The sequence below is a fragment of the Chelon labrosus genome (assembly GCF_963514085.1).
Source record: "Chelon labrosus genome assembly, chromosome: 16".
NCBI lineage: Eukaryota > Metazoa > Chordata > Actinopteri > Mugiliformes > Mugilidae > Chelon > Chelon labrosus.
The window spans coordinates 20,131,608-20,275,786 of NC_140349.1; the positions used below are offsets into that span (position 1 = coordinate 20,131,608).

The 144,179-nt window shown below is 42.4% G+C and overlaps 5 protein-coding genes across 6 annotated transcripts; 4 read left to right on the forward strand and 1 right to left on the reverse strand.

Moving 5' to 3' along the window:
• Positions 1-712: 712 nt before the first annotated feature.
• On the reverse strand, positions 713-22,079 carry maneal (mannosidase endo-alpha like). Its single transcript, XM_084563882.1, has 4 exons — positions 21,493-22,079; positions 19,183-19,292; positions 4,703-4,779; positions 713-2,047 (listed from the first exon to the last, which is right to left on the reverse strand). Exons 1-4 carry the CDS (start codon positions 21,995-21,997, stop codon positions 1,411-1,413), a joined length of 1,329 nt encoding a protein of 442 aa, XP_084420008.1. The 5' UTR covers positions 21,998-22,079; the 3' UTR covers positions 713-1,410.
• A 9,635-nt stretch (positions 22,080-31,714) lies between these two features.
• Positions 31,715-43,041, forward strand: LOC311501085 (protein lin-28 homolog A-like; the record flags this gene model as incomplete). Its single annotated transcript, XM_084562745.1, has 4 exons — positions 31,715-31,745; positions 32,818-32,972; positions 37,659-37,837; positions 42,819-43,041. The coding sequence occupies 4 exons, from the start codon at positions 31,715-31,717 to the stop codon at positions 43,039-43,041; spliced, it is 588 nt and encodes a 195-aa protein (XP_084418871.1).
• A 5,506-nt stretch (positions 43,042-48,547) lies between these two features.
• On the forward strand, positions 48,548-63,115 carry pdik1l (PDLIM1 interacting kinase 1 like). Of its 2 annotated transcripts, XM_084563275.1 has the most exons (3): positions 48,548-48,631; positions 54,397-54,692; positions 58,889-63,115. In XM_084563275.1, exons 2-3 carry the CDS (start codon positions 54,408-54,410, stop codon positions 59,627-59,629), a joined length of 1,026 nt encoding a protein of 341 aa, XP_084419401.1. In that variant the 5' UTR covers positions 48,548-48,631; positions 54,397-54,407; the 3' UTR covers positions 59,630-63,115. The 2 variants fall into 2 exon arrangements, with proteins under 2 accessions (XP_084419401.1, XP_084419402.1); XM_084563276.1 differs by lacking the exon at positions 48,548-48,631 and having other exon boundaries at positions 54,308-54,692.
• A 133-nt stretch (positions 63,116-63,248) lies between these two features.
• On the forward strand, positions 63,249-70,297 carry LOC311501450 (replication protein A 32 kDa subunit-like). Its single transcript, XM_084563277.1, has 9 exons — positions 63,249-65,380; positions 65,453-65,502; positions 65,609-65,710; positions 66,685-66,801; positions 66,900-66,971; positions 67,074-67,181; positions 68,688-68,795; positions 69,101-69,198; positions 69,474-70,297. Exons 1-9 carry the CDS (start codon positions 65,368-65,370, stop codon positions 69,553-69,555), a joined length of 750 nt encoding a protein of 249 aa, XP_084419403.1. The 5' UTR covers positions 63,249-65,367; the 3' UTR covers positions 69,556-70,297.
• Positions 70,298-86,484: 16,187 nt separating this feature from the next.
• On the forward strand, positions 86,485-127,947 carry foxo6b (forkhead box O6 b). Its single transcript, XM_084563391.1, has 2 exons — positions 86,485-88,065; positions 123,740-127,947. The coding sequence occupies exons 1-2, from the start codon at positions 87,568-87,570 to the stop codon at positions 125,456-125,458; spliced, it is 2,217 nt and encodes a 738-aa protein (XP_084419517.1). The 5' UTR covers positions 86,485-87,567; the 3' UTR covers positions 125,459-127,947.
• The last annotated feature ends 16,232 nt before the right edge of the window (positions 127,948-144,179 follow it).

Here is a 144,179-nt window from a genome sequence, read left to right on the forward strand (position 1 = left end):
TCCGTGCTTTTATGTAATCCAGCACAGATGGCAGGTCTTGCGTGCCACGGGCGCTTTATGTACATGGCACGCAAGTATCCCTTAGAGAAGCTCCTTCTTCTGGGTTATGAATTTATTTAACAACATTCTTGTTGAAGGAGCTCGAAATGCCAAGCATGTTAAACCTGTTCAAAAGAATCGGATCTCTCTTGGAATCAGCATTAGCATTTATAAGTCACAGGATGGCTTTGACAGCCTTTGGTGGGGGCCTTCGGGTCCTGTGGGTTGAGGGGAGGAGTTTCTGTTCTAGTGCATCCCACAGATACTTGATCAAAAGGACAGGTGCCATGTAGCTGCAGTTAAAGGTTGAGATATACACCATCCAGTCATAACATTATGACCACCTTCCTGATATTGTGTAGGTCTCCCTTGTGCCTTCAAAACAGTTGTGACTCATCAGAAAATGGACATGGGCCTTCTGAGGGTGTCCTGTGGTGTATGGCAACAGAATGTTGTTAGTGGGGGCCTTTGGGTCCTATGGGTTGAGGGGAGGGGCCTCTGTGGATCATCCCACAGATACTTGATTAGTTTGGGATCTAGTGAATTTGGAGGCCAGGTCAACACCTTGTGCTGTTCTTCATGTTTTTTTGAGTTGTTCCTAAAACATTTTTGTGTGTGTGATTGTGTCAGGCTGCATCCTGCTGGGGATGACTGCTGCCATCAAGGAGTGTCATTGCTATGGGGTGTTGATGCCTGTAACATCCACATGACTGCCAGGTCCAGATGATCAATGTTATTTACTTCTCCTGTCAGTGGTTTTAATGTTGTGGCAGATCGGTGTATATTACAGTGTCACTTCAAGTTGACAGGTGAATTTGTTAGCCTTTTTCAAGAGGCTAAGAGTCAATATTACCTTTTAATCTGACAGAAATGACTGAAGGATCTGACTGTGACCTGCCTACTAACTTCTTTCACAGTTACGAGTCACTCCTTCACTTGACGCTGATTCTCCGCAAACAGTAAACACACATACGTTTAATTTGTCACCAAGGAAATACAGGAAAGAACAGTCTTCATCATAAGAAAATAAGAAAACAACACAACCCTACAAAGCAGAGTCATTGTACATAGCCACACTTTGTGATGTCGCAAACCGATACTGAACAGAGCTGATTTTAGGAAACAGCGATTAGCCGTCTGTCATTGTGACCTCCTTGGTTCATCCTTCCAGTGATGTTATTTACCTAAAAAAATGTTAGTGAATCAAACCAGTAAGGACAGAGTGAACATTCAGGAAAACAATCTCATCAGGAGTGATCAGAGCTGAATAAAAACAGGTAAGTGAATAAACATAACGGTGCCTGCTTGCAACAGTGAGAGCTGACTTAGTGTCATTTGTGGTAATTCTAGCAGACAACTAGAGCTGTGTTTTCACATCAACCATTTGTCCTTCTCCTTGTTGAAGTTCTCAGCCCACTGGCGGGTAATCTCCAAGTAGTGGCCCGGTTGGTTGGGCTGATAGTCTAGATACAAACGGGTCACAGTTTTCTTGGGTAAAGCCCTCTCTATCTGCGTGCCCTCGTGCCATTGATTAAAGGACGTGATGGTGACAATTTCTGGTCTGACGGACAGAGCTGCCTGCAGGGACGTCTCGTAGTAGCGTCCATTGACCCTGTTCCTGGTGTTATGGTTGTTCCACGGTCGAACAGCCGTGTCGACGTAGCCTGGGCCGACGCTGGGAATAAAGATCAGATTGTTTGCGTCGCAGAAGGCCTTGATGGCTTTCCAGTTCTGGTGGGACGAGCCAAAGGAAAAGCCGTTGGAGGCGAAGTAGGTGTACATGCCGTCGAAGCCGCTCGCGAGGATGTCGTGCTTGTGGCGCTCCTCGACAATGAGGGCAACGAAAATCCCATCGTAAGGTGTGCCTCTGACGCTGTGGGAGCCTTTCGCTGTCAGGAGCTCTGCCCAGGACTCAGCTGGTGTCAGGTAGGAGTCATATACATAAAACAGTGGGAGGACCCGTCCTGTGCTTGACCTGAATCTGTAGAAGGCGCCGTGTTTTCCATATCTGGGGAAAATAAGAGAAAGATACTCAGACTCAAAGCATTTGAAGTCATCATATTCCTTAAAACACGATTGTTTATGCGTAGCCTAGATGCTTGACCAAACATATTGTCCATGTACAGCACACATCGGCACATGAACCACAGAAATCAATGCCAAGTGCCCTCCCTGCTTCCTTTTCTTTTAAATTACTTCCTGATATCCAAATTTCAAACCCTCTCAGATGTGCCGATGTAGCTTTTTAGCTGTCTCGTGATTTTAAGGGATGCAGTGATCTGCTGCTACTGCCGTGCCACAACTGGAAGTTTTATAATATTTTGCCTCAGGTAACCCATCAGCTTCCGGCTGAATGTACACCAATCAGGAATAACATTACGGAAAAAGAAAATTATTAGGAAAAAGAATGTCATTTTGTCCCAGTGAAACATGAAATCTCAGAGTTTCTGACAAAAACCCAACAAGTCGATGAGACGCAACAGAGAACTCAAACAACCTGGACATAAATGGGTAGTGGACACAGAAAACAAATCTGCTCTGGGGAAGCACCTCTAAATAGACTGATAATGTCCAGCCACATAGGTGAGTCCGTTTCATTACTTTAATACTGGTGAATGAATACTGGTTAAACTGGATTATATATAGCTCATTTAAAATTAAAGCCCTGTAAGGTTAATATAGATGGGATTTTGAGCTTCTAGTATATATGAACGAATATTGGAATTCACTTCAACTTGTGTGGGCTGATCCATGAATCTCACAGTAATGTGTTGCAGGCTGCATTACATTCAGGCCTAAAATGCTCGGTTGAGCGGAGGCAAACTGCACAAGCGGGTGATTACTCTCTTCGGGGTTGTCAACCCAAGCAACACCTTTTATCTCAGTGAAAACAATTACAGTTATTTTTTATATAAAAATGCTGATAAATGCAGCATTACAGGTCTAAGCGCAACGTCGCTAAATGGCAAGCCTGCAGGCTCAGGCCACGTTAGCTAGCAGTGACACTAGCCATATGTGATGGAAAACCTTGACGTAAATCAGAATGACCATTAAAGTACATCAGTATGACCCTGAATCACTTTGTTAGCCAAGCTAGCGGCCGGGGCGCTGCTTGTTTAAGTGTAACTGTGTGTACATGTATTTCGATTGTGACGATACTAGATACTGTCACTCAAACACAGCTATGAGTTCACATGTTGAGTTTCTGATGGTCATTCAGAAAATATTTATGGGTTATTTAAAAGCAGCCATGGACTATTTTTCTGACTCTCCAATGTTTTTTTTTTTTTTTTTTCATTTGCAGATGGTCAGCACAGTGGGTTCCTGAAAATACTGGCAGAGATGTAAAGTCCAGAAATCGGATTCCACTCAGAGACACCCAACAAAGCCTGCCCTTTGATTTTCTTCCAGCCTTGTATTATTGTAAACATGGCACCACTGAGTCTCTGTATTCTTGTTTCTAGTCGCACTGTACAATGATGGTTGATTTGTTTTGGTGAGCCTAATCTGAATATCTCATTATACTGTATGAAACCCTATCTGATGAGGCCCACATCCCTATGCCTCTCTTAAATGGAATATATTTCATACAGTCTTGAGTTATGGGAAAACCATCACATACACACTGTATTACAGCTTATTGAAGTCAGAGAAAAAGCTACATTCTAAACCAATACAGAAGGACGACTAAAGAGACGTCTAAAGTGCTGCTTCAAAGTTCTTGTGTTCGCAGAAAAATTACTTAAAAACATCAGTGGATTTTCAAACAAGTCCTGAACGTAGACAAAGAGAACTCATCAAAGAAATGAAACTAAAATATTTCATTTGTGTATTTTTCTTTCAGGAAAAAAAGCCAATATTACAAATCTGTGAGCTGCAAAAATAAGTGACGTTCGAGGATTACAAGCTAATTTCAAGACCAAATCAGAGTCAGTCTGTTTAGAAGTGTTCCTAATCAATGTAATGCGACTTAAGTGTCATTCAGGGATTTGTCACAGTCTGATCTTCACAACACGTTTTTAGTTAATGATGGCACGGACATAGTAGCTTTCTGAGGATTGGTGTGCCATCATCAATGGACCAGTGAATTGAAAGGACCTGAAGCGAGAAGTTCATCTGATTAAACCCACCAACATGTCAGAACTTAAGTGGTTCTGTACCAAGAAATGGGCAAAAATCCCTCCCAGTCGCCGTAGATGACTGATCAGCAGTTATCGTAAATGTTTAGTCACTGTTGTTGCTGCACAAGGGCCGTCAGACCAGATACCAAAAACAAGACTTCACAGTCTTTTGCAACTCACAGATCTGTACAAATGATCAATTTACACGAATAAATAAATGCACAAAGTATAATATTTCTGTCTCATTAGTTTAATTGGGTTCTCTGTATCTACTTTCAAGACCTGTGTGAAAATTCACAGATGTTTTGAATAATTTTTATGCAGGAACGTAGAAAATTCTGAAGGACACAAACACTTTTAAGCGGTACTGTATATTAAACTACCTGTTCCTTGTCTTTCCCTTATGAGGCTTGATGTTCCAACTCATCTACAGAGTTCTAATATCAGTACCCACTGATACAGACTGCAGCGCTCGACCCTTTCAGTCAGCGAAAGAAAACAAATCCAGCACGGAGGTAAGCGGACACAGCGAAAGAGCTTACTTGTCAATAATATATTTGATGTTGTCATGCATGCTCTGGTCCGTCCGTCCCTTGTATGGCTGTATGTGAAAGGCCACCTGTGCAGAAACACACGTGAACAAGGTTGTTAGTGGAAAAGCGCCAGCTAAATGCACAAAAACCTGTAAAATAAGTGGTTATGCTGTGAATCCTCATTATTCATGTGTACTATTTGTTGTGATGGACAGCCAGTATTAAAAAGGCATTTAATTACAAGTCTGTGGACCTCGCTAATTATTTGGCAGCGCTGCCTCTGAATTACAGTCCTGATTGAAGTGTTATTCCGTGCCCACTCTGGATGGTACTTGTTCCACAGTGGATGCTAGTTTTCCTGTGAATACTCCCATACACAAACTACTCAACACCATGACAGCATCACACTCTGTCCAAGAAAGTCTAGTGACAGCCAAAGGAGACATTTATACTGTTGTAACTTTCTTAGCTTTATCTTCTGTGTAGCTGCTCTGAGTACAGTGAGTTATAAAAGACATGCGTTCAAAACAGTGAATAGCGGGTCCATAGGTCTGACAGAATATAGAAACAGTCAAGTCTTATTTGAGCACTGGGAAGTAAGCACGTCATTACAAATTTAAAAATCATATTATGGAATTACTGGTCCAAAAATGTTGGACCTGATCAGTGAAAAACTACTTGAACACAAAGTGCATTAATTAGTTTTCAAAAAATGAAGACGTGAGCAAAGCCAGAATGGACCTGAACAGACCTATCTTAGCATAACAGACCTGATCCAAACCAAGAGAGAACACAGATCTGAGATCTGCAACAGCAAAACCAGATCCTACCCAATGATTAGTCTAAGTAAAATTCCATCTGACTTTGGTCTCAGGTCGTGTTTAGTTTCTCCAGAAACCAATGAAGACCTGTGAAGACCTCTTTAACGGATGTTGGGAATGAAGAGTGGTAATATACACCTATGAACCGAAACCTTATGACCAGTCCTGCCTAATGTGCCAATGGTTCTTTGTGTGTCCGTAGAACATCTCTGAATCATAAAGGGATGGACACTAAGGCCTCTGATGGTGGCCCTTTGGTAACTTGCACACACTGGTAGAAGATCCTTTAAGTTCTTTAAGTGACGAGTCCCAGCTCATCCCGACCGCACACTGCCCTCCTGGTAGGTACCAGAGGTGTGGACTGGAATCAGACTTGAGTCAGAAAGTTCACCACTTTCAGTTCCACTTGACTAAATCAAAAAAGACGTTTGAACCACAATTTGGACCTCAACTCCAATGCCTTGTGACTACAGTCCACCTAGTCCAAATACTGAAAAATAAGTAAGTTAAAAGGTGTGCCTTGAAAGGCGCCGTATCACTGCATACACAGCAGTCCATTGGGTCCACCGCAGAGCTTTTTAAAAGCCACTGTATATAAAAGCCGAGTGTATGATAGGAGGTTCAAAATTTGGTGTTCACCATCATCATGAGCATCGGTCAGAATGCAGAGCCAAGATTCAAAGGGTTATAATGCTCAAAAACGTTTATTTGTCCAAAAGAAAAAGGGGGTTTCAATAAATAAATAAACTAGAAGAAAAAAAAAAAAAAAAAAAAAAAAAAATAAAAGGGAAATTAGGATCTTTGCTACAGCCGCCCCCGAATTTCTAGTGAGAAATACGATTAAAGATCAAACCATAACTAATGGGTGTCTTCGGGCAGGGCAGGAAGAGGGATTAGATGTGCAACAGGCCGGATATAGGTTTTGTCTTTAACTAAAACTTTGGCAGCCCTAATGCGACCATCTTTACTCTGTAGGAGGTGAGTCACTTTCCCTACAGGCCAAAGAGCCCTTGGTTGCTGGGAATCAACAATCATTACGATTGAGCTCAATGTCAGATCTGGTTTATCCTTTTGCCATTTTTGCCTGGTCTGAAGCGAAGGTAGGTAGGATTTGGTGAAATGTTTCCAGAAATGGTCAGACAATATTTGTGTATGGCGCCAACGTCTTCGACTGAGGAGATCAGAATCAGGGTAGGACACCAGAGGGAGTGATGCATCATGTCGTCCCATGATGAGAAGGTTTGGTGTGACAGGGTCAACATCTGCAATATCCGAGGATACATAGCCTAGGGGTTTTGAGTTAAGAATTCCTTCAATTTCAATCAGCACTGTTCTTAGAACCTCCTCAGTGACCATTTGTGCACCAATGGTTTTCTTTAGAGCATTCTTAACTGAGCGGATCTCACGTTCCCAGACACCACCGAAATGGGGTGCGTGTGGAGGATTGAAACGAAAATTAATTCTTTGGGTTGCTAGTACTGACTTAAGGGTGGGACAAAGATTGTTGAAGGCTTCCTGAAGTTCTTTGTCCCCTCCTTTGAAGTTCGTTCCCTGATCACACAAGATCTCAGCTGGTGTTCCTCTCCGAGAAGTGAATCTTTGAAGGGCCATAAGGAAAGAGTCTGTATCCATGTTATTAAGGAGGTCAAGATGCACACATCGTGTTGTGAGGCATTTGAATATTATACCCCACCTTTTCTCAGTTTTGCGGCCAATCTTGACACTGTAAGGACCAAAACAATCTATTCCGGTGGAGTAGAAAGGAGGTTTAAGTAACCTGAGACGAGCATCAGGCAAATCAGCCATCTTGGGAATTATTGGTTTTGCTCTCCACTTCTGACATGAAACACAGGTACGTTGATGTCGTCGTACTGCCTCTCGTCCTCTCAAGATCCAGAATTTCCGTCGGATTTCAGCAAAGAGTCTTTCTGAGCCAGGATGATGCAGTTTTTCGTCGTAATCCTGAATGATCAGTTTGGTGACATTGTGAGAAGGATTCAAGACAATTGGATGGACTGACTCAGATTCCAGCTGATGGCTTTGCCGCAATCGGCCTCCAACACGAATGAGTCCAGAGTTACTGCACAGTTCTGGGGATAAGCAGAGTAAGCGACTCTGTGATGAAAATGGTTTCTGTGATTGAAGGCAAGCTAAGTCCTCACCGAAGCTGTCCATCTGTGCCTGCTGGAGGATTTTCTGTTCTGCTTTCAGGTAGTCAGCTGCAGAAGGATTTCCATCAGTCAGATTTGAGAGAGATCGGGCAGTAACATCCAAAAGATCTCGGTAAGACTTAAAATCACCAGTGTTTGGAACATTAACAATAGCATTGATGACACCACAGAAGGCAGGTTTTCTCAGCTCCGTTTTATCATCATTATCAGGTTCACAAGATGACAGTTTGGGCCAGTTATCTGGAGGTCCAGCTAAGAACTTTGGGCCATTAGTCCATCTGTTTGGACTGAGGATGTCCGACAAGGATTTGCCTCTTGTAACATCATCAGCAGGGTTATTGGCTGACTCAATATATCTCCAGTCTTGACTGTTCGTGAGATTTTGGATCTCTGATACTCTCGCTCCTACGAATACTTTGAAACGGCAAGAGTCAGCTTGGAGCCAGTGGAGTACAGTCGTTGAGTCTGTCCAAAGTGTAATGTCTCTGATTGGTAGGGTGAGTTCATTTCTGATCAGTTCACAGAGGCGTGCACCAGTTAGTGCTGCACAGAGCTCCAGTCTGGGTACTGACAGCTGTCGTTTTGGGCTGACACGTGATCGAGCTAGTATGAAACTCACCTCAACCTGGCCTCTGTTATCTTCTGATCTCAAGTATGCAACGGCACCGTAGGCATGTTGTGAAGCATCACAAAAGATATGTACATCTCGAGCTGTGGTAGGAGCATCCATTTCTTTGGAAGTATAACAGCGAGTGATGGTGATCTGTGGTAGGAGACTAAGTTCTTCTTCCCAGGAATTCCAAGCTGTTAAGAGATCGTGTGGAAGAAGGGGATCATCCCATTCTCGTTCCTTCCTCCAGAGTTGTTGGACAAGAATTTTGGCACGTGTTGTAAAGGGTAAGAGGTAACCTAATGGGTCATACAGACGGGCAAGAACTCTATAGATGTGACGCATTGTTACAGTGTGTGCCTCCAATGTTCTGTATTTGTACTTGAAGAAATCCGGTTTGCAATTCCACAGTAATCCTAGTGTGTGTTCTTGGGGTTCAGTCCGATTCTCAGAGAGCCAGAGTTCACTGCTTTCGGATCTTGCTTCGGATGGTAGATGGCTAATAACAGAGGGATCATTGCTTGCCCATTGACGGAGGTCAAAGCCTCCTGATGAAAGAGTAGCTCTTAGTTTGTCAAGGAGTGTTTGTGCTGCCACAGCTGAAGGAAAGCTTTGCAAGCAATTGTCGACATAAAAGCAGCGGGTTACTGAATTCTGCACCTCCCCATCAGATTGGTTGTCCTTGACATGCGTTTGCAGAGCATAAATGGCACAGCAGGGGCTGCAAGTGGTGCCGAAAGGAAGGACCTGCCATTCATACACTGAAGGGGGAACATCCTTGTTCATATCGCGCCAGAGGAATCGAAGAAGGGGCCTGTCTTGAGGTAAGAGACGGATTTGGTGAAACATACCTTTAATGTCACCACTTATTGCTACAGCATGTTGCCTGAAGCGGAGCAGCACACCAAGGAGTGAAGGCCCGAGGATTGGTCCTGGCAGCAAGTATTTATTGAGGCATTGTCCTTGGAAAGTGAATGAGCAATCAAATACAATACGGTCTTTGTTGTTATGTATGATCATATGATGTGGAATGTACCAGGCCTCTTTAGTGTTGCAAACCTCTTCCAGGGTCAGTTTTGCTACATAACCAGCCTGCTCTAGTTTTGAGATCTGATCACTGTATGAGGTTGCTCTGTCGGAATCCTTGGATAACCGACATTCAGTATTTCGGAGCCGTGACATCACTGCAGACTGAGGAATGTTCAAGAGAGGAAAATTTGCTAGCCTAAGAAGGGGAGTGGCATAGCGGTTAACACCTTTGACTTGAACTCTTTCCGTGGCCTGTTCAAGGAGCTCCATGGCTTGTTGGTCTTGCCTGGATCTGATCACTGCCTTTTCACTTCTCACAGGTAAAGCATCAAGCTTCCAAAGTTTTTCGACATGATAATGCAGTTCATCAGCAGGAGATCTGAAGGATGTGAACAGGCACTGGACAGGAACTGAAGCCTGACTGTGATAGTCTGTGATGGGGCCTTGGAGTGTCCATCCCAGACGAGTCTTGACAGCTGCGGGTGATCCAGGGGGGCCGAGTCTGACAGGAGCAGTAGGGGAAATAAGATGGATGTGATCTGAGCCTATGAGCAGCAGTGGTGAGGCTTTGTTAATTGACGGTAATGGAATGCCTTGTAAATGTTTGTACTTTCTTTGAAGGGTTAGCACAGGATAGGTATGCTCTGAGAGTGCTAACTGGCTTGCAGTAAAGGCATGATTGATAGTGAAAGTCTTTTCAGGGTATGCCATAGGAGAAAGCCGAAAAGTAACAGATGAACCATCAAGAGTTTCAACATCTTGGCGAACTGTTCTGAGAGACAATTTCTCAGCTTTACCATTCAAGTGGAGGTGCTGAGCTGCTGGGTGCAGAAGAATGGTACGCTGAGAACCATCATCAAGGACAGCATGTGTTTCCAGAGTTCGTTTACCATTATGGAGAAGCACTTTCACAACTTTCAGAAGGACACCATTACAGTCACTTGGTCGGTCCAGGTACAGTGTTTTAACAGCAGGACAAGCAAGATTACTAGATCTTTCGTTTACCTCGCATAGGATTTGCAGATGTTTTCCCCTACAGGTGGCACAGGATTTCTTCAGGTCACATTTAGCAGCTTGATGAGCTCGAGCACAGCGCCAGCAACGTTTTTTCTCTTTAATCCAGTTTACCTTTTGATCCTTCGTCATGACAGTGAACAGGGGACATTTGCTTACATGATGTTCGAATGAGCTGCAATAGGCACAAGTTGCTCTAGACCTCAGAATGGGTTCTGAAAATGGCATGTCATCACTAGGTTTATTTGCTCCATGTAAAATTGTTGTCAGAGCAGGTGTGGACTTACGTGGGTGTCTTTGGTTGGAAGATGAGATTGAGACTTCTTTTCTGGGTTGGCACCGAGCTTCAGTTTGCAACCAAGATGAGAAAATATGCAAGTCATACTTCATGGTCCCTTGGTTCCTGTAGACATGACGCTTGAAGCGACTGGAATGTTCTGCAGGCAGCTTTTCAAGGAGACGATCTACATGAGAGCCACAGAGAAGTTCTGCTTGTCCTTGATCCTCCATGGTGTTAAGCAGACCAACAAGTGCTTGTACACGCAAGGAAAAGTCGTCAAGAGCGTGAGCATCACCTACTCTAACAGGAGGGAGATCCATGATGTTCCTGAGCTCCCTCAATGCTAGTTGTCTAGGTTGCCCATATCGTTCATCAAGAGCTGCGATGGCTTGGGTATATGGGTCAGAGGCATAGGAGAAAGCAAGAGCTAATCGCTTGGCCTGGTCAATTTTCAGATGATCAAGAAGAACATGATATTTAAAATGCTCTGTTTCATTAGGGTCAAGGAGATTGCTCAACGCCATCCGCAGCATCCTATACTGCATTTCATCCTCTCTAGTAAGGTTTGGGAAGGAGGGGCCCTCAAGCTTGTAGACATGTGTCCTTCCTGGAGGAGGTGCTGCAGATCTCTGTTCTTGATGGCTATAAGATGTAGAGGTCTGAGGAATTAAAGAGGGGGACTGCCTCTGCTGGGAAGAAAAGGAAACAAGAGGCTGAGCAGGGTTTACTGGGAGAATCAAAGGTGGAACATGTGAACTCTGTGGTTGGCCCTCTAGTGATGCTGCAGGAAAACTGGGAGGTGACAAGTCTTGTGAATAAAGGATTGGCCTAGGTAGGCCAGCTGTAGGAACTGCAGCATCAAGGATTGACAAATCAGGTAAATGGGGCATGGCAGAAGAAACTGCAACAGGATGACGGCTGACCTCTGGTGGACGGGAGGATGACTGGGGTTGTGGTGATTCACAGTGAGCAGTTTGTGGTTCTGTCTGAGAAACTAGGGGTTGGTTACACACAGAGTGCCTATTTCCTATAGATAATCCAGATTTAGATGAATATTTAGAGGATGAATGAGGAGTGCATGATCTTTCCATGAAGCATCGAATATCTCTCATTGTCTCAAGAATTTCCTTCATGATTTCAAACTGATTAACAGGATTGGCTTGTTGAGGGATATCCTCTATTTGACTGTCAGGCTCATGTCTTTGTTCCTCCTCTGGAACATCTTGTAACCCATGTGTGTTTGTATTACGCCGTGTGCACTCAGTTTGACATGCAGCACCTTTAACTCTAGGATATTGGACTTCATAATCTTCCAGATGAGCAGGGGGTCGAGTTTCACGACCAGAACGTCGAATAGTTCCATCTAATGGCGGCGGCGAATTCATGACAATAATGAAATCCGGCTCGAAGGACCATGTATGATAGGAGGTTCAAAATTTGGTGTTCACCATCATCATGAGCATCGGTCAGAATGCAGAGCCAAGATTCAAAGGGTTATAATGCTCAAAAACGTTTATTTGTCCAAAAGAAAAAGGGGGTTTCAATAATGAATTCAACAAGTTACTTAATGAGACCAAGGAGAACAAACACACATGGGTGAGTGAATCTGAAAGAAAGCAAAATTAAGGTTAAAACTCAGAATGTTATATCATGAATGGAATGAAATTTAAATGTCCATATTAAAGAAATAAGGTTCAAAAAGAAACATGGACATAAAACAAACTAAAGAGTAAATTAACACAGCTCTTACCAGCACAGCACTGCCGCCCCATGCAAAGGTGAGGAAAGGAGGAGTGAGAAGGAGTGCAGGCCTTGAATAAGGAGTGATCAGGTGAACTCAATCAGGTAAATGAATGAGGGAGTGATGGAAGGTGAGAAGAACCAATCAGTGATAGAGAAAGAGAAAAGGAAGTGAGGTAAAGGAAGTGATAAAGGTGAGGTCAGAAATTTCAAAAATAAAAGGGAAATTAGGATCTTTGCTACACCGAGCATATGGCTGCTTCCCTGAGGTTCCCAGTTTGAACCATATCAACGCTGTATGACTCAAAGGTGCTCATATTTAAAGCTGCATTTACATGTTGAACACATCTGACAAGCGTAATACATTTTCCTATGACCGATGACATCCCAGCTGTCATCAGGCGAGAGGCGGGGTACACCCTGGACAGGTCACCAGTCTATCACAGGGCTAACACAGAGAGAGAGAGACAGTGGGAGGAAGTTGTAGTACCAGTCGGCCTTGATTCGAACCCGGAACCTTCTTGCTGTGAGGCATCAGTGCTAACCACCACGCCACTGTGCCATCCATAATACATTTTCATCACATTAAATCCTTTTGCTTCTGACAGTTTGGAAATTGCTCTACTGCTTTTTTTGCTTTTATAAGCCATTACTGTCAGCAGCAGTCTACTGCATTACTGTTTGCACTGGAGAAAAATATGAATGTTTACAACCATAGTTGCACAGGAGTCTTTATGGCAGATCTGATAAAAACCTAAGATACAAACAGTAAAGTGGGAGAGTATACTAAAAGATACTGAATAAAAAACATTCTGCTGACTTGTATTAATGATCCCAAGAAAATAATAGTACTCGAAATGATGACATTTAGAGCGTCTTGTCTTTTTCGTCTGGTACAAAGATAGAACGAGACAGAACAGCAGACAGAACCTAAATTTAGTCAACAGGATGCTGAGGATTTCTGGACGAAGGAGCTGAGAGGACAAGAAGAAAACAAGTGAAGCAGATGCTCACCTTCCTCACAGGCATGTCCTGCATTTTCATCTCATTCGTAAACACATTCAGGTGGCACAAGTTGCATCCACCCCGCTGACTCAACTGTCTCTGAAATTTCTCTTTACCTGCCTCAGTAATAATTAAAAGCTAAAAGAATATCTGCTCTTTTTTTTCAGTTTTGAATGGAATATCATTGCGTGCTTTGCCAGGAGCAGGAAGCTGAGTGACGGATGTCATCCTGAAGTAACTACGGTACGCTTCACTCACAAAAGAGAAAAGGTCTACCGTAGCTCAGTGGCAAACATTCAAGCGGCGACAGAGCTGTCGAGCCAGAAACAGTGAACGCTCAACGCCCACTCCATCTTTCAAAAGAGGCTGCAAGGTCTTCATAAACAGTTTCCATGGCAACGCGGCGCTGTTTGGCGCCCGTGCTCGGGCTTGTCAGCAGTCTCGACTGGTAGGAAATCATGAAAGGCCAGCGAGGTAAGACACTGTTCAGTCAGTTCCTGTTCGGTTGAATAAACCGGGATGAAAAATGCTTTGTTTGCTCAGATTCCCTCCAGTAGCCAGATGCTGACTGACTCTCATATCCACACTACGAGCACCAGGTGTATAGGCGCTCCCGCAACAAACAGGCCTCCCCAACAGTTCTCTGTTTAACTTCTACTCAGACGATAATGAACACTGACCTCAAGCCACGTTGCCGCACGCTTCAGTGTTTCATCTCATTATGTGAACTGAGATGATAAATTCAGTCGCGCAGATGCAAGATTTTATTATCAAACGTAAAAAGCATCTTACAGCAAGCTAACTTTGCTTCTTGAATAGAAAAGAATAAGAGAAGCCCTCAGTCTTCAGTGTATCAATTTAGAAAGAATGTCTCATAATGTAACAATTACTCCACAGTGTATGATTTATGACAAAAGCTTTTATTGAATTAAGATATGCTGCCCTTGGGCTTACAACCCACACAAATATAACTGTGGTTTGGAAGTTAGAAGGAGCAGCAATCCCATCCTAACTCAGCTGGCTCGCTAACACTGTTCAATATTGTCACAAACTGCTAGTTGGGGCTTAAACAAAGTTCGACCTTATGTCCTGTTCCCATATTGCAAGATTCAGTGTATTTAATACCTGTTGTTTTATCTGTTTCTGAGTCCAAAATGCGATGCGATGTCAGGAGTAGAGAACAATCAAGAATGAATCAGGGAACGCTGATAGATGGACATATTCATATATGTTTAGAACAGACACAGTTAAGATAGAAGATCATATATTTAGCAATACATAAATGTTAATGTTAATGTTTTTTTTAAAAAACAGGCCAAAAAACTCACACCTTTCTGTATAAAAAGGATTTCAATTATTTAAAATGACATTTCTTTGACCTATGTATATATTTTACATTAACGACAGAAGTGATAGTGATGATATATTTTAAAATGACATACTTATCATAGTAATTTTAGGGACGATTGTTTATTGGGGATGCAAAACATACAAATCAAGCTGATTGTCATGTGAGATTGGGAGTCCAGGATAAGACCTGTGGTTAAAGCCATCAAATGGACAGATGACATGTAGCTGCAATACATTTGCTAAATGGGTGTTTAACCTGCAAAAAAGATCTCCCTTGTGCCTCCAAAACAGTTGTGACTCATCAGAGAATGGACATGGGCCTTCTGAGGGTGTCCTGTGGTGTCTGGCAACAGAATGTTGTTAGTGGGGGCCTTTGGGTCCTATGGGTTGAGGGGAGGGGCTTCTGTGGATCATACTTGATCAGTTTGGGATCTAGTGAATTTGGGGGCCAGGTCAACACCTTGTGCTGTTTATCATGTTTTTTTGAGTTGTTCCTAAACCGTTTTTGTGTGTGTGTCTGTGTCAGGCTGCATCCTGCTGGGGATGGCTGCTGCCATCAAGGAGTGTCATACTTTCATATTACACACTGTCATTTGGCCCACTGTACGTATGAAAGCTTTATTTTTACTCTTCTTGATTGCCGTCAGCGTCACTCTGGCAAATAAGGTCAATCTATGCTTAATTAGAGAGGACGGAGCACTGGAGGGGATTATAGATCAGCCTGTGTTCTCTTATGTGTGATATGTTATGGTAGCAACGGGTTTCTGTGACACCAGCGATCTGGCTCCTCCACTTTTCTAAGTGACAGAGGAACTGACAGATTCCTAATGTGTCAGAATCGCAAGGCACGCAAAGTTTGAAGGCCTGACATTTGGAGGGGAAACGAGCGCACGGACACACATGACTGCTCACGCACACAGACTTCAGCCTGTATTTTGTCAGAGGCAGCTCTGATGCACTGAAACACTAGAGCATTAGCCCTCAGGTCAGCTGTGAGATACACACTGTTGTGTAAGTCTAACCGAGACACACAAGAGAGACCCAGTTCTCAGCTTAAGACTTCCATATAAGGAGCATGAAAGTAGACCGACGGAAAAGCTCTTCTGTCCTGTTAATGCTGAATCTACAGCCTGGCCTCAGCTTGTTTTGCCGTTGCCATCACAAGCACCTTTGGCGTCTTGAGGCTTTATGGTATCTAAAACCCTTCAGATACCAAACAGATACTTTTTTTTCGAGTTGTGCACTGAAGAGGATAAAAATCTGCTCTAAAGCACTTTAGGTGTTTCAAAAATCAGCACTCGGCTCAGTTAGAAAAGCCTCCGATGGCAGGACATTTTCATTTCTCTGCAGCGCTCATGTTTCTGTAAATGCCATGGAGTGAGATTGGAGCGTTAAAATCGAAACTGCCGCAGGGACACAATGTGGAGGTATCAATTTCTTCACTGTCGGTGGACCAGAAAGCAATGCAGCTGAAAGATATAATGCATTCATTTTGAACAAATGGCGTTTCTCAACTGGAGAAAATGTAGTGTTAAGGACCAGTCACACCAGCGTTTACAACAGCTGCATTTTAGCATAAAATCAATCCATTTCAATGGAACTGCTAAACGTTGCACTAAATCCCATGCTTTGAGTTTAGCTTTGGTGGGTTCTGACCCCTTAAATCCCCACTGTTGACCAGCACACTTAATAATAATGCTGATTAGAAGAGAGGGAGCTACCATAGCCTATTGTTTTTGACCATAACCCAGCTTTGCTTGAACAAAATGCTTGTAGTGGACTCTAGTGATGTAATTTATATGGTTGCTGCTTATATTCTATTCACGGTTAAACAGAAGGTTATGTATTTGTTTGTTAGAATGGGAATTGTCCCTGTCGGCTTTCCTGCTATTTTGGCAGGCTCCTCAATAAATAATATTGGATTGCTGACAGACAGTAGTCATTGGTACACAGCCCCAGTTCATGAAATGGCATGAAAAGTCTAAATATTTCTACCTGTGTACACAAGACTTGTCATGCACAATATACTCTATGGATGTGCTCCAACTGCTCCACACGATGGAACAAATATTGTATATCCCTTTAATGAACCTTTTGAAGGTAGAACCTTTTGTCCTGTGTCTCCTGATTAGCAACAAAGCTAGCTAGCTTTCATGTCATATTGGCGGTACCGTGATTACCAGTCATAATTTTCACTGCGAAAGTCAAATGTTTCAAAAGCTTGATTTGTACGTCTCAATTTAACCACATCCCCAATGATAATGATTACTAATCTGCGTACAGTGACGTTAAAGGACTGCTGTGTTTTTGTTTTTCTGTTTTGTTTTGGTCTCATTTATTGATTAAGCTTGGCTTATAGTCCTGCAACAAACCTACTGAGAGCCCTTTCCCCCTATATTATAGGGAGACATAAAAGCATTTATACCTGGGTGCTGGTACGTCAGCACTGTTCTGTAATTACGTCACTAAAACATTAGTCAGCGATTAGTCAGCTGTGTAGAGCTTCTCTGTGTACTTCAAACAATGGTGTCTGGAACTGAGTGGCTCATGTTGGAGTTGAGGTTCGACGTTTATTTTCATTGGAACACAGAAAATTGAGCAGACATCTGAATAGATGCTGTGTAGGAGGCTGAACAAGGGATAATTTTCTGTGCTTGTCCAGCCACTGACCCATCACTGCTGTTGCAGTCTGCACTGCTGCGTAGGCAATGTGTAGGGTCCGGAGATATGCCATACATACCTATGTTGTAACTACCCTGTAACCTACACCCTACCTACGCCATACTTTCGTCTTACCTAAGCCAAACGTTCGTCTTACCTACCCCATACTTTCATCTTACCTGACCCATAATTTTGTCTTACCTGACCCATAATTTTGTCTTACCTATGCCATACCTATGTCTTACTTTCCTCTTACCTATACCATTTCTACGCCATACATACATCTTACCTACGCCATACCTTTGTCTTACCTACGCCACATCTACACCATACATTTGTCTTTCCTATGACATACCTTTGTCTTACCTACGTCTTATCTGTGCCATACCTACGCCATACCTACGCCATACCTTTGACTTGCCTACGGCATACCTACGGTATACCTACGCCATACCTACGGTATACCTACGCCAAAACTACACCATACCTACGCCATACCTGTGTCTTACCTACAGCATACCTTTGACTTACCTACGCCATACCTACGCCATACCTATGCCATACCTACGCCATACCTACATCTTACCTACGTCGTAGAAGATGTACAAAAATCTGGCTCTAAGACAGCAGAAATCTTGAGTAATGAGTGAAAGTCATCAGACAGTTGACAGAATGACTATGCCAGCTAGTTTAGAGAAATATTCTGACTCAAAGATATCATTAGGCTGAGGTGCCATCCGGGGCTATAGCCCTGAATGAGTTGTCCCGCAAATTTTTCCTCCACGTCTCCTTCGTCTTGGCTACATCTCTCAGAATACCACATAGATACTTTAAAAATCTAAAATGATGAGCTACAATTAACATGTTTAGTGTGCATTTGTTAACGCATTGTAATACAAACGATTTTACCTTCTAATCCCACGTTAACAGATACATAGAAGACTTTTATGAGCAAAACTGGTCTGCTGCTCACATCGTACACTCCTATCAGACAGCAATATGAAGTGACACTGTCAAAAAGAAGCACCTAACAGAAAGGATAAATGTCACATCTACTTTCGTTTCAACACATTGAGGTCTGACTCAACTGTCCATCCATCATTTGAGTGTACGTATACTCAGTCACTTTACTTCGTATTTCATTTTATTAATTTAATACAGTAGGTGGAGTTACTTAAACGTTAAGATATGCATGTAAAACAATAAGGAATGTAATTATTTGGCATGTTCCAGCTTCTCAAATATGAAAATTTGGAGCGTTTCCTTCATTTGAATCAGTTTTTTTACACTTTTGAAATTGTAAGTTGTGAGGGACAACAAACAAAGCAACTGAGTCATTGAAAAAATATCACATTTATCCTTATTTCAATCAAATAAAACTGTTGAAAATGAACCTAACCTCAACCAACCACAACAGTAATGTACAATACTCTTAATAATGCATGGGTAATAGTACAACAGCCATGGGGTACTTAAATGTTTTATTTAAGTAACATTAATTTTCAAAGCAGTACTTTCATTTGCAACACAGCACTTTACACTGTGGATTTAGTACTTAAGTAAAGGAATTGAATCCTTCTGTTGTCGCTCGTCATGCCTACACAAATAAACACTCATGTCACATGGATTGGCTCTACACAGTCAGAAAAAAAGAACATTTTCAGACCTAGCATGAACACAGAGCTGATGACACAAATTTCACATCAATAGTGTTCTCAACTTCGACAATCAGCCATCATGGCAAGCCACTCATTCACTCAGTAAATCATCAGAAAGGGAAAAAACATACCGGTTGTCTCACCAGTTACCTTGATGCTGTGCCTGTGGGCGGCGTCCATGACTGCAGGAACCATGTCCTCTGTGGGCTCCCCGTGGTCGTCCGCCTCCCCGGGAGGATACCATGACAACACCAACACCCCTACACAACCGTAGCATGGAGAGGAGAGAAGTGAGTAAAGCAGATATGAAATTTGAACGTAAATAAGTGTTTCGTTTAAGCAAAATGTAAAGTAAATCATAACTTTCAGTCAGTGTAGTGTTCCTCCTTAATACCAAGAACGCTTTGTATGAAATACCTGAAAATCACTTGAAAATTATATTTCTAGCACCTGTGACTTTTTGAAATCTACAGATGACCCTATTTAAATTCTCCATCAGTCTTTTAGAACTGGTAGAAGCTACGTAAATGAAATGTCCTGAAGAAACCTTACAAGTGTAGTTGTTTCAGCTTGTTTTTTGTTTAAACCGTGACCTGGACGACTGAGAACCTTCACAGACTATCAATTGCCTCATTCAAATCTGAGATAAACATTTCCTTCCATTACTTCAGCTCTTGGAGCATCAATTCGAAACTTTGGCAAAGGTTCAGGGCGAACTTGGCTCAATCCGTTTGACTTCACCTTAGCACACGACGTAAAGATTAATTTCCATAGCCAGTGTTCAGTGCCCTTTATGTAGCTGCATAGAAAGTAAGCTGCAAGGGTTAATATCCACAGTTGCAGTGCCTGACTACTTAAAAAAGTAGTCAGGCACTTAGTTTGTGTGATGTACTTCGAGTAAGTGCCACAGTGCCGCTCAAGACTGCAGGCATGCGGGGGCGTATCATGGTTTAATGTTGCATCCTGTTCCTTGCACAAGTACAAGGCTCTGTTGAGATCTGATGTTCTGTTAGGTTTGTATCCACGTAATTAATGAATTAAGTGGGATGCAAACTGTTTTTTTCCATTTACAGACAGATGACAGTGAAAAAGAAAACGCATCTAGAAAACCCTGAGTGTACTGCAAATAAAGATCTAAATAAGGATTTTGTTTTTTAATTATAAAAATATGTGATATATAATATTGATATTGACAGTGTCAGACATGCAGTCTGATTAGCGTCATGGGAGTGGAAGTTTTCCCACAATTGAAAGGTCTGCTGAAGGATGCTCATCTTGTGCACCTTATGTCGTGACAGTTGTGCCGTTCTACGCCGCTGGCCATGTTCTTGTTAAGCGGCTGCACGAACGCTTTTCTCCGTTAGCTTTTTCACATTGTCCAGACAAACAAAACACATAAAGCATTGTTTTGTTTTTTAGCCTGTGTGGAACCAATGTCAAGGTTTGGGCTTGCACATGCTCCAGACTGAAGTATACATAGAACAGTGTGCAAGTCTCAGTTTCAGTTAGTGCCACAAAAACAGATCCAGGCACCTTAAACTGGCCTTTAGGGGACTCAGGTAAAATAATCATGGTCAGCAGCTCTTCTGATAATTTGCTAAAATGACACTTCATTTAGGAATTTGTACTATATCAGCACAGGGATACTATAATATATTACTGCAGCTTCTTCTGGAGTTGATTTTGTTATTAAGTGGCTGAAGTTCTTATGCAAATACATTTGTGTATTCATCAAAAGCTAATAGACAGTGAATCCACTCATCTGGTTCTCATTGTAATGGGCGACCTCAGAGCTGTTGCCGTGTTTACAGTCAACAGCCTGACTGGTGATCCAGTCTGGGCTGAACTGGTGCAGCCGACCGAACTGAGTTGTGCTTATCTCTGAACAGCACTTGGGATCGGTGCTGGGTTAAGTGTGCATCAAGAGCAGGTTAAGTGAAGCGAACTGTGTTCTGATATGGTTGTCAACTGCTTGGCAGAATAACGAACCTGCTCGTGCAGCGAGTGCTCAAGACAGCAGTGTGGGCACCGGGACTGACTCCTGGTAAATAGCTGTAGCCGTGGGTGGGCAAACCTGATCGTAGTGCCTCATCCACTACAAGCGACCTCATCCTGGCTTCATTTTAACCTTCACCGAGGAGTATTTGTTTGTGATGATTACAATGCGATCAGCTCTTTTGTCCGTGCCTCTCCTTACACAAATAATATTTGTGTACATGACTGGTTACATGGTTAGTAAAATAAGGATGTCTGTGGTTATTTTATGGGCAGTTTCCAGCACTTTAAAGTAGATTTAGATTCAAACTTAACTACTTCTAGGCCACGCAATGAAGGACTCTCTTCTCTAACAGTATTTCTGGAGCATTTAACATTTATATCTTTCTCTGTTGTTAGAATTTTAATTATTTAAAGGGAGGTTTGTGGATGTGCATGTAAAGCCAGTGTTGCAACAATTGTTACCCGCTGCAGCAGCTTCTATCTGGGCCATGTGTGACTCCAGCACCTTCGGGTCCCTGGAGCTGTAGGGTCCGAGCTCAGGGTAGAAACTCGAGGCGATGTCTTCGGGTGGCGTGTGCCTTCCTTGAGCGTGGCTGGCTGCGATCTTGGGGTCCCAGTGCGGCACCAGCACGTGGTCCCAGTGGATGTACTTGTTGTCCATGCTGGGGGAGCCGTACCACAGGTAGTAGAAGATGTGCACGTCGTAGAATATGCTGTAGTCTCGGTCCGATTTGGTGAAGACCACCTTGGTGTCGCTGCTGCCCATGTGGGACTGGCCCGGCGACACCACCACGTCTCTCTCGTCGAACCTCTTCCTCTCGGGTCTCTCCCCGATGAAGTCCATCCCGGGGGCCAGGTCCGAGAAGCCGTCGCTGGGCTTCAGCGTCCTCAGACCCATCATGGTCCCGAAAATGAAGAGCGTGAAGAGGAAGAGTGCAACCAGAGCTTTCCTGCGCAGCCGAGTCATTGTCGCTGTCCGTGGTGCTGCCGCAGGAGGAAGAGCCAGTCCAGAAGCCAGCAGGGGAGTGACGGTCCCTCTTAACGCCAGCTACATGAACGCAGCCACCGGCTTCACGGCATGAACTGGCGTCGAGCAGGTAAAAGAAAAAGAGCGCTCAGCTGTGCATAACAGAGCATGTAAAACGCACGATAACCAGAACCATCTCGATTCACTTCCATAATCGGGACCCGGGGACGTTTTGCACTAAAACGCTGTTCGACTTCTGCGCAGCCACCTCGCTTTTATTTATTTTTTATTTTTATTCAAATCCTATGATCTCCGAGAGAAAAGTGGAGAAAAAAAATCGATTTAATCCAGCAACTCGTGTCTCGTCTGAAATCAGAGAGCAGTCTGCCGAGGCTCGGGTGCAGCTGTAACGAGCCAAGTCTGGTTACCTTTGTATTTCCTCCTGTCGTTGCTGCCCCTCTCTTCTCCGTCGAGCTGTTGCAGCCTCTGTTCGTTTCAGAGACAGCATTCTTGGAAACAGGATTAGTCCTGCCTGGGTGAAACACAGCCCTTTTTTCCCTTTTTACTGTTCGTTCGTATTAGAAGAGAGAATGGTACATTTGTTTCTGTTGTGGAAGCAGCGGAGAGGTGGGATTAACCCCGACCGGAAAGAGATGTATGAGGGGCGATTGATGCCACAAACAAGCAGGGGGCGGAGCCTGATGCCTGTCTGTGGCAGTGGATGCCTCATACTTCTGGGTGCAGAAGTGATTTAAGGTTTCTATTGTCGTTTCAAAACATTAGATAAATGAAAGGGAACGGAACTAAGTACTGAGGTCCAGTCACAGCACAGGAGAAATAATAAAGATGAATCTCAAATCAAGGATAAAAATAGCAGTGCAATTAGCACGAAGTGGGTATTAATGCATAAATATCTATGTAGATGTACAGATATTGTACATAATATGCCGATATTGCATATGAAAGAGTTATTGTACATGAAGCAGAATTATTGGTCCTGGAAAATTGCAAGACAGAGTTTGGGAGTCTAACAACCTCTGGAAAGAAGCTATTCCTGAGTCTGTTTGTTCTGGACCTGAAGCTGTGCAGCCTTCATCCTGAGGGTAGGGGTGTAAACAGTCCATGAGCTGGGTGGGAAGAGTCTTTCATGGTGCCGGCTGCCCTTTCCCTTCACACTGCGCGGCCCATAACCTTCCTCACATTAGTATTCTGCATTAGACGGAAATGTTTCCTACATTCGTTATCACAGTTTGATATTGTTACGTCATTGCGCCCTCTTCTTCTGCAGTGGTGTAACGGGACCTTAGAGGATAATCAGATAAACCAACTAGTATTCTCATCTTCGTTAATGAAAACTAACATTATTCTACATTTCCCTTTGCAGATTCGATTGAAATTTGGTTTAAATGTGACCTTAATTTGGAAAGCTAGCCGAGGATTTAAATGACTAAATGGTAATGGTTTAGGTATTTTTTTAGCTTTTAGCGTACGAACTTGATGAGTATTGATTGCTGGACCCTCTTGGTGAAATTTTGATTCAGGTATCTCTACAAGCATAATGACCCCAAACCTGGCAACCCTGCCATATCCAGATATTGTTCAGTTTTAAGAAAAAGTTAGGGTAAATGACTGTGTTTTACTTTGGACAGGCTTACTATCTCCCAAATCAGGCTGGGTTTTCCATAAATATGTATGTGTAAGTAAATTATAGTGGAATTAAAAAAACAAAGGTCCCTTTCCAATTGCTACCATTAAGTGCTTTTTAGATCGGCTCAGCCTGACAAATAGCTGGTTTGGCATCTCCCATCAGGATTTTTTGACAGTGATCTTCTGCTCTCACTCAGGGAAGAGCATGTTTATCAAAATGAGGATGTAAGCGTTTAAAAAAACCTAATACTCCCACATGGGTGTTTGTGTGATGTGAGTTTTAGTAACAGTAGCACACAGGGGTACAGATGTACTCTTAGTGAAATCAGCTGCCATAAAAAGGGCAAATTGAAATTGGCTTTAGCAGTTTGCTGCAAATCTTGACCATGCAACATGCAACATGACTCGCTTTCATTTTCACCTACCTAACTGGACACTGGAGACTCCTAATATCAGAGAACACTGTAGGATGCTGTTGAAGCAGCTTTGCCTCTGACTGTGACCCTAATCACCCCTCATACCGGCTTCTTGTTTCTGTTAAAATTGCACTCTAACAGAAGCTTTGTCGTATTTTATTTTAAAATCCCTAAAGAAGCACAAGCTGCAGTAGTCTAGTCACTGACAAACAAAACCCCAGGCATTAACTGGAGTGCCTGAAATGAAAAGTGTCATTATTTATGTCAACATTCTTTTGCTCATCATCTCTTTTACTCTGTAAAACGTTTTATAGTCGTTGGTTAAATACAACTTTAAGTATCCACGTAATTCAGTCTTATCTCATTGAACTTTGTAGATTTAGGAGGAACAGCACAATAAAGGTTTAATGTAATGTGACTTAATGAAAGCTCTTGAGCAAAGAGCCCACTGAAGTGCTTTTAGCATCAAATAAATGACGACAGCAAACATGTTTAGCCCAGATGGCCCCAGTGCCCCAGCAATTTTGCTGTGAAACTGCCGTGTTGATCAAATTGCAGCATCCCAGCTCACGGCTGTATGTGTTATTGTTTATGGGGCACGCATGTTTTCACTGAGTATGTATGGATCAGTGTAATGTTCTTGCAGTCTCGGGTGGTCTCAGTGAGTACATGCTTGAGGTGACACCTAGTGGGAGTGATAAAATAACACTGCATGCTATTTTAGTGTTTCACAGCGTTGACTTCTTTTAGACCTGCCAAACTCGGGGGCTGCATGCAACACTGGACTCCAATCTGTTATGTGCCTTAGCTTTTACATTTCTATTTATTGACTTCTTTTTTAATCTCAGGTGCTTGCGTTGTGTTCTATGTTGCTCCGTGGGTCTTAGAGAAACGTAATTGTGCTGCACATAAGGCAGAATTGACAACAAAGCAGACTTTGACTTTTGATCATCTGCATGCCTGTGGATTGCAGTGGCCATGTGGACGCGGATTAAGTTCAAATTCAATTTTACCCCGTTCAGGCCTAAAGGTCACTATTTATTTATTTATTTATTTATTATTTTTGGTAATACTTTCATTTGAGTCTCTCCGTCTAGCATTTATGAGCTGTACAGATTTAATAAAGGGACCATAACACACTTGTGTAGCTTTATGCTGCAATAAGCAATATGAATGTTCAGTGTTTATTGGCTGGGGGGAAGCTGTATTTTATTGTCACTCATTCTTTTTTCATACGGCAGACTGTGGCTATGGCTGGAGTTCTGGTCGCCAATCATTTATCAGCATTTATATATTTTACAGCACACCGTAAAGCCAGTGGTAAATATTTATTTGCTGCCCCTTGAATGTTTTAATGTCAAGGAAAATAAGCGCCGTCGAACCAAATGCCAAATTTAAATACCCCTGGCATGGTGAACGGGGACGTGCGCTTCGACAACTGATTATGATGAAAACTGAACAAAGCAGAGCTGGACGGGTTATTTTAATGGTATTTACACAAGTCAACAAAAACAAGAGCTTTTGCAGTTTAGAAGCAATTAACTTTGACATTGTGAAGAGCAAGCCCACAACATAACATATTTTTTTTCCATAATTACTACAAATTACAAATTGCTCATTAATATAATTATTTGTGTCATAATTCCTTATTGGCTACTGTATGACGCTTAATAAATCTACATTCCACATGGAGGCAATATAAATACATGTTAAATATTAGATGAACTCACTGACTGAACGCTCACAGCATCACAATGACAGTGGGTGACTCTGACTCTGACTATTCTACAGGTTTTTGCAACTAACTGGTCACTGGTTTTGATCAACAATCATCTTCCTTAACCAGTTACGAATCAACTGTAAATGCGTCAATTTTATAGTGGTGCAGACATGCTCAGAAAAGGCTTCTTAGAAACTGCTGCTTTGTCGGCGGAGCTGTCCCTAGTGCTTAAACTGTCCTCTGACGTGTTCAAGGCTCCGCTCTTGTGGCAGAGACACAAAACAGACAATTATTGTTGCTTGCCCCATCCTCTCAAAACTGTCTACGCACTTGTGGGTGGTTGTATTTGTGCTGATGAAGGCAGATACCTGCAGTACCTGACAACCTCCTCAAACAAGAATTCAACATCAAACACCCAGAAGTGAGTTTTGGTAGCTAGAGTAGAGAATTCTGAAAATCAGCCACAAACATTAAAACCACTGACAGGAGAAGTAAATAACATTGACCATCTTGTGACAATACAATGTTCTGCTGGGAAACTTTTGGACCTGGCATTCATGTGGCTGTTACTTAGACATGTACCACCCACCTAGACCAGACCAGGCACCCCCACCCATAGCAATGACACTCCTTGATGGCAGCAGCCATCCCCTGCAGGATGCAAAAAACGTGAAGAACAGCACAAGGTGTTGACCTGGCCTCCATATTCCCTAGATCCCAAACTGATCAAGTATCTGTGGGATGATCCACAGAGGCCCCTCCCCTCAACCCATAGGACCCAAAGGCCCCCACTAACAACATTCTGTTGCCAGACACCACAGGACACCCTCAGAAGGCCCATGTCCATTCTCTGATGAGTCACAACTGTTTTGGAGACACAAGGGAGACCTACACAATATTAGGAAGGTGGTCATAATGTTATGACTGAATGGTGTATATCTCAACCTTTAACTGCAGCTACATGGCACCTGTCCTTTTGATCAAGTATCTGTGGGATGCACTAGAACAGAAACTCCTCCCCTCAACCCACAGGACCCGAAGGCCCCCAGACTAGCGGACTTTTAAAAATAAACATTAGGTGCTGTATGAGATATGTTTCCTCTGTGGGATTTAGGTCAGGCCTCTGGGCGGACGCTCTTTCTCCTTGCCAAAACATTATTTGAGCGGGCAGATGGCACATCCAAATCCTTGCATCCCTCACTTACGAGCAATGCGCTCTCAGTTTTTCCCTCGGCCTTCTCCATTAAAACCGCCAGGTCCAGGGCCGGTCGGGTGGGCGCCCTAGAAAAGCGAGGCCGCAGCCCTCACCGCAGTGGTGCTGATTCAGTCCCAGCCTGTGTCATTCGCTGCACGTAGCCCCCCCTCTCTCCCCTCTCTCTCCCTCGCGCGCTCCATTAAGTCCGGTTACTCTCCACTGACAATTATGCAATGAAGGCACAGAGCCAAAATAAATGTTATAAAACCCCATCACATCCATGTAGGTTATATTCTGAGTCAGCCAGAAATAACTAATCTCCAAAGAAGAGTATCCGAATCTTAAGTTCACTCAGGTGCCACCTGGCAGGATGGTTAAGGCTGTAATTTATGGCCTCGTGTTTAATAAAGTTTGACAGTCAGAACTTAGAGGTTCATGCTCTGTCATGTGATTCATGTTTCTTAGTATAACACATACGTGTGTTATTTGTTAAAAGTCGAGTTCACTATGTGTTTCTGTGGATTAAATGTCACTTTCATGACATAACATTTTCAGGCTCATGGCACTTTTCTGACAGTTTGACTATGCGTATTACGTTTAAGCAGTTTTTCACGTACATACAGAGATAGACACAGAAGAAAGACCATAAAAAAACAGGATTAGATCATGTATTTAGATTTTTCTTGCACCGGTGCCATCTGGTGGTGCAACAATGTGGTCGACAACAATGCTCCCACTACTTTACATTAGAATATTCAAAATATAATGAACTGTATGGAGTTAGTATATATATCTATATATATAGATATATATATATACATAAAGGTAACATATCAGATTCACACACACTGCAGGTGTAAATAGCTACAATGCCTGCTGCTGACATCTGGTGAAAATGACAGACAGGTTCCCTTTAAGAGAGGCTTCTGCCTGTCATTGTTGCCCAGAGCTAGCCTCCAGCGGCCCGTCCTACTGGCTTGTTACTGGAGGGATATCTGTCACAACATGGCAGCAGGTCATAGATTTGTTATTGATCAAGATTATTGATTGATTTCCCTGCGGAGGAAAAGGTGAGGGGTTAGCTGAAAGGCCTCCCACTGGGCCGGTTGCTTATTTCCCCCTGCCCCACTGACACACAAAGGCCCGCGAGAGATCGTTCATTCCCAAAGTGTGTCTTAAACCACACACGATCGCACTCACACAAATACTGTCCATCATAAATAGAAGAGTAAGAGGTATGATTCAGTATTACATTTAGAGAGGAATCATTTTAATCGCTGTAACGCAACAGCACGTGCGTTTTGTGCGAGTATTGATTCAGTGAACGAGCGCGTGGCGAGGCTTTGTTCCCACAAGCTCCTCTCGGTGTGACCCGTGTCACCTCAGGGTGGCCGGCTTTGTTGCGCAGCAGCCGGTGGCCTTTTTCTTTTGCTGCGGCGTCTTTCAGGGCCTCTGGCTGGACTCTCTTTCTCTGATTCTCTTTTTTGGTTTTCAGCAGGACAAAACCAGCAGCGCGACGAAGAACAGCGTGAACCACGGCCCGTTTCAGAACCGTTCCCCAGGCTTTTCCATGCGAGGACCACGAGTCATTACGTTTCACCTGCAGTTTGCTAATAATAACAGAGCTGTTTCACGGTTTAGACAGTGAAAATGAGCAGGCATTGGTTCCAAATACGAGCAAATGCACAGAAAAGGGACGTTAAACCGTACTTGCTCTCGAGTTTTGCTCAAGTTAAAGCAAATGTGGACACATGAAGAGAGATGAATGGGCAACCAAAGGACACGTCAAAGCCTTCACCCAGCTCTCGTTTCAAACAGGAAGAAATAAATGATTGTTTTTTTTGTTTACAATGTGTCTCTTCCATGTCTTGATGTTTGTTTGAGGTACTTTTGTGTTTCTTGGTGTTTTTTCTATTTACGTGTCATTTAGCCTGCTTTGCCTTTCAAGGCGGTTGTTTCGTGAGTCTTTGTTTTCTGTCTCCTCTCAGACATTTTGCTTTTTGGGGTCGCTTTGTGTGTGTTTCTGTACATATACGTGCGGCCGTTTTCTGCATCTTTTAGCCGAACAATAAGAAACTTTTAAGTAACTACACAGAGAAGCTCTGTGTCTCTGCTAATGGGATGACTTAGATCAAAAAGTCGAGGGGGAAAGTTTAAGAATAATCTTGTGAGCTCTGTTATAAAGACTACATACACACACAGGCGTAAAATGTAAAATGAGCCTGTAAGCCGCACTTGTTCTCGCTCGTGTGTCTTTACAGGAAGTTCCATGACTCAGCTGTGGTGAGAGGAGGGCTGCGGTCCCCCCTCCCCTCCACCAGCTTGACTAATTATCTATTAATGAGCTGCAGTGAATGAAAAGAATCCGACGTGCGCCTTTAACGGAAGGAGCTGAATCATCTCGGGCACAGACAAAGTTGGCAGATCAAAGTCTTCAACAATGCATATGATTCCACCCGTTTGTTTGTAGATTTATCGCAGACAGCGTGAATACAGCTCCCACCTCCACACACATGCAGGTATGTGCCTGAGTGTAAAACTATAGCCACAGAATTAAGTAGATCAAATTTGAATTCTTTCACCCTTTTCTTTCATTCTTTAACTAATAATAACCATAATAATAACTAACTATAATAACTAATAAATCAATTTTATTGCCCATATTTCTCTTAAACGTTGTATTGTTCAAACTTTGGGACTGTTTTGCGTCTTTGTGGTTGTTCTGTGTGACTTTGTGTTTGTGTTGTGTCTCTTTTGGGTCATTATATTTCTTCTGGATTCTTTTGAGCCTCAACATTTTAATCCCAGAGAGCCTCACATGATTAAATCAAATTAAAATAAAAGTAATAAAATGACTGTAAACGAATGCTAGCTAGAGATCCCTTCATTTGTCCCCTGATTTGCAAACAAAAACATTTAAAATCCCTTCACTTAACTCTTAATTTGAAATATTTCACCAATGTATTAATCATCTATTATCAGTTTAAGAATGGGTCCCCGAAAGGCCAAAGCTAATCCTCTAAAAACACACCACCTTCACAGACAAACCACCTTCTCCTACATTTACACAGTAATTTAAAATTCAATTCTTGATTAGATCAGACACTGAATTTTCCGATGCCCATTAATGCCGTTTTAAGTAATTAAAGATAGATAGATAGATACAGGTTTGTCCAGATTTGGACTAAATTAACAGATAAGTTAATGGACCATGACTATTTCTCATCTTTCTGTGTGGAATATCTGATTTTATTAGCCCTAAAACTACTGACAATTAGCCAAATAACGTGGAATATAGCTCGAACGGGTGCAAAAGCTCCAGATTCAAGGGTTGGTTGATGGATAAATGAATCTATTATAGTAGATTGAGGGTTTTTCTTAATGGATTATTTGCACAATTTTCAAAAAATACATTTTACCTGATGAGGTAAGTCTGAATTAAATGTTTTAATTTGTGCAACTGATTTTTCCATCCTAAAGAGATGCCTTTCAGTTAGTATTTAAAAAGCCATTCAGTTAGGTAATCCATTCATTATTAAGGCACCGACTATGTAACCACCTTACTATTCTCCAGTTTAAAAGATCTAATTGTTATTAAACTAATGGAAGTTTAAATACATCAGGTATCCAATGCAGGGACCTTGCCATGGCTTGGGTTTGATTGCACGTGTGCTGCTATTCATTACTTGGTGCACCTGGTTCTTCTCAGTTCTTTTTTCTCTTATCACCAAATGCTCTCATTGTAATTATTAATACACCTCCTGCAATGACGTGTTCCAGCAAAAGCACAATATTTTCCATTGATTCCACCTTTCTGCACGAAGCTAACATCTCTTTTGAACTATTTCTTTTCATTTTGTTTGAAACCTGAAGGTCGAAATTGAGAGATTTTTGCAGATTTACTTCAAAAAGGATCTATTGTGAAACTAATTTAGTGAATAACATGCAGGCTAAAGCCAGGGAGGATTAATCAAGTGCATTTAAAAATGTTTTCATTTAAATAATATGTCATTCAAGCACTTAGCTTAGCACTATAATACTTGGAAATACAAGTGGGATGGGCTGAATACCTTTTGTTTCCTGCATTCATCTCCGTGTGTGTGTGTGTGGCAGTGGGAGGGTTGATATCCCTCCGGGCCCTTGGGTGCAGAAGCTGCTCTCATTGGTCAGCTTGTCAATTGTTTCTGTTCCCTATCTTAAATGACATGTGTGATTTATATGCGATTTGGGAGTCACGTGGACTTGACCGAAAAGGAGCTCGGGGGTTATTAGGTAGAAGGGTCAAGGGGCTGGTGCGTATTGTGCAAGAAGAGAGCAGGAAGCAGGGAGAACGCGTTAGAAGCCTTGTGGAGGATTACACACACACAAACGCGCAGGGAAGATCCACGCATGTTCAGCATGCATTCAACCCCTTTCATGTGATACTGTCCCGGGCCGGAGCCGTCTCTGCAGGAGGCCGTGGAAACCTCCCACCATGGCAGAAGGTATGAGGGGATGCTCTGAAAGAAGCGAGGGACTGAAAGGAAGCTTTTCTTCTTCTTGCATGGTCTTTTTTTTTTTTCTTTTTTTTTTTTGTGAGAGATTGGTGGGTGGGTGTCCATTCAGACAGACCTCCACAGAAGTGGATTGGCGTGAGGGGGAGAGAAAGCATGGTTCTGTTGCTGCTGAGGTAGAGGGGAAGGGAAGACGGAGGCTTTGGCGGTGCGCTTTAACCCCGGGAATAAACGGCGGAGACGGGGATGGGCTCCGCTTCCAATCAGAGGTTCGCAGGTATTACAGAGCAATCAAACTTTAAACGTGAGAAGTTCAAACCTCTCACCAGGAGGAGATTCAGAAGTAACAGATTACATGATTTCTAATGACATCTAGTTTTGACTGAAAGGCTTTAATCCCGATGTCCTGTTTTAAAACAATAAATGATCAGCCACACAGACCCGCAGCTATTGTAATAATCGAATAACCGCTGCAAACATTCGAGTATTCTAAGCAAAAAAATATTGTTATAATAGCTTGTTAAATTTGAACAGTTGAACCTTTGTTCGACAGTAGCCCAAACTGAACACCTTGCTTTTCTTTGACTGCTTGAAGAATATATCACACTGTGAAGTGGTAAAGTATCCGATTAATCCACGATTAATGGTCTGATTAATCGTAAACATATTTCAACAATAAGAGGCGCTGGACCTCATAGGGTCCCAGGTTACTGTTTGCAATGCCATGTGACTGCAGCATACACAGATTCAAAGGATTTCGCGCATGCTTGTATCTCTTATAGAAACACATATGAAGCAGCAGAAAAAGAAAAAAACAACAACACAGGTTTAATTTGCTTTTTTCTACTGGCTGTCGTTACACAGTCCATTGTGAACTTTACTGAATATTTGGGTTTACCCGTTTGTCCGCTTAAAGTCCACTTTACTATTATAATTCATTGTCATTAATTGTCTTTTTCTGATTAATTGTGTGTACGCACAAACGTCGTTACCACGTGATATCCATGCATGACGGAAAATCAATCGACCAGTCAACTGATTATGTCCTGCTTTTTCAAAAAAAAAAATAATAATCTTATTCTTTTAGCTTCTCTAACGGTCTTATAGTGTTTCTCCATTATTTACTGTCTTTTTATTGCAAACAATGAACAATGAATGAATTCGAAAGTGTCATGCAGATCAACTGGCAATGAACACAATCGCCGTTGCAGTGACCACACGGATTGCTGTGCAGTTTTCACTTGAATCAGAAAGTATCAGTGTTCGGTGGTTGTGATTGGAATTTATTTGGCTGTCGGGCCGACGCTTCAGACGCATGCGGGCATCACACTGTATTGTCACCTGCGCAGGGGGCTGCGCGCAGGGCGAGGAGGAGGACGCGGGTCTGTCCCGGGGCAGCGGCGTCTGCAAGTGGTTCAACGTGCGGATGGGCTTCGGCTTCCTGTCCATGAGCAGCAGGGACGGGGCTCCTCTGCAGCAGCCGCTCGACGTGTTCGTCCACCAGGTGAGATGTTGCTTTGGAACCATGTAGAGCATTAAGTGAATGGCTCCGTTACAGCCTCCCGGTGAAACAGTAGTTAGGACCTGAGTGTTTATGTGTGCGTAAAGTAGATCCGGAGTCTGTGCCAGAACTCACACTTGCAGTTTTAACAAGCTGCCAAGCAATTGGCACACTGTCACCGTTAAGACTACAGCATGGAGCTCACTGTATTCTTCAATGGATCAAGTAAAAGTTATTAAACTAACTAGTTATTAAAAGTGCATAATGACCAAATACACTGGAAGCTTGCTTATCTTGGAAGAAAGAAAATAATTCAAATAGACAGCTCTATTTCACTGTTTAAAACCATTTTATTTCCAAATAGAATATGTAAAATAATGTTCATTTGTGAGTGTCAAACTGTTTTATTTGGGCGTGCCAGGCTAATGTCTTAAAGACTTATCACAGTAACTCAGCTCGAGAGAAAAGCCGGTGAATTCCCCAGATGATTTATTTTAAAATGACCTTAAGATTAACTGATATTTAAGACAACCAGGCCCGTCACGGTGTCCTACCATTACTTCACCTCACACGCAGACCTTTGCTGTGAAATGTTCTAAGAGTGGAAAGGGGGGCGGTGGGTTCAGAGCTCAAACATTTCTGTTTTAAAGGGGTTAGAGGCTAAAGCGGAGATAACAAGGCTCATTCCCCCCCCCCCCCCCCCCTCGTCCAACCCTGCTTCCTGTTATAAAGGCATTAAAGCATCAGGGAGCCCACCCAATCCTTAAAGTCTCACTCCAACCCTCCAACCCCACGTGGAACCTTTTGGCTCGGGGCTCAGGTTTCCCCGCACTGGTGCTGCTGTAAATCATCTGATGACAATGCCATGTTTATTTTAGGCATTCAGTGCGGTGTGTGGGGGTTAATTTGGTATGCTGAGGTTTGATCGCAGGAGAGATAGTCTGCGTTGTTGGTGACCAGTTAAATGAGTTACATCAGGTCATCGCAGGCTGTTCGTGTTTTTTTAACGTGGACTTTGGATCAGCTATTGTTTTCCGTTCTTATAATGGAGCAAATGTAAATGTCCTGGTAGCCTCGTGAGGATCCAGAATGCAGGAGGAAGTGTTTCTATCTGTTTCAGAAATCCTGCCATCAAAAGGTGGATTTAAATCCGCCGTACCCTGAGTGGAACCAACTCAAACCTCTAAATATTGCAAAAATGGCGTATTGGTAAAAATCAAAACGAGACAAAGTGCACTGAAAGCAGACTCGGAGAATAAATTATGTCTTCAGCGTCCACTTAACCTTCTGCTCACTCAAGTGATGTTTAAAGATCTTTGTCGAGCCACGAGGGAACCGTAAGCTTCCTCACAACAACAGAGTGTGTCTGTCATGTTTTTTTTTACTCTTTTTAAACTTTGACTGTCTCTCACAATTACCTCACCTTGTTGCATCCTCATCCTCTGCGATGGTTTAATGGCACCGACCCTCCCACCAACTGTTTTGCAGAGTTTCGATTTAAACGCGAGCTGCATTAGGACGGAAACAGCTGTGTAATTTCAGGTGCATGTATATGTTTTCAGATGATACTGTTGTCTTTGTCCTCAGCACATTGGCTTGTTAAACTGACCTCATCCCATCGGCGTCTTCTAAATTCCCCCAGCTGACAACATATAGATAGTTTGACTTGCGATCTGATGCCTAAATGTCATAATAACCTGCAAATTGTCAACTCTGGTCTCATGAGATAGTTTGAATCCTCTTTCACTGGCTGTCGTCAAAATATAGATTTGAAGGTTTCTTATCATTTTATTCTTATATAATAACCCTGATGCAATGTCTGATGCAATGAGGCCCATTACTGGGTGACAGTATGCCTCAGTGACTCAGGAGTACTCTGGACTGACTCTAACTTCGCCGAAAGTACTTTTAAATCATTTGTGAATCTCTCTTACACCAGAAACTCCCAACATTTTAAAGTTGGGGCAGACACAATCTTTATTTTTAGGAGTTTTCCTGTGAGAAGCTCCGGTTGGCCTCAGGATGTCTTAATAATACTGCTCCTAATATGTAAAGCTTGTAAAAAGTGTCAGTTATTGTCAGAAAATTGGACGATTCAACAATTAGAGTAATTTTTTCTTTTTTTTCCAGACCACACAAAATACAATAAAGCAACATTTCTGGAATGCTTGTATGTTATTCTCATGTACACAGCCCAATCAACTGATCCAACAACTGAGGCCACTTCATGCAGTGACTGTCCAGGTGTGCGGAAGCCAGAGCAAGTGTTGAAATCCGCTCTTAAGAGCTCTTTTCCATTCTTGATATTACAGTCAACCAGGCGCAACACCTTTGGTGAGAGATTGTTATACATCGTTGCATCTCGTCCCTCTCCATGGCAGAAAACACTACCCTGCAACACCAAACAGTCTAGGTAACTGGTGACATTTAAAGTAGAAAAACAGAACCTGTTTTTAACAAAGTTTAGATGGAAGCCTCGTAGCTTCAAATGACCATGGGTGATTTGTCAAAAATTCAAGATCCTTAAAACTACTAAGTCACCTCAGTGTAGGGCAGTGGTTCTCAAAGTTTTTCTGCAAGGCCTCCCTTTGTAGATAAGAATAGTTTTGGCCCCTACTCCCACTTACCAGTAAACAGTCTTTCTTGCTGGCAGTCTTGTACCTTGTCATTAAGTTGCTCCTCTGTGTCCTTTGGCACGTCATAGATGCACCTCACGATGTTTGATATAGATAGCAAAGGGAAGGGTGAAAACCTCTGCTATAATGTGTGTGTGTTTTTTGTTTTTTTTGTTTTTTTTTACACTGAGCAGTTCTATCAGCCTCGTCATATTTTCTTTTCTTTATTTTGGAAGTTGTGTTGTGCAGTTGATGAAGACTCATCCTCTGCTGGACGTTTAGCTGGGAACCCTCTCACAAACCAACTGCCCATCCCACCCGGCAAAAGCTCCATGTGCCCCTCCACTTTGGGAACCATTGGTTTAGAGATTGGGTAGATTCTTAAAATCATTACTGATAATCTTAAATGTCATTATATACGAGCTGCTCCATCTTAAAATAAGGAAGCTGCGGTGGTGTTTTTAAATGATACTGATTTCTTCAGTATATTTTTCAGTATGAAAGAATACTTTGATTTCACACACTGCAATTTACAGACAATTTCTAGATGTTCAATATGGTAATACTGCAGCAATGAATGATAATCTCACAGCTAGGTGGAAATTCTTCTTTGCAGGGTGATTTCTGAAAGCATGTCAACATCCCAGCTCAGAGTGTGTTGGTGTGTGATTTACTTTGCTCCTTCTTTCTACCTCATCCGGTTGCTATGCCAGATATGCACTCCTCCCCCCCGAGTCATTTCCCGTCATCCTCCAGTGCAGTGGTCAGCCTGAGACTTGACCAGATGGACAGATTGGTGGTGGTGGTGCTGAGGAAGCAGAGAGGAGGGGGTTGGGGTTAAGAATGCTTTGGTGGTTTGGCCGGAGACACACAAGGAGAGGAGAGGAGGAGTGTGTGATAGCCTTGATGTTTTACCAGGGCTGTTGGATTTTTTTTTACAAGGATTCCTTGGATGGTTGGCTATGTGTGTCTTCATGCAGCATTTACGCATGCATCACAAATGTTGAGCCAGTGTTGGCAACTGGAAAGGAGGTGACAACTGACACTGTAAACTAGTTTGGATAAATAGCAATTTGACTAAGAGTTGCTGTGTTCAATTCATTGTTCAACTGTTCTGCAGAGAAACCTTTGGACCTGGCATTCATGTGGATGTTACTTAGACATGTGCCACCCACTTAGACCAGACCAGGCACCCCCAACCCATAGCAATGACACTCCTTGATGGGAGCAGCCATCCCCAGCAGGATGCAGCCTGACACAGGCACACACACAAAAATGCTTTAGGAACAACTAAAAAAAACATGAAGAACAGCACAAGGCGTTGACCTGGCCTCCAAATTCACCAGATCCCAAACTGATAAAGTATCTGTGGGATGATCCACAGAGTCCCCTCCCCTCAACCCGTAGGACCCAAAGGCCCCCACTAACAACATTCTGGTACCGACACCGCAGGACACCCTCAGAAGGCCCATGTCCATTCTCTGATGAGTCACAATTGTTTTGGAGGCACAAGGGAGACCTACGCAATATTAGGAAGGTGGTCATAATGTTATGCCTCATTGGTGTATAAGCGGTTCAGCCAGGGCCACATTAGTCAAAGAAACTTATTGCATGACTTTCTGGGACCTCCCTGCTTCCCTAAGGGGTCTTTGCAGCAGCAGCAGTAAAACCCCCGGTACAGAACAGATCAAGCATCAGTGACTCAGGTGACAGACAGACAGACACAGCATGAAAGGAGGAGCTGTGATGGAGGTGGGTGGCAAAGCGTGTTGCTGAGAAACAGTAGGGAAGGCAGAATGAAGCACCCTAAATAGGCGCCTTGAATGCGATTTGTCAATGATGCTTCAGCTGAGATGTCAGCTGAGCCGTCAGCTGATATGGGCTGGCTTATCCCCAGATGATAAGAATGCCTTTAAAGTGCTCAGCGATTCTACAAATTCATAACAACTGGCCGAATCCCATCTTCTTCATGTGCCGGTTTGCATGAGGATGTAGAGATCAGACGTGATGTCTTCATGCTGCCGTCCTGGTGAACGTTTCATCTCAAATAATTCTCATTCTCTTTCATTAACAGAGCAAACTACACATGGAGGGCTTCCGCAGCCTCAGAGAGGGCGAGGCGGTGGAGTTTACCTTCAAAAAATCCTCCAAAGGTCTGGAGTCCGTGCGGGTCACCGGGCCAAACGGAGCACAGTGTCTGGGCAGTGAGAGACGACCGAAGAGCTCCCAGAAACGACGCTCCAAGGAGGACAAGTGAGTACAGTCTGAGGACGCCTGCGTTCTTTGCTAAACTGGGACTAGGAATTTATCAGGTTAGCTTAGCATTAACATAGTAAGAAGGAGGAAATGGCTAACTTGCCTCTTTCGAGGTGAAAAATATACATCTACCAACAACTCAGGTTGCTGCAACAGCAAGACTCTTCCATTCTTAAAACCACAAATTGTCTTGGATAGAATTTATGTATGAAATCTTTGTAGCAGTAAGGTTTGGCCTTACTTTTTATTTTTTATTTAGTTAGACTAACTCCTCCGGTCCAGTCTTTTTTGCTTAACTGAGCTAAACTTACCACATCACGGCTCAAGGTTGTCAGGCACATGGATTAACCACATTCACCTACCGCTGTTGCAGACACATCTGAGCTAGCCATGACAGCCAGGTTCATTCATGGGTACTGCACGCTGTTGAGATCTCTTCCGAGGCTGTGCGTATAGTTATTAGCATGGCTGCAAATGTCACTGGGATTCTGAATTACTTTGAATGTTTTTTCTTGCTTCTGGAGCGGTATGTGGAGGCTCTGCTCTGTAAGACATATGTAAAATGTTTTGACAGTTTGTCATGTGGCTGTGGCTCAGTAGGTAGGAGCGGGTTGCCCATGGTTTGATCCCTGGTACAGTGACCACAGGCCATAGTGTCCTTACACATAACACTGAACCTTGAATTCAAAAATGCAATGTGAGCCAAATCTGGACCTTGAAAAAAGGCCAGGGTCACGAATGTTTGTACCAAACATTCAATAGCACTGTTGTACTGTAGAGTAGATGCTTCAGTCTGGACTCATTCATGTCTGGCCTACATTGACATCCTGAAAGTATTTTGGTCAAAGAAATACATTTTGTAAAAATGTCTCAGCATCAACAAAAGAAAAAAAAAAACAGCAGCAACAACAACAACAAAAAGCAATTTGCCTTTAAATGTATTTTGTTATGAGAAAATTATTTGGCATGCGTTACTGTCTCCTGAAATGAAAATATTAAAATTACATTTTAAATTTTATTTTGCCTTTAAACTGAGGATAAAGTGTTATATAAAACTTTCAAGAATATCTTGAGACAACAACAATACAAACTGAAAAATTAAAACTGACGTCTGAAAACACTTTCCGACACAAGTGTACGATTACACTTTTAGAGCAATGCAGTCATCTGACAGAAAACAAAAAAGTGTCCTCCTGAGTAAATGTTGGCTGAGCTGGTTCAAGAGCTGGCCTGTTCTCTCCCAGCACTCCTCTTTCTTTTGTCACCTTCTGCGCTGACCACAGTGCAGTTTCATCAGCTCGGGGTTTGTCACTTTATTATGAAACAAAAACAAATCAAAGGCCATAAATGAAGTTGTGAATGAATGCAAGTGGAACAAACTAATTTAGATGCGACCGCCGTCTTTGTGAGAGCGTATCTCGGCAGTTAAGATCCAGAGAGGCCATTAATTTGATAGGATCTAGTAGATTTGGCCATATTAATCATGGCTGCCAGTGATGAAATAAACCCCACATCTTGCCGTCTTTAAATACCTGTTAGATGTGATTACATTCAGATGTTTTGTCTTTTTCCTCTAACTGGCAACACAAATGCTAAGCCGGCCGTTAAGATCTGACGGGGTTATTAATGTGATAACATCTTATTAAGCTCAACTTCATTAATCATGGCGGCCGATGATAAAAATAAATCTGCAGCTTCCTGCCTTTAAACAGCCACTATAGGTTTGATTGCATTCACATGTTCCCTCTTTTCTCCCAAACATAAATGTTGTATTCAGAAGAGGAAGGGATCCTATCCATTTAATTGATAACAGATGTAGGTGCCCGAGAGAGGTCAGAGGTCACCACCGCCATAGCAACAATGGCGTGTGGTGTGCAAATATGGTGGAAGGGAGGGCAGGGGGAGGGGTGGTGAGCGAGCAGGAGGGAGTCAGGGTTCAGAGGTCAGCGGAGTATTGAAACAAAGGAGGTCCCTCTGCCGCCCTCGTGGCCACGCTGATCAATACCAAGCCCTGATTCGGGGGTGGGGGATATTTAGCTGTGAGACGATGCATCTCTGCCTTTCATCATGTTCAGGGAAAGGACCAGGGAAACTTATGTGCCTGCTTCCAATGAATATGTAGCTCAGCTACATCAGAAATTAAACTTTGATCAAAATAGCAGAAGTCTGCAGTGAGTCTGCTGAAAGCTGAAACAAGGACAACTGGACTCGTAGAGCTCCTTGAAGACGTTTCACCACTCATCCAAGTAGAATTCTTCATTTCATTAATCGCTAAAAGTAACCATAGTAACTAAAAGTAAATTAATCAAAGTTTCTATGAGGACGAATCCAAAGTTAGTAAGAGACAAATGGTTGACATAGTAATAGGTAAAATCAGTTTAATCATCTACCGTTCATAGCTAAATGGTTGAAAGTCTTTGCTAAATATTGATAAATGTGTGAAATATGTAACTGAAAGTAATTAATAGTTAGCTTAATGCTACTAATTGGATGAAATTGTTAGCCAAATATTATGGGTGCATACTTACTGGACAAAAATAATGGAGGAGGCATTTAAATGGTTAAAGGTAATGAGCAACTAAAAGTCATAATTATTTCATTAAAAACAGTGATTAAATAGTTTCAAGTGATTGAGAAAGCTGGTTAAATGGATGTCTAGATTATTAGCATTGGAATAGCTAAAAGCAATGGATGGAAGTTTAAACCGACACCTAAAATGATGGCTATCAATAGGTTACTGAAAAACTGTGAAAATAGAATCATCAAATGGCAGAGAGACGCAGAGAGAGACCAGCTGGTCATCTAATCATAGCCTTTAAAGAACCACTTCCTGTACATTTCTCTGGAAATTGGTCGTAAAAAACAAAGCACTAGAAATATTTATATTCAGTCAGTTTAACAAGGGCATGACGTGACAGATTCCTGTTGCGGAGTACTGGCCCCAAGAAATAGAAGTCATGCCATACTAACAGAAAAATCCAAACTAGGCAAACAAAGAAATCCAAAACTCAGTACCATGACAGAGACTGGTTGTATAAAATTAAACTTAGATGTTGCTTGCTTTTAAAATGAAGTGTATCAGTCAGTCGTATTCCACCGCAGTGTTAAAAATCCAGTCTTTTTGCTGAAGCTACACCACAGGGATGATAAGATAGAGAGAAAATGATTGGAAACTTTGGAAGAGCCCCACTTTATTTGAGTAAACCCAGGCTGTCTGTCCCTCTTATTTCAGCTCAGCTTTGGAATACATTTTTTTGGTAGAGCATCTCTAACATTAAAATGTCACCAGGACCAATAGCAATTCCAGCGTAGAGTGAAGCGACTGAAGGGTGAATTTTACTGGACAGACTTGTATAAAAATGCGATAAGATGTGTGAAAAAACATGAAACATAACATTCACGGTGAGGGGATCAACAAAGGACGTAAGAAACTTAAAAGAAGAGAATTTAAGAGAACGCATTGGCGCTGTTGCTATGCTACATATCAGTTTTCACATGTGATGTTTGTGTAAGCAATTCTTCACGTCATGTGATGTTTAAGGCCCCATTTGCTTAATCTGCTCATTATACTTGAGAAGGGGAGCCAAGGGAAAACTCAGGGCCTAAAGAAAGGCAGGTTGTCCATACTCCAAAAAATCAATGGCGTGTGGCGGTTTAAGCAGCCTTTGTGTTACACTGCCCACTGCTTGAGCCTCTTTTGTTTGACTTGGCCTGCCCTAATGGATTCACCAACGGGATTTCACTTACCTTCTGATCGTTCGATCTATGGCTCACGGTATACAATTAGCTACAAAGTCAACAGCCTTCTGTTGTTTTTCAGCGGAACTGTATATTGATGGTCTGGTTTGATGTTTTAAATGTCGCTGCTTTTAAAGCCGCACTCCTCAATGCTTTATTAACGTTAAACACAAGCAGCCATGTGCTAGTGAACACAGTAGACACTGATGTCGGACACTGTAGCGTCTTTACAACACCATAATATGTCGCGGAATATGTCAAACACTATAATTTTTACGCTTATTTCAATCTCCATCCTGAAATTACTTAAATAAACATGAAAAAAAATAAACCTAACAGGTATATTTTCATGAAACACCGGTATGCTTTTCTTTTACACATGGTCATGATTTTACATCAGTTTGACATTGTGATGCACGTGTATCGATACCAGAATCAGGACGTCTTCATGGCTCCATTTCTTGATCATAAACCCTTAAATATAAGAAAACAAAATGAGATTATATGAATTAAACCCTTTCAGTACAGTATGCATATATCATGATGAGAACAACAGATCAAGTTTTAACCATTTAAGCATTTAAGCATTAAAGCATTCCTTAGAAAATCACCAATTTGGCAGAAATCAGCAGTGTTTAATCTCCTCACAGCTGCTCTCCTCTGGGCGTGGCCTCGGGAATCTGAAAGATGGGAATGTGCTGCCCCCTAGTGGATGGATTTAACAACACCACAAAGGAGGATGTTGAGCTGGAGGCTGTGATAGTTATTAAATGGACTGTGATAATAGTGTAAAAGACTAGTATTTAATAGTATAGTACTGCCACTATTCTGTTCTAAAACACTCAAAGTCTTCAACATCATTACGCCATAACTAGAGACTAATAATTAGAATTAATTAACGGAATAAATTGCAGAGATTGCATCAATAAAACAACTAGTTGCGAAGGAAACAAAATGTTATTTCATCATTACTTTTATCCATAGTAACAGAATAATTACTTTTACCAGACTTCATTTTAACTTATTTTTCATTTATATGGTTATGTCCTTTTTATTTATTTATTTACTTACATTTTGTGTATTACTATTAGTATTGTTTATGGGCATATATTAATATTTAGGAGTACTTCTTACCATCCAGATTTATTTATTTATTTTTTGTCATACGTAGATTTCTATTGTCCATATTATTTCCTATTATATATAATTAGGGTAATATCTTTTACACTTGTCCTTTCAGATGCTACAACTGTGGAGTTCCGGGCCACCATGCCAAAGAGTGTCAACTGCCCCCTCAGCCTAAAAAGTGCCATTTCTGCCAAAGCATTTCCCACATGGTGGCAAACTGTCCGGTCAAAGCACAGCAGCAGCAGCAGCAGCAGCAGCATTCATCAACAAGCGCTCAGGGAACGGCCCCCTCACCGAGGGATGATGAAGAGGAGCAAAGTCAGGCCACCCTCTGAAAACTAAGCGGATGATTCAGGGAAGCTGTCAGGTTTTTGACTGGAGCTTATAGAGAGAACTTCCTCAGGGTTTTATGTATTGAGCAACCGAGACATCCCAGTGGTGTTGATGTGAAGTGTTGTTCTATAGAGCGATGACAGACATATCCACTGTGAAATTTTGTTTTTTGTTTTGTTTTTCTGCCTTAGATAAGTGTCCTAGCTTTGGAATGAAACAATCAGACTAACTGTTGATACCTCCATGCTGTAGCATAGTAAGTCCCAGTTTGGACCAAATGACATTTGTCTCGGTAAACAGAAGCTTTTTACAAAATACAAACAAGTATTTCTGGTTTACATATCTCTAGAACACTGTACACATGCAGGGTGTGTGTGGAGTTCTCACAAGGAAAGGCTTGAACGATCTATGGGTAGCAGATATCTGTCTATAAAACCTGCATGAATGTAATAATGAACCTTTTTTTACAGCAGATGTGTTGGCATGACCTAACAGGTGTAATCACTAACACTCATAATGGCTGTATTCCCTTTTGGATATCACCTGATTACACCCTGGTGTTGAGCAGGATACACATCTGCTGTAAAGACTATATTTTAGTTCACATGATAGAGGAAAATGCCGAAACTTTAGGATAGTTAAGAAAAGTGAAGAAACACAGAAACAGCATTTCACTGCCAGGGGATTTAAAGTGTGAAAACATAGACCGATCAGCCACAACATTAAAACCACCTTCCAAATATTGATCAGTTTGGGATCTAGTGAATTTGGAGGCCAGGTCAACACCTTGTGCTGTTCTTCATGTTTTTTTTTGAGTTGTTCCTAAACCGTTTTTGTGTGTGTGCCTGTGTCAGGCTGCATCCTGTTGGGGATGGCTGCTGCCATCAAGGAGTGTCATTGCTATGGGGTGGGGGTGTCTGGTCTGGTCTAGGTGGGTGGTACATGTCTAAGTAACATCCACATGAATGCCAGGTCCAAAAGTTTCCCAGCAGAACATTGTACTGTCATAAGATGGTCAATGTTATTTACTTTTCCTGTCAGTGGTTTTAATGTTATGGCTGATCGGTGTACATTCTCATAGCATGACAACCTAATATCATTACTTTTTCCTGTATTGTTGAACATTTGATCCTAAGTAGCCTTGTCTTGTATTTATGCCCAAACTGCATAATGAACAACCCATCATGAATGTAAAGACAAAAGGACACTTGTCCTAGACTGCCAAATGCTTTACTGGTATTCTAAGTATTTGTGTGAGCCAAACAGGAAAACATTTTCAGGTAGCATAGTGTAATGTGATTGTCACAGAATAAGTGCCATAACCCCCACGCGTCAGTGGAGTCCATGAGAGCTGCTTTCAAATTCCATATTCCGTTAGAAACTTCACCACACTGTGTTTTTCCACTAGTGCTGTAATTTACAGTACGTCTTACCTCCCAAGTTGCCATTACACTTTTTGAACTTATATGCAAGACCAGTGTTGATTGTATGGCAGGCTTCGTCTGCAAAACTGTATTGATCCCAAGGGAATGTTTTACACATATACAGTATTTCAGGGATTTCTTCTTAACAATACTGACTCAGTTATTGTGAAACTCAGATATCTATTTTCTTGTTGTTATTTTTACTTTTACTCATTCTGCAAGAGATATAAGAAGGGAAGATTTTTTTTTTCATACTAACTGTGTTTTCAGAGGTGTTCTCCCTGCAAAGTCTGTGCACCTTCTCAACCAGTCCTGTGCAAAGCTTTGCAGCATGTCACAGCTGTTTCAGCAAAGTTTATTCTCTATGCAGAAAAAAAAAAAAATCGATAGTTAAATTTTAATTTATGCGCATGTGCCACTGCTTTCTTGGAAACCTCTTGGTAACAGTGTATGCCTCCAACACCAGGATGCACCTTGTTCTATGTGGTGCTTCTGAGATGGTTGCAGCCTCACAACAAGGGGGCCATTCGCGATAGCACCTAGTTATCTTTAGCTGCTGAACTAGCCAGCTAGATTAGCCACTTTGGAAAAAAAATCTGGACTAAGTTAAGTTTTTATGCCTTGGTTTTTCATTCCTTGCAGTTTTTCAATTTGCAGATATGCTGAAATGGCTTAACATTCAGGGAAATATTATGATTTGATATTTTTTTGGGCCAATGGCGCAATGAGAAATTTCACATCTATCTCAAGTTGTTGCATCAGGTATGGAGATTTAAATATAGAAACGTTTAGCCTATCTCAGCATAAATAAGGGAAACAGGGAAAAGAGCTGACCTGACTTTGTCCAAAGGGTTAAGCGATGCTTACTCAGGCATAAAACTGATTAATGAATGTGTTATATGTTACGCAAACAGAAAAAGAAGAACAGCTTTTTGTGTTTTTTACACTCTTCAGGCATAGTCAGGCGCAGTGACTGTGTAGCTTTTCAGTATGGCCAAACGGTTTTTGGTCAAGAAATGAAAGACAAACACTGATTCGTGTATTTCGGTTTGTCTTACAGGTTAAACAAACAGGAAACAGTTTGTCAGCTGGTTGTATTGAGCTTTACAGACGTCGGTGAGTCCGTTTTTAAACTTAACCAGCAGGTTGTTAGGGTGTAACAACCTGTCTTCTTGTGCCGCTCAGGTGAAATAGCAGTGTTTGTCAAACTACACCTCTAAGTTGCCTCTGTTTAGAGTGCTGCCTGAAATTTTTGATGGAGGTTGGATGTCGCTAAGTTGATAAAAAGTCTGCACAGTGAACCGAGAAATTGCTGATCCCAGTGAAAACCGGTTATTAAAAAATGAGCCCAGGAATAGACTAAATCTGTATACTTTGCGACATTTGTTTTAAGTTATGGCACTAGTAAAGTCACCACATTGTTGTTTTAACTGTACATACCCAGTGTTTTTTTCCACTGCATTGTTTGTTATTTATCTGCATGATGATGAGTAGTTTAATAGAGTAGCCTTCGTGTTAATAAAGGGGACTGGGGAGTGGAGCATAAAGGGTGTTTAAAGCATCAGTATTGATCATCTTTAAGGATCATTATGCCTCTATTACGTGCTTGAGTTCACCATAATGCCGTCCACGCTGCGGGAAAATGAGGTCTAGTAGCTTGTGTAATAGTCCAATAAGCCCAGTCCCTCGATTGTCTTGATTTTATTTTCTGTCTGTTTGTGTGTGAGTGTGTGTGTAGTGTGTATTTCTTCTCATATGTGGCCAAGACACTAGATGTCTTGTCAAAAATCTATACAAGTCTACCTCAGGTGTGTTTTGGTTTTGATACGGACAGCTTGGGAACAGCGTGTTCAGAAACCAGTTTGTAATTATTGTATATGTTTTTTTATCAAGCTGTCGCCTCAATTATTTATTGTCTTTTTTTCGCCACCTCAATAAACATGTAACTTTATGCTTGTTGTTGCTTCCAGTGTGATAGCCTATGTAAATGCCATGTCCGTGTGCACACCCACCACTGTCTTACAGGGAATGATGCTCCAGTAAGTATCTAGTAAGGTCAAACTGATTGCTGTCAAAGATACATCATACACTGCCTGGCCAAAAAAAAAAATAAATAGTCGCCACCTGGATTTAACTAAGCAAACAGGTACGAGCCTCCTATTGGATAATTACTGCATGGGCGATTATCTTTCAGTTGGCAACAAGTTATTTAACCACAGCTGATGCAATGAGTAGCTTCTCCTTTCTTAAACAACCATGTTGAAAGACAGATCCTGTGGTTGTGAAAAAGACGTTAGTCTGTTTGAGAAGGGTCAAATCATTGGCATGCATCAAGCAGAGAAAACATCTAAGAAAAATACAGAAACTTCTAAAATTGGGTTAAGAACTGTCCAATTATTAAAAACTGGAAGAATAGTGGGGAACCATCGTTTTGAGGAAGAAACGTGGTCGAACAAAAATCCTGATTGATCGTGACTGGTGATCATTAAACGTTTGGTGAAATCAAATCTAAGAAAAACAACAGTAGAACTCAGGGCTATGTTTAATAGTGAAAGTAAGAGCATTTCAACACGTACAATGTGAAGGGAACTCAAGGGATTGGGACTGAACAGCTGTGTAGCCTTAAGAAAACCACTAATCAATGAGGCTAACTGGAAAAAAAGGCTTCAATTTGCTAGGGAGCATAAAGATTGGACTCTGGAGCAATGGAAGAAGGTCATGTGGTCTGATGAGTCCAGATTTACCCTGTTCCAGAGTGATGGGGGCATCAGGGTAAGAAAAGAGGCAGATGAAGTGATGCACCCATCATGCCTAGTGTCTACTGTACAAGCCTGTGGGGGCAGTGCTATGATCTGGGGTTGCTGCAGTTGCTCAGGTCTAGGTTCAGCAACATTATGTGTCCAAATAATGAGGTCAGCTGACTACCTGAATATACTGAATGACCAGGTTATTCTAGCAATGGATTTTGACAAGATGACAATGCAACACTGGATGGAAATAAATCTTGTGACATTGCAGAAGCTTATCGAAACAATGCCACAGCAAATGTGTGCTGTAATCAAAGCTAAAGGCGGTCCAACGGAATATTAGAGTGTGTGACCTTTTCTTTTGGTGTCAGGCAGTGTATGTTCTTGCTGTCTGTCACTGGCTTACTGCCAAAGAACATATTATATATCTTTGACAATCTCGCAGAAATTGTAATAATAAGGTTCACTTTTAGTGTATTAAGTGAACAAATTATGCCAGGTTAGATTTGTATATATCAACACACTTCTGTATCATTATTTCAACAACAATATGAGGTAGTATATTTCACTTTCACGTCTTTGGACTGCATACATTTGTGCAAGGGTGCGTGTTTTTGTGTCCAACCCCACTAAGTGTCAGTTGCTGTTACAGGAGTGGAAGGTGTTTCACTGGTTGAGTGAAGCTAGCTACACTTACCCCAGGGCAAGGCCGGAAGTTTTGCAGTTTTCCTTCAAAATATCCCCGTGAGATTTGCCGTCTTTGGAGAAAAGTAGTCGTTAATGACATTATTAAAGCCATGTGACTTTAAATGTTAGCCCTGCGATAGACTGGCGACCTGTCCAGGGTGTACCCAGTATAAACAGTCAATGGGTGTACCCCGCCTCTCGCCCGATGACAGCTGGGATAGGCTCCAGCCGCGCCCCCCAACACCCTTCACAGGACAAGCGGTTACAGAAGATGAATGAATGAATGAATGTAACATTGCATTAGGTTTAGTATAATGACAACTTTTGTTTATTTTGTAGCCATATTAACAATAATAATAACAATAATAGTAATATCCGTGGTATACTAAAGGAATTAATTCTTAAAAGAATTATGCTTTTTTTATACTGACAACACTAAAATGAAATTATAAATATATTAATGAATGAATGGACATGGCTAGGTGCTCGGTGTGTTGTGAAAACATTTCCTTGAATTTACTGAACAGCGGTATGACTTTATTTTGAAACGTGTAACCGGAAGTTGTCTCACTCTGTCCACCGCTGCGCTCCACGGCAGCCAGCTGCACGCTCTCACGTCCAGTGTTTGACAAAACCTCCTCGGGTTGACTATGCGAGCAGAACGTGTGCGGCGGTAATGGCTGCCAGGGAGAGTAAGGAAGACAACAAATGAACCCCCGAGAAGCGATTCAAAGGTGAGACTGATAAGGTGACAACTCGCGGTGTAACAACTGCAGCCTCTTCTACATTTCGACTATTGTCTTGTCTGCCGTGGCTAGTTACCTACTTGGCTCGCAGGTGTGTGTGTTTTGGGGCTGGATTTCTAGATGGCACACACATACACACACACGGGACAATAAACTGTCAATACATTGTGCATATCTCACATGCCTCCTCTGGGCCCCACCGTTTGTGCAATTTTAGATTTATGAACTTGTTTAAGGTTTAAATTACATAAGCTAAATGTCGACATACATGTCGGTTGTGCTGGCAAGAGCTGGACTCTTTGTTAGCTGGTGTTAACGTGATTAGCTAACGTTAGCTAACCAACAACATCGTTAGCTGGCGGTGGCCAGGCCACATACTGTTAGCCTCTTAGCCAATCAGCTAAGTGGAAGCCTAATTAGCCTGTTAGCATGCTGGCTCTCATTCTGTCTCTCTGGGTGACAGCATTTGCGCTCCCGGGTTAAGGAAGATATTTATCACCTCCAAAAATGACAGTGTCACGTCGCTTTACATTAGAATGAAGTTTTCTTATTAGTCCATTCAACATTCTTGTATTTTTGTTTTGACACCGGCAGTGTCCAAACATTTCCAGTGTGACAGGCAGCTGCACAGTCTTCAAAACTCTTGTCTTATTCCAAACAGTATCTTCACTTATGTCACTCAAATATGTATGCTTTAACGTTAAAGGTTATAAACATGTCTTGATGGTGTGAGCGCATCTGTCTGTCCATTATGAACATTTTCTGCTGTATTTTGAGCTGTTAGTGCAAAGATAATTAGTAATGTTCATTAATGGTAAAGTTACAGACACCTGGCTTTAGCGTGTAGTTGTGGGACACTGTGGCTCAGGTGGGACAAGATTGTCCACTAATCGCAGGGTTGGTAGTTCAATCCCTGGTCAACCACATGCTGTCGTGCTCCTTGGGCAAGACAGTGATCCAGTGTTTCGTGCATGGCAGCTTCCACCATTGGTGCGTGAGAGCGTGTGTGATTGGGTGAATGAAGAACACCGTAAAGCTCTGTGAGTACTGCTAAGGTAAGTGCTATATTAGTGCAGACAATTCACCATTTAGTTTCTCTTAAAAGCATACTTTCACTCATTAAAGGAAAAACTCACTTCACAGTATTTGAGTATTTTCTCATTTGCTTCATTAATTACCAGAAAACATAAGAATCTTTGAATGTCCAATCATTTGAAAAGCAGCAGGTGTAGCCACAGTGCAGCTTTCTGCTCCGTTAGATGGATCAAGATTCTGGGACAGATGAGATGAATGGGATACTTGGATGATGCTGGTGTGCGTTTTCATTTCCCGTTTCCGGTGTGGACTGCAGTGAATTACGTATCGTTGGTGCTTGTTGGAGGACACTGTTGTTGGCGACTGATAAGGATTAACTTTTAGTCTTTAGTTGAAAGTGTATTTTAGTCAAATTTTAGTGCTTTGACTCTAGATTTAGTCAAGTCTAGTTTCTCTGTTACATTTTGGATTTTAAACATGTTTATATTTTATAAGCATTTTGATGCTACCATTGTCGTTGTGTGCAGTTACCAAGGTGTTACTCTTGTCTATGTTTGGGTTAATGGAAAAGGTGCCATAAATGAGTTAATGTTGTTATTGTTAATGTCCGGTAACCTTTCATTAGCAGTACCGCAGATGTGTTTTCCTTCTATTGAAGATTGGCACAACTCATTCAGAAGATTCAGTTATACACTAAGATCATTTTACCTTTCTGTGTTAACATGGACAACATTACTACAGTGTTATTACTTGAGTGAACATCTTAAGAAAGCTTTAGATTGAGCCCCATCATTAATCCTGGAATCTACCCACCCCTTTCGACAGCAGCGTGTCTGTTGCTATACACCAAGCCGACATTCAAAGGTCCCGCACTGTTGCCACTAGTAGGGCTACTGTCAGCAGCTTGATAGGGCTACTGTCAGTGCATAAGAAGAGAAATGAGTGACGCAAAGAAACAAAACAATCAAGTTCATAAAGTGCACATAGAAGTCTTTTCTCGTTTTTCGTCTTATCTGGACATTTAAACGTCAATGTTTACATCCCCCTTTTAAGGAGAGGATGCCTCTGTTTGACCATACTTTTAGCTCTTCTTGGCTTCCTAACGTCCCAGCTAATAGTTGCTATTCTGGTTTCACCTTTTGAATGATGAATACAGACTACTCCTTCCTGCAAGTATGACGAATAATTTCCTTTCAAGCAGGCGCAGAAAATATGTGCCAGCTGCTTGTTGGCTGTAGTCTTTGCAGTGTGTTCAAGTGCAACTTTTTGGTCTAGTCACTGTGGACCATTGTTGCTGGTGATTCTGGAGATTAAGACATACAACTATGCTTGGTTGAGTTTTTTTTAAAAAGACATTAAACCTTTTATCCAAAAAGGTTCTAACTGACAGGTGGGTAGTCTCAGGTATTTAACCTCTAGTGGGGTCTTGAGTGTTGTTGAGGCCCCACACAAGAGCCATTGACCCACCCAGCCATCACGTGAGTTCTTGAGGTCACATGAGGTGAGATGTGATGGGTGTTAAGCGTCCACAAAACCCATGAGATATATATATATATACTTGGAGGCAGACACGTCACCTGTTAAAATGTTTGCGGTGAAAAATAGGTTTCGTTGAGGAAATTAAGGCCGGGCAGACATGTGAATATAGTATGCAGGGACATGCAGTCATAAACACCTTAACAAGCAAACATAATAACCCTGTAACAGAAACCAGTGCATGAAACATGGTGTCAGTTTTACATGGAGGGTGCAGGGTGTGCTGCAACGTGTAACTATAGACTGTAGAATGGACGCCATGAGAGCTCCTCAAAGGTGAAGCTAAAGCATATGGTGGCAGGCTGCTGCTGTAATTTTAGTTAGTTATTTGATGCTATAAAAAAACGGATGTGACATCATTGTGATTGACAGTTGCCATTGACAACGGCTCTGTGAAACGGTTTTGTTAAACCGTGAGATTAGGAAAAATAAAATGAAAATAAGAACATGTGTATAATCCGACATTACTTTGTAACTGGTGGAGGTAGAGCAGAGTGTAGTATTAACCAAATTCAATTCAGTTTTATTCAATTCAATTTTATTTATATAGCGTCAATAACAATACAAATCGTCTCAAGACGCTTTACAAAACCCGACCTGAAACCCCCAGAGCAAGCCTGAAGGCGACGGTGCAAATACCAGAGAGTCTAGAGAAAGTGTGACCTGTCATTGATAACGTGCTTCCACTCTTGGTCAGTACTGGACAGATTCTGATTCTTTACTCGCAAGATGGCGCTGCCTGTATCCCTGGGATGCTAGCATCAGTTTGGCCAATGTGAGGAAGTGGAGACATGTCGTCTATTTTTATTTCTTGTAACATGGACATGGCGTTAATCACATTACTCAATGGGAGCATTGTAAATGCTATTTTTATATGACCTCATCTGACAATATATTTGAATAATAAAAAGGAAAATAGGAAAGTATCCTGGAAACAATGGGTTTATGCTTCAGGGAACCAGGACACACATTGGGATGCCAGTCAAGTGGGAAATGTTGCGGAGAAAGATGTGTGGTTCTAGATTATGAGGAAAGACATGAGACTGTTTGGTAACAACTGATGTCTAAGTAACAGCAGTGTGACTTATTTGGTATCAGAAGAGATCATTGTTAATGTCAGGGATTAAGGATTTGTTTGCGTTGAAGGATAGCTTTCAATGGTTCATCAAGTCTCTTATTGCAGTGCTTATATAGCCACTTATATCTGGGCTGCAATAATTGCCACAGCAGCGAAGCAATACCTTCTTAACATGTCTATACGCTTGTACAATGCTGACAATACCCACAGTAATCTTAACGTTTGACTGAAGCTATTGTGAGGCTTTGAGGCGAGAAGTACTTGAATGAAGAGGAGATATTTGCCTTGGCAGCTGCGTACAGGTTTATTTCTGATGCATTTTATTTGTAAATTTATGATAACAATCAGTTGGAAGCGTCTGAAACCTAAAAAACTGTGTCAACATATAAATTAATAAATATCCAGTATGTAATAAACATTGTTTTAAATTATGAGTGAATCATTTCTGTCATTCTTTTTATCTCCATTTGAACCGTCACGACCTTGCTAATGGCATTTTTATGAGTTGCAAAGCACTGTTTTAATATGAGCTCTACAGATTAGTCACTGGTTCAGTAATGATGATTTAGATGTCACTGTGGTGTTGGTTTATAGTCACATGTGATTAGTTGGTGCTACAGCAGTCATAAAGCTGAGAGCAGTGGTCACATGTAAGAGCGTTTCTATTTTTATTTATTGATAACTGTGGAATCAATAAAGCTAGTGCATGTCCAAGCTAGTGCATGTCCACACATTTCCAAAGTGTTTTATAAGACAGAATCCTGCATATGTACAGCTTTACAAATCTACACAGTTTCTTCCATCTGGTCCCAAGTTTGTTCACACTGCAGACACAGTTCTTTTATTCACTTCTTCTACTTGGATCATTTTGTCACGTCATTGGTGTTTAAGATTCCAACGATGGGACGATGCTTTACATTTAGGTAAATTTGACTGGCAAACTAGTTGCTAGAGATTCAGGAAGTGTGTGTGAACCTGTAAATGCATCTTAAGCAGAATTCCAGTGTAAGGGTAGGGTTTTGTCCGTGAAATTGTTGCCATGGAGTCATGGCTTTATGCCCATTATGAAGAGGTACAATGATTTCAGTGACGTACTTAAAGCATGTAGAGTATCAACATTTTCAACCTCAGTGCCACCAGTGGTAGTACGAGATATTGCAAACAGCAGACATCTATTAGCTAGACAATTTCCCCCAAAACATCACAATTATTGTCACGTTCGTCTAAAGTAACGATGACTTTAACATATTTAAGAACACTTAGATACTGTGACATGTTTGTAAGATGTTGAGACAAACGTAATTTTTCCTGCGGGAGCAGCAACTTGTTTTCTTTGCCGTTTTGTGCCACGCTGACCAAAATCATCTCATGTTGCAGGAGCCTTATACCTGCTCTTTGCACTGGTTTTATTGGAAACGAGTTAACTGCTAGTCCTAAGTGGTTTGTTTTGAAGCTATTTTTCTGCCCCTTTTTGATACCATTTATTTTCTGTATTTGGTATTTATAAACCCAGAAAAAGGCACAAGAATGTGTTGGGAGGGCTGCCATGGGAGTAGTTTATACTGCAAAGATTTCTGTGTACAGTTGTTTGCGTGATTGTGTCTGAGTTAAGTGGTCAAAGTTATTCGGGGCCACATACCCAACATTGTTTTACTGCAGAAGCTCTTTTGTGTGTCAGTGATTGATTGTTAATAAGGTAAGCTTGGATTTCTTGTTATAGGCTGAACCAGAGCCTTACTGGCACTGCCCCAGTGAACATGTTTTTCCACATATCGGTATGGAAAACTGGTTTGAGAAAGGTGCGTGCAGGTTTACTGCAAGCAACAGGAAGTAAATAATTTACCTCTGATTTGGCTGATTTCCCAACACCGTCACAGTGAAAATGTTGCACCTGCTTTGTGTCAAAAGTCAATATTTACATCCCCCAAGCATCTCACAATAAAATAAGATAAAAAAACAAAACACTTTGTCACCTGAAAACTTTTGAGTAAAGATTATGTATTCCAGTGTCCCATTGACACTGGCGTGGCTTTAGACTTGCTGAATCTTGCAAAGTCAACCAGTGTAACAGGGTGATGTTAACACCAATGTTGTTTCTCCACAGTGAGGACTAGGATGGTAAGCAGCCAGCCGAAGTACGAGCTGATCCAGGAGGTGGGGCGTGGCAGTTACGGCGTGGTCTATGAGGCGGTAGTGAAGCGCACAGGGGCTCGGGTGGCAGTGAAGAAGATCCGCTGCCACTCTCCAGAGAATGTGGAGCTGGCCTTGCGGGAGTTCTGGGCTCTGAGCAGCATCCAAAGCCAGCACCCAAATGTTATCCACCTGGAAGAGTGTATTCTGCAGCGGGATCAGCTGGCCCAGAGGATGAACCACGGCTCCAGCTCTCCACTCTACCTTGAGGTGAGGAAGCAAGAATACTTGGAACAGGTTTGAGGACAAGTAGTAATCCTAACACTGTGGATTAACAGTGCAAGCATTGAAATATCAGGATGATTTCTGCTGCAATTATTACTGATGACGAGGTGGAGAAGAACTCGTTATGTTGCAGCTGCAGATGGTATTGATATTTGTCATATGTAAAAGGCTGCTCATTGGCCAAATACTGATCATGGGATAGACCTTTCTGTCTGTACATTTACTTTAAACACTGGTTGTGCTATTGTGGTAGACCATTTCACTTTTACAAAGTGTACTTTAATAGGTCCTTGTTTAAAGAATCATTGAAGAATAATATATGACAGGGATTGTATGTTTTTGGATAATATCTCATTTTCAGCATTCAGCATTTAGCCGTCATAACGGGAGAAACTGAAACACTGCAAAGCACTAGCGTTGCGTATATACTGAATACCATAATGGTTGACGTGATCAGTCTACTAATGGTGCAGGTCAATGCACAGTGGCTTGCTGTTACAGTCTCAGTAATCTGGGTTTGCGTAATTACATAAGATACTTATGTAGTTTATCAATTCATCCAGTGGCACAGCAACAGACTTAAAGTGTTAGTGTCCTAGATAACATTTGATACAGAGAAGATAGGAATAACCAGACTGTCAAGTTCCTCAGTAGCTAATTGCCAGCTGTTCATACTAGATAGGCACAGCATCCAAATAAAAAAGCCAAAACAAAAGCAGCAGCTGTTTAGACTGCAGATGTTTGGTGGGAGAACACTGAACACTAGTTTTTACTTAATGTCTGCCCCATTACTGGGCTGTAAGTGCTTATATACTGACAGAGAGCCTGATCCGAGACTTGATCTGATATGAACCTGACACGCCTGAAATAACAGCTGGAGTTCCTACTTCTTTTGTGGGAGTTGTTGTCTCAGTGGCCATTACGTTGAGTGTTGCAATGGTGCTATGCAGAACTTCATAGACTTATTACCTGCTACTTTGGTGGCCAGCTCTGTTTCAAAAAAGGAAATATGTTACCTCACTGTTGGACTAGAACACACACAAAAAAATAAATAATGCTACCCATGGGTAACAAGAAGCTGTGCAAATGGTTCAAATATTTTTAGAAAAGCTCTTGTTCAACATGTGTCGGCACCCCAGTTTGTAAAATCTACTTTTTTGGCCTAATACAGTGTTACGTCTTAAAAATCTCATTACTGACTCAGTAGTCATCTGTTTTCAGGATCATGCTTTTCCAATTTATCTTTGTGATCTTGAAAAAGGTCTCCAACTATCCAAGTGAGGAGTAAAACTTTGCATTGTGAGGCACAAACAGACTGGTTAGTCTGGTAGTTCTTCAAAGAATCAATGTTGACACAGAGCAAAGAACTGTTGTCGTTCACTCTGTGTCCCAGTCTAGAGATAAAATTGAAAGTGCTCGTTGCATTCATATTCATAAATGCACTGCAGACAAACAAACCAGCGTTGGCAATCGTTTGTGGCAACTGGAAGCTTTGGAACTTTTAACCAAACCTTTTACAAATTAGTAGTTGGCAATCAGGTTTGAGTTTATCATGGCATGCCACAGATGCTAAACAATAAAAGACAAGTGGAACAAACAGAGGGTGGGAAAGGCTGCATAAGGACAGCAACTATTAATCAGTAAAAGAGATAAACTAATAAAGAACATAATCTTTGTCTCAGCCCTTTATAACCATAAACCTCAACAACAGTTACAGTAACAACAACCTGATGTTGTATGACGATCTGCTCCGCATACATAACTAAATTTCTCAGTCATTGTTTCCAATACATCACTGCCAGAAGCAGAGCTTGTTAATATCATCTTGCCAGCAATTTAGTGGTGGGACTAAACCTTCCTGTCCACAAGTCATAAAGATGTTAGAGGAAGTAGAAAACTGCTTTCCAAAAGCACTTGCTGGTTGGCCACATTCTGCTGTGTCTTAAAATAGTGTGACACTATAATTTCAGGAATGATTTGGAACCTTGTTTAGATTTGCAGAGTATATCACGACATCCCGGGACTTAATCCAGATCATAAGAGAAAGATTTATTTTTTAAATCTGCTGCCATCCACAGTTTACAGATTATTGCTGTAGAAAATGATCATAAAAGTTAAACATAAAGGTCTGTGATTTTTCCAGTAGCATGAAGTGAGTCATCAGCAACAGTGAGTCTTTGTGCTTGTCATATAAACTGATGTTACATTTTTTTTTATTGTTTTATACGTATGTGCTGCTTTGTGGGCATTAGCAGAAAACTTGCAGGTTTCGGGTTCAGTCTGTGTCGACTGTGGCCCCACAGTCACATGAAAGTGCTGTCAGGTTGGGACAGGAGAGGGGTGGGTGAGGTGGGGGCTCCCCTTTCCAGTCAACCTGTCTGCAACCTGTCACATCGCAGTGCCTCCCCACAGTCTGACGGCAGACTCGCAGGCCTGATTATGGCCTCTGAGTGGCTTGTGGATTGCGGGCCATTGTCAGTTTTCTGCAGCGCCAGCATTGGACACTTTCCCAGTATCCCTTTATGCCATCGCTCTCTTTTTTTTTTTTTATTGTTCTGTAATGTTCCAGTACGTGCTTACAGAAGAGTAAATAATAATAGGATGGAATTATCTGACCACAACAACTGCTGGATAATTAACACCTGTTCTTTTTGGGTTGTGGATTCTTTGTTGAGTGGCATGTCAGACAATTGGCAGCCATTTGTTTACAATTCCTACTTTCCACTAGGAATTGTCTACTACACAAATGTAGGACATGTGATTCATTTAGACTTCCATATTCTTCTTGTTTTCAGTAGGACAGAATAAATCAAATGTCTTTGAAAATGACTTACCTCTTCATTTACCAACAACAGCTTAGATTGAACGATCTAATATTTAACAGTCAATATCAACTGATAACTTCTACTCAAATTAAGACTTGTTTTTCTGTTTTAAAGTATATTCTTCACTAGTTGTTTTCATGACTGCCATGAATGAATGACAGACATTTTTTTCTTCTTTAACTGACCTGTAGCTTTCCTGTGGCTAACACAAAACACCATGTATATAATTCCAGAAATGCATCCCATTTAATCATAATAAGTGATGACGAAACGTCACAGGGTTGAGGTCTGCAGTAAAAAGGGAGATAGAATAAACTCTCTTCTCGCAGCAGGGATAAAAGATGAGAGGCTTCTCACATGGCCTTGATTTAAAGAATAGATCCACATAGGAGGTGGGAGACCAACACATTCTGAATACAAAGTCAGTGCAGCGTTACTTGTTTAGGAATGACATTTTTTTCCCCCCTTGCACTAAAGAGTTGTTTCCCCACTGTATAAATAATTATGAAAGCCATACCACAGCAGAGTGTCAAAATCATGGACACTCGTTGCAGCTGTGTGTTTGATTTCCTGTAAATGCAGGAGTCAGAGAGCATGTTTTTGTGACCAGATTTTGGCTGTGTAAGGTATTCAGCAGGATAACTTCAGCTTTTATGTTTACCAGAGATGTGTAATTACTGCCTGTCTGCTGGGGCCAAGGTAGACGAGGGCTATTGGACCATTCCATTTGTCTGTCATGCTGCACCTATTAAGGCCACAGGTTCAGAGACAATTCTAGAGGCTATTGGGGGCCAAGGCAAAAGATTTTTGGTTAACCAGACTAATGTTAGTTGATTTTAGTTAACTAGACTTGGTTCGGTTACTGCTTTCTTTTCTCCTCTTTATTTTTTTCAGGGATAACCTCACTTCATTTTGAATTGGGTGCTGTTGTCATATTTAACTACTTTTCAGTTAGAAGAGAGTCTTGCACACGGCATTTAACGGGATTAAGTGTGCAGGATTGTGTCAGGTGGGGGCCCCTTGGAAAGGTCTCCTGCTGTGGCATTGCCACTGCTATAGTTTAAAGTGTTCGGGGGCAATTGTCTGACCCCCCCTACTGACCTGGTGCCCCCAACATTTGCCTTCCTTGCCCATTATAAGTTGTACTTCTGCATAGCTTGGTATGCTGATACTAGCTAATCAAAAATCCCTGCCAAAACCCTATGTAAAGATCTGATGGTTTCATTATTTATTTACTGGTGGGTGCGGCTGGGGATCTAGACCCAGACCAGATTTGTTAATTGTTTAGTGCAGGATGTCCATAACTTTTAGATGTTCATAGAGTTGATGTTTTTTTTTTCTGTGTTTGTACTGCAGCTGGTGGAGACGTCGCTAAAGGGTGAGATCACCTTTGACCCATGCTGTGCCTACTACTTGTGGTTTGTCATGGACTTCTGTGATGGGGGCGACATGAACGCCTACCTGCTGTCTCGCAAGCCCAGTCGCAAGACCAACACCAGTTTCATGCTGCAGCTGGGCAGCGCACTGGCTTTCCTGCACCGCAACCAGATCATACACCGTGACCTCAAACCAGACAACATCCTCATCTCCCAGGCCTGCACGCCCGCTGGCTCATCCGAGCCCACCCTAAAAGTGGCCGACTTTGGCCTGAGCAAGGTCTGCTCCACCTCTGGGCTCAACCCCGAGGAGCCTGCTAGCGTCAACAAGTGCTTTCTATCCACGGCTTGCGGAACAGACTTCTACATGGCCCCAGAAGTCTGGGAGGGCCACTACACAGCAAAAGCAGATATCTTTGCCCTGGGGGTAATTATCTGGGCAATGGTGGAGCGCATTACATTTGTGGACGTGGAGACTCAGAAAGAGCTGCTGGGGAGCTATGTGCAGCAGGGATCAGAGATTGTACCCTTAGGAGAAGCCCTGTTAGAGAACCCAAAGATGGAGCTGCTGATCCCCGCCAGGAAAAAGAGTATGAACAGCCACATGAAGCAGCTGATCAGGGATATGCTGTCGGCCAACCCTCAGGAACGGCCTGACGCTTTTGAGTTGGAGCTCAGACTGGTTCGTATTGCGTGCAGAGAGCTGGACTGGGACACGTGATGGATGAACAAACGGCACTACAAACTCAGCCCCATCAAGCACATGTACACATCTCATCAGCTGTTAACCCAGATGGTCACATGACTGTGGATTATTGTTGTAACTATGGAACAATAACTAGAATAGTCATTAGTTGTATCATGGCTTAAACTTCATCCACTGTCCAAGTACGTATGGTCGTCTTCTAGCTGTGTCTTTAAATTGAAGGGGGCAGTGTGACACCCACCGCTGCTGCTGCACCAAACTGCAGCTTAGTCTCAGGCTAATCACATCACCGCTTCCACTTCCTCCTTACACAATCAGTCAAGTGTGATGGAAGAGCAAAATGAGTCTTGCATTCAATAAGAATGTAAAGAAGATGTGACAGTAAACATTTTGTCTCCAAATACCATTTTGGACATGGTGCTAATTGTTACTAAATGCAATATGAGACATCATCCTGTGATTTTACAGTGTACATTTATCCAAAGGGCCAATATAAAGACACAGTCACCTCAATGTGTGTGTATTGAATGTGTCAAGCCATATGTGGCTTTGACAGAACCTGATGTAAAAGAAACATTTCAGCCTGGTCATTACCACCAGCATTGATAGTTACAGTATTTACGTCAAGATTTGAGTCTGTTTTGCATCAAATGGAGATATGCCCTGAATGCTCAGGTAAAAACAAACAAACAGCATGATGGTATTTGTAGACAAAGGTCAACTGTCAAGGTCAATTTTGCTCAGAAGTTATGAAGGGAAAATTAATAGCAAACTTGGGTGCTTGACATGTTAGTTTTCTTCTGGTTGCTTCTTCATTGGTTGTGTGGGTGGAGGACATTTTTTATCAGCAAGTGTCCAGGCAGCAGGTGCTTGTGGTTTTCCGCTTTCTGCCCATTGCATACTTCAAGATAAGTTGACTGGTCTCAGACACACCCCTGACCAGTTAATGAGAATGTATCAAGAGCGGTCACTTTTATTTATATAGAGCCTTAATCACAAAAACATTTCTTTGTAATAAAGAAGCGCTTCTCGCAGTCAAAGACGCAGTGAGCCTAAAGGATCATTCAGATTTATTACAAGTTGGTTCTTATTTTCATAGCTCTCACTGGTAATTATAACCCTGTGCTGACCAAATTACTTTTCAGCATTGTAATATGTAACACTGATACTGTATACACACCGATCAGTCATAACATTATGACCACTGACAGGTGAAGTAAATAACATTGACCATCTTGTGACGATTCAGTGTTCTGCTGGGAAACGTTTGGACCTGGCATTCATGTGGATGTTACTTAGACATGTACCAGCCATCTAGACCAGACCAGACACATGGGAGACCTACACAATATTAGCAAGGTGGTCATAATGTTATGCCTGATTGGTGTACATTATACACACACAGCATCTGGAGACTTTCAGACTTGCGGCCAATGATATGCACATTCAGACTGGTTCTGTTTTAAGTGATAAGACAGGGTGCTTAATCAAACCTGAGACCAACCTATTAAATTGCCAGTAGTTTGCAGTTGCTACAAATATAACACATATGGAGTTAACCATAAAGGGCACATATGCCACCTAAATTTAAGTATTGTAAACGTGCATATGATAAAATACTCAGTGTCTGGTGATAACGCAAAAAAAGACGGAGACATTGTTAACAGGTCTCATATTAAAAGTCAAAAACTGTTTACAATTCATGTAGAAGAGACAGAAAGCTGCAGGTACTGCAGGTATAGCAACTAGAATCACCGTACAGTATCGGTTACAGAGCTGTAACCATTTCTCAGTTAATCTGGCAACCTGGATCAAAGATCAAAATGTCTGCTGTGGGACAGGTTATTTTGGTAAGCACAGTGTTATCATAGTCAATAGAAATAATGTGCAAAACTATGAAAATGCAACCCAAATGGTAATAAATCCAAAAGATGATCCTTCAGTGCAAATTAAAAAAAAAAAAATCTGAATAAGTGAGTGCACTACAGTAAAGCAGTCTGAGACCTTGTGGAGTGACTCCCCCTCATGTGGCAAACAAATCTACTCTTGAGACAAATCCCCGTGTTGCTGAAAAACCTATTTAATAACGTGAAGTTGTCACCGGCTGCATTATCAGAGCGGTGACATGAATATTCACACGTGCGTCCGTTCAGACCTGAATGTGTAAAAGGGGCGAGAAATTCAATGAAAGCACTTTTATTTAGTTGTTTATATTTATTCCTCATAACTACCTACTGCATTATGTGGTGGGGCTCTGTGAGGCTGGATTGGGTGTGATAACCGCGTTGATATTTGTTTACCATGCTGAGCACAATGTCAGCCAGCGGTCTTACTTATGCATGCAGTACCTCTCACCTTCAGGGAAGAAGCGAGAGAAGACATCAGCACACGCCATCCTCCGTGAGCCAGAGGATCTCTGCTTTTCCTGTTTTCTTTGACACGTAATACTGTTGTGTTTAACTTGATCTCTTCTCACTGTCACTTGTTTCCTTTGGCTCTGAATCTTACAGTAATCCCTTTCTTCATGCTTCCGACAGGCTAATTCTAAGCCTATTAAGTTGTTGCAGCACTTGGCAGAGGATCATGCTCGGGACCCCTTTTGCCTTTCAGGTCATACATAATGTGTGCACTTTCACATTTTCTGTAGAAGAATCCAGTAAAACCAAACTATCTTGGCTGCTTTGCTGCTCTCAGACTGACGTGAAATGAAATTTCCCTCAACTTTGTACCAACATTTATCTGCTAAATGGCCTTTAATTCCCTCCTTTAGCTGTAGTAACTTGATTTCCTGTCATGGTGTGATTGAGATTTGCCTTCACTTTCTTTTTTGACACTAAAGTGGCCTCACTAATATTGCACTCAAGCACAGAATTGGCAGACGTTGTGATTGAGATGCACAGCTTTTCATGAACCCACAGCGCTGTGCTTTGGTATGAATAGCAATACCACAAAATCAGTATTAACAACGCCCGTCTTTACTGCAGGGCATGTTGCGCTGCTTTGGACATTGTTGCTTCACTTCAAGAATGTTGTGGCTTTCTGAACATGAGCAGCAAAGTTTGGACTCGAAGTAGGTCACCAATATCCTCCCAGCTCTATGCAGAGCAGAGGATGATCGGTAGAGTAACTTCCGGCCAGATTTCTTCCTTCTACCCTTCTAGACAGGAGCGGATGAGAAGGAGGAAGGCACTTGGCTTCCTGTGAGGTTTCAGACGTTTGCCAAACAAATGCTAGATTTCACCCTCTGATTTGTTGTATTCCAATCCTTTGCACATGTGTAAATACTGTATAGAATCAACAGGGGACAAACAAGGTTGATGTACATTTGACTCGATGTGCTCTGTTTTCAAGAGCCTGATTGTTTCACATGTAAATTGCTGTGATGGCTTCAATTTCTTTTCTTCGGCATCAGTTTCCCTCAATCATTGAAGAAATGTGATATACTTACAAGGTTAAAACAGTTGGTGTGCTAGTAATAATTGTGTGTTTGTCATTGGCCTATTGTTTGTGATTTTTTTGTGAAAGCAAATGCTGGTATACAACATGGGTCAACTCACTCTATCTTTCTGTCTGGTACTAGCGCTAACTGAAAGGGGGCCGGTCTCCTTTTGGATCAGTCTAATTCACTCTTCATATTCCTGATCCAGGACCATCGTATAATAACGTACCAGTCGTCTTCTCCAACTTGAATGCATCGTTTACGGAGTGGCTTGTAGAATTTGTTCTGAGGAGAGTGTTGAAAATTAAATAATTGAAATTTTCTTAAAAAACGTAACTGACAAAAGTGCGCTGAGTGCTGTTCCCCTGCACATACCCTCAGTGGTAGAGATACTTATGGTTGCCATGTTTACGACTTACAGTCATCCTCTTTAAGAGATGAGACGCGATGGTGGCACGACGAGAATTGGTTGTATTTTTAGTCGTCCATCAAACATCCACCTGATAGAACGCATATGCTGCTATTTTAATTAACGTCTGCAGAGGCGGCGCAACAGCTCCATATACAGTCGCTAATAAAGCTTAATTATATGCTACAGAGTAAAGCTTTGAGTGCTTCCAAAGCACATGTGACCTATGATTCGCTGTACACCTCTCATGTAGACACAGTCTGAGCGCCAGAGCTGCTAACTTGCTTCTCACACTACGCTTCTTTGTACGCGTCACTTAAGTTGTAAATGACTTTGCAATAAAAATGTGTACGCAGCAGAAATGCAGGTTCTTACTAATTTAAGTTGTTATGCCTATGCTGGAGTTGACCAATCAAAGCAGACTGGACTTTTGAGGAGGAGGGCACAATTCTTGAAGGAATCATAACGCATGGAAACAAATAGATCTTTGCTAGCCTAAAAGCCAGCACGAATTTTCCCGCCCACAAATCTTTTGTGTCTGAAAGTCGGTCTGGAACCACTCCATTGGCAAGTGATTATGCTCCGACTAAGATTTGCCTGCCCAGTTAAATCATTTGGGTGGGCTCTATGTGGTCATGGCCAGGAGGGTACCAGTGAGGTAGTCATCCACGTCATCTGAGCGCCATGGACTTGAATTTGTTTACAACAAAATGGCTCTGATTGGTTGGAGGACTATCCAGTTGCGTGCAGAGGTTTTTTTTTTCTCTGTATCTGCTAAAACATGCACTATAATTAAAATCAAATTCAGTGTCACCAGACTCATATGGCTACACCAGGCCAGGCCTTTGCTTTATTGCTCAAACGAAATGGAGAAGCTACTCATGGCTATAATGATCAGAACAAATTCTGGTTTTTGCTCGAAAGTCGACAGTTTCACAGTTCCTATGCGAAATACATCTTTCAGTCTTTTCTCCTTGTAAAGTTAAATTGGAGTAGCATTGAGGTTCACCTTGTCATCCAGCTCCACACTCCCAATTCCGCACCACTTAACTGTCTACAGTGTTATACTGTATAGTGATGTTCAAAGTGTACTGTGCAGAAATCAAATACTAAATATTAAAGAGCCATGGATCTGTTACACAGTTAATGTGTAAGAAGTTATGCTGACTTGTTTTATACCAACTAATGACATCTGGGCATTTTTTTGTATTTTCTGTACTGGAGTAACCATGTCTGGGTGTGGCATAAATCATGTCTTATACCCGTGTACCACGTGCCACGCAGTGAAGTTGTGTTTTTCTTTCAACATTCTCCCCAAAGCCAATTTCGTCTGCCGCTCTGTGACTGAAATCTCATCTTGGGACACGGAAAGGGGGCACTGTGGTGCTTAATGTGAGGCCTGGATCGGGGCTGCAATGTCCGGACAAAGAACACACTCTTTGAATCATGTCAAATGACGTGATCTGAGCTCACAGCCAGGCAAACTTCTGCGCTCACACTTTTGTATGAACAATTTTTTTGGCCTGTCATTGTAAGATACTTTGAAGAGATTAAATGAAGTTTATCTGATGTGGAGTACACGTCTGTCAATCACTGTCGAATTGATGGATTATTTTTTTTTTTTTTAATAAAAACAAAACGGTTGAAATAATGCAACTGCAATAAAGGATTGGAACATTCGAAATAGGTTTCCAACCTGTCATTTACTCACCATGTGCTGCTTCACAGGTAATTGCTCTAATTCTGTTCACCTGATTGCCTTTACATTAAGAAGCTGCCAGCAAAGTTAGTGAGACTTCCCTAGTGCTTCCAGCCAGACTCTTCTTTTCACCAACTTTTGATGGTGGAACATCACTGAAGAGCTCTTGTATATACCCCAGGGGATGGTTAAATCTAAACTTTGTCATGTGGAGTCAAGGTAAGTGACAGAAAAAGCTCCAAAGCGAGGCGTTTTCTCACATGGCAGCCCCTGAATGTTGTTTCAACACAGGTTGTCAGTCAACTAGTGGGATCACTAGCCACGGAGCGGCGCTATCAAAGGTGTGTCTGTTTTCCGTGGAGTCAGATTTGATGTGACGCTCTGAAGAAAATGTGTGCATGCAGTGCTCTCAGATTAATGCGCTCCTTCACACTGATCTTGCCACAGAGAGCGACTCTTCAGATTTTGCCCAGCACAGTGTCGCAGCTGCTGTCTGCTTCTCAAGTCGGCAAGGATGACTTTGCTATCTGTGATGTAGAACTCAACCAGGTATGAATGTAATGCTCTTTAAGATCATAGATTAAAGAAGAAAAAAAATACTGAAAGGACTTTTTAATTCTGACGACTAATGACCTAGATGGCTTGCATCCATTTTGGGACGTGGCCCTTTGATTCTGATAGTCCCATAAAACACAGGGTGTTGTGCTATCAGCCAGTGTTACGTTCAGTGTTATCAGCTTCAAGTGCATCCATCACGAAGTTGTGAAGCTGTGAAGATCTTACCCTGAACCTCAGTTGTTATCCCACTGATGAAATAATGGTGCTAGATGAAATTTGGGCTCTCCAAAGTCATTGGAACTCCCCCTCTTGTGATCTGAATGTCTATGGCAGCTCACCGATTAATTTATAGATCTGTCAATCTGTATCAATGCAGTGTGCAGTGACTGACAGACTGATTTTGTTTGGAAAAAAAGTGTTAAACTCTTCATCTTCCTGCCAACGGATATAGCTTCTAGTAAACCGAACACAGGCAGTCGCGTTGTGCAAGCAGGAAGGAAGCGTGCACTTGGCAGTGCGTGACAGCAGGCTACTAATGACTTTGAAACCATCTTTAAAGCCAGCACGAGAGCAGTCCTTTACTCAGGAAAAATAAATGAATAAACAAAGAAAAAATAGAAAGCAGAAGAACAGTTTTTGAGGGTGAGGATTGGCTGATGGAATGGCATGCTGTGATCGCAAGCTCTAGAACGGTCCCTAAATGAACTCTGATTTGAGGTTGAACTTAGAAACTCATTGAACAGAACTTCTGTGGAGATCCAAACATTTCAATAATTCCAAATATTAAATGAAATGGTGGATTGAATGACTGCAGAAATCTGAGCAATCAGGAATGTTTTAGGATGGTCCAGGAACTTCATGTGTGTACATATGTCACCTTCAGGGATGCTTTTCTGGGACTATTTTGTGTCATTATCATGTTTTATCTGTCAGACTAATTCAATTCCACACTCTGCTCACCCTAGGTTTCTGTGGTGGGCATAATCAGAGGCTTTTCTCCGTTTGTCAAAAGCATCCAGTACTATGTGGACGACATGACCGGTCCACCTTTGAATGTCAGGCAGTGGGTTGACTCATCAGAGGCTAGTGGCATCAGCACACTCTCGTCACAACTGGAAAACAGATGACCGATTGCCCGTTGCAGTGCTGTGGTAATCACATATGAATTCTGTTCTCACAGGACTGTTCGCACATGAGCTCTGCCTTTTTTGGAACATATGTGAAGGTTATAGGCAGCCTACGTAACTTCAGTGTAAGTAGTAAAAACTAAGCTTTCACAGATGATGGCATTTAATGGAAGATTCCCGTGAGATTGAGAAAACACTATGACATTCCCTTTTTATTTTTCTGCTAGGGTCGAAGGTCATTGCTGGCAAAGAATATCCGTTCCATTACAGACCTGAATGAGATCACGTCCCACATGTTGGAAGTGGTGTGGGCCCATATGCAGCTTTTTGGGAAGGTACGGGAGCAGTGATGGAAATTCTAATTTCATGAGAGTCTACTGACTTTCTACACCGATCAGCCACAACATTAAAACTGGGGAGGAGAAGTAAATCACATTGACCATCTTGTGACAATACAATGTTCTGCTGGGAAACGTTTGGACCTGGCATTAATTCATGTGGATGTTACTTAGACATGTAGCATCCACTTAGACCAGACCAGGCACCCCCACCCCATAGCAATGACACTCCTTGATGGCCTCCAAATTCATTAGATCCCAAACTGATCAAGTATCTGTGGTCCACAGAGGTCCCTCCCCTCAACCCATAGGACCCAAAGGCCCCCACTAACAACATTCTGTAGCCAGACACCACAGGACACCCTCAGAAGGCCCATGTCCATTCTCTGATGAGTCAAAACTGTTTTCGAGGCACAAGGGAGACCTACACAATATTAGGAAGGTGGTCATAATGTTAAGTATTTATAAGTATTCACTTAGGGCCTCAGTGGCTCATCAACATCATTTACTAGGCTGATGGACCCATTTACTGTATGCCAACTAAAGCTGCCAGGCATGCTGAAAAAGACACTTTACTCTAAAAAGGCTGAATACGATTGTAGAAAATTAAGTCTTTACAGACCTAAAAACAGAGACGCTTTGTAAAAATGGGCTTTTCAGAAAGATGGTAGAAGTAAAGAAGTAATCGATAGAATCATTTATTGAAAAAAAATAGCAGTCTCTTGCTGAACTGTATTAAATGTTTCACAGACTTTTATTTTCTGAGCAGAATTCATGCCTTAGGACACAAAACCCTCACTAAAACCCAGAAGCTGAACCTCCATAGAGCACTGAATAAAAAGTTAATTAAAAATGTTCAGACTGCAGACATTCGCGTACAAAGCATTCCTACTGAGCATGTAATATTTTGTGAAACTGTGTTGAGTCACACTATCGTTTAAAATAATGAAGTGTATTACTATGGAGCTGCTGGTCTGCTTGAGGGACTAAATGTGATTGTATTCTTACTTAGCTAAACCAATTGTTGCCACAATCTGCAGGCAGACCATAGACCAGAGTTAATTCATTCATCTTCTGTAACCGCTTGTTCCTGCGAAGGGTCGCGGGGGGGCTGGACCCTATCCCGGCTGTCATCGGGCAAGAGGCGGGGTACACCCTGGACATGTGTAGACCAGAGTTGATGGTAGAAATGTTTTTTTTTTTTTTTTTTGAATAAACTGTAAGCTTATTATCCCACTAGCGATAGAACAGGATCCTAGGAACCTAAGTCTTGTCAGTGGCCAAGTTTTAGTTACTTAAAAGGGAATAAAAACATTTTACATACCATTTACTTGCATGTATTCAAGGTCTGGCATGTCCCTTGGTTTTCCCTGATCTCTGGTTCCAGAACAGATTAGGTTCTAGAAGCAGAACCTCTCTGGTGGACGGGCAGTAACAGTGGCGAGAATGCTGCATATTGCTTACACTGCAGAAACGTTCATTTGTGTACTTCTGTTAATCCAGGTGTTCGATGTGAACATGAATGCCACTGCTGCTTCACTGTACGACAAGCGCAATTATGGACATTCTCATGGCATGCTACCAAACAACTTGTCCACCACCCAGGGTCAGGTTAGTGGGTTTCAAACACATTTTCTCACTTACCAGATTGCAGATTACTGTCACCATATCAGAAATTTATATTTTTTTCATTCACACACAATTTTATTTTTTCCAGATAACCAGAAAAGCACAGGTTTAAGATGTCAACAGTCAGATGGAACTGAGCCATCATTCATTTTAATGTTTCCAGCTGTGCTTTTCCTACATTGACACCAAAAATATTTTTAGATATTTTTACAGTTGTATACGTCATGGCAATATCTGTCAGTTATTCAACACTGATCGATGGAAGTAACTGTCGGCTCTTGTTTAAGGTGTTGCGCGCAATCAGGATGCTCTCTGTCCACACTGATGGCATCAGTTTCCATGACCTGAAGACAAAGCTGGACTACCTCGGCATCGGAGACATCAGGTATTGCTCACTGTGAACAATCTTTGTAGTTTTTGTGTCTGTCGGGTTTGGGTCAATTCAGGTTTGACTTTTTTTTCCCATTTTCAAAATAATTTGAAATGATGAGGTTCACACCAATTTAAATCGAAAGCGTCCTGTCTTCTTGTGTCAGACTGTTTGCATTGCATACCATGCATGTACATAATCTTGGTTGCAGGCAATTTCTAAAAATCAGTCAATGCCAATATTCTAAGCTTGTTGATGTGCTGTCCCTTTGCTTTGCTGTCCTTATTCAGAACTTCCTTGGCTTTTCTGAAAAACGAGGGTCACATATTTTCTACCATTGATGAGCATCATTTCAAGTCAACAGAATATTAGTCGAGTGGAGGCTGGTGAAGCATGAACTTTCCCGCACTGATCAGGATAAACACCCTACCAACTTTTTTTTTGGTGACAATTTATAATTATTTTTGTGTTCCATTATAATGACTTTCTTTGTTCTTGGTGATCGTGTAGTGGATAGTTTATGACCTGTAAATGCTCACTCTGCTAGTGTATTGCTCAGGCTCCTTTTGTTAACTATATTTTTGTTTCTTTGTGCATTGCTCTCGCTGTCCCTGCAAATAAGATCATGACTGCTGCATATAAAGAGTAAGGATTGAAATGTGTTGTGAGCTCTCCTTAATTTAACAACTTTTCATAAAGAACTACAGTCCCTACGTGTAGGTCAGTCTCTGTTCAGTCCTCGGTTTCCCAGCGATCTAAGGAGAAATGGCCGCAAGCCCATTTAGTGACTGTTCTGGTAAACTGGTTAAGATTCAAGGTGCACGGTGGAGGGGGTCCTCCACGATGCAGGACACCCTGCTCCTGCACCTGCTGAGGTAAATGTCCTCCGATGAAGGAAGAAAGAAGGCTGCTGCTGGTTATTGCATGAAGCTGCATGAAGTTTTGCTGCTACAACAGGTCCATGTCGTCTGGACCAGTTCAAAAGCACTGCAGGTAAAATGACAAAACACAGAGTAGGTTTTGTTCAATAAACTGTATGCCATTATTGAGACTGAATTCTGTCACTTGTATAATCTCGTATAGCTGTAATGCCTCTTTATTCTCTGACGTTAGTGTCGAAATTAGGGGTCTTCTTTTTTATTCTCATTACAAATGGCAGAAGAGTTCTAATCGGGCCATCAGTAAAATTGTTATTGATTGGTCCAGTGGGGCTGCATCAACTTTTGACATTGCCCCATGGTCCAGCCGCTCTCCTTTACATCTCCTCATGCAATACTTTAGAATACCTGTATGCGTCCTTGTAGGTTTACCGGAACAACATTAAAAGTATCTCTGAAATAGGATGTAGAATGCAAAGCTGCTGTTTTCTTTTTAGCCCTAGGGCATGTCACTCTACACAGTGTTCTTAGGCGTGGCTGGCAGTGCATGTGTGCGAGAGCTGATAGAATTCTATTGAAGTCCTGGCTCCCTGCGTTGAACAATACAGCAGGCGGGCTTACAAATATGCTGCGATTCATGTAACTATTAATGTGAAGCTGATGCCAGTCTCTGACTTGCCTCTGACCAGGACCTGTGCCTTAGGACATTACATATCAAACTGTAAAGCCTTTAATTGCGAAGCCTGGTGGAACAGGAAGAGGTGTATTTAATTTTATTAATTTATTTATTGATATAAAAAGAAATCTACCTCAAAAGACAGCTGCAGCAATTTCCACATTAGTCAGTCAGTTTATTGGTGTAATGATTGTAATCTGAACTCTTGCTGAAACAATTTATTTCCAGTCTGCTGCAGTTTTTCTCACTTTTTTTGTCCATGTTATTATAGGGCTGCAACTACCAATTATTTTCACTGCAGATAAACATGCCGGTTATTTTCTCTATTAACCAATTAGCTGGTTTGTCCAAACAACATTTGAAACTGATGAAAAATGTTTCCAGCAACTCAGTTAAAAAAAAAAAAAAAAAAAAAAAAAAAAAAAGTCTGTATTTAAACCAACTCGATGAAACCCAAGAATATTCAATTCATTAGCATTTCCAGTGTCGAGTCCACTTTGTGCAGCAGTGGGGTATGTGTCGGAAACAATAAAAGCACATGTGAGGTTTGGGCTTGGACCTTGTAGATTTCTCGCTTTTAAAAGTTCAGCCAATTGCGCCGCCATGAATGAGCCGTAATGCCTAAGCTCTGCAAGACTTCTGAAAGTGCTGTCTGTCACTGACAGTATAGTTGATTCCTGTAATTTGCAAATTGAAGCTGTGGCAGATTAGACTTCACCATGTGCCCTTACACCCTGTAAAATGTTTATCCATCCATCTTTGACTGTTGGGCATAGGTACGTATCCCTTACAACCAGCAACAAGCCCAGCTCAGACCCAGCTGTTCAGATACAGTACATGCCTCGACGTGTTCTGTTAGATAATAAAAATTATTCACGTCATCTGTGAGCGGTCATGTGTTCACCAAACGCTGTAAAAGTGACGCACAACTATAAACCAAGCTTAACCCAGATACTTGTATATTCAGTAATGGCCTAAAAAGTCCTCAGCATTCATTTATTCAAATATCTTGGAACGACAAATTTGTGCCCAATGTGTTAATCCATCAAGCAGATGTTGAGATATTTTCCTGAATAAATGAAAACACTGACGAACACTGACTGGTCAAAACTTTGTTGATTATCAAAGTCTGCATGATTCATCCTCTGGGGATGAATAAATGTATGTAAAATAAACCATGTGCCCTTCAGCCTTTGGCACTGCTAAGCAGCATATAAACATATTGTGCTTGTGCTCTATTAGTGTGCTGACATTAGCATGCTATTTTGTGCAACCTTATAGTGTAGATCTGCACTCACTTGCCACTTCTTTAGGTGCACAAGTGAAAACAAATGCATTCTAAAATAACGTTCCTACACTAAATCTTATCTTCATGAAGGTTATGGTACTTGGCAATTAGTTTTAAATAACAGAGAGAGCTGTTGATTCAACTGTGTTTTCATTTTGGAGGCTGTGGATTGTGGAACTGTTGAACTGTATAGTGTTGTACTTACACATATTTGGTTCAGTTTCAATATAAACTGAACTTTAGATCAGTCATGAAGCAGGATTTAGTCCAGGACTGTTATATTGGAATGCATTTGTTTTCACTAGTGTACCTAATTAACTGGCAAGTGTGCGTATGTGGCTGTGTACCGACCTCGGCGGTCAAAAAGGTATTTGATGTGATTAGCAGCAGCCACATCCATCCATCCAAGAGATTAGTGGACTGAAATGATCATTAATTGATGCAGTTGAATAATAGAAAGCAGCAGGGAAACCTCCCCCAGGATGTGGTGAAAGGAGACGAGCTAGTAGAGGTGAGATCAATTATGTACTTCTCGTCAGCTTCCAGAGCAACCCGACTGACCTCAGCCGTGAACTGAACAGCCTCACCTCATAGACACAGGACGTGTGCTGGGTGCATTCTAGGACTGAGGTGGAAGGAAGGAGTGATTTACAGTGCTTGATACATACTCACCTGGGGGTTTAGTTGTCTATCCTGGCATCTTCAAACAAAATCAACTGGAAATTGTTCATCAAGAAATATGGCTCACCAGATTATGTATACGCTACTATATATATGTTTTTTTTTAAAATACAACCATTGTATTATCGACGAGGATGGGATTCGAACCCACGCGTGCAGAGCACAATGGATTAGCAATCCATCGCCTTAACCACTCGGCCACCTCGTCTGACTTTCTGTCCTCCTGGATCCCGTCCCATCCTCGTCAGTGACCCTTTAGGGTTGGCAGTTTGGTTCTCAAGCAGCTCTACTGCCATTGGTGTGTGTGAAGGAGAAACACTTCTAAAGTGCTTTGACAAACACTAAGGTAGACAAATGCTATATACAGTAAATTCAGCTATTCTAGGTTCTTTATATTTATAGGGTAGTAGTGGTTATACAAGCAGCTCTGAGACCATAATGTCACAAGTTTGCACCCACATGTGTCCATGGCTGATGTTCCTTGAGCAAGCTCCAACCCCCCAAAACCGCAGGTGGCAGCCCACTGCTCCAAGTACGCACACTGCCCTGCTCAGTTTTGTGCTCAAGGCTGAGGCATTAGAAGCAGGAAAAATGGAAAAGTGGAAGGATTTCTACCAGGGGTAGAACTGCAGCAGGTACAGTGCCAACAGTTTGTTTCGTGGCATTTTGTTGCGACTGACTTCTCGTACTGCAGGTATGTTGTGTGTGTTTGTAAAAAGTTTTCATTGTGTGCCTCTTCCGGATATCATAAGCACAATTTTTGTTTCGTTTATTTCGATAAGTAAAGCTCTTCTCAAACCCAGATCCCTGCAGAATATCATGATCACAGTGTTGACAATGGCAGACCCATTCATAAGTCTGTTGTCAGTAACAACACATCTGGAGCATTTATGTGCACGTTTTTGCACACTGCTGAAGAATAAGCACCAACCTAAATGAATGTCTTTACAGTTTTAAATACTCCTCAGCTGTGGCTCACTGTATAGTGGGTTGTCCACGAACCAAAGTGTGATCCCCAGTACACGGACTAGATGCTGAAGTGTCCATGAGCAAGACACCAAACCCTGAGTTGCACCCAGTGATTGGCACGGGTGTGTGTGAGTGTGTGTGTGCTTATGTGAACAAATGGGTAGATATACACTACCAGTCAAAAGTTGGGAACCAAAGATCTCAAATTTGGACTCATCAGACCAAAGCACAGGTTTCCACATCTTCGAAAACTTGGTGAACGTGATCATTCTCCATAAACCCAAACTAATTTGTTAAATGATTTCCACACCTGACCAAATCTTTGAAAAGTAATTCTCTAATTCCTGAAAATTCTGAGAATCCTGTGCAATATATTTCAGTATACTGGGATGGTGGAAAGAGGTAGTCACACATTTTGAGCTGCTGGCACTGCACATCCAGCAAGCACACAGGGAAAAAAACTGGAGCTGTTAGCTGGTGTCATCTGTATTTCATCACCATCCTAATGTTCTGGACTCACATCACAGCCTGTTACATGCTGCCTCTTTTCAATTTAACTTGTGTAAAATGATCATTTGGAACTCTTCCCCTTGATTTGATTGTCATCTCAAATGGAGGTTTACCATCGCAGCCTGCAGCAGTCACTGTGGCACTTCTGCGTAGGGTGCAGCAGAAATGACGCCAGTCAACGCAGATTGTCATAACAGGGAGTGGGTGCCTGCTTGTTGATGAGGTCACCCAAGCACAGAACTCCTTTGTGATGTGGGAACGAGTTTATGTCCACATATCTGACATCTTAATCTGGCAAATTAGGGACTGTTTGCCTCAAACTGATGACAGGGAGCATCTCACTAAAAAAAAGGATTTTGCAGGGGACCTTCAGTTCTGTATGAATACAGTCTAACTTTACATTGGTTTAGGTTTCAAAATGTTGCACCACATCAGAACAAAAATAAAAGATTTAGTGTGTTGGCAGTGCCACAAAAATAAATGTACATGTCTATGGAATGTAACTGACAAAAGACAAGCACACAATGCTATAATCTAGTCTTTGAATTGATCTTTCTCTGTAACACCTTCAGGCTGCAAATGAAGCTGAATTAAATAATATAAAACAGGACATTAGGGGTTGAACGACTTCGTTTTTTAAAAAAGTCGACTAATATGTGCTGAAAGTTGAGTCGACGTAGACTGGTCGACGACGTCACACAGAAAAACACAGTAGAACGTAATGCTTTGCAACAATGAAATCTATGTGCTTGATCTGCATACATATTGTAGCATCTCACACAAAAGAAGCTACGGAGGCTTTTCCGCAAGGTAATTGAAGCTTGAACACGGGAACATAACAGAACTGAACGTAATCACTACTGCTGCAGATATGTATATATAAATCGGCACCGTCAATAGCGTTTAATAATACTTCACAGCGTGTTGTAAGATAGGATATTGTATCTCCGAATCCTTCTCCCTGCATTGCAGCTAAAGGTCTAATATCTTTAGACAATGAAATTCACCAACAGCCTCCTTCTCTCTGTTACCGCTGATGAAGTTGTTAACTGCCAATTAGAGGATTTGGACCGTTCCTCTGCTAGCGTTAGGATGCCTTTTCAGAGGACTGTGCATTGCAGTAGTACATTTGTTGTATTTCAGTATTCACTTACATATTCTGCATGTCACGGTAGAACGGGCTTCATCTTTAGTGAAGTATTTCCACACACTGCTACTTTGCATCCTCAACTGTCTTTTCGGATGCGTCCGTGTTGTTATTGTCACGTGATCGCTGACTAGTCGAATTCCTGCTTAAATAAGCGTCATGGCACAGCAGTGAAGTCGACTAGTCGACTATTCGGTACAAGCCCTACAGGACACATGAGATAGAAACCAGGAATATGCATCAGAGTTGGAGTTAACCTATTAGTGCAAGATTATCTGTCTTGTGCTACATCATTCACATCCTGTTCATCACCGAGTGGCTGCACTGCAGGAATGCCAAACTCATAACCGCAGATTCGAAAGCAAAAACAACACAATAAAACTTCCTCACAGCACTTACAATAGAAAGTTTCTTTAGTCAATTATTGCCTAATCCCAGTAGTGAAATGGCTTGTTGTGAGGTTCTGTAGTAGTGGTGGTGACAGATTAACAATAGGTTTATAGTTTATAGCATTTGTTTATAGCACTGACAGTGACAAGTTATTTGAGCACCAACAGGTAGAGAAGCATGATAAACTGGTGTCTTTTATAGCCGCAAATCTGAGTATTAGTTTTATGGGGACCAATCCCAAACTAAAAGATACTACATTGTAACTGTAAATACTCATTTGCAGTTTATCCAACTTCTAATATCTTCTCATGTTTGACTGCTTATCAAGCTGTCGATCATGAGAGAATACTGCTCAGTTTACGTCAGTGAGTACTAAATGTTGGATGCACTCGTTTAATTAATGAGAGAGCAGTTCCTTCACATAACCATTTATACCCATTATCATATAAAAGTATTAATAAGCTTTAATATTTACAAAAATTAATAATTTACTCAAAAAATGTTTCTTTCTCTCACATTACTGGTGATGAATGTAGACATTACAGGAGCACTGACTCTGATTATAGAAGTTGGGAAATCAAAATAGTACTTCAGCACTGTGAGTTTAATAGTTTGATGAACTGAGTAAATGAGGAATAATTCATATATGTCTATTTAGGTTTCCCCTTTTCATTATCTAATCTATCTAAATCTAACCCTGCTTTGCGTCATCTGCTCATTCAAGTTTGTTTCATGGCTCGACACAGTTGCAGCTCTTGAAAATTAATACATTATACCCCCCGAACAGCCTGTGTGTGAATTCTTAGCGTGAATTATATTTGGTCCGAGGCTGACTTCCTCCCGAAAACAGGAAGAAAATGTCACGAGGCAGGGAAGGAACGGCAGATATCCCTGTAATCGACTCTGACAGGGCTATGAACTGCAGGTGAAAATTGACTTCAAAGGAACTCAATAAAAGAAGCCGGTATTTGTGACAGTAAAATCAATGCTTTTTTTCCCTCCCTTATTCTATTTTTATACCAGAATGTGGCTTTCTTGGCAAGTGCCATTGTCAGATATTTATGAAGCACTTAGAGTGAGAGGGCCATAATTGATATGACTGTTATTAGAATTCATCTGCGCTTGATATTCGTATAATAAACCCTAATCCATACCTCTCACTTGGCTGTGTGTGAAATGATGTGGAGGAGGATTAGCAGGTCCCTGGGGGAATCTCCCACTGAGCTTACTTTACTTTCATGTTCTCACTTTTGTCTGCAGGATGATGCCATCTATGGCAAAAAAAAAAAAAAAAAAACCTTCAGAGTGGTAATTAAGTGATTTCTTTCAGCAAACTGATTTTGATAGCATGTCTCTAGCACATGCTAAATGTGTCATTTTCTTCCCATGCTGATGAAGACCCTCTCTGAAGATACAGAGCAGTGATCTGTTCTCTCTTTCTGAATGGTGCCCTGATTGGTGACAGCTATTGCTTTTGAAACGGCTCGTCGTTCTGGATGCTGTGCAAGTTTAGTGCTGTATTATTTATTTCATTTTTTTTGGTATCAAGTCACTGCTGCACTCTCCTCTCCTAACAGCCATTAATAATTGTCCCCGCCGCGTAGTGTAATGAAGCGTCTGCGCCTGACAATACGCTTGCCTGCTGCCCAACGAGGTTCCAGGCAGCCTTCGGCAGCAGCAACCTTAAATGTTGTTGTTTTTCCACCAGAGGGCAACATGTGTACTGGAATCCACAAGCACCCCCTCCATCCTCACCACCACCACCACCACCACCTCTCCTTCTCTCCACACTCCTCTACATGCAAATCACATTTTTTCTTTGCACATTTGACAAGCTCCTTTAGATGCAGCAATGCCATTTATTTTAGAAGAAATGGAAAAGCCTCTTTGTTGTCAGCTACATGAGACGGTAAAAGCAAATAAATGCTCAGATGTCTCCATAAGTGAGAGTGATGGAAGAAACTGTACAGACATATTGTGCTTTTCCCTCCCCAACAATAGAGGCTAATCTGCATTTGCTGTGCTTTAAATTGAAATATAGGCGCACGCTGTGGCTGTGAGTAAAGCGTACATTACATATCTTCCACCTTTAGGGGTCTCTCAAGCTCTGTGCAGGCCCCACCGTCTAGCCAGCACAGATAAATGGCACCTCGTTAATCAAATCTGCATGAGTGCGCTCAGGTTGCCATGGCAATAATTATCAGAGCTGCCTAATTAACTTTCTCAATTGCTTAATGATATACGACCCTCTGAACTCACTCCTTTTTTTCCCCTCTCTAATCCAAGTTGTTGTGTTTTTATTCCTCCATTTTCACTCCCCAGTGTTAACCCGTGACCGCCAACGTAATAGAAATTAAAGAGAAATTAAATTCAGCACCACATCATTTCCTGTCGGCCCACGCCTTGCTCCCCCATTGCGGGGATGAAGTCGAGCTTCACGTGCGGCGTGAGCGCGCCCCGCCGAATTCCGGCGCACGCAGTCGCCGTGCGTCTGGTCCGGGGTACAGTGTGTGTACTCGCCCGCCTCGTCTTTCGCCGTGACCTCGTGTGACAGCTGAATGAAGGTTGGGAGCAGCGGTCCTGTCGTCCCTGATCAGCCAGGCGAAACTCTTGAGATACGCCGAGACAGGGGGAATCGTACCTGGTGACACCCACCCTGCCATCCCCTGTCACAGCGGGCCTCACATGCTGTCTACTGCCGTTCATTACAGCCTCCTGTCAGCCGACGGCCCCATCACTGGCTGCAAACCACACCGGTCCCAAGTTGTTCTTTGTTAGCTTTTCCCACCTTTTAGTCAGAGGATTACAAGTTCTGCACGAAAAGCAACTGTACCGGGCCTTCATTCTGTCCAGTCACTGTCCAGATCTTGCGGTTGCAGTGACGCTAAAGCTTTCTTCATCAAAAAACTGTAAGGTCAAGAGTGACAGTGCCCAAAATGATGCCCAAAATTGAGACGATTTGTATTGTTATTGACGCTATATAAATAAAACTGAATTGAAGATTTTGTGTATTCTTGAAACACTTCTAATTATTCAGTTAATGTTGTCTGGGAGAGGCCTGTGACATTACGGAGTTGCAAAAACTCACATCAGAACTCCGGATGAGGGTGGATTGTTGGGTTGTGGGTGCACAAACTGTATGACTTCATCCGAAGTCTACAGTGTTAATCTGATTTTAAAATGTAAACCTCAATCAATTAAAGTTGGGCGAATCTCAAGAGAGAGATTATAAAAAGACAGGAGAAAATCCACGCAGCAAAAGCTGTAATATCCAGAATTTTAGTCTTTCTAAAGGTCAAGTGCCAAAAACACTTGATCCTACATTTCCCATAATCCAGCTTTATACAGTTTTTCATTACGACTCCATTGCCTGAAACGTAAATGGCAGTTTGTTTCACCGCAACCCGCTTTGTAATAGAGACTTTTCGAAAGAAATTTGAAGTGTGACATCATTATCCATGACTAATTACAGTATATGTCTAAAAACCTCTGGAAGAGATACAGAATGGTGAGATAATGTTTTTCCAGCTCGAGACTGAGTTTTGCTCCTCATTCTACCTTGTTGTTTTGGCCGGAGGACTTGCCGGTGAAGCCCCAGTCTTGTTTCGTGTTGCTCCTTTCCGTGAACCCTCAGTCGTGACGGTCGTGCAGAGGCCGCGTTGCGCTGAAAGACTCCCGCCCAGGCCCGTGCCTGAGTTCTGGGATCAGTGCTGGGTCAGCAGACCACAAAGCCTGGAAGAGTTCATGTGATTAACTTTCTGCAACCACCATCAGGAAGCTTTACAGGACTGGGTCAAATCAAGCTTTGGCATAAAAAAAAAAAAAAAACCTCTTCCACCAATGTCTGCCATATGTCTGGCACTGACTGCCTACAGAGTGTGATACCATTTCCCTTTATTATTTCCCACATAACCTATTTTAACCAAAACCTAACCTCCCCCTATATTGCCTTTTTTCACGCAAAAGACCTAACCGTGCTTTAATTGTACCTTGCTTTAAATCCAGTGGAGAAAAGTGGCAGGGGAAAGATTATCTTTGTAACACCTCTGCACTGCATCGCTGTGTATTTTTTCCTTCTTGTGAGTGGATTTCATGGTTGAGAGTGCAATTTGAAATAGGATTAACATTAGGTGTCGGGTAGTGTTAGCTAAACCTCTTTATGTCAGGTATGGCAGAGAGAAGTCTGTCATTGCGTCTGCCTCAACCCTTTCACCATTGAACATTGCTTGAGGGGGATTCTTTAAATATTACTAAAACTGTATTTGTATTCATCAAAGAGCTTTGAGGCAGGCGCAACACAATGCTGCGGTATCTACCTATAAAAAGCCGAAGATTTAGACAACCTCAACGTGCACCGCCAACATGGGAGCCAAATGCTGCCTTTGGTTTTTTGAAAAGAAATTAGAAGAAAAACCTCTGCGCCTCTTTTTCTCGTCTCAGAGCCTCTGCGATATTGGGAGGCCACATGGTTGGCTGCGGCCCAGACCCACTGAGAGAATACATTCCTGGGATGGCCATGGGCAGTGCACGGACTGAAATGCTCAACCCTCCGCTCCCACAGTTTCCGCACACAGCAGTGAGTCCCGCTGGAAAACAACAGTTTCGGCGGTCTTATGTAACCGGGGCTGGTTGTGAAGAAAAGGGAGGGCAGGAGGGAGGGATTATGAACTGATGGAAAGAAAAAAAATTGAGGAGGACATTGAAATAAAGTTTAGTACAGTAATTGACTTGCCCAAAGCAAGTTTATAGCGTAACCCAAAGATCCCCTACCAGGCACAACAGTATGCAGGTTTTCATTAAAAATGCTGTGAGTTCAGCGACTGGGCTTTTTTCTTTGGTTGAACATGTGCTAATTAAGGACTTGAGTTTCTGTAGTCTTTCAAATAAAAAAAGCCACATATTTTAGCTGTATTAGCCTTTGTCAGGCCTCAATGCCACATGTCACTAAAGTTTATTCTTAAGACTTAAATCTGTGCTAATATCTATATATTTGATATGCATTTAGCATATAAATGCATATAAATGCAATGATTCAATATATATATATATATATATATATATATTGAATCATTGACAATCATTGAATGTCATTTGAAAGTGACAGTGACGAAATCAGTAATTTTAGCTTCTTTTAGATAAGTGTTTTGGTTTCGCTGCTGGAGACTAAAAAAGAGTAAAAGGAGAGTTAATACTCTCTTCAAATGGATGGAATTCCTTTGACACCAAATATAAATGACACTTTCTCTTGAAGTCCTATTACCTTCAGGACCAAGATGGACATGGAACTGCTCCTCAAAAGTGGAGCCAAAGCAAGTAGAGCTCCCTCTGTTGACTGGCTGGAGTATGGGTCATAAGCTCCACCTCCTCCATGTTAGTGGATGGGACTTGGGCCGAACTAAAACACTAAAATACAGGTCCAGTATTTTTTTTTCCCAATGATGGTTTCTGTCATTTTAGGTAGTTAATATAATGTTGATTCATGTTCAAGTGTAATTTTTTGGATATGTTTTATTTTAGTTGTAGGAGGAAGAGCAGAACATAGTATTAATTAAATGGAAATGTGAGTGACTCTGGTGGAATTGTTGTCGGGTCATTGATATCGCGGCTCCTAGTGGCTCCACTCTCGGACCGTACTGCACAGACTCTGGCTCCAAAGTCGCAAGATAGCGCTGCCCTATCCCCAGGAAAAATACCGTGAGTTTGGCCAATGCATGGGAGTGGGGACACATTGTCCATATTTATACAGTCTATATTCTGAACAGGCAGCTATTTGCTGATACCTGGCTTGATTAATGTATCCTTAAAGTAGCCTTAAAATCATATACCACGGTTTTATTGGGTTAACACTGTACATTCTTCTTGTGCAATGGTTTTATGGCATAGACTGTTTAACAAGATAAACCAATTCCTGGTCTAATTGTAGTGCCAATGAATAGTTTGGGTTTGTTTATTTTACCTCTTAAACCAAATGGATTGTTTACAACTTTAAGTTTTTAATTCGACTGTTCATGTTATCAATACTTTTATAGAAAGCTATGGACAAGCATTGCAGTAAATTCAATTTTCAACACATATCAGGTTCAAAAACTTTGAAGGAGCTGCAAGGTCTTGACAGATTTATCCGCTCTGTGTCACGCTGGCATGAAGACGTTTTTGGGCCATGGCTGAGACTCAGCTATATGATTAAATAAAGTGAAACGGGTGACTCAAAAACTCAGGGTGAAGCCATCTCTTTCTTTCTGTTTTGCCTCATTATGAGCGTGGAGGAGCACATCCCAACTTTCCTGATTGGAGGCGTCATTGGCAGCAGTCAGTGTTACTCAACAGTTGAAAGCCTCAGGGTTTCCTAAGGCAGGGAGTGGCATCCCCCTCCACCGGTAAACACATCAATAATCCTGCAGGTTGACTGACTGGCTCACAGGGTAAGGAATGAAAATGAAGGAGGAAGACCTGTAGAGAGGAGGCAATTAGTGCTCACTCTAAGGTATATGGGGTCTTGGGATATTTAGTGATGGAGTTTTGAAAAAAAAAAAAAAACTAAGGCATGCCGTGAGCCCCAGTTGGTGATCAGCTTAATGCAAGCTAGTGCCAAGAGAAACTAAAAATCAATTAGTTACTTACACAGTAGAGACCACTTCACCTTCATTAGCCATTCTCCTTTAAGTTTCAGTCAACTTTACAATACGTGTCATTCTGTATACTCATAGGGACAGGCAGGCTTTCATCAATTTGGCCTTTACTAACATTCTTTGTTTTGTGTTTAGACGAACTTCAGAATAATCGTGGAAGCCGGTCATGAGAAACAGCTAGCTCTGTCAAATGTACAAAGTATGCCTTTCAACTCCAAAGCTTCTCCTCTTAAGCAATGTAAAAACAAGACATTGTGGTTTAGGCCTTACACAACCGGTTTCCACACGGAAATAACAAAATAGGTCACGGCAGCGTCTTACAAAACAACTCCTATGAGGTTTTTTTCTGGGATCATCCAGCTCTATGGTTAAAGCTGCACTGACCATTCTCCAATTAAACGGCAGTGGAACAGACACAGAATACAAGTTTGCTATAAACACAGACATCCTGTTGTCATGAACATGTTAGCAAATACTTATATGTGTTTAAGAACCCCACATACACTTAGTATTCAATTAGAATTGCTAATTTGCTAAGCCCATTTTTTGGGCTTTTTCACATTCTGTTGGACAGACAGAAAGTTTTTTTTTCTTCTCATTTCAGGACCTTACCCGCAATCCAACCAAATGCACAAGGGTTTTAGTTAAAAGGGAACTACTGTTTTTTACAACCTGGACCTTATTTCTGGCATAAAATACGGTCGTTTAGTCATCCATGTAACTTTTGTGTAATTTGTAGTCGTTCAGGAGATATTTAGATCTGCGTATATCCATATAGTGGGAGTGAATGGGGCACTGAAACGCGGCCTCTAAATAACGCATTATCTGCTGCAAAACTCATTCATATCACCAATATTTTGTTATCATACGCTAGTGCTGTTCCCCGTTGAGTCCGGAGTTACCTGTTATCATCATCCGGGGTCTGTAGATTGACCTACAGACCCCGGATGATGTCTTCTGACCTGGATGATGTCGTCTCTGAGCGCCTATGGATATACGCAGATCTAAATATCTACAAATTACACAAAAGTTATATGGGTGAGTCCAGGTTGTAAAAACAGTAGTTCCCCTTTAAAATTTTCATCTAATATATTTTTTTGCGGCCAATAAAGTGAAGAAGAGTTCCCTGTATTATGTTCCAGTGTTTTGTCAACCCGTTCGTCCAACCCGACCTCCCCCCCATGAAGACACTGTGGCTCCACAAATATGTTACCATCAATTTTCTGGCTATCCGATGACAGCTAACTGCATACCATAGCTGCTTTATGTTGGATGATTAGTGTATCATAAAAATATATTTTTTCTCTCTAAGCATCTGGTTCATCAGTAAACCCTATTACAACTAACACTGATTATTAATATAAAAGAAATTCAAATATATAGCTTCATTGTTTTCAGGTTTATGCTTCTATGACAATGTGATTCAGGATTACTAAAAAAAAAAATCATCAAAGAGGTCATTTGAAAGAGGTGAATGTTGAGGCTCCGCTTGCAGTCAATTCATATTTTGCACACGCGACCACGGTGTCTTTGACAAATCCACTCCCCCATCTGTGAGACCATGTAATTCTCTGTCTGCCTAGAGTCGAGTCCAGCCGCGTGACTCATGTTTCTCATGGTTACGCTGCGGTGGTACATCACCTAGTTGTGATGACGAGGACTTTGCTGTAAGCCACAGCTGAACACCCTATATCCACCCTGCTGGCACGGCTTCAGTGTTTTCATTCCATACGATAGGAGTCACACCACATTCCTGTTACAACTTCTCTGCGGCACATAAAAATCTCCTCTCAAAACCGCAGAGCCATGTGTTTTGAATTTTCCCTCTGTTTGTTCCCATTTACAGCATCTCCCTCTCTCTCTCCCCCTTTTTCTTCTGCGCTCTCCCTCCCTCGCTCGCACACACACAAATAGATTGTACGCTCTCTCCTTGTTGATAGGCCCATTTAGTCCTCATGAAAGCATTCCATTTAGGTGCATTTGAGGTTATGGTTGTCACTGACAACCGGCTGTCAGAGTGTAGCAGCCTCTATCAGTGTTGGGGGTTTCCAGAAGAGCTTACAACACAGACAGAGCGGCTATTGATGGAGCCCATTTTATAGAATCACACCCACCAATGGCCAACGGTGTGTGACAAAGGCAGCGAGGGGAGTTGGTAGTTTGATTCTTTGACCCAACAAGCTTAAATCACAAGGTTTTGATGCTCTTGCTCTTTGTGGACGGGAGGAAACGCCTCATCTCCCAGCACAATCGTATGTCTGTTTAGTATAGTTTTAGGCTGATAAACAAAGAGGTAGATGAGTTACTTCACGTGAGGAAGAGAGACGTTTGTACCACCTGATTAAGAGGGGGAAACAAGCAAACAATAGGAACAGAAGAATTCATTATTTCATTCATTGCTTGTAACCACTTACCCTCTAGAGGGTCGCAGGAGGGCTGGAGCATATCCCAGCTGTCATCTGTATAGCATTCGAGTGAAGAGAAGTAAAATCCTTTAAAACTGTAAAGTGAACATGTGAACAGTGATGTTCATTCTCTGGTCCAGTTCCAAAAATGGAACCTTTCCTGATGACCTCAACTGTAATTGGAACCATTAAACTTCTCATCTGTGGTATTTGGATTCAAAGAAGTGAACAACTGTCTCATGTGTTAAAGTTCAGTGTTTTGTCAACCCATCCGTCCGCCTTGACCTCCTCCCCAAGGACACCGTGGCTTAAATAAGCACACCATTTTTGCTAATGTAATAGTAACTATGGTTACCGGAGCACGTTGTTTCTTGAACAAAAACAATCTGACCAAGTACTATCCAAAAGCCTGGATGTGTTCTTGCCTCGCCTGTTTCATCGAGGAGGCAGCTTGTGCGGACTTGGGACAGCCAGATATCCAAGATTGAATTTCTCGGGCGTCATCAGTTACGCCACTGTTCCAATTTAAGGATGACTGTGCTGCATCTTCCCGTCCTCCAGAGTCAGTACTTCAGAAGTGCGCTTGTCAAATCCAAAAGTACGTAAGTCCAGAGTTCGTGTGCTTGGTATTAATAACCTAAATCATCTATTATTTAATAAATTAAATGATAAACGGCCGGTATGTTGTCTTAGGGAGCGTCCTCACGTGACCACTAGAGACTGCTTAACAACAAAACACAATTTGTAGTTGTAATAAGCTGCAGCACAATTGGATAATCCTTCATTGGAGGTGAATGTACTTGCTCTGCTGGTAGTAGTTACTGAAGTACTACTGTGGGGGAATCTAAAATTATTTTTAGTTAAACACAGCATATTTTATATTCATTTATTATATGCCTTATTAAAGCTACCATTAAAGTCATTAATACATAAATTGTCCTGGTACTTATGGCTTAATCAACACTGTATGAGCTCCTATGACAACGCCTTGAATGTTTATTTATATTTAAAAGTTGTGCGCTATTAACTGCAACTACATACGGTCCCAAGCCTGGTGTTCCAAGTGTTTTTTTTTCAAACCATAACTGTCATGGAAGTTTTTTTTTTTTTGAATATTGTATTGACTGACCGGGCTTTGCAGAGCTGTCCATTATTGATGCATATTCAATAAAATATCCACATTGATGTTTCACCAACCAAATCTGGTTTTTAATCAGTCTGCTTAACCTCCCGCTTCAAGGCCAATGAGTTGGCAAATTCAAGTGAAGTTTTAGCATTTCTGCTCAAGCATTGCATTCCTGTGACAGCGGGTAAGGCTTTGAAACAGCACGAACACTCAATTGAAGGCATGCAAAAAATAAATAAAATAAAATAATATATATATATATATATATATATATATATATATATAACTGAAGAAAGTGTCAATTACTTAGAGAATAGACATGGATTTTCTCCTAGTTATGCTATTTGCAGATTCCTAGTGTGAATTGAAATGGAAATCATTTGTCTTTTTGTCTTTGGACTTCCTACTGAAAACGCAGTCAGAATAGTCGAACAAGTTTCTTTGGGGAGTCGTTTATTATTATTTGAATCGACGCAAATTCCGGTGCTCATAAAGACAAAACAAAATACAGGAAAATAAAGTTAAAATGTTTTTTTTTCTTTTTTTTTTTTTTTAATTTGGCACTGACTGATATGAAACTCGACGTTAACTGTGAAATAATTAACGCGACTGAAAACTACAAATCCGTGATTGAATTCGTCGGCTGTAATGACTCCGTTTGAAAACGGGAATATTGCGCGCACACACGCACAGGCAAACACGCACACACACACACGCACCCTCCTCCCCCTCTGTAAACCTGTTCTGGAGGGAGTGACTTGATCCAGGCGGCGTCCAATTATATGGAAGCAGCACTTATTCCACTTTATTCCAGGCTACAGTTAAGTGGCTTCAAGCCTTCAGAGACACACAGACTTGTAGTATAAAGACAGAGCAGCGGAGAGACTGTGGGCTACCCATGTGACATGTGCACGGAGAGCTACAGACAAAGGTAGAAATATCTACAACACCAAGTGAGGCGTCTGGCAACGTGGAGATGAGACAGAGGATGCTCCAAATCAAATCCATGAGGGGCTTTTTTTCTCGTCTGGAAATCCACGGCTTCATATAAATGATTCATGAGAGCCCGCTTTTTTTTTTATTTCTAAAGGAGTGAGAGCGTTTTTTTTTTTTTTTTTTTTTGCTGTGAGTTTCAGCTGAAGCCACCAATCTGCAGGAAGACGCAAGTAAAAGCTGGGATCAGAGCTTGAGGGGGAGACTGGAAAGTCAATTAATTTGGGGGTAGTTTGATAAGCGTTCTTTTTAACCTGCACCGGACCTCATCTGTCACACGGATCAACTGTTGCTGCAGCCGGAGCGAGAGCACAGACATTCTCCAAGTGTGTCTGGCTTTCATAATGGGTGTTTGACCGGCTGTGTCCTGCATGCAGCCACACAGCCGGTGTTGTGCAATTAACATGGAAGAGAGACTGATACTGTTGTTGATGCCTCGGATACACCTTCATCTGTCCTGATGTGATGCCACATTGTTGCACTGAGGAGAATGATAATATCCCACATCGCTGCCGGCTTTTTCATACTGGCTGATCACCACTGTGTGTGAAACAATACAATTCGATTCTTTTTATTCTTTGTACTAGGGGCCAGTTTGTGCATTTTAACTCACTGGTAGACGTCCAAATTTGACAAGCTTTTTGTTATAGTGACCTTGTCCGGTTTTGACTTCTATTCAACGAGAAATCACCATGCTGATGATGATGGAGAACAGCGGCATGGATGCGCATCAGGTTGATATCGATTCGGAATTTGAGCCCCACAGCCGGTCGAGGTCGTGCACCTGGCCGCTGCCGTGTCCGGAAGATTTCCCCGGGGGAGACGAGGCGAGTCGAGGTCTGGCCCTGGCATCGGTCAAAGTGGAGCAGTACAACGTGCCCGCATGCCGGGCCGAGAGAAAAGGCGGCGCGCCGGCGGAGATCAAGCATCCTGCCGGCGCCCCGGCCCCAGTCGTGGCCGCTCCTGCCTGCATGTCCGGGGCTGCTCTCGACGTGGCCGGCCAGCTGCGCAAAGCCAAGTCCTCCCGGCGGAACGCGTGGGGAAACCTGTCGTATGCAGATCTCATCACCCGTGCCATCGAGAGCGCCCCGGAGAAGAGGCTCACCCTGTCCCAGATATATGACTGGATGGTTCGCTTTGTTCCATATTTCAAGGATAAAGGCGACAGCAACAGTTCAGCCGGATGGAAGGTAGGCCACATGAAAGAATTTTCTGAGACCACATGGTGAAGGTTTTAGTGGAGACGCTACATTATATTTAGCCTCAGTCCCTGTCTGCAGCACAACTCCTTTCTGCATATTTGAAAGCCACATAATTGACCCTTGGTTCCAGCAATTTATGTCAGTGTCATGTCCCCATGTCACACCACAGTACAGAGCGTGGAAAGGGGCGGTGAGCGTAGCTGGAGAAGGGTTCACTGGGTTCATCGTATTTAGAGATTGCAGCCTACGCATATAGTAGAAGCCACACGGAGCCAAACCCCTTCTTCACGGTTCCTTTTGGATAGGCGCGCTTTGACGCAGTTGCGATGTGTCTGGTTTCAAGCCTATATTTCTCTGCGATACCGGGTCACATAGGGGACAAAGTGTGCCTTCGGTCCGATTTTCGCCTCCTCGACTGGAGCTCACCCGCGCCGCCGGTTGGGTGCTCGGGATAAACCGTTTGGAGTCACCCCGCCCCCCCACCCAGCTATCCATAGCGCACACGCCGAATTACGCACAGTCTGTGCGAAAGCATGGCACAAGGCGAAGAGCTTAAAATGACAATAACAAGAGATGATGACATTGGGTGTCACGGCAAACAGATGTAACCACAGATTATCCCTTACATTCAAATTAATATGAAGTTAATCTAATAGATTGGTAGCTGTAATCTACTTAAATTTACCACCCATTCTGTGTTAGGATTAACAGTCTTTTGTTTCCAGGCCGTACACTGTAGCTTCCCTCGTTTTGCCAAAGTTTGGCTTGTGCATTCTGTGTTTGGAATTTTTTCAAACCAAGAGGAACAGTCTCAAAATCAGCTGCTCACAGTGCACGCAGGGTTCCAACATCTGGCAATAAATGCTCTGTTAAACACATCAGTCAAGACAGGCCAGACTGGACTTTAGGTTAAACTGGAAAACTAATAATTAACAGTTAAATCTGACATTTTTTTATAGTCAGGAAAAAAAACAAAAAAAACAGATAAATGTTTATTTGTAAATGTTTTTTTGCTTTGTTGCCACTTTTTTTTAATGGTGTTTCGTGCATAGTGGGAGTTCCATCGCAGCGCCACAAGGCTCCACACAGCAATTAATAGGATTTTCTAAAATTGATACTCATAGTTAACTGTAATAGAAACAGGGAAGCAGTCTCAAAAGCTCCCATCTTGTTTAATTTGATAGCAGCGCTTAGCATTTACTGGCACTGTACTATCAGGACCTTTGCGAAGGAGACATGCATTATTTAACACAGTGGTGATCTTAAAGTTGGTTGAGAGGCATTTAGCCTTTCCGTTTCATAAAGCAGGGTGACACACAGGAGAAAGGTTTAAAACAGAGGCTGCGAAGATTGAGGTTGTCCAGACTCTACAATGAATCCCTATAATGCATCTCAAAAGCATCTCCCTCGCCTCTATTAAACCTCACACCTCCAGATTTTTAACAACTGTTTACCTTAAACTTTAAAGGTGACCCTTTAAAGGTCCACTATTATTCAACTGCTTTTACAGCTTAACCAATACTCAGTGTACTGAGTAATGAACTAAAGTTTTTGTTTAAAATGATCCCCTTTAAGAAGATTTTTGATGTCGTTTGACGAAGACGCTCCGTTCCTTTGTGTTGTTGCCTCACTGAGAGAAACACGAGTCTCAGTGGGATTATCACCATCTGTGTGTGACACAGAGTTGATCTAAAATCCTCACTCTGCTTCTCCTGTCACCTCGTCATATCCTTACAGTAGCTTTTGATGACTGCCTTTTTGTCCCTCTCACACATACTGCAAGTTTTTCCACACCAGCTCCAAGCTGAACAGTACAAAGTCACAGCTTAATCTCATTTTTAAAACAGGAAACATTGGATTGAAAGTGGGGGGTTTAATTCCCCGGGTCTTGTTTGTGATGACTAGGGATGCCCGGCTTGATGCCTAGCTTTGCGTGGCGTTTTTGATTGGCCGGTCAAGACGAGGAAGCTGATTGGCGGGTTATAGGCACTTGAGCCTAGACGAAAAACAACTTGATTCAATCATAATAACACTCCTCAACAACAACCAGTAAAAAAAAAAAAAAAAAAAAAAAGAAAAAGAGAGAGAGGCAACATGCACGCACATGTTGGACTGTGGCAGTTGGCGGCGCCTTTAATGAGATTTGCGACAAGGAGGTACAGAATCACTCAAAACATACACACAAACACACGCATTTGTGTACGACAGCTTCCCGGAGTCTTGTCTTGTTTCTGGTTAGACTGAACAGCACTGGTGGTGTGGTGTAGGATGGGGGGGCGTGTGTATGTGTATGGATGGATGGAAGGATGGATGGGAAGGAAATACGATCCAGTCAGAGTCCTGCTATTAAAAGCAGTCTTTAAGAGCTGTTGTGTAATCCTGTCTGAGAGCTGATGCTCAGTTCAGTCGCTGGGTTCTTTGTCTTCATCTGGACCGGCATGAATCTATCTATCTATCTATCTATCTATCTATCTATCTATCTATCTATCTATCTATCCAGACAGCCCTAGGTGTCAGGGGTCAGTCTCTTGTTTAAGTGTCAAGCTCTAGGGTTAACGCTGGCACACTGGATTCCTTTCACATATTCACACTCTTCTTCTCTGACAGTGTAGGGATTTCTTTAATGGTGGTTATACATAATGTACACACACACACAAAAGTGTTACTTAAATGTGTGACTGCAAGGTTGCCACGAACGCTATGTATGGATTTCTCTGACCGTGGTTCAGTAATTGCGGTCAAGCGTTTTGGCCATGTTTGTTATTGCATCTGAGGTGGGAGGCTGTGTTTGGTCCCATGAAGCGAGTTCAGTCCTGTAGGTGGTCACGGCGCCGGCGATAAGGTGGGGTGGCGGAGGTGGGACATGTGCGTTTTCTCTCTCACACTCACACTCACATGCATACACACAACTGTTATGTTCATTTCACAAGTGGCTCTGCGTGGGAATAGATGTGCTGAGCTGTGGCCTGTCTGCAGGCTGTACTGTACTCACATTCAGCAGCAGCAGCAGCAGCGGTGGCGGCGGCAGCAGGCAGGTAGGAGCTATTTGACTCTTCCTAAAGGCTTTCTGGAGCAGCACGTTAAAAGGCACGCCGTGGGTGTACGATTGTTCTAATCAGACACTGATATATCGACACACGGAAAACAAGCAGCAGTACACGTGAGCGTTCAAATCAGCTGCAGAGATTCATGAGCTTTTATTTTATTTACAGACTTAATTTTAGGGGAGTCATAATTTCCCAGCTATGTGCAATGTGCACATTTCTACACCATCCTGTCAGAGGTTTTGATCACTTCAGCTACACTTCCTCATGGATGAATGTCCAGTACTTATGGAGTGCTCTGGTGGGACCAGGGTAAGGTTTCAACCATGAACTACAACGTCCCCGGTCCAGGTCTGGCTGCGGACCTTTAACTGAGTTATTTTGCCCATCATTCTCTCCTACATATTATTTTAGTCATACACAAATAAAAGTTGTAAACGTCCTGCACCTGAACCTGACAACTCCTGACAAAGTACGGAGTATGGGGTCAGATCTGGAACAAACTGTGTAGGTGTTTGAGCTCAGCTCTTTGACGGTGTCGTCATAAGCATAAGCATAAGTGAGGCAGATTTTATTAACACTGGCCACAGTTCCATCGAGTGTCCCAGTGAAGCCATGACACCGAACCAGGCTGCACAATACGATCATCCTGGAACTATGTCACTGAACTGGAATGCAATCAGCAATACATAACTATATCAGAAATAGACTATGATTATTCCTAATGCCCAACTGCTCTGACATATATTCCCCCTTTACAAAGTTCATAGTGTGACACCATCAAGAAGTGTGTAAATTCAGTTCTATGTTGATAATGGAGGTCGGAGATATTGGTCTTTTTTTCAGTTCTTCTCATTTACATACAGGAGATGTTCACGATATAACATATCTAAATATGAGAAGACCATATTACTAACCATGAAAACTTCTAGAACAGCTGCATTGGATTCAGTTTGAGCAGGAGAACTAAATCTTGGCTGCTTTGGGATCACTTTGGCATTTTTTTCCTAATTACTATTTAATGCTGATTTGAAACAAACCCAAAATGCACTTACTCTTCCCTAGACGGTGTGTGTACATGCGTGTGCGTTAGAACTGAACGTGCGCTGCTTGTGTCGCTTACTGAGGAGTAGAGTAGCCGACTGACGTAACGCCATCAAATGGCTTCCTGCTAGCTAGTCGTGAGCAGTCGTGGTGGTTGGCTGCTGCAGTTTGTAGCTTTCTATGCTTTGGATGCGTTGCTGTATATGATAGGCTACACTTGTGCAAACAATCTGGGTGGTTAAAACAAAATGCCTAACTAAATGTCTAATGTGGTGTATCTAATAAACAATGACTATGCATACCTAGGTAGCATATTAACCATCTGTAAGGACCAAACCGTCAAGAAGAATGAAGGTAAGGTTTAGTCCTGAAGGAGTTTTACAGCCCATCCAGGTGAACTGTTAGTAACGAACTTAACAGAAACATGATATATATAGGCAGTGTGATTAAACAGAACAATTTCATACATTTTCGTGTTGATCATAAGGTTCAGGAGCTTATCCAAAAAAGGTTCGAAAAAGGCAACTCGAACCTTTTTTGGAGATACCATGACCTGGAGCTTATTTATGACATTTTAACTCCTGCAGAAATGTGAAAAGAAGACAAATCAAATATTTTTTTTTTCCACATAGTATAAATATTGTTCACAGTATCTGTGCTGGCAAACACAGTTTTGATTACGCGATAAATGAGATTTATGTCGGCCGTGGAAATAGTCAAATTGACTTCTTCCATGTCCTTCATTACCGGGAGCACAAGTGGATCTTTACGTCTAATATGCTCCTAATCTGCTCGTAATGCATCACAATGCACTTCACGTAAAGTATTACCGCCCACGCTGATGGCCATCACCTTGCTCTGCCGAGATTCCACTTGCGGGAGATGGAGAAGGAAAATAAGCCGCACGGCACAAAAGAGCGGGGGGAGGGGGGAGGGGGAGACCGCGCAGGAGACAGGAGACATTTTGGAGAACAAGGTATTATTTGTCCTGCCAATAAAACCTTTTTTGAATTGGATTCCGAATTGAGTGGGAGAGGACGGGAGAGGTGGAAAGAGAAAAGATAGAGCGAGTGAGTGAGTGGTGGCGGTGGCCCCTGCTGCTGAGCACATTGATAGCAGCCTTAATGCCTGTGATGCTCCAGCGCCAGCCCAGACAGAGGGGAATTGGTTGGAGATGGTGGAACAGGCTTAGAGGGTTCCCTGTGCCAGCCGGCCTGGCACTGGCTCAACAGAAAGCCCTCTGCACTGCTACACAGTTATTGTTATTATCACAAAAGCGCAGCAGAAGGAGAGGCAGCTCTTGAGTTGGCGGGCTTGGCGCTAGGTTAACTGGGGGCGGGGAATGGGAAGAGGAATTTGACAGGCAATGGGGGTTGGCTGTTGAATCTGAGACTATGGTAAAACTCATCTGATTAGTCCTGTGAATGGAGAGAAAACTGTTTGGAAGAGTCATTGAGGCCTTGAATGGAAAGGAGGCCACGCAAAGACGGACAGATTTTGATCCAATGGGATCAGTTGCCTCATCACTTGATGCTGAGCTACAAAAGGCATCTGAAAAGATATCACTTCAATCTGGAGAAGGGCTGGGATGTAAACAAGCGATGTACTGGCAATGGAGGCGGGGTGTTCACTTCTTCAAATGAGTCATAGCGGTTGGAATAGAACAAAATATTCTCGCCCTCAGCCCTCACACTTCAATCAGATGGAATAAATCAGCTGGAATAAAACGTTGAGAAACACTCTACAGACGGAAATTCCAGAGAGAAAACCGAGTCCAGACACAGAGCAGTCAGTGAGGCAGGCGGATCTTGGGAATCGTGCCCGCTGGTGTGTCGTAAAATGTCGGCCCAGCACACATTCCCCTCCGTGTTGTCTACCAGACCTCGGGGCTTCAAAATGTTCTGGTGTCTGGCTCGGATGATGAGCGGAGCACTAGTCAAACAACAGTCAGTCCTCTGTCCTCACTGACAGACCGTGACTCAGGAGCAGGTCAGCACTTCGTATATTTTCAATAAGCTTTAAAGGACCTCACCACTCTGAACAAATCTCACTTATTGTAGCTTACATCACAAATAACAATTCTGCAAACCGCGCTGGCGTGTTTCGGAAATGCATTTCACCATCTGCTCCTCCAGGTACCCACTGGTTTCCACTTGTTTCTAATCTATTAGCAGCCTTATTTCACCTCTGTATTATCAGCCTTTTTTTTCCTGACCATTTTCAAATGCACCCTGTGTCGTTTTTGACTTTTATGTATTTTTCCACCCTTGCGGCCCTCCCTTATGGAGCTCTGGTTTCCATTAATTTCCTGGAGCAACAATCAGTCAAATGCTTTACATCACAAGTAGTTATTTTGCAAATCTGACTTCTAGAGGTCTGGTCGGAGTTTGGCAGAAACTCCTGACAGCCATTGCTTTCAATTCATTGCCATACAGTAATAGTAAGAAAGTGGACTTTAATATAGGCTTTTGTAATGTGCTTGTATTTTAAAACCCCAACTAACCTTAGTTTTTGACAAAGTTGCATAATCGTTGTCAGGCAATGCAGTGCAGACTTCAGTTGCGTTAACATGCAGGGATTATGTAACATTGACAAAAACTGATGTTGACTAGAGCAATTTGTTCTTAAAATATAATTTGAATGAGTGTCAGTTTTGTTAAAGCCAACTTGAATGTATTCATTTCGAGACAACCCATGCAAATGAAAGCCACTCCAGACGGCCTCTGTTTTCCATTTAATTCTGTATGGTATGGAAATCCATCACATTATTTTACATAAGCAGTAGCTATTTTGCAAATCATGCTGTTGTGTTTTGCACATTTGGCTGTGTGCTTGTCTGTTGCTCCAGGCAGCCATTCATTTCCTCAACAATAATGGTTGTCTGGAGCAATGACAACATGCATCCAAATTGCTAAAACGCAAGTGACATGGTTTGCACAACGGCTACTTGTAATCTAAAGTGAGCCACTGGCTTCCATTCATTACCACATGGTATGAATGGAAACCAATGGCTATCTGCTAAGTGGGAGAACAACATAAAAAACTCTGATCTCTAAAACTGAGATCTCTAATTGTTTTATGTCCTTGTCATGCAACAGTTAACTTCAAAATCTGAGAGTACAATGCAGCAACAGTAAGTTCCACTAAGATGTTTGATTTCTCACTTTGAAATTGCCATGAAAGTTAAGCCTTACACGGGGTGTTGCTGTGCAGTCAGTCATCCCAACCATCCCAGTCGATCAATTCACTGCAACATCAAACTGATTATAACCCCAAAGGATTCAGGGAGAAAATGTTATAATGTAATCACGCATTTGAAATTGCACTAAATTTTAATGTGATTAATGACAGAGTTGCCTCATAAAGTATTCACCCCCAACTTTCCACATATTGTACTCATTATACTATGCACCAATTTTAATAAATCATTATGCACTCACAGTGTTTATAATAGGCTTTTGATGCCTTGTGAGGACCACTTCAAGTAATGTGTTGCCCTTATTTTTACTGCAAATGGGATTAGTTTTTGAGTTCCTGTACATGCTAAAATGGGTTTGATAGAGGTTTCTGCGGATCTGAAGATTCTCTGTGCGTGCGCGTGTGTGTGTGTGTGCATCTGCTCGTGTTGTTGTGTAGCTGGGCCTGATGGGAGTCCAGGTCCGGGGGGTACAGCTCTAGTTAATAATTCAGATGAGGCTCATTATCAAGGCAGTGCAGATCTCTCTCTGATTCCACCTTAATTGCAGGCAGGATGTGCCTCTCAGACACTCTCAAAGTCGCTACCCCTCCTGTCTGCAGCTGCAAATGTCTACCGCACACACACACACACGCGCGCACGCACACACAGATGTCCACTGGTTCTCTTCCAGACCTCACCTCTTTGCAGCAGGTCCCCTCGCTGAGATCAGGCCTGGATCTGGGCCCGAGCACATGGACACAGACATTTGGAGATGAGCAGATAAGTCCCACTCGTAGCTTTTGTCTAGCGCAGAGTATCGACTCCGAGGCAGGGCATGTGCTCCTATCATGAGTCACTTACATTTTTAATCAGATCGTCATGAGAGCTTTCTCCTGTTGGAGGGCTCAGCAAACGAAGATTGATGGGACGTAATCAGTCGGAGGACATCAGCCCTGTGATTAATGCCTCTGGAGAGTGAAGCATTCTGAGCCACGCTGGACAACTTGGATCATGGCTTTTCAGCCCCAAATTTTCTAAAGAGGTGGAGTGTGGAGGGCATGTAAAAACAAGAGGACTTTCGCTTGACGAGCCCCGTCAGACGTGTGTTTCATTTAGCCTGATTTGCATGATGAAGGTGCTTTCCACCACCTCCCACAGGTGACTATACTAGATGTCTGAATTAAAGGTGTTGAGATGCAGAGCCCTTTAAGATAAGGAAGTTACCAACTCTGCTAGGGCTAAGGCCTTTGTCTGATGGTGAAAAATGTCCAGTATGTACTCAGTGGACCATTACATTGTCCAGGCATCACTGGTACTAAATTATTTCCTTTTAAGAGCCACATACATACATGAGATTCTAGGGAACCTGTTGCAATCTCACATTGCCTTTTTTATTTAATGAATCAAATTCTTCAGCGATCCAGACCTTCAGTTCTTAGCAAGTACAATCAAGTACTCTTTCCTCAAAGAGAGAAATCAAACTTTACCTTTAATATGACCGTTTAAAACTTGCAAACTGCATTTATCATTATGACCATGATAATGACAATTCTACATTTTAATGAAAACTGTGACCTTTCACCAAACTTCTTTTTTACTCTCCTCTGGGTTGTGTCCAGATGATTGGGGCAGATGACTTGTGCAGTCATTCTGGTTGGAAATTACTGGACAAACACGTTCACCTGATAAGGTCTTCCAGCAGGGGGGCACGAATGAATGAAGGTGAATGTCAGTTCATATGGTATTGTTTAAATATGTTGCTCAAAGCCACAATCATCAATATTTAAAAAAATAAATAAAATACAAAGGTGAAGTAGAGTATTTTCCATCCATCCTCTGGGGAGAATGGTAATTTCTAGACTGCCGTGATGTTAGCAGTGTTAAAAAACAACAGAACTGCTGTATAGCACTGAATAAAGGACACAGATCATGAAAATGCTATCTTTTCATACTCCACTACACCATGCTTACATTTTGTAAGTAGCCTCTCTATGACTTTTTTGGTATCCGATGTTAAGCAGACAATGGGTGTGGTTTGGAGTACAAATACAAAATCATCTTGCATGAAAACCACTAACTTGGGCTCAGTTCCCAAAAGCTAAAAACGGCTCCACAATTATGCACGCGAGATATGAGAAGAAGCCAAGGTGTTAGACGGCATTAGACGGTAGAATTTCAGAAATACATTTGTTTAGTGACAGACGCTGCAAAAAGACATTTTTGAGGGAAATTAATGGCTGCAGAGCAAATTAGTAAAAAGCTACACTCCGTCATTTTGCAGGACTATCAATCACCCTTAATGCGCATTGTTCTCAGTGTAGTTCAGTCATGTTGAGGTGATGTTCAGCATCAATCAAGTCACATTCATTTGCCGGCAACTGAATCAGTTTTCATTAGAGATGCCCGTTATTCAGCTTTGATCATTGCTGATAAAAGCCTGTTAAAACAATTAAAGCCGTTCTTAAGAGCAGGATAATTAGCTGTGTGTTTAAACCAGAATTCTTTGCCCATTGTCTTGTGAAATGTCTGTTAAAGCCGTTGCTACACTTGGGAAGGTGTCTGTTGACCACATCAAGCTGAGCCTAGATGCAGAAAAAAGAACAACATGCCTACTCTCTATTGTCAGCACAAAGACGGGTCAGGGAAGAGTATTTTCACTAATGAATATTCATCAGTCCAACGACATATTTGGAGAAATTACAATAAAAGCCTTTCAAGCTGAAGCTGAGGGGGAATCATTTGCAGCCGGTCATTTTGGAGATTATTAATCAAACATCATTAAACTGCTTTAAATCACAGCTAAGCAGATTTACATTATGGCATACTGATCACGCAAAGAGTGTGCATCTGTGTGTGCGTGATGGCTTGCTGAGCTAGTCTAGGTCTAGGAGGCAGACAGAGGTTAGCAGCGTAAGACGGCCTCTCTGTGGATTTCTGTGTCAGTTTGATGAAAATAGGTCAGGATTCAGAGCTTGGCGTTTAGCATTCGGCCCATGTGATGGGTGACGCCGCGCCTGACGACAGCTAGCCTTGAATGAACTCCAGACACTTTCTGTCTCTCTGTTTGTCTACCCCTCCCGCCAACCTCCTCCCCTTCCCCTGCCTTCCTCCCGACCCATTCTTCTGTAATCTCAACTCGGTCCTGTCATCCTCTGTCTCTCTCCTGCGCTGCCGTCGCTTCAAGCTCACGTAAAGAAATTTAAATCTGTGGGCTGTAGATTAAAAGTCTGCTCCATAGAAATTGCACTCAAATCCACAGTAGACTGCGTCTGGTAGAATTTATTTGATTTAGACGTACCTTTGGGTATTGTAGCTCTGTTCTGGAGAAAGAAAACACATATGCGGCAAAGACTTATGAGGATAATATATCATCTGTGACCAGCAATGACCTAGCTTAGCATAAGGTCTGCAGTATATTTGGTCACCGCTATGTAAGTTAGGCTTGATTCATTATTCTTCTATAAAGCAGGCCATCAACTCTTGTGACTACTATGGTTTAAAAAATACTCTCTTGGCGGTAAACTCACATACAGATGAGTCAGATCAATGTGTGGCCATATCAGAGTAATTCAGCCTCGCCTGCCATGTTGAGCACAAATACAGTGGGTAAATGTAAGAAAAAGAAAGCTCCAAGGTCAATTCTGTTAAGTGAATACTCAGGATAAGATTGATCTGTATCCAGTTAGAGAATAGGGGTTGTTTCATAGCGTTCATGTCGTTTCCTTGCACGAGGGGTTGGCTCTGCTAGCTGGCTATTAGCCAGAAGCTAATTTAACGAAACAATTTGTGAACGTGTGGCTTGTAGCTGACTCGCTAACACTAGATTTTGCTCTTCTATCATCAGTGCCCCGTGACAGGAGGCGTTTATCAAACTGCAAAAACACAACAACTAGATATCAACAAGTACTGTACAAGCCACGTTGTTCTCAAATACACATTTTCTTTGTCATGCTGCCAATATTTATTGACTGAAATGCATCCTCTAATCTAACGCGCCTCGCATGTTTCAGTTAACCGTTATCAAAGCAACATTTGACAGTAGCCCTGCACAAAAGCTATCAACTGAGCTAATAAAAAGTGACGTAACACTTTCTCCAGGCTAAAAATGTTGCGTTTATTTCAAATTCCAACACATGACATTTAGGGTTGGGATTCATTTATGTCAAAACCTGCTGAGCATAATCATGCCCCCAAGAGATTTTGATTTCAATAATCCCATTGTCTTCCTCTCTGGTAGTGTCACCCTGTGGGAAAGAAAAGAAATGTAGTCAAGTGGTAAAAGTGATGTGGGAACTGTCCACTACTTGGTATATTTTGGGGATTTGGACACAAAAAAAAAAATAAAGAAAGAAAGAAAATATATATATAATTGATATTGCCACTAATCTTACCTAGCTGATTACATTTACATAAGATGCTTATTTTTGTAGTATGTAGTACATTTAAATATGCAAATGAGGTATGATTAATTAAATATTCATTCATCAGCATACATTTCTGCAACAGAAAAGGATTCCATAAGCATATATCCATAAGCATATATTCCAAAAACAACTATTTATCCATACTTTAGTAAAGAAATGTTAGAGTACATGATATATGAACAAACTCCTCTTTAAAATCTTTCAAAGTATCGATAGAAAATAAGCAAAATTTGGTGAATTTTCTCAAGCTTTCTCAAATTATTAAACATATGATCAGATTTTATAGTCAAATATGCATGTATGGTGTTATCTCATTACACCTGCACCAACTCGTACGAGTAGCTGATAGAAAAAATACAGTAAAATAAAGAACTGAACGGTAGTTTTTGAATTCATGAAGTGCAAAATCAACTAAATGAACTGTTTTGTTGTGGAGCCCTCAGTTGAAGTCCATTTATAAGCTAGTAATTAGTTTAGCATGGAGCATATTCGTGAAATCAGTTAAAACTAAAGTTAAACTGCGTTAATTGCTTGTACTTTAATCCAAGTGCTACACGCACAATAGCTTCTGGGTTAACTTCTGATGTCTGGGCCCATAATGATGCTATCATGTGTGATCTATTGCTGCCAGAGTGTCTCTTGTAGAAGTATAATACATTATTTGTAATGTTGGCACAGCCGTGTTTATTTCCTGCAAAGGTTTATTTTTCCAGTTTTTTGTTTCCTTCTCTGTCAACCTCTACCTTGTGAAGTGTTAGATTCCCAACTGATTTATTGGCCCCCTGCAAGTCCGACTTCATCAAATCCTTGACACTGCTCATCATATATACTGTCTTTGATGAGCGCCACTGAAGTCGATGTGTGGATTTAATAGTGGCATTAATCTGCCTGTTTAATGGTGTTGTTGAGTGGAAGGTGGTCACCCCAAGACGCAGCACTAAAAGATGAGTTACGGCCCCAGCCGGTGAACGATGAAAGGGCAAAATGCAAAACGGGCTAGATGTGAGGAGAGCGGCGGAATTGAACAAGGTCTTCATACACACCCTACAGGAGAGACCGAGGATGGGAAAGGACTTGTTACTGAACAGGCCGGGAAGATAAAAACATGTCAGACGTAGCAGCTTGTCCCCAGGTTGCTAGGTGTGGCTAAACACGTGCCTGAAGTGATATTTTATTTGTTAGCACAGTTTGTGCTTCCGCTAATTTATTGAGAAAAGATGATAATTGATTCTCATGTGACATTTTACCAGATTACATGACTAAGTTCTCATTTCTCGTCGCATCAAAACCGTGTTAATTGTTAGCTAATGAGCCTGCTTAAATATGTCTGCACTAAACATCATACTTTTTATTTTTTTTTTCTCAGGTGTTTTCAGAAGCAGTCACATTGTGGCGGTGTGTTTTTTCTTTTTTGTAATGAGGCCCGCAGAGAATTTTGTGCCATCATTTTAATTGGCTTGCGTTTATGAATACGGATAAACCAATATATATTGGAGTGATGATAGTTTTTATGAAGACTTCTGCAAAAAGTTCTGTGAACTTTCTACAGCAGTGTCACGTGACCTTTGATAGAGACACTAGAGTCACTTGGCAATAAACCCACAGAATGTAGTAGTGATCTGCTGTTGTAGTACTGTTAATCTTTGCACGATCAGCAACACCCAAACTGCAAAAATATTCAGTGTGCAATATATCAGCAACTTTAACCTGACCTGACCTAGCCTGGAAACTAGACCATCTTTCCCGCCAAAAGATGATCTGGAGTCGTGTCGGTGGAAACTGATCATGCTGAATTTGTTTTACAACAAAATTGCTGCTGTTGGAGAACCGAGCGGTTTGGCGTCCACTATCACGTCTGTAGTAAAAGATTTTGACAGCGAAGTAGCTTTAAAGGACAAACAATTACGGCAATCAATCAAGGCATTTGTCAAGAATGCTCAATGGTCAATACCCATTACAGGATACCTTAACAATAACTGTGATACTTGTTATTCTACAATTGCAATTTATCCAATGGACCTTGAAACTTTATGTGGGCAGACTGAGTTTATTTAGGTGCAAGTTTGATGCAAAGGACCATTAAAAAATCTACAGCTGTAGTATGCCTCACTTACAACACTTTGTAAAGGTGGCTTAGTCTGGGTTACTCCAGTGCATGTGTGTGTGTTTATGTGTTTGAGGGAAAGAGACAGGGAGATAAAGAGATTGGCCCAAAAGAGGTGGAAGGTGACTCCTCAGGGCCTGGCCTTCTGCACGCAATGTTTCTGTGAGTTATTTATAACTCGGACGAAATGTTTCTTTGTCACTTTTTGGCCCACTTTACCGAAAACCTTGTGATATTTACCAATTAAGCTGCAGGTCCCTGTCTGAGCTGCGGGTTAGGGGTCAACCTGGACACCGCCAATATGCTGTTATAGGTCGTTTTAAACCACTAATGCTCACTGTCACGACCACTGGACCCGACAATTAAACGTAACTATCGCTATTAGCTACCCCACATACAAGGTATGTGATAACTAATTTAAAATAACTAATAATTTTAAGTTGAAAGAGTTGTTTTCGAGCCTGGGATATTCTAACATTCAGCAAAACATGATGTCGAATCGCATTGTGGGAACTGAAGGATCCATTGCTGAGACCAAAAGGTCAAAATCCCTTTCATTCTATTGTTCTGTTTATTGTTCTCCAGCTCTGTATACCTCTTTACTCTTGTAGACAGTAATTTGAGTAAGCCTTCTGCTGCTGATTCATGCGATGCAGTCAAATTGATTGATATCAGAATCAGAATACTTTATTAATCCTTCAAGGAAATAGTTTAATTGTTTGTTGTGATATGTGCTCAACGCTGCACTGGGAAAAATTTGCTGTAATGCCTTGTTTCGCTGCCGTAATATCAGCCGTACAATTTATTATGGATTCAACTGCTTCATTTCAGTTCAGGTTTAACATTACAGGACATTACTCTAATAGGATCAAATTCTGAATCGCTCGAAACTGACTGACATGAAAACCGAGCGTTATTGATTGTTATTGTCACAAAACGCTGTGAAATTGCAGCTTCAGCGGGGATATATTGACACGTGAGATATCAGCTGAAGCCTGAAGTGCTGAAGGTGAAGGGAGGGCAGCGCGAGGACAGGACTTAGGTGTAGCGGGGCGGTTGCGTGACTGAGCAGCGCCGGGCCTGTCTGTGTAATTCTCACAAGGCGGATATTAAAGACGCAACACAGAGTCCTTCCCTCCGCTCTGTCCCTGCACTCCCTCCTCACCCTCGCCTTCCCCATTCCCTCTCTTTCCCTTTCCCCTCTCTCCGTCTCTGCTAATGATCTGCTCTGCCTGTCGCTGCCTGGCTGACTGATGCCCACTGACAGCACCACTCATGCGGAAATCTGTGCCCCCCCCCCCCCCCCCCCCCCTTCTCTCCCCTTCACACACACACAGACACACACACACTCACATGGCGTAATGAACTCCTACACATCGCAACGCTACGTTTTTACTAGGCATGTGTGACACACATGCACCATGCACGCCAGCTTGCATAAATGCTCACGGTGAGATAGATAGATTAACTAATCACGCCCATTTGTTCAGTCACATGTCAGCAGACATATATGCAGAGCAGATGACAAACACACAAACAGGCCACACAGCATGCATACGTTATCCACAGAGCACCCCTCTGCTCCAATTCTATAGCATGCTTATTGAGCAGCTGACTTACCATCCGCACATTTTTGTGCTAATGACAATGTATTGAGCTAGTGTGAATGGAAAGCTGCACAGTTCAGTGAAATTCCTGCAGTGTGGCAAAACACTTTATTATTATTTATTTTATTTTTTTTGCTTGCTCGAGGCAGAAAACTTGACAAAAAAGAATAATGTCATAAATATAGTGATGAGAATGCATTAGCAAAGCCTGGATCTTGTTAACAAAGATCCAGGTTTGTCATGATAAGCTTAGTAAAGACTTTTCTCTGTGTGCAGCAGTTATTGTTGAGCTCTGTAAAATATCTTTTCAGCAGAAGAAACACCAAGCGCGTATTCTCAGAGCTTTTAATGCGCAAACAGTTAATGGGTCACCTGATCGACAGAAAACCAATCATCAGCCATTCTCATGGTTCGTTATAGGCAGTGTTGTGCATGAACGCGTTCATATTTTTGTGAACTGTGAACTGAACGCATCATTTTTCCATCTGTGAGCGCAGACGTGAGTTTCGCTCAGTCTGGAGGGAAATAACGACGCTCAACCCCGTTCAGGAGAAAAAGAAAAAGAAAAAAAAGTTTTACGGCAGCTGTCGGCCGACGTGCGATTTACGGCATACAGCATGGCTGGTGCAGCTGAAAGAGAAGCCGCCTCCAGCACCGCAGAGGCAACTGATCCACACAAACATTTGAGTTATTTCCTAGTATATACAGTCAATGGTTATTCAAATAAGCAGCACAGATCCTGCCGGAAAAAAAATATCACGGGCTGGGGATGGATGGGCAGGTCAGTCAGAGAATAGCTCGAAGCTGCTCATTTAAAAAAAAAAAAAAAACAACTGAAAAAATTAACAGGAACTGTTCATTTTGGAGTCTATGAACTTAGTTCAAAATTAAAAAATGTGAACTATGAACTTGAACTAGCTCTCATTTAGCGTGAAGTCCTTTGTCAAGCAAAAAGCACATCCAGTGGTTCCTAGACTGAGGCTAGGGAGAGTTTTACAAGCAGGCTTCTCCAAATGCTGTTCTCAGAGATGGCTTCTAACGGACCCAGGGTGAATTGGGACACTTGGCAAAATGGGACGTGAATAGTTGAAATCAAAACAACAGGTGCTGAGACTTTGCTGTGGAAGTACATTACATAAGTCACATGCCATAATTCCATTTGACTCTTGTAACGTAAAAAAAACAAAGGGTAAGAGAAATGACATATGCTTCAGCTGGATGTTATGATATGGGTTACATGGGACACTCTTGTAACACTGCTGTATCCATATAACATGATATAAAAGAGACCTCACATGTACATTAACCCAGAACTCCAGAGATATAGCCTATAGGCAACTTTTAACACCTTGTGTGTTGTTTCCCAATAATTGTCTGAATTTTTGTGGCTGTAAATGGCAGCCATATACTGTATATATATAGGTCTTTTATGTACCTGAAACCTGTCTCTCTCTGCCTCTTTTCCCACATGTAGGAAATATTAGCCGACACGTCAGAGAGACGGTTTGTTTAATCTCGCTCAATGTGGCCCATTCATTCACATTGCACTGTGACATCTCTTGAAATTCGTGCTTCAGACGGTCTTAATAGTATTTATGCACACTTTAACTAAGCTTGGATGTGGCAGGAAACACATGCTCACACATGCTCAGAAATAAACCGTTGCCACTTCACATATTTAGCAACACCTCCAAATTGCAGCTTGTGAGAGTAGCCTACTTTCTCAATAAAATAATAACTGAACATCTTTCTGTTCTTTCATTAGTGTGTTCTCAACCACATACTCAGTACTCTCCTGCTGCTCTTGCCCCTAATTGCAAATTGGCCTCTACTAATAATAAACAGTCATGCATATGGAAATCTGATCAAAATAACCTATTTGAATCAATTCAGGGTAATTTAATCTGCAGTCATTTTAATATATATAAGTCAGTGAATGACATAGATTTGTTTCTATTTGATATATAATAATCTGAGCGTGCTCAGCGTCTCTACATCAGCGCCCTGCCAGGGGAGATTCATGGAGGTAAGAAATGAGGTCAGTAAGCAACGCTGTGATGCAGGGCGACACTCCTGGGCTCCCCTCAGTCCCAGCCTGCGCATGACCCACAGTCCCCCAGCTGATGGCTCAGCCCTACCATTACAATCAGCCAGGGAGGGGGGGGGGGGGTTACGCAAGGCTCTGCGAGGCCTGCCGGCTCTGGCACAGATTAGCCCAGGAGACTCGGCCAGGTTCTTCACTGCTGTACAAAATATCTGGGCCGGAGACCAATGAGAGAGTTGCAGGGGAATACAGAAAGTGCACTGTAGTCCAGCAGAGAGGCCCATATTCTGTCACTATAGAGTAGTTTTATTAACTGGCACTTTAAAGGGTTTTTAAGTTACTGCCTGATGGCCTTTTAATGCTAAAACCAGCAACGCTTGAATCGATGCAAGCCAGCGACTTTAGGATTGTGAAAAATCTCTGGTGTGTAATTAATAGCCGAGTTATTAAAAAAATGCTATCACTTTCACAAAAGCCAATAAAGTCTCATGGTATGAATTAATAAGCTCAGTCAAATAAAAACTGCTGTTTTGCGTCAATAAGTGAATTAATAAAAGGTCATGACTTCCTCACTTTGTAATTAGCCAGTAGCAGTAATACATTAATACCAATAAAGGCTTTTCTGCTGTTGTAAAAGTTAATAATAAAAGGTTAATGTGGTCCACATGATGCACCAGGACCCAGCCGTACAGTCTGAAAAACAACCCACAGCCATTTTTCAAAGGTTGTCAAACATCATATCAAACTTCTGAATAGTTATAAACCCAATTTTGACTTAGTTTCTCCATATGCAGGTAATTAATATAAATTTATTTTATGAATACTAAATGATTTAGGGCACAGCATTTCTTTATAGGCCAATCTTCAAACTGGATGAATATAAGTAAATAAAAATAATAATCTAATAAACTTTGAACCCCATGATTCCGATATAATCTTGACAAAGGTTCAGTTCCAGTAGTCACCGGTATGTTAGGACCCTTTCATGGGACAGCGAGACAAATCTAACCTGCTGCACACGCCGATGCTTAACGAGAGGAGAAGGAAGAGATTTCAACATTTTTCTACAAAAAAAAGGGGGAAAAAACTCAAAAGAAGGAGTGTCGGAACATCAAAAGTTTAAAGGAACCACAAAATAGAGGGACCTAAAGCATAAACCGATGACAATGTCACGAGTGGGTGTATCTTAAAAGAAGAAAAACTGTGGAAAAAAAATAAAAAATCTGCGAATATAAACGTTTTACACACCACTCTTCTTGCATGTCTTTGTTGTCTAGCTCTGCTCTATAACTATTCAGTGTGCTAAAGGCTTGCACACACATTCATATTCTTTTCGGGAGGAGTTGAAATAAACTTGCAGAGCCTTTAAGTTTTCATCTAGCACCATCATCAGGCCAGAATTTGTCCATCGCTTTGTTGTACTTATAACTTAGTTACCTGGGCGCTAATGACATGCACTTGGTAGTAAGTGCTAATTATTAAATGCTAGCATGTTGTCATGCTAAAAAACGTAATGGACATGGTAAACAGCAAACATATGAGCCTGTGTCATGCATGGGGTCAAAGTAGAGTCTTGGTTTTTTCATTTGTGCTTCTCCCTTTGTAAAATACTGAACAATTTGAACAGCTAGACAATCAGGCATATGAAATGTTTGACACTGGGACGCAGGTAGACATAATTTCAACCTAGAAAAGGTGGCTGCTTTATTATGCAGCTTTATTGAAAAGCTTTAAATATCTTTTACTTTGACATCCATACCAAAGGCAGCCTGTTGGAAGAAACTTCCAAAGCAAATATTACATTTTTCGATCAGCTTTTGTCCGTCAAACATACATGCAACTCCCGCCATGACTTGGAGGAATGGAGCAAACGCGTTTTGACAAACGCAAAAATACCCACAGAAGAAAAAAAAAAAAAAAAACACCAAACCATTTCCATTTTGCTTCAATTAACATGACGGCTTCTAACTCTGTTAGCTGTGGTCTGACCGACGAGAACAGTGAAGTAACTTCCCAGTTCAAGAAAAATGCGACGGTGCTTAGATGTGTGGCGGGGAGAACTTCAAGCCTCTAATGAAGTTTTTCGTCTGCTCTTTGAAAGACTGAAAGCTCTGCTATACTCCACCCCTCAGTTACCAGATTGACCCCCCCTCCCCCCCCTCCACTCACACATAAACACATGTGCAGACACTCAAACACACACACACACACACAAAAACACACATTCCAGCATCCCCATTAGCAATTCATGAGCGGCGTCTCATTAGACTTTAAGTTTTACCATAGGCCTCTGAAGTATATGGCTGGAGCAGTTATTAATATTTCATAGTCTCCCATTGAGGAGCTAAAAACGAAGTCGACCCGCTTCCGCTACAAAGTGACTCGCGCTCCCTTTTTTTTTTTCCTCTTCTTCTACTTCTTTTTTACCCCCTCTTTTCCCTGTTCGTTAGGCTGCCTCTCTCTTCCCCTCTCGACGCCGTTCGCTCCTCTACCGTCGCTTTCTCTCTTCAGCTTCCGATCCCTCTCTGCCACACAGACCTTAACTCAAACTGACTTAATTGGGCTGTCTTTGTTCTGGGAAATGTGGGCATACCTTCCCCTTCTCCCCAGCAGAGAGAGAAAAGAGAAGTAGAAAGTGAAGAGGAGGTGGGAAAGCGACAGACGAGGGGAGGGGAAACGATGGAGGAGAAACCTAAGTGAACCTCCGTTGCTCTACTCCTAGCCTGTGTGCCATGTTCAGGTTAGTGGGGACTCAGAGGTCGGAGGGGGGGGAGGGACGGGAGGATGCGTGTGTGTGTGTGTGTGTGTGTGTGTGTGTGTGTGTGCGTCTGCGGAGACAAAGATGGGGAGGGGAGTCTCAAGGGTTCACAGGGTATCTGTCAGACTGGCAGACAGGAGCTCTGCCCCCGAAACAAACCCATGCATGAATAAGTCAATAAAACCATGTCTGTGCAATGTGTGTGTGTATGTGTGTGTGTGTGAGACTGAGCGCATGGAGGGAAGAGAGGAGAATGAGATGAGGATGAGGGTGATGAGGCTTCTTGTTTCCCAGCGTCTGTGACAAAGAGACAGACGCCACATTCCCTCGCAATGAGAAACAGACTGAGAGTGAGGCGCACACACGCATATTCACACACATACACACACATGCGCACACACACAATGAGAGCGAGAGACAGTGCGTGATCAAAACCAGGGAAAGAGTGAGGGAGAAAGTGCTTTGAATTGGTTGGGACAGTTACAGCATGTTTGCACGTCGCACGAAATTGGTTAGAAGTGAGTGGGACTGTGTGTGTGTGTGTGTGTCAGAGTGACGCACAGGACTCAAACTTTGACCCAAACCAAGCCTGACTCAAGACCTATGTTTTTGCTATTCTCTTGCTTTCGGATCAACAACAAAAAAAAATGTTTCCTGACTAGTGCAAAATGATGCCTGCCGGGAATTTCTGTCATTTAGTCGCATTTGCGAGGTCCCAGACTGATGCTGGGTGAGGGCTAGCACACAGCTTAGGCTGCGCTTCCCAAAGGAGTCGGACTGGCTCAAGTCCTTCCGCATCAAACTCGAAAAATAATCTCTCCAAGGCTTCGTCCGCGAGGGTATTGTCATGTTGAAACAGAAAAAGGATCTTCCCCAAACTGTTGCCACGGAGTTGCTCATGCACTATTGTTTGAAATCTGTATTTTTTTTGCATGATTTGATCAAAGGGTTATACCCAAAACCATAAAAAAATAACCCTATACAAAAATATTCTGATATAAAGTGGCTAATGTGGCAAAGGCCTTAAAACGTGGTGGCATCAATTCAAATAATGGCACTGCTGCCTTCTAGCAAACTAAACTAAACAAAATTTAAAACCAGCTTACGTGTCTTACGTGTTTAGTAGCAACAATACAAATTTCCAGCAGTTACCAATACTACACTAGCACTCAACATTTCAATTAACTGTCTACTTTACTTATTAAATGTCCAGTACAGTCCATCAGCAGCGACTGTCGCTGGCAATTTGGTCCAATGATCAAGGGTCAAAAGGTCAAAGAGGTTTGGAGCTACATGTAGACACAGGACTGAGTGCAATATTAGGGACTAAGCATAAAGTGCACGTGTGCAAGCTTGTGCAGACAACACAAAACAGTGCAAACAGTGCAAAAAGTGCAAACTGTGCAGACAGAGAGTGCCAGCAGAGCAAAGATGGGAAACAGCGCAAAGACAAACAGAACAATAGAGACAGTACAAACCACTTGGGAGCACAATGCATTTACGAAAAAGACACTACAACAGACAGCAGCGACGACTAATAGGCAGACTAACAGAGTATGAGTAGAGTATGGGTGATTGTAAACATAAGTTAGGGTGATGTCTAACTTCAAAATGTTAGATTTATGTAGGTTCCTAGAACACTTGAAATATATATATACAGTATAGCTATAGCCAAGTCTTCGTCCTCCCTACAACAGCCATTCAGATATGCTGCAAATATTTTTGTACTCTGCACTGAACATATCCAGTGTAGTGTTTTTAAGTCCTAACCCAGCTGGACTGGACCCAACTTGACTGGATACTGTATATTTTCCCTTCATTTTGAAGCATCCATCAAGTATATTCAGAAGTAAACCCAGTAAACTCCGAACCCACATTTACACATCAAGCCTTGTTTGGGCCTCAAGTCAGTCATTTACTGGGTCCTGTCAAATTAAGGGTGGAAATCAGAGCTCTAAACCGCTGCGCCTTTTGCCATTTGTGGGTTCTAATATTGAATTCATTTTATTTGCTGCAAATTTTTTTCCTCACCAGTCTAACGCAATATTTTCCCTACCCTCTCTGTCGGCTTTCCCTTTTCCCAGTAGTCACCGCATTGCCTCTTGACAGAAGTGGTGCGTCAGACAAGCATCTGACAATTGTGTTCCTGTTTAACAATTTATAAGTGCAAGATTTACACGCGGTGCTGTGCTAATTTCATACTCTTAACAATAACCAGTACCTTTGCCAGACTTTGGACGGCACAATTTATTTTTAAGCCATCAACACTAAAAAAAGTTGTCATTGCAGAATAATTTACAGGCTTTTGTCTGACGGTAGGGTAGGAAACATGGACGCAGACAGAGCACACTCAATAAATAACAACCGAATGTCACCCTGAGCCCGTCCCAAGTTTGATGCTTTGCACATAAAAAACGGTGGCGATTAAAGCCTGACAAACATCTAGTGTTTAGGTTGAAATGAGATGGTGAAATACTTTTTGCACGTAGAGTGGTTTGAATTGTAAAGATTTTAAGTATAAGTATATTGTAGCTTTGCAATTATAGCTCCCCCAGAGCGTAAGTATTCCTCAATGTGACAAACCAATCCAAGAGAGTGAAAGGAATGATTAATAAGAGCCAATGAAGTCGGCAAGAGGAAAAAGAAAAGAGATGTGTGCAGGAGGGAGGGGAAGGGTTGGGGAGACAGTGAGCCAGAGAGAAAGAGATGGAGGATGGAAACAATTCACTGTCCTTGAAAACCAATAAGGCTAATTTGAATTTGAGACCGAGGACTTCTTCTCTGTTCTTTCGCCTCGTATGACCTCCTCCTCGCCCTTCGTCTGCGCTCCCCAATCAGTTTAATCTCTCTCCGCTCATCCCTCACAGATGCTCTCCCTCTCTCCCTCACCCCCTTCCATCCGTCGTTCATTACTGCTCACTCTCACCAAAGCAGATTTCTTTCCATGACGGATGGGCTCTGTGAACACTCGCCCAAAAGCTCTGTCACATCTTCGGCTTGTGTTGTAAAAGCTGCGAGGCGGTCGGTTCACTCGGGGACATGTGTGGCATTATGGGGGTGAGGGGAAATGAGAGAGTCAAGAAGAGGTTTTGTGTTCCGGGGGTACTTAGAATCTTTTTGGCGTCTCTGTCAGCGGCTGGATCTAGTTGTGGTCGGCCAGGCAGCGACCAGGCTGGCCATGGGAAAGCCTCCGCATGCACATGGGTGCTTTCAAAAGAGAGAGGGTGGGGGCTTTTTTTTTCTCAAGGTCTCCCTTTTCTCCTTCTCGCCCCATCAATTTTCCCTGTGCATTATTGCAACAGTCTCTGTGGTTCTCCAACAAGCCCACTGCCTCGCAGGCATCTTTACAAGTCCTCCTCTTTCAACATCTTAACCATAACCCCCTCTAGCCTTTCTCTCCTCACTCCACTGTGCCCTCACTTTTCCTACCCGTTTCTCTTTCCCTCTGTGTCTACGATGGTCAGGTCTCATGGGGGAAGACAGTTGGCAGGATGCAGGCTTGCTGCCATGGCAACAGGAACCCTCCCTCTCCCTCAGGTCTCCTTAGCAACTAGTAGCTTGGCATTGTAGTAATGAGCCGGCCCAGCATGCCATGCTAGCGAAGCACGAGATGTGTGTGTGTGTTAGTGTGTGTGTGTTTGCTTGGCTTTGTCTGTTCAAAGGAGGATGCAGAAGGATGCTGAGTGGTGTGATGTCAACTGATAACACAGAGTTATTATTTTTTTTTTAAGTATATGAGAATATATATATATCATCCTCATCATCTTAATTTATTTTCAGTTCCACTCAAAAAAAAAACAAAAAAAAAAACGTACAGCCCTGATCGGGAAGAATGACAGTCGCCACACATCACTCATACTGCGGAGCCGAGTGCGATATTTTCCCTTTTAAAATCGGCACGCTTCAAAAGAGCACGTCTGATGACAGATGTGCTTATCTTAAAAGAAATTCGAGTTCCCTAAAACTGTGACTGAGTGAATTAGCAAAATAGTTTGGTGGGTGAAAAAAAAAGAGATCTTTTTCTTTCTTTTTTTTTTTTTTTTTTTTTAACCGTGCATACAACGCTGACTGTATGAAAAAAGGACTAATTGAATCAAATCATTCTGTGAAATATTTATCATTACTATTCCACTCTAGCTTGGTATTTGAGTGTGGGCCCCAAAGCTGCTATCACATTACTGAGAAACAATTAAAGATGAAACTAATGATGTTCCATTATGAACGGAGGCACACCACCCAAGCTGCACTGAAACATGATCCGGAGAGATCAGTGTGAGCGTTGTGTTTTGATAAATGTTTCTATCTGAGGTTAGAGCGAGGATTCCGGTGATTTACTGAAATGTTTTATGAAACGAGGCTCCTGTAAAGGGTTGTAGGCTGCTGATGTGATATTCAGGCCTGCTTCCAGACTGAACTGTACATTTGTAAGCGTTGGATTGGCAGGATTAGCATGCTGTGTTCATGAAATAAAATAAATAAAATCGCACGGTCGTTACATAATTAGTGACACATATGGATGAAGTGAATGCAGTTATTCAGGTTGTTGCAAATGACTTATAAAAATAACTCTTAAAATGTCGCTTCCAAATGTTTAACCATTGTCATTAAAATGGAACCTGACCTATTGTCACTTGAAGACTGCTGAGCTTGATACATCCAGTGAAGAGGCTGCTGTGTACCACCAAGTGTGACGTTCAATAACATCAGTGTCTACTGAGTGGTTCTGAAACCCGGCCTGAAACCCCCTGAGCAAGCCTGAAGGCGACGATGGCGAGGAAAAACTCCCTTTGAACAGGAAGAAACCTTGAGCAGGACCCAGCTCATGTGGAGGGACCCATCTGCCTAAGGCTGGCCAGGTAGAGACAGAAAAGAGAGTGAAAAAAATTGATGTCAGCTACAATATCATGTTTTCCACGCGAGCTAAAAATGTCATTACCAGGACAGATGTGACTGTGGTTACAGGGAAAGACATGATAAAATTCCTTCTTCCCTAAAAACATCACCTGTAACAAACACATTGACAGGCTAACTGGATGACTTAAGTGCGGCAAAATAGCTGTTCAGTCTGATTATCAGACTAGTGATGTTTGCAGTTGAGGTACTTTAATCAAGCGGCGGTTTGGGAGCAGAGGTTCTCAGACTGAATATTTAACAATACTTCAGTTTTTTTCAGATTAACAATGAATATTCAGCACAAAGCGTTGAATACGCATGGTCACGATTAAGTGGCTTCTCTGTACAACTTTGGATTGAGGCGTAATTGAGGACTTTAAAACTTGATCACCTCATCTTTAGGTGTCTGTTATTCATTCAAGGTTACGGCGTTCTGTTTGGAAACTCTTTAATTACGGATGAAGGGCCAAAAGGTTGAACTCATTATTTGAACATAAGAGACAGTTGTTATTCTTACAACAAAGTGTGTGGCGGTGTCTGATGTTTGTTGCCGTCCCTCCAGTTCGTCGAGCAACTGCAGCCTTTGTTGCTTTTTTATCGGTGCGTTCCTGCCCATATCAGCTTGTGTTCCGGGGATCAGTGCATTAGCTGGAGGTGTCGCACAGCCTCCGGTGTGCGGATGGATATGACAGCTGAGTGTTGAGGTGGGTGGTGCTCTCCTGAGACCCGATGGCAGGTGCGATCAGGCCTGTTTATCAGCTTCTCCTTTGGCTCCCATAGGTGTCACGATGCTACACCTGGCGTGTGAAAGCTCCCAGGGGAGGGATAGAAATCACAGCCGTGGAGGTGACTCCTTTTATGAGTCAAAGGTGGAGATGACAAACCACGTTTACTCTTGTTACTCTAATTGAGGGTGTTTCTGCTGTATTTGCGCGGTTTCTGAGATTCTGTTGGAAGTGTTGCACTACAAATGGAACTAATGATAGTTAGTTTGGATAGCTGAAATAAACATATGAAACTTGTATTATCATGTGGGGGCCTTCATTTAATGTTAGTATTAAATAATAATAAAATAGTAAGTGTGGAAATGACCACTATAGCTGGAATTTTTTTTCAGTCAGTAGAATATCAATACAGATTCTAACGCTAATATAAATCAAACAGGGACAATCAATCAATCTTTATTTGCAAAGCACTTTAAGAACAACACAGTTGCCCAACACAGTTTTGCAACCTGTCCCTTCTAATGCAAATGCAACAAAAGACAAAATATAACTATAGTTTCACCCCAGAGTGATTACTACCACACTACTTCATTAAAATTTAAGCAAAGTCCTCGAGCAGAACATAGTGGTTTTCCTCCCTTCTGGTGTTTGTGATGTAAGGAGGACGCGCCGCTCGCAACCACTCTGGGTCCATCAGTCTTTACAGAGCCGGCTGAGGCCTGTGGACCGGGCATCACTGGCACGCAGGGAGGATTTTCCGATCCCCTGCCCTGCTTTCAGATGCTCGTTAATCTGCCGGCTCTATTTTTATCTGCCCTCTCCTCCCGCCCCTGGGCTCTCCGCCTTCGCTCGGCTCCTTATGTCCGTCCGCAGAGGGAGAGGCTGCCTCGGCAGGCCGGCAGCTCCAATTAGAGGCCTCTTCGCTGGGAATTGGGCTTGCTGTCCGCCCCCGGCCCCTCAGGCTGTCTTCCCATCTACCTTTTCTCAGGTTAGCCCCAGACGACACCTCTCTCCACCTCTCTTCTCTCTCCCTGTCTGCCTTGTTTCACTGTCTACCCCCCCCCCCCCCCCCCCCCAAGAGCCTGTGGAGCTCCACAGGGAGTAAGGGGGAGTGAAAGGCCTTCTGTCGCCTGAGGGCTGGCTCTAGTCCCTCGGCTGTACTTTGAGGAGAAGCTAACTGGTGCACCTTTCAGGAGGCAGCCTCAGTACAACTGCTGGAGACACTAACTCTGATCCAATTGTCACAGCTACTGCGAGTTTACAACTGAAACTGCTGCTAGTACTGTAAACACTGTTTCTTGTTGTTTAAAGAAGACCATCAGGACCCAAAGACACAGCGAGTTAAAAAGAACCTTACTAATGTTGTTCCATAGTTTTGTTCTTTTTGTTTTAACCTGCTACATTAGAGCTTTTCTGAACCACTCTCTACAACACAAAATGTTCTTTACATTCAGCATCGCATGACAAACTATATTTCATTATACTATTCTTAAATAATCTGCAATGTGGTACATGTCTAAAGAATCAGTTTCTGATTCTACAGTGTTTAGTTATTGTTACAGTATGTGTAATTAGTAGGGCTGTCAATAGATTAAAATATTTAATCGCGATTAATCACATGATTTCCATACTTAAAACACTTTAACCGAAATTGATCACACTTATTTTCATACCAGTTGCACCTGGGTAGGATATTTTTCAAGTTGGTATTACTATCAGGAGACTATCAGGACCCAAAGACACAGTGAGTTAAAAAGAACCTTTTTTTTTTGTTTTGTTTTAACCTGCTACATTAGAGCTTTTCTGAACCACTCTCTACAACACAAAATGTTCTTTACATTCAGCATCACATGACAGAAACTATATTTCCTTATGCTATTGTTAAATAATCTTCAACGTGGTACATGTCTAAAGAGTCATTTACTGCTGCTTTAGTTTTCAGTTATTATTATGTGTAATTAGTAGGGCTATCATTAGATTAAAATATTTAATCGTGATTAATCTCCATTCTTAACACATTTTAACGCAAACTAATCACACTTATTTACAAACCAGTTGTAAATGTATTTTTCAAGTTGGTATTACTCTCATCAACATCTCAGCTGCTCAAAAAGCTCTCTGCTCAGTTCACATTGACAGTAAATGCAGATAACTTGTTCTTGTTGTTGTTGCTTCTTTGATCACTTCCTGATTTCCCAAACTACACTTTGGGTAGAGGTCATAATAACATAACGCATGTGCGATAATTGTGCGCTAATAAAAAATTAACAGTGTTATGAGCAATTTGCGTTAACACTTTATTAGCTTTGACAGGCCTCCTAATTAGTAATATTTACCAAACTTTATTGGCAGTGATATTTAAACAGTTGCAGCAACACATTTTTATTCTAACTGATGGGACTAAACAACCAAGTTATTGTCTCCCTTAAATGTTCCAAACTAAACTTCATTCCTCCGGATGCTCAGATCTATTATTTTCCTACAATCTTGCAAAAGAATAGCATCTTTCTTTCCCAGCTTAGCCCCCGCCTAAACTCCACATGCTCACACCTTCTCCAACCTCATTAATCCCTCAGCCTCCCACTTCTTTATTTCCCTTCAAAGAGACAAGCGCTGCCCGTGACATCAGTCACAGGAAGTGAATCTTTAGCGTTGACTAATTTCCATCGATTGCCTCCAGACAGGCTTAGCAGACGAGACCCATTCCCACACAGAGCCTGGCTGCTCTCATTTAAGTCTCCCCGCCTGCAGAAAACGCTCCACAATGAACGCAGTCAGCGCTTTTATCTTCTCCCCCACTCCTGCTTATTATCAAATAAATGCGCGGCATAGAGAGATACCCATTGACAGGACCGTGCATAATGACTCCTGGCTGTGTGAAATGGATTAATAAATAATGCTTGAGCAAGGGGAGAAAACGGCTTTGCCTAGTCCCAGTACTTCTCAACAAGGCGGCATAAAACAATCCCCACAACACTCAGCTAGGTTTGGGCCGGACCACATCTAATGGGGCACTGCATGGAATTTAAAACGCAACTCTCCTCTTGACTGTGCCGTAGAATGCTTCATAAATTAGAAGTGGGCTCCTTAAAATGTGAAGCAGACAGCACTATAAAATCCACTACATGATGTTCTACTGAATCCTCCAAAGAATCCCCTCTAAGAAGTATCTCTCCCGTGAGGACAGAGAGGTAAAAGCAGCCTATAAAAATGTCCGGAAGCACAACTTCTCTGCAACTTGTTCCCCCGTTTCGCTGCAGTTGAAGGTAAATCAGTTTCCTTTTTTGCTTCTGCCTTCATGCTCTCATGAGTGTACCAATGGCTCAAAGACACATATCCTGCAGTTCCTGCGTGTAGACTCAATCGAAAGGCACACAGTTGAGCCTGCAAACACAAGAGGCCTCCTTGTTTTTAACAAAGCATCCCCATCCATGCCCTGTCAGTGACATATTGCTTCATTAACACTCTTGGCTTTGTGTATATTGACAGCTTTTTCAAAATGGCAGAGAGTAAAAGTGTTCCTGCTGCCGGCTCGGCACCAACGGGGCTTAAACAGACTAAAAAACCCAAACTCAGGCTGTGATAGTGAAGTGTGCCTTGACTGCCACTGTGCCCTCTGTGCCAAAGTAATAAGTCTGTCTGAGACACGGGGTGAAAAGGTCTCAATCTCCTTAACGCTAGATTAAGGAGCAGCTTGATCAAGGCGTCTTAAGTGCTTCATTTTGGAATCAGGATCAATAGCCACTAAGAAGAATTGAGCTAGGAGCTTCGGTAGGTAGAGCTGATTGAATAGAGGCTAATGACTTCTCAGAAGCCCTTTACAGCAGAGGAATGGATCATACTGTATATCCTGCTTGTGATTTTTTTTGTCTGTTTTAGATGTTTGTCATTGAAATCACACAGAAAAACTTTTTCTCTTCCCCAGTTCAGACAATGTAATTCAAATTACACTTTTCAATATGATTTCATTCATATAGCCACAATAGGAATCCAAATTGTCTCAAGATGCTTTACAGAACCCTTAGCCTGAAACTCTAACATAGCACCAAAGAAAAAGTCCCTTTTAACAGGAAGAAAACCTTGAACAGAACCCAGCTCATATGAATGGGGGTCCCATCTGCCTGAGGCCGGCCGGGTAGAAAGTATCAACGCTTAGTATTAAGATGGATGTACTAACAGGCAGGACTCTGGTGATAAACATGTTTTCTATCAAGAGCAGCGACTACAGTAAAGCTAGGATGTGACAAATAGTGCGGGGTCAATCCAGACGTATTTTGCAGCCCCGTGAAAACCTGTGCTTGTTTTTCTTGGCGCCCAATAACTGCCCGACCAATTACGTCTATCAACGGCGCGCCCACCCTCAATCGCCATGATCCGACCAATCCCCACCCTGTCTCTGTGGTTTCAGGGTGAAACCCAGCTGAGGAGTGCCCAGAATTAACTAGGATTAGCTTTGGATTGTCAGGGATTACTCAGGCTGGAGAGGGATTAAGTATGATTGCCAGTTTGGGGTAGGGTGGAGGGGGGGTTATGCTGTGTGTGAGTTTCCGTTGCGCGTGCACGTCAAGATGAACACGTTGTAAAATATATATTGGCGGCGTTTGTTTACATGTGTCAGCTCAACTTCTGTGGGCCTTTACACTAGGTACAGTCGATCCGCAGAGCTTTACTGCACATATGGGGGAAAGCCGAAGGAAAGAATGTAGACAACACAACAAAAGCAAAAGAAAGGACAAGAAGTAAAACCAATAACAACAGACTTAAGATAATAAAATAAATAATAGTAATAGCCCTGATAATAATAGAAGCATTATGATACAATGGACCCCAGGGCAAAGTCATGCTCCTACACAGACATCCAGAAACACAAAACAGCTACAAGCTACCCTGTGTACCTTACAGATGTATTGCATCATTTTACATCTATTTGTAGCTAGTTTGCATCTGTAATGCGTCATTGTGCTCCTGCATCTCATTTTGATGTGTGAATCTGGGATGTTTTACAGGTGAAGACGTGGGTCTCGCTGACCCCTTGACCGCTCATTCTGCAATCCTTCCCGGACAATAATAACAACCTTACATTGGCCGTTGTATAGAGGTAACACATAAGGCTATGCCCAGACACAAAGCTTCATTGAGAGAATTTGCCAGTAACAGAGAGACAGCGAGAGGGAAAAGGGCTACATCATTCTCGTTGCTATGCAACACAAACTGGATAATTTGCAATGGATGTAATTAGCGTTAGCTAGGTTACCCAGAATAAAAAAAGGACAAAGGGGGTTGAAAATAATAATAATCAAGAAAATTAGCCATTGCTCTGTTATTGCTTTTCAGAAATGGAGGATGTGGGCACGTGGCATCTTGCTGAAGAGAACACACTGGTTCTGATCATGCAAAAGACTGTTAGTATTATTTTGTCCCCTTTATTCTATTTAACTGCTAACACAGTATGGGCATTTATATAGTACAGCAGATGTGTGATCTGGCACCTAATTCAATTCAAAAGAAACTGGAGAAAACGTTTTAAATAGTATTCAAGGTCACAAAATTAAACTAAAGCAAGATAACTAGCATGTTTCCTGAGCTTTCACATATTTTTTCATTTTAAAGGCTAGTCAGTGTGAGGGTCAGGGCCACGTATGCCACTTTCGACACTGCATAAATGTCCTGTTGATGAAAACAAAGCAGCTACCTATCTAGGTCATCTTGCATGTTACCCCCTTCACCATGACAATTGAGCAAACTCCATCTGATGAAGACCACGTGGTACAGTTGACAGTTATGAACAACGCAAAAAAATAGTGTCTATAGAAACATGATGTGGTTCAGAATCATATTCCTCTGTCTGTGGTATTATCATGCTGAGCGGTACACTCAAAGCCAGACATGAATTGTTGCCTGGTGTTGCATTTAGGAAAAGGGGACAAGTGTAAGGATTCAGTGTACAGGCAGATCTGTGTGTCCACGGGCCATTAGCTAACCACTGGACTGACTATCCCCTGACTCAGTGAAAGCAGCAGTGTGTCAGGGTCAAACTCAGTCACTGTTTATGTAGAATATACAGTAATAGAGCTGCAAACAGTGCAGCGGATTCCCTGTAGAGGAGCAGGGTGGATGTGAGGACAGATTCAGTCATTGTTCTCTCTGCAACAGTGCATCTCCTCCCGCATTAGCAGGGAGGCAGAGGCTGAAAGCAAGCTCAGAGCAGTTTCCTCCACTTCAGAATCACTCTTTCTGACAAGTTAATATATATGCTGAAGTTGGGACGGGCAGCTATGTGCCACGGAAGGCCGCAAATCTGAAGGTTTCATTTCAGCCAATGGTCATGTTGGATGATTTCACAAATCTGATCCTAGGCTGTTGCTGACAGTGTGCTTATCATCTCCTCTATATTGACTTTGATTGCCATAATAACTTTAAAATAACCGACATAGCCACTGCAATGTGATGGTTGAATCATGCTCTAGACTAGACTACATTAACCTCCAAATCATTGAAATGAATAAGAGATTGTTTGATTTTTTATTTTTGAGTCATAAATGCTGCGACTTAACTGCTTTCCAAACCATTGCAAAAGTGACAGTGTTTTCTGATCTGACACAACTCTGGTTCAGGTTTCGTTAACATTAGGCGCCTTAACAGTTCCTCCCTAATACAAAGTTAAGTCATGTCCAATTAAGCCCGTGTGTAAATCGAGCAGGTCATCGTCTGCTTCCTGCACGGTCGGCAACCTTCGGCTAACCCACGTCTGACATGTGCCATCTCCTGCTGACTGAACCTGAGAAATGGCAGCTCTGAACAAGGTCGGGAGAGTCAGGTCTGGACATTGACATGCATGAAAATAACTTTGTAACTTAGTAGTTTAAAGGCTGTTTTTGCCAACATTATTATCATGAAATTAATTTAGTTTGACAGAGTACGTTTTTATGGTCACATATGTCACTTTCAATTTCACTTGATGAACTGGATGTCTATTCAAGTTCCGACCTGAAATGGATACGGCTTGATCAATTTCCACACAAAAAATATGAATAAAGTTTTATCGGGAGTCGACTGATGTTCAAAGACCTCCAGAGGCCTCTCGTAGCTTCATTTGTCTCAAGCTAATATGCTTGAGGCATATGAGGTTTCTCTGGATCATTATTGCTCTCCTGTGTTTAGATAGGGCAGGCAATTAGAAATCATTGCACAGAAATGTGGGCACGGAAATTTCAGCACTGATTGGGGAGCGCCAGAGTTTCAGCTAGTCGGTGTCCATTTGCAAAGAATGTCACTTTAATCGTGTAATCAGAAGACAATGCAGAGCAGAGAGCTGCCACAATGTAGTACTGTACAATATATCAGCAGGCGAAGGAATAACAGCCTGCTGTTGTGGTATAATTGTTGCTCCTCCACACACACACACACACACACACACACACACATAAAACTGCTAATCACAGCTTGGTACAGGTAGCGAGGCATTGGGAGTACTGGTGATTGAGCCTCCCTGGTGGATTGGAAGTAGGAATCTGACAGTCTCAGATAAAAGGCTGTTTGGAGTTGCCTGCAGCATCAAACAGCATCAGCCTCCTCCCCACCTCCTCCCCCCTGCTTCTCCTCGCTACCATCACCTCCCCTCCCCTCCCCTCTCTTCTCCTTTTGGTTTACTCTGTTGCCATGGCTACGCTCACCCGGAGCCGTCATGTTGTGGAGGAACCTGTCGGGGCGCCGCTCTCAGATCACCTGACGCGGGTCGCCTCCACCGGCGGCCTCTTTCACACGGCGGCGCCGTTCAATTTGGCTTTGATTAAGTCTGCTCTCCGTAGCGTGCCGTGGCTGAGGAGTGCAGTCGGGGCTATTTCGTCGCCAGGTTTTGAGCTTGTGCAATTCTGTCAACCTGGTGTTTTGGAGAGGACCCCTCTGAACAGCAGAAAAAAAAAACATAAATACATCTCTCCTATCCAATTTCCACGTCTGTGAAGAGAGTCTAGTCAAAGCAGCGTGATTTAAGTGGAGGATTGGGCGAAATTACCTGCTAGGAGTCGTGCTGTGGGGATGTGTGTAGGTGGTGGGGGCTTTTCTGCGTGAATGAAAATAGCAGTAGTTATGATAGGAGAAGACTGATTCGAAACCCACTTAAAGCTGAATTCCTCCCGTAAACATTTTGCGAGAAACCTATTACCTGCTGCTTTGGATGCTGTGCTTTTCATAATACGCAGCGACAACAAAGAGCCATCACCTCTTTCAGTTGGCGGTCCAGCTTGCAACCATGTGGCCGCGCGTGCTGCAAGAATAGGTGCGTGTAAATGTGCGTGTGGAAGGGGGGATTGAGGGCAGCGGTGTTACATATGCTGACTGTATGATTGCACTGAAGGGTGAAATGTAAGCTGCCCCCCCCCCATCGAACACAGATTTTCAGCTCCCGCTGTTTGTTTCCGACGTTTGCTTGCCTCTCATTCAGTATGAATGAATGAGTGAATGAAAGAGGGGAGGTGGGGGGTGAAAGTTGTGTAAGGTGATGAGAGGATGGATGTGGAGCCAGGGAGAGAATGAGCAATGTCGTGATCAAGAGAGGCTGGGACACAGAGCGGGAGATGAATGGGGCTGAGAGCAGGAAAATTGGACAGGAGGCGGGGAGTGAATGAAGATAGAGAATGGCTGGAGATATCGGGAGACAGAGATTGTGAGCTATGTGCAGGTAATAAACAAGGCAGAAATAGATAGATATCTCAGGAGAGGACGGAGAAAAGTGTGTGATTGAGCACGAGGGGTGGAGGGGTGCGGGGTCTCTTCCTCCCCAAAGAGCGGAAAAGAGGAAAAAAGTAAAAAAATAAAAAAAAGGGAAAGAAAGAGAGGGCAGAAAGGGAGAGAGTGTGAATAATGACACAAGCAGGAAAGATTTGGATGAACATGCTGTACTTAGACTAACTTGGCCAGCTGAGATGATGTGTATCCCTGCTAAGCTCTCCTTTAGGCAGGCTTAGATCTCATCAACTCACTCCAGGTTGGCACCAGCTTCAAATGCTGCTGTGGAGCCCTGGATTAACTATACAGCCGTCACTCAAACACTTAAACAGGGGTCTGGAGAGGCTTATCCTATACACCCCCCCCCACACACACACACACACACACACATGCACACACTCCAAACCCACCCACAATAACCACTTTCGGCCTCCCTTCAAAGCTACGTACTTGCAGGAAGGCTCGATCATAACTATGGTCGCCTACAGCCATGTTAATTGTGCCATGACTTTAAAAGAGGTTAAATGAGCATGTCCCCTCCTCCCTCCCCACTATTTACTTCCCCTCTATCTTATTCCAGGCCTGTGTATGATGGTTCCTTTTTCCATGCTGGTCCTCTTCCAGATTTTCTCCTGCCAAATCATGCCTCCCCCCTTCCTCCCTCCCAACTTCCCCTCCCTCCCAGTCTCTGGCTGGATCTCAGGCTTTCATATTTGGAGGCCTTGCAATCGATATGTGCTGTCTGTGATTGGGTTGCCTCGCGTGATTCATTTCTGTAACCTTGGTGATGGTTTGATGTGGAGGCTGCACCCATGTCCATATTATGACTCAGTGAGCGCGTGTGGAGAGAAGAGGCTGGTCAAGGGAGGTATCGATTGGTCCTTCACTCTGCCAGCCCTCTTCGCTCTCCCCTCCATCTTCTGCCTTTTCTTTCTTTCTTTTTTTTCCACATGCCGTGCAGCCTTGATGATTTGGCCATAATTTGAAATGACTTTGTGTTCTGCAGAAATGATTATTTAACCCTAAATGTTCCCCGAGGTGTTAATGATTATCTCCTTTTTCTCTCTCCCTTTTCTTGCTTATTCCACCCTCCCCTCTTTCTCTCTCATTCCAGAACTCGATCAGGCACAACCTGTCCCTGCACAGTCGCTTCATCAGGGTGCAAAATGAGGGCACCGGGAAGAGCTCCTGGTGGATGCTCAACCCAGAAGGAGGGAAGATGGGAAAGGGACCCAGACGACGTGCAGCTTCAATAGATAATGGAGGCCGCTACTTGAAGACCAAGGGTCGCATCAGCCGGAAGAGAACAGGGGCCATAGGCCTCGGACGAGTTCAAGGTCAGGGAGCGGGGTCGGCAATGCAGGGATCCCCAGAGCATGGCAGTCCAGCAGGCAAAGGAGGTGTGGGCATGGGTGGTGAGGAGTATGACACCTGGACAGACATCCATTCCCGCACCTCATCCTCTGCCTCTACGCTGAGTGGCTGCCTGTCCCCCATCCTAGCTGAGGCAGAGGCTGATGAACCAGAGGAAGCTGGACTCTCCTGTTCAGCTTCACCGCGACTGTACCCCAGCCCCAGCAGCACCCGCTCCCCTGCCTTGGGCACTGGGGGTCACTGCCCCACTGTGGAGCTGCCTCAGCTAACCGACCTGACTGGGGCTATAAGTCTAGATGAGAGTGGCTATCCCCAGCCACCACAAATCAAATGCAATGGTTATCCCTATGTGCCTGGGCCAAAGGCAGAGGGCTCCTACTGTGGACCCATGTACGGACAGCCTCCCATGGGAATGCTCCGTCACCATGCTCCCATGGAGACCATCCAGGAGAACAAGCCAGTCAGCTTTCAGCGCCCGCTGAGGGGCTACTCAGAAAACAATGCCCTGCAGAGTCTGCTTACCGGAGGTCCTCCATACTGCAACAAAGACACAGTGCTAGGCCAGAGACCGGAAACGCACACACTAATGACACAGGGAACCAATGGTATTCACAGCCAGCACAGCCACAATCAGAATCGCAGCCACAATCATAACCACAATCACAGCCAAGAGCACGCTCACAATCCCAATTTACACAATGGTCACGGCTCAGTCCATGACCAGAACACAACCCATCAGAACCACAATCAGGGTCACAAACACCAAGCCAGCCTCGACTACAGCCACAAGCCCCATGCTGCCCATGACTATGGTACAAGTCATGAGCACAGTCACAGAAATAAAGTAAATTCCAGTCATAATCACAACCCTCACTCCAGTCAGAGTCAAATGCACAATCACAACACCCACAACCCCCATAACCCTATGCACAGTGGGCCTCACCATCAGGCTCTGTCTCCACGGGTGAGCACTGACATCCTGCAGCCCTATAGTCTCAAAACCTCTAACCACTATGGGCCCCGCCCCCACCTCCCAACATCCCCTTCCCTGCCGCCCAACCCTGCTGGCGTTATGGACGTTCCCCAGGACCCCTGCCGTCTGGCATCCGCACCTCACCCTCGTCACCAGCCTTACCCTGGAGCTCACCATCAGAGTATGGCTGACTCCTGGCATGGCTACTACCACAACAACCACCAGCCAGGGAATGCTGGTTATCAGGGCCAACAACACAGCTCCCACAGTAGAATGGCTGCCAACTTGGAGATGGATAATGTCTCTAATAGTCTGGACTGTGATGTGGACTCCATCTTACTCAATGACTTTATGGACACAGAGAGCATGGACTTCAACTTTGATGGTTCTCTCTCCCAAGGAGTAGGAATGGGAATGGGGATGAGTTTAGGGGCTTTTGCTTGCCCTCCACCGGCACATAGCAACCAGAGCTGGGTGCCAGGGTGAACTCAGGCCCAAGAGTTTGGATCAACAAACAAAGCTCAACCACTGGGCTTGACTGCTGTGGGCTGTACCCTTGGACTGACTGACTGTGATTCTTTTTCTTGAAGACAATACATATTGTCATTTAATTTCCTGGGGATACCCTACACTCCCACATTGTACTCTTTCTTGCTCTCTTCCATCTTATTTATAAAGCCATTTGCCTCCATGTTGAACCTGCCACCACTCAGTCCAGTGCTAAAGCAACCCCGACCCGCCCATTCATTCGTTTCAGTTTTGCTTTGTTTTTTTAATACTCTCCTCCCAATCTCATCATGCCCGTCCTAAGCTCTCAAGCACTTTACATCCATCTCTTCATACAGATGCAGTAACACAAAGACCAGGCAAAGTCGTGTTGTGTGTTGGCTTAAGTTTAATGTATGCAATCCACTTTACAGTATTATCTCTCCCTGCAAAGGAGGTGTTGTTCTTGACTTGGGAACATGATCAAACAGCTGCATAAATATCCTCAATGTGTAGAGGCGCTCTCAGATTGGGGGTTAAAAGGCAGGAGAGGCTTTGAGGTTCAAGGATGAAGAAGAAATTAAGGTTTTTAGAATAAGAGGGAATACAAACTAAAGCTATTGTGATTTGTCCTCTCCCTGGTCGACGGTGGTGTTTCCTGTTCAGTTCGGTGAAGAAGGACAGTCATCCATCAGGCAAACATCAACACCACTCCATTGAAATGCAACATCCCTTCTTTAATCTCCAAAGTAATGCCAGAGTGATGCATCACTATTGCAAATCTAATGCGCCACTCAGCCTGTATGTTTTTTCTCACACACGCACACACACACACACACGCACTTCAACTCCGGACACACCGGCTTAATGTGTTTTGGCGAAAGTGATGATTAAAGTCACTCTGCACTAAATGGGGGAAGGATTGAAAGGGGTGGCGTTGGGGGGGCATAGAGGGGAGATGATAGGAGAGGAGAAATGCAAATATTCCCTCTGTGCCTCTTCCTCTCCATTTTGTGGATTTATGTAGCTTTCCCCGTAATGAAATAAGCAACGATCAGAGCCTGGTGTACATCCTGAGGAGCTCTCCCATTGGCCTTCACTGGGCTGCCTCAGCGTAGCACCTTCACCGGCTGACCCCAGAACAGCTTAGCGAGCAACTGCGGTCAGGCCAGGATGTTGATGGAGTTGCTGTCCTCAGACCCCATGCAACCTTGTCTAATTCACTAACACACAGGTTCAGCCCCACTATGCGCTTTTACTCCTGCGTATTGCTCGCTGATGAACAGCGTCAGCAGATTACTATTTGGTGCTATCTCCAGTTTCCAGACTGCCTCCTATCGCGCCGCCCCATCCCGAGGTTACTCAGAGGGTAAACAAGAGTAATTAACCGCCAAACAAGATGGATGATTTATGCAAGTGCGTGTATTCGCTCATTGGCACAAAGTCATAATTCTTCCCCACCACCAAGCACAAGGAGGGTGATTTCTGAGAGGTGGTGCCCAGCAACAAAGTAAGGCAGCTGGCAAGTGGCGTGCTTACAGTGTCCTTCAAGTCCTTCAAGCATCCTCTTTACAAGCGTTCTTGCCCCGTCCCGGCCATAGCTTTACTTTGCTGTCGTCTTTCTTGTGCTCGTTCTGTGATTGTGTATTTGTCTGTCCTGTTTCAATGCAGCGTGGATAGGAGCTTTCGTGTGCGTTTTATTTCCTTCACTCGTTGCAGAAAAACAGGGGTTACATTAAAACCCTCGCTCTGGCGCCTGTCCTTCTCAAGACAGACAGAATAGGAACAAAAGAAGGAAGAAAGGTGGACAGACACAGAGAAATACTGAACTGGAGGGACGGAGCTAAATGAGCAGGCAGGATCTGTGAGATTGTTAGAGATTTTCCACCTCGGTAGCTTTCTGTAGAATTGGCCGTTTCAATCAGGCCAAATGTCAAGTGCTGCTCAGCCAGCTCCAGTGAGCTTTGACCAGAAAGACACTTTTCCCTCCTGATCAAGGACAATGACGGGTATTTCCATACACATTTCTTTTGATTTCTTCTTTTCTTGAGTTAAGATGGCCCATTGTTGTAACCCAGCTGTAATTTGTTCTCTGGCCTGTGTGCACATGTGTGTCAAGCTTCTTGTGTGTGTGTGTGTTTGTATGAGTGTGTACGTATGTGTGGGTGTGATGTACAAGAACTGATTAAGGAAATATTGTTGAGAACCAACTTGCCCTGGTATTGTCCATTTCCGGCCGAGTGCAGCATACATAATATATACAGTTTATATTTATTGGTTAGGGAGATGGGTCTGTGGAGGGCCACTCAGACCCCACACTGCTTTGTCTTTTTGATGACAAAGAGGCAGAATGCGATTTCAGTTTGACCACATTTCATTCTGTACATAATCTATATTGAGATAATTGTATTATAATTTTTTTGCAAATATCTTTTTTTTTCTAAAAGGATGTATCTGCTCATCTGGTGACCGTAAAATAAAAATAATAAAAACAATGTTCTTTGCATTATTTTCATACATGGCTGCATGTGAAGTGCTCTGTACTTTTATTAGCCCGGAGGGAGCATTTCATATCTACACAGGGAGCAGGTCCTCCTCCACAGGGTACGCTCTGTTGTGCTACCTTGTTTCTAAGGTAGCATAAATGGACAAACCAAACAGTGACTCTGGAGTTGACCTTTTTTCACATTTTTATTTTGAAAAAAGGGAGGGGTTTGTGTTCACACTGACATTTTAAAAATTAACCAAGGGATACACACTGATGGGTAATTCCCACATTCCAGCTCACGGAGATTAACAACATATGAATGTCATTAGTAGTATTGCTGCAAATTAAAGAGTCATAACAAACAGGCAGATAAAGAACACAAATGAAAAAGAAAAACTTTGGGGTATTACAGTGGGATCATGGGTCCTCATGCATGAATGTTTTCTTTGTTTCTCTTATTCTTGTTTTAAAGCAGTGTGAGGTAAATAAGAAAATTCTGCATGGGATTCATGAAACATGCACTGACAGATAAATGTGTTCTTTTCAGCTGTATATGTTGATGAATTATGTTTGATTAATTAAATTGCTGGGGCAAAGCACTTTGCAGTAAGCATGACGATATGCCCCTATAAAACGAAACAAGACGAGCACGCTTAAGCGTTGTGCTAACCACATACCAACAAACCAGTGCAATTTGACAGGCAGCGTTATACTCACACAGAAGAAGTGAAGAAAGCAAAAATGAAAACCATCTGAGGGCTGCAAACAAAATATAAGCCCTTTTTCTTCAATGGTAGAAACTTAAATTAATAAATAAAATCCCATTTTTTAAAAGTGGGCAGTGGCATCACACATCCAGGTAAGCACAAAGCATGACACACCATCAGTGCAATTATTGCTGTAGCTATATAGTGAAAAAAAAAAAAAAAGTTTAATCTTAAAATGCACGCCAAAAACATTGCTGGCAGCCACGCAAATGATGAAAGCCACAGGAGGAGGCCAGGAAACTGTCAAAACTACACACATGGATGAGCGCATGGACCAGGGAACATCCCTTCATTACCTGACAGCATAACCAACAATCAACTATCAACACCTGAAGACAATGGTAAGCATCAACACAAAGGTTTAATATTCATACGTAATTTAATTCAGCCGGCTACGTCATTTGATTATGCATTAAACGTATAAAAAAGTAACAAGAATTTTACTCAATCTGTAAATTTCCATATGCACACTTTTAAGATTTGTGCTTATTTTAAATCACAAATGAAAATAAACAGTCTTTATTTTCTCTTTCTGATTCATTTCGCTTCATCGTGCCAGTGACCAGAGCACGCCTGGATCACGGAGATAATCCGCCATCATCTTCATAGGACATATTACACCTACGTTAACAATAAAAAAGTAGATTATATGTGGTCCAGGTCAGTCTTAATCTAGGGCAGTCTTTGATCTTACATAAGAACAAACTAGAGGTATGAAAAGTATTGATGAATGCCACAAAAACACGATACAGCTCTGTCACTCTGTGTCTCCCTATTTCTACAGATTATATGTAGAAGATCATTAGCTGTGTGTGTGGGGGTGTACACATATGCACACGTGCATATATAACAGCAAGTTAGAGGTCTGTGTATCTTTGAATGAACATTTGCAGAGAACACCAGTATATATGTGTTCGTGTTTGAACGCATGTTTATGACAGTGTGCTTCATGTACTTCGGCACATTAGTATATCACCGCGGACTTCAGTACTGGGAATGAGTGTGTATTTGCGTGCGACTCCCTTATATGTGTGTGCACGTGTGTGTGTGCGTGTGGGTGTGTGTGCTTGTGTTTTTGAGTGTGTTTAGTCTAGCGCCTGTGTGATAAGGCTCGTTAGCAACCCGATGCCGTGCCACAGCTGTGTCTGTCCCAGCGGAGGCTTCCTCACTGAGGGACTGACTGCATCTGCACCATACAGTGCAGCGCACACGCAAACACACACGACTGTGTCCCCATCACCCCATCACCTCTGCTTCTGTGTGTGGCTTGAGCCTGCAGACAGAAAGTCAAAGCAATACATGGTTAGTTAGCACCTCACCTGACAAGATGGCTGATCCCCGTACACCTGGGAAGATGGCGGCACCTGGCACTACTTTATACACACATATACGCGCACACACGCTGTCAGAAGCCAATAACAGCTCTCCATCATCTCCAGCTCATGCCATTCTATAAAATATGCTTTCTCGGATGCTAGTTAGTTCATCTGGTAGAGAGAGGAAGGTTAGTGTGAGACAGAATGCATAATAAGGACGGGCTCCTGCTGCACTCCATGCAAATGTGAAGCCTGACGTGTCAGAGCCTTGATGGATCTGTTCTGACAGACACGGTGACAGCCCGGTGACAGCAACTTAAAAACCTACACTCCCTCTCCCTCTCCCTTTCTCCCTCCCCGTATATATTTACAACCGGAGCATCTTAATGCACTTTTCCTCCCTAATCTCCCGTGTTTCTCTGCAGCTAGTTCAGAGACGTCCCCATATTTCACAGGATACGGAATTTTGTGATCTGACAAAGGTTGTGCGCTGATATGCTAGCTCCGCTCCATGTGTAAGATATCTGCATAAAGTGTTCGCTGCTGCATAACGTGCAGTGTCTGTCACTAAATATTGCTAGGATACTATGCTGACAAATTACTAGTGCTAATTGGTCCCCTTTGGAATTAATCATGGAATTCTGTGATCAAGATTTGCAAATAAATTGCAAATAACAGGCTATTGTGCTTTATATAATGATTAAAGTATCCTTCAATCAGATATTAAATGAAAGAAATCTGTATAAATTCACAACAACAGAAAAAAAAAACCTGTTAGTTTTGTTAGATTATTGTAACTCCAAGCTGTAAATCTAAATTTAAATAGGCACTCCATTGGCATTTTTTTCAATCAGGTATTTGTGCCTCCAAATACTCTATTAATCAGATGGTTTGGACTTTCTGGATGCCAGATACAGCGAATAACTGTTAAATGTCAACCCTCAAACACAGCCCGAACGACACAACACGAGGTTGGACTTGATGTGTGTATACTTAGGCTGAGAGTGGCCAGGACGATTAGGTCGGCCCTTCACTTAAAATGCAAGACTTGTGTAGTGCAGAGGTGGGGAGCATCAACCAACAAGTTGATGTGGAGGAGTACGTCTGATCCGTGGCTGCCCACAAACATCAACAGTCTTTTGGTGCCAGACAGGTTCAGATGTGTTGGAGGACTCTGGAGCTGTTTGAATGGAAGTATGCGGATGGCCAGCAGCTATTAGGTCATAATGTTTTGGCTCATCGGCATATAATAATATGTCAAACTGTGAACCAGGTCTTTCTTAAATGGGTGCTGTAAAGGAATCTTAACAATCACCAGCCAGTAAATCAGATATTTGTTTCTTCGGTACACCATGAAGGATTCTATGAGCCCACTGTTGCAACTCATAACGTAGCTTGCAAACCTCCAAGTAGAATTCTGGTTTTCAATATTTAATTTATCATCCACAGAGATCTTAAACTCTAACATTGGTCAGCTGACAGTCTCTCTGGCCTCCTGACCCCACGCAGCTCCTACAGAGCTATTGGGACGGGACTTCCTGCTGGTGAGTGTGTTGCAACGCGCTCGCTGCTGTGGTTTATTACAGTATAGCCTCTCCAGGGATTCAGCTGATGGCGAACATCAAAGCTGCGCCTGGCATATTAGAACAGCGAGGATGTGGGTGGAGGTCATCTCCAATGAATTCTGCCTCATATATGGGACAAACGCCTTCAGCACATCGCACGAATCCTCATTATCCATTCATGGAGCCATTGAACGTTCCCCGTCTCTCTTCAAATTCCCTTTTTTTTCTCCTCGCCTTTAAAGAAAGCTGATTTATTTTTTTTTATTTTTCTGAGCATGAATTTCAACAATTCAAACTTCCGCTCAATGACAAGTTACGAGTCCCACGCTGGAAAAAGGTCCCATGTGTTTGAAGCATCTAGGCCGCTCCATCTTTTTGATCAGCAGCTCGGCTGTGAATTCAGCAGATCAGAAAGTGGATCAGAGGCTCCCCGGGGACCGGCATTTACGCCTGCCACCAGCAGAGGATAGAGAACGTAATTAAGAGTTTGTTAAGATGCCCAAATTCCTTCTCATTTCCACCCGCCTCCCTCCATCCGCCTCCCATCCCTCCTCCTCCTGCTCCCAGTAGCTCTGATCTCGCCATAGATTAAACCTCTCGTTCCCCGAGAAGACGGTGCCATGGAGGGGAGTTGCATCTCCAGCCACACAGGCTGATTATCTTAAAGAGTAATTAGCAAGTGTGACAATCCCAGAGACGGGAGAGCTGTGTCGACAGGATGGAGACGGATTATTATGACTGGGGTGTACACAGGCCCCCCTCCGAAAGGCACAAGAAAGAAGAGCGCGCGTGTTGCATGTGTGTTAATTATCAGCGTCACTCATTCTTTAGGTGTCTTTATGTGGTTGTTGGTAATTACTGTTCATGTACTGTATGTGTATGTATCAGTGTCAGTCAGTCAGCGAGCAACTTCAAACCACCGCAAGGCAACAATTATCCCCTCAATAATACGCGGCTCAGGCTTAGTGCACACTGTGTGAGATATGATACTGAATGCTAATTGATCTGGAAGTTGATTGTTACTTATGTGGGGGAGGGAGAAAGACTTGAAAACTGATTCGTGTTGCGTAGAAATGTGAGTGGGTTAGTCAGCATGAGAATATATTTCATATTTTACCGGTCTCACCCACAGGACAATAAAGATGAAGGGAATCAACGTAGCATACATGTAGATAGCATGCCATTAAAATGCCCTTTATCATCATAGGATTATCATTCATTTAACTGTGTCCTTTTCCACTTAATTTACCGTAAATAATAAAAAAAAATGAAAGTAATTTAAACGTGGAGTAATCGGAATGAGGGTCTAAAGCCATGTTAAAAATAATCAGTGATGGGGCCCGTAAATCTCTGCATTAACACTGAATCCCAGGTGAAATTGACACGTTTGGTTGTCTTAGTATGTCAATAAAAATTGCAATATCTAACGGATGCTTAAGAATTCTTTACCGTTTACAGAATCTGAACAGCTGAAAAATAGCTGAAAAACACAAACACAAAATTGAGCGCTTGCCTCGTCGCCCCATCGGCACTAAATTGCAAAATGTTGCAGTGAGGGCAAGCGTGCGTCGTTCCCATGCCGACATATTTGCGTTTGTGTGATATTACAGCGAACTGTGAACAAGGTAAAATTGTTTATCGATGGAATTTCAACGGCAAAAACATAATTTTGTCTGTGTCTTAGCGCTGGTAATACGCTCTGAAAAGTTGCAAAGTGTGTGATTTTAATGCAGTCATGTTGCCTTATAACCCGCCTCATTAATGTGCCGGCGTGCTAGCACACTGATGGGATGGATGGGTTCATGAATTGCTTTTGACACCCAGTCCTGAAGTGGAATTCCTGATAAGCTCGCTGAAGGGTCGATGGTTCGAGTGGGATAGGCTGCATCGGCTGGACATCACAATGACAAGTGGCAGCTGCAGAAAAGGCAGCTGATTTTAACTGCGCCAAAATGATTGACTGATTTTGGTGAAAAGTGGAAATGGCTGTCACAATTCCTTCCTTGGTCTTGTTACGTTCACCCTGTCCTTCTTTCTCCTCTATCCAACCTCAGTAGTCTACATGCCCTTATACAGACTGACTAGCCTTCAGGTAATGTATGGACTGTCGTTTCTCTTTACTTAGTTGAGTGTTTCTTTCCATAAATAAAGTTAAATAACTGAGGTTCAGGAACAAGGCCACGCCTCAAACACCCAATTACCCACACCTGCCTATAGGCTCACCTAACCTCTCAGTTCTCAAACCCCTCCACCCCAACCCTCTCTGTTCTCTCTTCTCCTTTACAATCTCTTTGCAGGAACTGGGGGGTCAAGGAGCCTCCAGAGATATGCCCCCACCCTGAATCTCTCTCCCCGGGTTCCTACATCCAGACTTCCAAGGATCACCATTAGTCGCTATTCCATTCTCTTTCCCTTCCCCATGACCCCTCCATCCTCTCTCTACAACCCCGCATCCCTTACCCCTCTCATCTCATCCCCTCGACCCCTCAGTTCCATTTCCTATCTTTCCTCCTCTTAACCAGGTCAAATAAACTTCTTTGAATATCAAGAGGCGTGGTCTTTTTAGTGAATATGGATTCAAACAGCAGCCTAAATAAGTCACTGTGGAGCTCTGTGTCCTAACTCTACACAACTGATGGTGTCAAACACATTAAGAAGGCAAGGAACTCCACAAATTCACCCTAGACAAGGCACACCAGTTAACTGAAAACCATCCAAGGTGATTACTTCATGAAGTAATGCCAAGACTGTGCAAAGCTGTCATCAAAGCAAACGTGGCTACTTTGAGGAATCTGAAACCACTGACTGGTACTGGATAGAACTTGCCATGTTTGTCAAATGAACATTTAAATATTCCTAAATTTCCTCATGTCAGTGGCTGAGAGCTGAAAGTCACTGGTGTGAAACTGTAATTTGCTCCTATGCTTGTACAATTCCTTGGCCCGTAACACTGTGTGATCCCACTTCGAGACACTATCTGCTTCCCCTGGGACATTTTTTTTTTTTTTGACTCCATGTTGAGATGCCAAAACAAGCAGGAGGGAAAACAGATCAATGAAACACCATATCGGATGATGGGAAGGCTGGGAGAGAACGCTGTTGGTGGAACAGAGACCACGCCGGGCAACCACTCATGAGCCAGTTTTAAAGACCATTAATTGAAGAGGCAGCCTTTACCACTGCTACTATCAGGAATGTAAAAGTGTTGTGACATATTTTGACTCATTATATAAGGCTATTTATTTTATTTCCAAGGTACATATTTGATTAGGTGGTGGTAAAAATGGATTTATGCTGCTTTCACTGGCCTACTGATGAAGACAGAAAGATATGTTGAAGCTATTGTTGACCAAATTAGTTTTCTTCTGAGAGGGTTAAAGATCCTCAATTGAATGTCTTCTTAAAGTACTCTTTCATTTTACTAATGAATACATTTATATTTTTTATCTTGAAGATGTAGGTCCTTTTTTACTGATATATACAGTATAGAGTGCCACTTAAAAGTATTTGTACCCTTCAGAAATGTCTATAAAAACGACACAAAACTTCATCCCATTCAAACAACTGAAATAGAAATGTTGTGCTTTTGAGTTTATTCAAGAAAATGAATTATTTGTAGATATCTGTGAGGTGCAAAAGTAAATGAACGCTATTTTTTTTCAGCAGCAACAACAGCAAATAAACATCTCTGGTAACTTCTGATCAGTCATCTACTGCTGCCGGGAAGGATTTTGGCTCATTCCTAAATACAGAACCACTTCAATTCTGAGATGCTGATGTGTTTTCCTCACATGAACTGTTTGCTTCAGATCCTTCCGCAACATTTCTATTGAATTAAGGTCAGGACTTTGACTTGGCCATCCAAAAACATTTATTTTGTTCTCCTTTAACAACTCTTTTGTGCAACGACTTGTATGCTTGAGGTCATGGTCTTAATGACCCAGTTTCTTTTTACATTTAGTTCACATTTTCTTTTTGGAATTCAGTGGTGTAATTCAGAACTCATTCAACACTTAAATGATGAGCAGACACTTATTAGCCTCAGTTTTGCAGGAGGAATGAAATACAATACGTTTCTGACTAAACATTACAATTTGAAAATAAAAGTGAGTGGTGGTTACTTTTCCTCAGTGGAGAATAGAAGAAACCAAGGGATGTAGACCCCAGATAAACATCATTCGCTCATGTAGTCTGTAACAAGGACCTGGTTAGAGGAGGACTCAAACGCAGGACTCAGGTAGTGGACAGAAAGTCTTTACTTCAAAAGTAGGCAAAGACAAAGTCCAAAAATAATGAGGAAAAAAAAAAAAAAAAGGACACTAGGAAAATACTAGAATGTTTCTGACATGAAGTAGAAAGACAAGCTGGAAACAGAGACTAAATACAAAGGGAACAATGAGGCACAGGTGAGACACATCTGGGCGGGGCTAACAATCAGAGATGGCAACAACACAGGGGAAGTGAAGACGTCTGAAATGACGGAGAGTTAGCAACTGACAAAATAAAACATGAAAAAACACGGCGATACAGTTAAACATGACCAGGAGTCAAGTTGGGTTGAGGGTATTGGCGGTTAGGACGCAAATGCAGGACTTAGGAGGCTGAGGCAGGAGTAGGCGAAGAAATATTTAATAAAAAAAAGACAAAGCTGCCAAAAAACCAAAAGCGCTGCTGATGAGGCAGGATATCCAAAAACAAAACACTATGACTACATGAACAAGACATGGAAAAACATGGATAGACAAGGAACAAAGGGGAAGGCAGGGCTTTATATACACACGAGGAACAGAGGGGTGACGAGACACAGGTGAAACAAATCAAGACATAACACAAGGAGAAAGCAATGACCTAATTAAAAGGAAAAACACAGGGAGTAACACCTAACAGGAAATCAAGAACTTTAACAAAATAAAACAGGAAACAGTAAAACTAAACACTAAAACATGACTAAAAATCCAAGAAGTTAACAAAATACAATAAACAGAAACCCAAGAAACTAATCAAACCATGATACCAGGTGCCGCAGACCTCGATGTGAATTTATTGCTGCCACAATAGTGAAACAAATGTTCTGAAGCTTTATGTGAAAATGGTATCTTCCAAAGTAACCATCTACAAAAGCTTGTCATTGCTAAATCCTAACCACTTAAGAAAAATAAGCCGCAATAAACCTGATGACTAGGGTGAACCCAAGCACCTGATTTTAATATAAGCTGGGTTCAGACTATATCCTACTTTGGTATGATAAAATGGTTCCCGTATGAGATTATGTGACTATATAGTCATAAACGCTTGCAAGGACTTAAATGAAACGCATGACGTACGTGATTCCTGACCAATGATAGCTTGCTTTCATGATGTGCATGATGTCAGGAGGAAAGAGGTGACCAAAGTGGTCACTACTAGCTGTCCAGTGCTCGAGTGGGCCGTCAATGGATGGCACCAAGGAGACAATCTAAGTTGTTCTTTAGCATGTCTATCGTTTCCCCGTCAATAATTCTCTGTGCTCTTATTGATCAAACCTACCAGGATAGTGCAGACACACTAATATTTTTGTTGGGACACTGCAATGCGTGCATGATCAGTAGTCATCCGGCATAATGTACGAAACAGGATGAAAGTATCCTTTTCCTTCAAGTCCTTGAACATTATGCAGGTAAAATTTTACTTCACATTCTGTTAGATCACACCTTCAGCAAGGCATGACTAGCCATTAGAGAGAGGGGTAATGGCTGTTTCAGTGTATAGCAGGTGTTTGCTGCATTATGTGAGCCTTCAAAGGGATTATATGTATGATGATATACTGTCTGGCCAAAAAAAAAAGTCACAACCTGGATTTAACTAAGCAAATAGGTACAAGCCTCCTATTGAATAATTACCTTATGGGCGATTATCTTTCAGCTGGCAACAAGTTATTTAACAAAAGAACTATCCAATGCAGTATTAAAAACTGAAAGGATAGTGGGGAACTATCATCTTCGAGGAAGAAATGTGGTCTGAAAAAAATCCTGACTGATCTTGATCTGCGATCACTTAAATCACTTAAATCACTTAAATCATAGAAAAACACCAGTAGAACTCAGGGCTATGTTTAATAGTGAAAGTAAGCAGTTCCACACGTACAATGTGAAGGGAACTCGAAGGATTGGGACTGAACAGCTGTGTGGCCTTAAGAAAACCACTAATCAGTGAGAACTGGAAAAAAAGGCTTCAATTTGCTAGGGAGCATAAAGATTGGACTCTGGAGCAATGGAAGAAGGTCATGTGGTCTGATGAGTCCAGATTTACCCTGTTCCAGAGTGATGGGGGCATCAGGGTAAGAAAAGAGGCAGATGAAGTGATGCACCCATCATGCCTGGTGCCTACTGTACAAGCCTGTGGGGGCAGTGCTATGATGTGGGGTTGGTTCAGTTGGTCAGGTCTAGGTTCAGCAATATTATGTGTCCAAGAACGAGGTCGGTTGACTACCTGAATATACTGAATGACCAGTACAATGCCATGTGTCTGACTTTTTTTTTTTTTTTGGCCAGGCAGTATTTCTTTTATATACAATATTTATATACAATATATATATATACAAAGGTGTCGACCTTGGCAAAGAAAAGCAGAGTGTCAAGTGCACGTGACTGAGAAAGACGAAAGTGTTTCCAGTTCACCGACAGAGACTCACTCTGACAATCTAAGAAATAAACTTAGTATGAAAGATGAACTAAAAGGCTTTTTTTGTTGTTTTGTTTGTCCCTGTGTGTGTGTGACACATTATGTATTAAGTAAACTGAAGTTTTGCATGAGACATGAATTGAACATGCCACATAATGCTGTGTGGAACGCTGATGCTTCTTCATCCTCCATGATTAAAACTTCCTTTCAAAGGATGTGTGAGGAAACATTTCAGCATCAGAGTGAGCCTGAGAGGCAGGAGGAGTGTTAGATTGGATGGCAGGTAGATTGCATCTATCACGGAGGAATCATCTCCCCCAAAACACTGTCCGCCTCCAGACTCTGCTCTCTCATTTTTATTTTATTTTTTTGTGAAAAGGGGGCAATTCTCTTCAATTCCCAAGGTGTCAGCCAGCGCTATCATATTAGAGCCCTGCCAAACAGCTCTGGCTAGCTTGAAACAGAGGGGGTGATGTTGAACCAGGCAATAGACATCTCATTACACTTTCATATGCTGCTAACCGCCGCGGGTTGGCCGGCTGGTCAAAGAGAGCTGAACACAGCTTCATTGATTCAGACGGCTGCTCAGCTCTGCATGCCCAGAGGCAGGTGCTTCACTCCTCTTCCTACTTTAATTAATTTCCTGACGCGTCACTCCTCGTCATTCCCCACAGTCACATCTCCTGGTCTGTGTCCTGTGGCTTTACTTTCATCAGAGATGTTTGACATCAAAACGTTCTGCTGCAGCGCTCATGGGGGTGAGCCCTGAACCCCTCGTCCTCCGTGGCCTGGGTTTGACCTGGCCTGGCGTCAGCTGAGCCGTCATCCAGAGTGCAGTCTGAAATGACAGTGTTTCTCTGTCTCAGTCCCAACACTGGAGTCATTCTTTCCCTGACTCACTGGTCTCTGCAGCAGGCTGGGCATATGGCTGACATATATTGCCCAGGGTTACGCCTGGGGGTTGGCGTCCCTACTCTGTAAACCTTGGCTCCCCGGAGAAGCAGGTGGTGCCAGAGAACAGCTGCTGGATGCAGCAGTAATGGTCTTTCCTTACTCGCAACCTTAATTTTTTTTCTCCTAATCCTCTCCTTAACAGTGGTAGTCCAAGAACTCTTAAACATGTATTGTTGTTTCATTTTCATATCTTCATTCACAGTTCTGATGTTGGCACTTGTGTCACTAAATTAGCTCATGGTCACAGTTTTATAGAAATATGCCACTATTGTATTATTTATGAACCAGTAAAAGGAATTTTCCTAATCCTTCCAGCGCTGTGGCATACAATGAATCTTTTAAAAATGACAGAACCCGTAACCACCTTGAACTCTTGCGGTTTCATGGAGTATTGAACCGACGAAAATCTAAAATGATTTAGTATTTTTCGGCAGACTAGCAGCATGCCTCTAGAGATGTCAGTGCTGGTCGACCACTTTTCTACAAACTGAATACAGACACACTCGTCTTGTGACTTCTTTAGTAGTGACACTATGAGGTTAACACTTTTATTGTTTAGATAAATGTCTTAGCAGCCATTAGATTAACATTACCACAGGACACTAATGCAGTCTGTGATATTGTACTAAAGATTAAGTTCTCTAGTGTTGTTAACTAACCATAAGGTTGGTCACATTAAATGATTCAGTATATTAAACAGAACATGTCAAATGCCTGCCTAAGACGTTGGCCTTCTATGTACATGAACATCACAATGTCAGTAGATCAGGTTAACAGAAGTTGCTTAAAACAAGAATGGAGAATTAACCACTGGTGAGTTTAGCTAAATATTAAGTGAATCTATCCATTAAAAGAATGATGTAACCTAGGAGAGATCCAATCAGCAATTTTGCTGCCAATCACTGATGGCTGATTGTTGGAAGTGCTATTGGTTCACACCAATCACCAAGCCCAGTGTCTGTCTGAAGCTGTTTTAAAAATATTAATTTCTGGATAACTGATAAAAAATAGTACATCATACATATGTGTAACACATATAATCAGAACAGATATAGCCTTGTTTTCCAATGGAATGAAAGAAACATAAATGGTCTTTGCTATCTACACCTGCCCATGGTGCACAGAGTTGGACTCATACTGCTTGGGTCAGAGCCTGAAAATCGTCTTATGTTGTCCTGCCAAAAAATAAGTCCACTCTGAGGGACAACTGGCTCCGATAGGTAAATGTTAGGTAGATGCCAGCATATACACCAATCAGTCAAAACATTAAAACCACTGACAGGAGAAGTGAATAACATTGACCATCTTGTGACAATACAATGTTCTACTGGGAAACCTTTGGACCTGGCATTCATGTGGATGTTACTTAGACATGTACCACCCACCTAGACCAGACCAGGCACCCCCACCCCATAGCAATGACACTCCTTGATGGCAGCAGCCATCCCCACCATGCTGCCTGACACAGACACACACAAAAACGGTTTAGGTACAACTCAAAAAACATGAAGAACAGCACAAGGTGTTGGCCTGGCCTCCAAATTCACTACATCCCAAACTGATCAAGTATCTGAGGGATACACTGGAACAAGCCTGATCCACAGAGGCCCCTCCGATCAACCTATAGGACCCAAAGGCCCAACACAGGGTGCAGAAGCTTAAATGGGGTGTGCTCCTTGATCGAGATGACACGGCATTAAATAAGAAACCAGAGTATGTATACTAATAGTACGCGTGCTGCTCATGAGCTGTTAGATGATGGCAGACAGGTCTTTTTGTAGTTATGTTGCCTCTTTTGTATCCACCTTGTGTCTGAATGTGTAGCCTATTGTATCTTTTTGTTGTATTCATTCAGCATCTCTCTGTAAACGTCTCCATTTCCTAGTAGTTTCTCTGCATCTCTTTGTAGTATTTGATGTTTTGTGTCTCCCGCCGGGTCCTTGGTCCTGTGCTCAGTATCGCTGTTCATTTGTAGTTCCACTGACATGTCTCTTCTTAAATATGACTTTTTCAACCCTTGCCAGTTTTATGAAAATGAATGGGTCAAGTCCTTCTTCACGTAGGAATTTTAATGCAGTTTTTTATTGTCACAAATGGCACTTGTGACATTGACAGCTTACAAAATATTCTGGCTGTGACCCCTATTATAATCAGCCTAATAAAAAAGGAGATTATCTTTTTTTTTTTTTTTTTTTCAAAATAATAAAAATGAGCTCTAAATATAACTCAAAGAGCTGAATGAAGTTTGGGTAGAACATTACTTGGCGAAGAAGCTTGATTAAAACACAAACTGTTCCTAAAATTCATTGTAGACCTACAGCAACAAAAAAATATTATTTCCTTCCTTATTTGATTGGACACCATCCAGCATGGTGTTTGGTCTTGGGATGTTAACAAGTTTGTTCTCTCAGAGGAAACCATCTTCACAGGAGTACTTGTTTCAGCTTGATATTCTTAGCTCTGAGGCCAAGTCACAGTTGACTTCCAACTGCAATGGCACACAATTATTTCAGTTGCAATTTTCTCCTCTGTGGCTGACTGTGGATTCTGTCACTGCAAAGTTGTAAGTTGTTAAACTGAAGCCCTGCTGATGATTGGATCCTATTGGTACCTTACTGAACACTCTGACCAAGTAGCTGCTCCTTCCTATGGATCGGAAGAAGTAAGAACAAGTAACTAATATTGCCCAACTACCCCCATCTGCCGTGATGACAAGCCGTCCTTTGGCTGACAATGACTTCTGTATTTAGTTGGTAGAGACCATTTATGGAGGGGTCCAGTGGTCATAAACACACAGTAAGCGCGTAAATTGGTAACACAAGCCTTGAACAAGATGAACAAGGACGTTTCAACAATTTCAAAGTCTAGTGAATCGGCAGTGGAGCTTCATGTTTGACTATGTTTGTTCCCTGACACTGTGTGTTCTCATCTGTTGAGAGCAACCTGGGAAAAAAATAGAAGAGCAAGGCAACATCTCAGATCAAATCAAAATATGTGATGTTGCCATTTCCAATCAAGAATGAGAAATTGTGTGTCTTAGTTGGTTTACAGTTTTCCTGACACAAGAATGAGGTGGTTATCACAAGGCTAATGTTCCAGGCAGATTACTGAGGTTGTTTTGTCTTTCTTGCATGCGTTTTGTTAAGGATATGACTTGGCTATTTTGACTCAACGTATGTCGGCTGACATTCACATGATCTATGTACCATTACACCAAAATTCACAGCTTATTACGCATTAACAAGAGCCACGTACCGCTTGTTATCATCTGTGATTTCGATTAGACCTGAAATCTCTCGCAGAGCTTAAGTGCAGGCAGGCTGCACCTCCAGAGAACTGATTATTAAATGAAGTGTGTCTTTTTATATCAGTACACGTCAAATTAAACGGTCACACATAATCAATAGAATTAACCTGTGTAGTGGCCGCACAAAAAAGTTTCTGTCTGTATCAGGTGAATTCAGGACATATTTCACCTATCAGTTGACAACAGAGCCCACAGCTATTTTAAAATGAACATCCTGTATGTCAGCATCATATCTGTGATCATTTTCACCACGTAGCCTATAAAGAGATTATCAAATATTTCCTCAAATGTTCAAAACCAGCTCACTCCCTGTCTAACTTTGAATGCTTAAAACCTTGGAAATTTGGTGTCCAAATCTAAGTAGCTGTCCACAGAACTTCTACCTGTATCAGGTGAATTTGGGCCGTAACAGTTTTTAAGTGACAACAGTGCCCACAGCTATTTTGAACTGAATTTATACCATGTCAGTATCATATTCAAAGAACTTAGTTTGTTTGTACTTTGAACTTGTATTGCAGCAGGTTAAATGAACAAGTTATAAACTGAGCCCCCTCGACCCGCAATAAAAAAAAAGTCTTTCTGCTAATTTATTCAACCTGTGAACGAAAGGACCGCTTCCATGTGGCCTCTCTTGATAAATTACAGCGTGCTGGAAGTTTTGGCCACATTAAAAATAACCTCAGAAATATATAGACGCAACAAACGATGAGCTTGTTCCTTGCTTCAGGCCAAAGCAAACAGACTTTATGTTTGCAAACACCTTTAAAGAGGGAGAGAGAGTGCCCATTGATGGGGCCACGGTGACCTGGAGCAAACCTTTCTCTCTCTCCAACTCTGTGTTTATCTCTCTCGACCGCTCTGCAGCCGTCCTCGTGCTAATTGAAAGTGCTGTGAAATATAGATGAACACAGGAAGCAAGCAGACTGTTCCTTCCCTGTCCTCTTTTGCATCTCGGTTCTCATCCCTCTTTATCCTTTTATCTCTTTATCTGCCCCTCCTCTTGAGGTCAGGTTGCTTTCTCATTCTCCCTCTCATCTGGGTTTTCTGGAGGTTAGGTACCAAAAATGAGCCATAATTCTTCAAATAAATAAATGATAACATATTGTGCAAATACTGGATAGACAAAAGTACGTGGAGGACTGATTGAAAACTTAAAATTGTTGACCTAAATTTGTTCCTAAAACCCACGCATGAATCTGCTGCAATAATGAGAGAATTAATGAGGAACTAAAGCTAAGAAAAAAAAGGTAGCAACGACAAAAACAAAAGGAGAAAAGAAAAAGGCAGAAATACGAACAACCTCAACATTAAAACCAGTAGCAGCCATCCCTAGCAGGACAATCTGTCCTCCCATTCCACAAAAACTGCCTGAAAACAACTCAAAAAACAGGAAACATGTTGACTCCAAGCTGTTGACTCAGCTTCCAAATTTCCTAGATCCCAAACTGATCAAGTATCTGTGTTATGCTCTGATTCACAGAGGTCCCTCCTCTCAACCCATAGGACCCAAAGACTCCCTCTGGCAACGTCCTGGTGCCAGACACTGTAGGACACCCTCAGAAGGCCTGTGTCCATATCGCAATGCACCTGAACTTTGTGGGAGGCAAAAGGGAGACCGAAACAATATTAGGCAGGTGGTTATATGTTGTGGGTGAGTGTATATC

What these genes read in the sequence shown, in the direction of transcription:
- maneal (XM_084563882.1), bottom strand. Translation starts at nt 21,997, where the DNA reads ATGACTCGGCTGCGCAGGAAAGCTCTGGTTGCACTCTTCCTCTTCACG. An exon ending in GATAGAAGCTGCTGCAGCGG is followed by an intron (nt 19,293 to 21,492) that starts GTAACAATTGTT and finishes ACGGTTGTGTAG; the next exon opens with GGGTGTTGGTGTTGTCATGG. An exon ending in ATCAAATATATTATTGACAA is followed by an intron (nt 2,048 to 4,702) that starts GTAAGCTCTTTC and finishes TATTTTCCCCAG; the next exon opens with ATATGGAAAACACGGCGCCT.
- pdik1l (XM_084563275.1), top strand. Translation starts at nt 54,408, where the DNA reads ATGGTAAGCAGCCAGCCGAAGTACGAGCTGATCCAGGAGGTGGGGCGT. An exon ending in GCTCTCCACTCTACCTTGAG is followed by an intron (nt 54,693 to 58,888) that starts GTGAGGAAGCAA and finishes TTTGTACTGCAG; the next exon opens with CTGGTGGAGACGTCGCTAAA.
- LOC311501450 (XM_084563277.1), top strand. An exon ending in ATATGCAGCTTTTTGGGAAG is followed by an intron (nt 67,182 to 68,687) that starts GTACGGGAGCAG and finishes CTGTTAATCCAG; the next exon opens with GTGTTCGATGTGAACATGAA. An exon ending in CTCGGCATCGGAGACATCAG is followed by an intron (nt 69,199 to 69,473) that starts GTATTGCTCACT and finishes GTCCTTATTCAG; the next exon opens with AACTTCCTTGGCTTTTCTGA.
- foxo6b (XM_084563391.1), top strand. Translation starts at nt 87,568, where the DNA reads ATGCTGATGATGATGGAGAACAGCGGCATGGATGCGCATCAGGTTGAT. An exon ending in ACAGTTCAGCCGGATGGAAG is followed by an intron (nt 88,066 to 123,739) that starts GTAGGCCACATG and finishes CTCTCATTCCAG; the next exon opens with AACTCGATCAGGCACAACCT.